General features: G+C 49.9%; 9 protein-coding genes across 11 annotated transcripts; 5 read left to right on the forward strand and 4 right to left on the reverse strand.

The window, feature by feature from the left end:
- Nucleotides 1-3,949: 3,949 nt before the first annotated feature.
- Nucleotides 3,950-10,730, forward strand: ICAM3 (intercellular adhesion molecule 3). Its single transcript, XM_036241273.1, has 7 exons — nt 3,950-4,300; nt 4,871-5,137; nt 7,953-8,258; nt 8,569-8,856; nt 9,172-9,447; nt 10,095-10,343; nt 10,430-10,730. The coding sequence occupies exons 1-7, from the start codon at nt 4,222-4,224 to the stop codon at nt 10,621-10,623; spliced, it is 1,659 nt and encodes a 552-aa protein (XP_036097166.1). The 5' UTR covers nt 3,950-4,221; the 3' UTR covers nt 10,624-10,730.
- Nucleotides 10,731-10,941: 211 nt separating this feature from the next.
- RAVER1 (ribonucleoprotein, PTB binding 1) lies at nt 10,942-25,825 on the forward strand. Its single transcript, XM_036240435.1, has 13 exons — nt 10,942-11,198; nt 12,986-13,052; nt 15,379-15,848; nt 20,297-20,488; nt 20,662-20,791; nt 21,335-21,429; nt 22,318-22,405; nt 22,680-22,891; nt 22,986-23,294; nt 24,344-24,418; nt 24,896-25,036; nt 25,423-25,503; nt 25,597-25,825. Exons 1-13 carry the CDS (start codon nt 10,980-10,982, stop codon nt 25,741-25,743), a joined length of 2,226 nt encoding a protein of 741 aa, XP_036096328.1. The 5' UTR covers nt 10,942-10,979; the 3' UTR covers nt 25,744-25,825.
- Nucleotides 25,826-26,998: 1,173 nt separating this feature from the next.
- FDX2 (ferredoxin 2) lies at nt 26,999-31,658 on the forward strand. The gene is made up of 5 exons (XM_036240436.1): nt 26,999-27,313; nt 27,390-27,444; nt 27,622-27,728; nt 30,725-30,812; nt 31,081-31,658. The coding sequence occupies exons 1-5, from the start codon at nt 27,166-27,168 to the stop codon at nt 31,235-31,237; spliced, it is 555 nt and encodes a 184-aa protein (XP_036096329.1). The 5' UTR covers nt 26,999-27,165; the 3' UTR covers nt 31,238-31,658.
- A 338-nt stretch (nt 31,659-31,996) lies between these two features.
- On the forward strand, nt 31,997-34,683 carry ZGLP1 (zinc finger GATA like protein 1). Its single transcript, XM_036241741.1, has 6 exons — nt 31,997-32,142; nt 32,391-32,765; nt 33,662-33,735; nt 34,087-34,180; nt 34,352-34,477; nt 34,623-34,683. Exons 1-6 carry the CDS (start codon nt 31,997-31,999, stop codon nt 34,681-34,683), a joined length of 876 nt encoding a protein of 291 aa, XP_036097634.1.
- A 3,749-nt stretch (nt 34,684-38,432) lies between these two features.
- ICAM5 (intercellular adhesion molecule 5) lies at nt 38,433-45,414 on the reverse strand. Its single transcript, XM_036240779.1, has 11 exons — nt 45,253-45,414; nt 44,026-44,295; nt 43,514-43,834; nt 42,995-43,282; nt 42,445-42,699; nt 42,068-42,316; nt 41,334-41,576; nt 40,967-41,245; nt 40,645-40,884; nt 39,489-39,755; nt 38,433-38,861 (listed from the first exon to the last, which is right to left on the reverse strand). Exons 1-11 carry the CDS (start codon nt 45,332-45,334, stop codon nt 38,587-38,589), a joined length of 2,769 nt encoding a protein of 922 aa, XP_036096672.1. The 5' UTR covers nt 45,335-45,414; the 3' UTR covers nt 38,433-38,586.
- A 1,601-nt stretch (nt 45,415-47,015) lies between these two features.
- Nucleotides 47,016-48,241, reverse strand: ICAM4 (intercellular adhesion molecule 4 (Landsteiner-Wiener blood group)). The gene is made up of 3 exons (XM_036241027.1): nt 47,834-48,241; nt 47,411-47,716; nt 47,016-47,265 (listed from the first exon to the last, which is right to left on the reverse strand). Exons 1-3 carry the CDS (start codon nt 48,225-48,227, stop codon nt 47,147-47,149), a joined length of 819 nt encoding a protein of 272 aa, XP_036096920.1. The 5' UTR covers nt 48,228-48,241; the 3' UTR covers nt 47,016-47,146.
- Nucleotides 48,242-48,974: 733 nt separating this feature from the next.
- On the reverse strand, nt 48,975-59,034 carry ICAM1 (intercellular adhesion molecule 1). Of its 2 annotated transcripts, none has more exons than XM_036240526.1 (7): nt 58,907-59,034; nt 56,161-56,421; nt 51,365-51,670; nt 50,724-51,011; nt 50,387-50,641; nt 49,961-50,209; nt 48,975-49,874 (listed from the first exon to the last, which is right to left on the reverse strand). In XM_036240526.1, exons 1-7 carry the CDS (start codon nt 58,971-58,973, stop codon nt 49,705-49,707), a joined length of 1,596 nt encoding a protein of 531 aa, XP_036096419.1. In that variant the 5' UTR covers nt 58,974-59,034; the 3' UTR covers nt 48,975-49,704. The 2 variants fall into 2 exon arrangements, with proteins under 2 accessions (XP_036096419.1, XP_036096420.1); XM_036240527.1 differs by having other exon boundaries at nt 49,957-50,209; nt 58,907-59,012.
- A 9,367-nt stretch (nt 59,035-68,401) lies between these two features.
- Nucleotides 68,402-76,085, reverse strand: MRPL4 (mitochondrial ribosomal protein L4). The gene is made up of 9 exons (XM_036240524.1): nt 76,004-76,085; nt 75,852-75,918; nt 75,614-75,764; nt 73,062-73,113; nt 71,985-72,102; nt 70,889-70,995; nt 70,662-70,771; nt 70,506-70,582; nt 68,402-69,262 (listed from the first exon to the last, which is right to left on the reverse strand). Exons 1-9 carry the CDS (start codon nt 76,058-76,060, stop codon nt 69,117-69,119), a joined length of 885 nt encoding a protein of 294 aa, XP_036096417.1. The 5' UTR covers nt 76,061-76,085; the 3' UTR covers nt 68,402-69,116.
- Nucleotides 76,086-92,190: 16,105 nt separating this feature from the next.
- Nucleotides 92,191-100,164, forward strand: S1PR2 (sphingosine-1-phosphate receptor 2). 2 transcript variants are annotated; one of them, XM_036241919.1, is made up of 2 exons: nt 92,191-92,293; nt 97,716-100,164. In XM_036241919.1, the coding sequence occupies exon 2, from the start codon at nt 97,758-97,760 to the stop codon at nt 98,814-98,816; it is 1,059 nt and encodes a 352-aa protein (XP_036097812.1). In that variant the 5' UTR covers nt 92,191-92,293; nt 97,716-97,757; the 3' UTR covers nt 98,817-100,164. The 2 variants fall into 2 exon arrangements, with proteins under 2 accessions (XP_036097812.1, XP_036097813.1); XM_036241920.1 differs by lacking the exon at nt 92,191-92,293 and adding an exon at nt 92,530-92,632.
- Nucleotides 100,165-121,828: the final 21,664 nt, after the last annotated feature.

A 121,828-nucleotide genomic window follows, 5' to 3' on the forward strand; every position in this document is an offset into this window, starting at 1 on the left:
TACAAATTTTACCATTTTAACCATTTTTAAGTGTACAATTTAATGGCATTAAATACATTCATAATGTATAGCCATTCCACCATGGATTTACACAACCTTTTTATCTTTCTAAACAGAAACTGCCCCATTCCACACTAACTCCCCATTTCCCTCCTCCCTCAGCTCCTGGTAACCATCATTCTATCTTCTCTATGATTTTTTTCTTGCTTTATTTCTTTTAATTTTTTCTTTATCGATTTTAGAGAGAGAGAAGAAGGGAGATAGAAACATCGATGAGAGAGAACATTGATTGGCCACCTCCTGCATGCCCCCCACTGGGGATCTGGCCCACAACCTGGGCATGTGCCCTGACCAGGAATCGAACTGGCGACCTCTTGGTGCATGGATCGATGCTCAACCACTGAGCCACACTGGCCAGACGATACTCTTTTTCTATTATAAGGACCTTGTATAAGTGGAATACTTGTTTTGTTGTGTCTGGCTTATTTCACTTAGCATAATGTTTTCAAGGTTCATCCATGCTATAACATGTATCAGAATTTTCTTTTTAAGGCTGAATAATATTCCACTGTATGTATATAACACATTTGTTTATCCAGTCATCTGTTGATGGAATTTGGATTGTTTCCCCCTTTTGACTATAACCAATAATGCTGCTTTGAACATTGGTTTGCAAATATCTGTTTGAATCCCTGCTCTTTTTTTTATTCTTTTACTTTTTTATCCTCACCCGAGGACATTTTTCCATTTTTTGTTCAGACAGAATGGGAGGGAGAAAGAGGAAGAGAGAGAGAGAGAGAAACATCGACGTGAAAGGGACACATCGAGTGGCTGCCACCCGCACTACCAACCAGGGCGAGGGACAAACTGCAACCAAGGTATGCACCCTTAGCGGGACTCGAACCCGGGTCTCTCTGGACCGCAGGCCGACACTAACCGCTGAGCCAAACCGGCCAGGGCTCTGCTCTTTTTTTGATATAAGAATTTTACTTTTTGCCCCAGCTGGTGTGGCTCAGTTGGTTGAGCGACATCCTGTGCACTGAGAGGTCCTGGTTCGATCCCAGTCAGGGCACATGCCCAGGTTGTGGGTTCAATCCCCAGCTGGAGTGCACACAGGAGGCAACCAATTGATGTTTCTCTCTCACATCGATGTCTCTCTCTCTTCCTCTCCCTTCCTTACTCTCTAAAATCAATAAAAACATTTTTAAATTTATTTATTTTAAAATATGTTTTTATTGATTTTTTAGAGAGATGAAGGGAGAGATAGAAACATCGATGTGAGAGAGATACATTAATTGTCTGCCTCCGGCGTGCCCCTGACTGGGGATTGAGCCTGCAACCTGGGCTTGTGCCCTGACTGGGAATCTAACCAGGACCTCTCAGTCTATGGGATGATGTTCAATCCACTGAGCCACACTGGACAGGTTTTAATTTATTTATTTAATTTTTTTTATTTATTGATTTTTTTTTTTTTTTGAGAGAGAGGAATAAACATCGATTTGTTATTCCACTCATATGCAGTCATTGGTTGATTCTTGTATATGCTCTAACTGAAGATTGAACCCACAACATTGGTGTATAAGGATGACACTAACCAACTGAGCTACCAGGCCAGGACCTGAGTCACTGCTTTCAGTATTTTTTTTACTATTTTTAACATTGATTTTTAGAGATAGAGGAAGGGAGAGAGGGAGAGAAAGAAAAACATCGATCAGCTGCCAGGGGTTGAGGCTGAAACCCAGGCACATGCCCTGACCAGGAATTGAACCGGCAACCTTTTGGTGCACAGAATGACGCCCAACGAAGCAACATAGGCCAGGGCTTAGTTATTTTAGAAGAGAAATTGCTGAATCATTGTTTAACTTTTGGAGGAACAATCTAAATTTTATATTTCCAACAGCAAAGTATGAGTGCTCCAGTTTCTCCACATCCTCACCAACACTTGCTATTTTCTGATTTGTTTTGTATTTTTGATGGTAGCCATCCTAACAGCTATGAAGTACTATCTCATTGTGTTTTGTTTTTATCCTCACCCGAGGACATTTTTTCGTTTTTGTTTTTGTTCAGATAGAGTGGGAGGACGAGAGAGGACAAGAGAAAAAGAGAGAAAGAGAGAGAAACATTGATGTGAAAGGGACACATCGAGTGGTTGCCACCCGTACAACCCAGCCAGGGACAGGGACAAACTGCAACCGAGGTACGCACCCTTAGCAGGAATCAAACCCGGTCTCTCTGGACCACAGGCCGACTTTCTAACTGCTGAGCCAAACTGACCAGGGCCTCATTGTGATTTTGATTTGCATTTCCCTAATGACTAATGATGTTGAGCACCTTTTCATGTATTTATTGGTCATCTAAATAGATTTTTTGGAGAAATATCTATTCAACTTCTTTGCCCATTCTTGAATTGGGTTTTTGCTGTTGTTGATGAGTTGTAAGAATTCTTTAAAATCTGGATATAATCTCTTAACAGATCAATTACAAATACTTTTGAGTTTTAGTTGCTCTCTCAGCACCATGTGGGAAATAGATGGGGGAGCAAGGCATCAGAGAAGACCCTTGAATGGAGTGGGGAGGTACCCCAGGTGAGAGAGAAAAAGGCATGGCCTCAGTGTTGGGGAGAATAGATGAATGCTGGGTGCCATTGAGGCCCTCAACAAGGTTCTTCACAGGAGCCAGATCAGAGAAGAGGTGGATTAGAGGCCTGAGAGATGGAGTGGATGGAGGTGGAAGCAGCCACCTGACCACCCTGTCCCTTCTCTTGGGATGAAAAGACCTGCTGCCTTGAGGGGAAGGCAAGGGAGGGATGAAGACAGGGGTAGGAGCAAGTTACAAGTAACATCCTTGACAAATGGTGATTCAGAATTCAGCTTTCCCCTGAACACCTCACCCCAGCACTGTGCATAGGGAATGCAAGGATCTCCCAAGACCTTCAAAGGTAGTAGGATCCCTCAAAATCTTCAAAGGTAAATGGCCCTCCCTACAGGAACCACTCCCAGTGGCCAGAGCCTGGCACAAGAGCCCAATAAATGTGAGCTCTGTTCATTTTTATGGCTTCAGTCATTTTAGGGAATCCCTCTTTATCACCTCCAAATCTCTTATTTGTCCCCCAAGAATGTTGAGAGCTCACACTAACCCCTAGAAGTCCCCCATTGTTCCCTTGAAATCCCACCTTATCACTTCAAGGACAGTGTCTGGAGGTCTCCCATTACCTTTCCTTCTAGGAATAACACCTTCACCTTTGTTACTGAATTTAAAAAGTCTGATCACCTGCATGCATCAAAGCCCAAATCAAAACCAATCAAGTTTGCAGCCAAGAAAGTAAAGGTTTATTAATTAAGGAAATGGTGCTATACCTGGAGTCACAGGTGAGCTTGTGCTCAAAGACCTGGCTCTCTGATGGCTCCTTGGAGATGGGTTATATAAGGGATGAAGGGAGTTAGGGTCGTGGTCTCTATTGATGGATTGGCGCTAGCGTAAGGGGTAATTGATTATTGCATCTGGTCCTGATCTCAGCCATGGCACCATTCTGTCTGTTTTTGCAAGCATTTGGTAGATGGGAGCATTCCACTTTCTTGGGTTCAGAGTGGAAATGCAACTGAGGCCTTGCTGTTATTTCCTCTGTGGTCAATAGACCCAAGGCTTTCTTCCTAATATTATTTGATGCTGGCCAGAACCTGATTGTCCTGAAGGTTTAGTGATTAAGGAAGTGGACCTACAAGGGAGAGAGAGGTGGAAGAGTCAGGGTGCATGATGAGATAAGTTTGATCAAAAAGAGGTCATATCAAAGAAATGAAATTTCTGCACAATTACACACTTGCCTAAGTTCAGCAGGAAGATGTCTCACCACCCTACCCCCCACCCCCACCCCCCACCCCCGCCGCGCCTTCAGTACTGAGAACAGAGGAAGATGATTGTGTTAGCATTTCCTGTTAGTTCATTTGGGAGCCAGAAGTTAACTGAAGCCCACCCTGTGGGAGATTCAACAGTGCCCATCACTTCGTTGGGCCCTAGCTGGACTCCCCATTCTGGATCTCCAGAGCCACATAATATCCCCCCTGCCCTGCCCTGCCCTGCCCCAGGCCTGGGCAAGGTGCAGCCCCTGGACTTCTGTAATCTTAACCACTGTGGCTGTGCTTCCGTCCCCTACGTGGCACCTCCTGCTCCCCACTGCCCTGCCCAGTGCCACATTAAGGCACTGTGCTCCACAGGCTGGCTACCATGGTTCCTTTGAGGCCTCTGCCTGGGGCCTGCTGGACTCCACACATCTCTCTGCTTCTGGTCTGCTGTCTTCTTCCAGGTAAGGCGAGTCAACATGGGGACGGTAGAGAATAGAGGACCGGAGAAAGCAAAACCCCACATCCTGCTGCTGTTTGCTGCAATCACCTTAAACTCATATCTGACAGGGGGTTTACCCGTGTCCTGGAGAGAAAGTTGTGGGACCTTAATTCAGACTTCAGGGCTCCCTGAGGCCCAGTCCCTGCATGTCTTCCCTCCACTCTCTCTCTGCTCCATCTGTACCTTTGACCTCTGCCTACTCTATTCCCTCTACCAGGATCTCTATTCCCTCTACCAGGATCACTCTTCCCTTTCATTTGGCTAACTCCTACTTACCCTTCAAAAGTGGCTGTAGTTGTCTCCTCCAGGGAGCTTCTCTGATTCACTTCCTGTAGGCTCCTATGGGCCTCCCCTGGCCTCCTTCCAAGCTCTTCCCCGTCCCTAATCCATCACCTATCTTCCCCACTGGAAGGGAAGCACCATGAAGGCAGAGACCATATCTCAGGTTGAGGAGGTGTGGGATGGTAGGGCCTCAAGATGAATAGGCTGGGGGGTAACTAGATCAATCAGCAGAGCTTCCCTCTTTCTGCAGGTGACCAGGGGCAGGAGTTCCTGCTTCAGGCAGAGCCCCAGAACCCAGTGGTGCCTGCTGGAGGATCCCTCTTGGTAAACTGCAGTACAGATTGCCCCCAACCTAAACTCATAAACCTGGAGACATTCCTATTCAAGGAGCTAGTGGGCAAAGGCCTGGGCTGGGCGGCCTTCCAGCTCAGCAATGTGACTGGTGACAGTAAGGTCCTCTGCTCTGGTTTCTGCAATGACTCGCAGATGACAAGCTCCTCTGACATCACAGTGTACCGTGAGTAGATGTGCCTGGAGGTGGGACTGGCCTCAGGCAGTGGTGGGGGGTAAACTGCCAATGGTGTGGGGAGCGGGCCCTGAGTTTGCAGGAATGGGCCAGGCCTCTGGCCTAGAGCTTGGACCTGGACACTTATGAATGTGTGTGAGAGACAGAGACAGAGATAGAAACAGAGAGACAGAGATGCATCTCAACCATATGCCAGGGCAGCAGTGTAAAATCAATGTATTTGGGTCCCAGCAAGCATTTAAAAATGACAGTGCATGTCTTTTATTTATTACTTATATTTTTATGGCAGGTAATAAATTAATGGGGTTCCAAAATCAAAAGTATAAAATGTGTAAATGTCAAATCTTCATTTATCTAGTGCTGCTGGCAGTGACCACTGTTTTAAGAATAGATACCCACACCCTGGCTGCTGTTGCTTAGTGGTTAGACCTTCAGCCTGCGGACCAGAGTGGCGGGTTCAATTCCAGTCAATGGCACGTACCTGTTTCAGTTCAGTCCTGCCCTGGTGGGGTCATGTAAGAGGCAAACAGTCGATGTGTTTTTCCTCTCACATCTTTCTCTCTCTGTCTCTCTACCTCCCTCCCTCCCACTTTATCTGAAGATAAATAGAAAATTTCCCATAAACCATTAAAGAAAAAAAAAAAAAAGCATACAATAGTCCTGCTGGTGTGGCTCAGTTGGTTGAGCATCATCCGGTGTACCAGGAAGTTGCTGGTTAGACTCCAGGTCCGGGCACATGCCTTAGTTGCAGGCTCAGTCCCCAGAAGGGGGCGTGCAGGAGGCAGCCAATCAATGTTTCTCTCTCATTGATGTTTCTATCTCTCCTTCTCCCTTCTTCTCTCTGAAATCAATAAAAACATTTTTTTTTTTTTTTTTTTTAAAAAGGTATACAATAGTCCCGGCCGGTTTGGCTAAGCGGTTAGAGCGTCAGCCTGCAGTACAGAGAGACCCAGGTTCAGTTCCCGCTAAGGGCATGTACCTCGGTTGCAGTTTGTCCCCAGCCCTGGTTGATTGTGCGGGTGGCAGCCACTTGATGTGTCTCTTTCACATCGCTGTTTCTCTCTCTCTCTCTCTCTCTCTTCCTCCCTCCCACTCTATCTGAACAAAAAAATGAAAAAATGTCCTCGGGTGAGGATAAAAAAAAAAAGGCATACAATAGACTAGAAAATAACAGAGAATACTCATAATGCCTACCATTTTATGAAGCCTTCATATATTAAAGTATAGTAAACACATACAATCATGTGTATGCTCTTGCGTGGGTGCCAGTGTCTGTACGTGTTTGCATACCTACAAGTGTGTCCATCAGCATATGTCTGTGCAAGTGTACATCTGTGTGCTTGTGTCTGTATGTATGTCATTAAATCTGTGTCTGTGCAAATGTACATCTGTGTGCTTGTGTCTGTATGTATGTATCTCTCTGTGTGCATCTCCATGACTATCTGTATGTCTCCACGTGTGACTCCCTGTTATGTGTGTGTGGGCAAATGTGTTTGCATCAATATCTATGTGGATGTCTGTGTCAGTATGTCTACATATATGCATTTGTATCTATATTTCTGTGTAATGTGTACCTCTGCATGTGTCTGTCTATGTATCTGTGTATCTGTCTCTGCATGTCTGTGAAGTGCCTCTGACTAGTGCTGTGCCTGTCCAGAGCCTGTTGGTCCTGGCTTGAGATCTATATGACTGTGCTCATCTCTCCTAACTGTCTCACATTGGGTAGCTTGATATAAGCCATAGTGGGAGTATTTACATGGCAGAAATTGGCAAATGCTCCTTATCCAGGCTCCCTACTTCCCACTCCGCCAGAGCCCAAGCATAAACAGAATTTGCCAGCACAACACTATTCCTGACCAGTGGTGCCTGAGGTTAAGGAGGAGGCCTCCTTGTCAAATATTCTAAAATTTTAAATAGTAAGATGTTAAATATTTTTCACAGCAGCCAGTCCATAGGCCTCTGTGACAGCTTGAGATGCAGGCTCAAGCTGTCAAAAGTGAGAGTAAGATGCTTCCCAAGGAGGCTGTGTTTGGTATGTGTCCCTGCGAAGGGCACTGCAGCTTTATCTGGGAGAGGACCCAGCCTGGAGGTGTCAGGTCCCCCATGATCATGCCAGAGCACCTCGAGAGGCTGCCCCAGGCAGGTATACTGTGAGAGTCTTAAGCACCTAGGACTGACTGGGAAGGGCTGGACCATGCTCTTGGAGAGGTCAAGGCCAGAGTCCAGGCCAAAAACTGGGAGGAGGGTCAGGGGAGTACTTAGATGTTATATCAAAGAGGCAGGTGGACACATAGGTCTAAAGTTTGGAAGATCCACACTCCAACCCGGGTTCTGGCCCTTCCTGGCTGTCCATCTCTGGGCAGATCACCTCTCTGGTCCTGTTTTTCCATCTGTAAAAGGAATAATAGAGAAAATTTTACTCAGTTGCTATGTGAATGAAGGCGAATACCTGCAAAATCTAAGGAAAGCTCTAAACAGGAACTTTTATAATTACTGTTAACATCATAAGTGGTCATAAATGTGCATATCCTTTCCTTTTTTAAAAAAACTGTAAGGTCCTTGGGAACAGCAAATTTGACTTTTATTTCAGTGCCTGGCAGGTGTCTCACAAAACAGGAAATAATAATCATGATGCTAATGACAAGAGCAATCACTTCCACTGGCACATTTCTAAGCCCTCCAGGTTTATCAATTCAAAGTTCACAGTTCTGCACTGGGCCACCCTAAGCTACTCTCTACTCCTTGGGGTGGGGGTTGCAGGGCTGGCTGGTAAGTTCTATTCTTCCCTCCCTCTACCCATCCCCAGGGTTTCCGGAACGTGTGGAGCTGGCACCCATGTCCCCCTGGAAGCCTGTAGGCAAAAACTTCACCTTACGCTGCTGGGTGGCAGGCGGGGCACCCCGGACCCACCTCTCGGTGTTGCTGCTCCGTGGGAAGGATGTGCTGAGCAGGCAGCTGGCAGTTGGGGAGCCTGCGGAAGTCACCACCACGGTGCTAGCAGACAGAAACGATCATGGTGCCAATTTCTCTTGTCGCTCAGAACTGGACCTTCAGCATCAAGGGCTAGGACTGTTCCAAAACAGCTCAGCCCCTAGGCAGCTCCAAACCTTTGGTGAGGGAAGGGACTTTGGATTGTGGGTGGTGATGAGCTGAACCAAGGCAGAATGCCCTGGCTGTGAGGTTCCTGAGAATGAGGTGGCCTGGACCTCAAGGGCTTCTGGGAAGGCCTGCCCTTGGCAATTGGACAGGTGGCCTCAGAAGGGAGGCTAACGGCCATGGGAATTTTTGAGAAGTATGTGCAGTAATCCAGGTTACAAGGTATCCTGGGAAAAAGGACCTTGGTTGGGGGGCATGAGTGTGTCACAGGGAATGGGGCATCCCACTGTGTACCTCCTCCAGCTTACTCCCACTCTTCTCTCCAGTCCTGCCTGTGATGCCCCCCCGTCTTGTTGTTCCCCGGTTCTTGGAGATGGGAACATCCCAACCTGTGGACTGCACCTTGGACGGGCTGTTTCCGGCTTCAGAGGCCCAGGTCCAACTGGTGCTGGGGGACCAGATGCTCAATTCCACAGTCACAAGCCACGGTGACAAGCTCACTGCTACAGCAATAGTTACAGCGAGCACAGAGCTGGAGGGCACCCAAGAGATTGTCTGCAAAGTAACACTGGGGGGCGAGAGCCAGGAGACTCGGAAGAACTTGACCATCTATAGTAAGATGGGGCAGGGAAAAAACAGCTATAGCGGGGAGGCAAGGGGATGGGGCTTCATTAGCCCAACAGGCAAGGCACAAGGGAAGCCAAGTAAGAAAGGCGGGGCCTGAGCTGCCAAAGTGGGTGGAGTTGCAGCGTGGGTGAGGCCTAGGTCACCATTAGAGTATGGCTTGAGTGCTCCAAGTTAGGTGGGGCTGCAGAGTAGTTCAATGGCAAGGCCCAGATACCCCGAGGGGGATAGATGCGGGTGGAGGGCTGGGCTTGGCCCATGTGATGGATTGGTTAGCAAACTCCCAGGCAACACCACTACTTTAGGCTTCTGGGGGCCCATCATGAACCTGAACGGGACCATCAGGAACCTGAGCCAGCCCACCGTCCTTCAGGGGACCACAGTGATTGTGACTTGCACTGCTGGAGCCCGAGTCCAGGTCACATTGGATGGAGTTCCCGCTGCCGCCCCAGGACAGCTCGCCTTGCTTCAGCTAAATGCCACCAAGAGGGATGACAGACGAAATTTCTTCTGCAATGCCGCCCTCGAGGTGGATGGAATGGTCTTGCATAGGAACAGGAGCATCCAGCTGCGTGTACTGTGTGAGTAGGGCACTCTCACCTTTAATCCCTTGCTTTCCTGATTTGGAAAGACAGTCAGCCCTTGTTTATTGCGATTAATCAGTTCCAGGCTCTACCGCGATAAAAGAATTTCCGCCTGCCCTGGCTGGTTTGGCTCAGTGGTTAGAGCGTCGGGCTGCGGTCCAGAGAGACCCGGGTTCGGTTTCCGCTAAGGGAATGTACCTCAGTTGCAGTTTGCCCCTTACCGGCCAGGTTTGGGTCGTGTGGGTGGCAGCTGGTCGATGTCTCTCTCATGTCGATGTTTCTCTCTCTCTCTCCCTCCCACTCTATCTGAACCAAAAATGGAAAATGTCCTCTGGTGAGGATAAAAAAAAATAAAATAAAATTCCTGCAAAGTAGGATTCTTTATTTATATACAGTAGTCCCTCGCCACCTCGTGCTTCGACTTTCGTGGCTTCATTCTATCGCAGTTTTTTCAAATACTATATTATATTTCACTTATCACGGTAGAGTCTGGAACTGATTAACCGTGATAAACGAGGACCGACTGTATTTGAAAAAACCACCATAGAGTGAAGCTATGGAAGCGTGAAGTGGCGAGGGAGAAATGTAATTCTCTCTTGCCCCACTGTACCTCGGGTGTGTCTGATCACTTGTTGGTCCCACAGATGGTCCCAAGATTGACCCAGCCAAATGTCCTCAGCACTTGACGTGGAAAGAAGGAACGACCCAAGTCCTTCAATGCGAGGCCAGGGGCAACCCGGATCCCCAGCTACAGTGTTTGCACTTAGGCTCCGGGACCCAGGTGTCCGTCGGGATCCCATTCCGCGTCAGGTTAAACTATAGCGGTACCTACGACTGCCTGGCGACCAGCTCACAGGGCACGCACACTCTCACCGTGATGATGAACGTTCAAGGTGAGCTGAGGCGGGTCTGCGGGTCTAGATGGGCAAGCGTAGGGCGGACAGGGGTGCGAGTATTTATTCCCTTCTTCTCTGCACAGCTCGGAACCCCCACATCGTCGCCTCCGTCATAGTGGTGTTGACGACCGTGGGCCTTGTGGTTCTCATCGCGGCCTCAGTGTACGTCTTCGGGGTGCAGAAGCGTAGTGACATCTACCATGTGAATCAAGGGAACACCTTGTTGCCCCTCACGTCTAGAGGGCTTAACGAGGCTCTGGGGGAGGAGCCATCCTGAGCCTCGGGCCACTGGAGTAATGGGCCAAAGACGACGGGAGTTTGGCTGCATCCCCGAGTTTCTTAACAATAAAGTTCTCAAAATTCGGAGTCTGTGGCTTGATTCCTCCTTCGCTGAGGGGCTCTCCCACTGCGCTACGCGTCCACTCAGGGACTTCCCAACGGCGGCAAGGAGCTGAGGCTGTGGCGCCGAGGCGGTGTAAACTCCGGGAGGCGGGCTGGCCCTTAGCCAATGAGCTGAGAGATTCGAAGGGGGAGGCGGGGCTTCTTCCGGCCAATAGGCGGACGTGTCCTCGTTGCCGCTCTATGCCGCTCCGCCCCGGCTCGCTGGTCCCAGAAGGCGCCGGGTTTCCCAAGATGGCGGCCGACGTGTCCGTTACTCACCGGCCCCCGCTGAGCCCGGAGGCTGGGGCCGAGGTTGAAGCTGATGATACCCCGGAGCGCCGGGCGCCCGAAGAAGAACTGCCGCCGCTAGATCCAGAGGAGATCAGGAAACGCCTGGAACACACCGAACGCCAGTTCCGTAACCGCCGCAAGATACTGATCCGGGGCCTCCCGGGGGACGTGACCAACCAGGTATGGGGGGGGGGGCGGTGTGGGAGCGTGGCGGAAAATACCACCGTGCGCGTGCGCGGGGGAAACCAGGCAACACCAACGCTGGCGTGCCCAGGGGTGGGGGGCGTCGGCAGGAGAGTCCAAACGCAGGATCCCTGAGGAGATACCAAGAGCAGGTTGTTGGGGGGGGGGGTTGATGGAGGGAGAAACCAACTTTGTATTGAGGGAGGACGTTGCTAGGGGCTACTACAAGTTTGGTAGAGACCAAGTTATTGAAGTGGGCGGGCAGCTTTGGCCAAGTTGGGGGATTGTGAATGGGCAGCTGACTGGGACTCTGGAAATAGAGACGCCAGTTGCTTCCTGCTCTGATTATGTTTTTCCTCATTCCCCTCTACCATGAGGTGGCGGGACCTCATAGCCCGCAGTTTCAGGATTGGCTAGAGTATCTTCAGCACAGTTTAACTTCTCTTAGGGATAGGCCAAAAGTTGTAGCAGCTCCTGGGATCTTTCTTCCCCAAAAGACCCAGGATTAATTTGGAAAAAGGGGTCTCCTGCCCCTAGCCCACAGACCTGAAAGAAAGGAGGGGCCAGTGTTCTGTGGAGCACCCCCTTGGCTGATCTGGCCAGGGGTGCGCTTCTCTTGAGGCCTACCGCACAGGGCTTTCCAGTGCTCTTTGGACCCAAGGAGATTGCATCTGGTATGCCCTGCCCTATGGTGGTGGAATGGGCTCTTTCTTCCTGTTGCTGAGAATTCCTGCTCTCTGGCCCATCAACATATCTGCCACTGGCTCACCCTCACACATGGCTGGTAGGGCCCCCAGAGTGTTGGGAGGGCATGACTTGAGGACAGACCTGGAGCAAACACCACTAAGCATAGAATCAGCCCTCCTCCTAGGACCTGTCATCTCAGCTAGGAACACGCTGTGTTTCCTGCAAAGGTGCACAGTGTATCTGGCACAAGGAGGCCCCAGAGCCTCGCCCCCGCATCTGGCTTATAAGAAGATGGCTGTGTCAGCAGTAGGGAATTGGGAAACACATGAAGCCACACAGTGTGGGCTTCAGGTACACAGGGTCCCCAGTCAGGTACCTCTGGGTGGCATTCCTGCTGCTGTCTTTACCATCCCTATGACCTTCACCTCTCTGAGCCCCAGTTTCCTCATCTGCAAAATGGATTTGTTAATACCTAACTTGTAATGTTGTTAGAAAGAGTCAGTCTTGTCAGTTGAGGGTCAGAGAGGTTAAACAACTTCCCTAAGGGCATACAGAATTGCTAGAACTTGAACTCAGACCCACCTGGCTCTCTCTTTATTATTATTTTTTTTACTCCTCGCCCGAGAATATTTTTCTACTTATCAGATAGAGTGGGAGTGAGGGGGAGAGGGAGGAGACAGAGAGACGATGTGATAGAGCCACATTGACTGGTTGCCTCCCGCATGACCCCACCAGGGCTGGGGACAAACCACAACCAAGATACATGCCCTTGACCAGAATTGAACCCGTGACTCATTGGTTCAAGGGCCGACGCTCTAACCGCTGAGCCAAACCAGCCAGGGCCCACTTGGCTCTCTGAGAGTGTTTTGTGTTGGTTAAGAGCACGACGTCTGCAATTGGGCTCTGAGTCCCAGTTCTGCCAGGTATGGCCTCAGTGGCTTTGGGCAAGTAATTGCTCTGAGTCTCAGATTCCTTCAGTGTAAAATGGGGCCTGCAATTAACCTGCCTTCATAGATAGCTGTCGCATGTGAAGGTGGCACTGAGTTGCTTACTTCAGCTCCTGGTGACTCCCTGTCCTTTGCCTTCTATCTCCACAGGAAGTGCACGACCTGCTCAGCGACTATGAGCTCAAGTACTGTTTTGTGGACAAATACAAAGGGACAGGTTTGTGGGGCTGTAGGGTGGGCTAGTGGCAAGGGGTGACAGTCCCTGAAGCTGTAGCATTCTGGCTCAACGTTTCCTCTCCTGAATTTTAGGCCCAACATCGTCCCCTCTCCTGAATTTTAGGCCCAACATCGTCCCCTAGGCCACCGCAGGACAGACTGTTGCCCCAGTCTTATCTGGATGCCTGTCATGGAGCAGCCTTGATATTCATGTTTCTCTTTCAGGCTGCTCAGCCAGATACCTGAGCATTGGACTCCCCCACTTCCCACACCATCCCTCTCAGCCATCCAGTCACCCAAGCCTGTCTGGTCTTCTTTAGGCCCTCAAGAACAATTGGTGCCCCTCCATCTCTGCCAGAATGGCAGCCTCCCTCTGGTCTCTGCCTGTATGATTTTATACTCTTACTTGCCCTCCTCCAGGGAGCCAGGGTCGATCAAATCTGATCAGTTTGATTGCAAGTCTAATCATACCTAATGCTTACCTGATTGTTTTTCTTCCTCCTCAAAACCTGTCTGAGGCTCCTCTTCACACTATCTTGCAAGGATGTGCCCCAGCCTTGCCTCAATGGCAGTCTTCCAGGCATTTCCTCTGCCACTGTTCTTAGCTGTCTCTTCTTCTATCCAGTTGGAGGCAGGCAGCTCCTCACAGTGCCCTGAATAACCTCTCCCCATCATAATATTGATCACTTTGGGCTGTTGCTGCTGGCTCACTCACCCTCCCACACTGAGTAGTCATCTCCATGAGAACAGGGATGAGTCCTGTCAGCCTTGCATCCTTCCCCCCATTTTGTGGGAGACCCTCAGTGGGTATCTTTGTCCTCTAGGTATTGTGCTTGCAATCTGTAACTTGGATGAGAAGCAGGTGAGGACAAGTGCCCCTACATGGTGGGTTAGGGTAGTGGTTAAGATCTTGGCCCTAGAGGCAAATGAACCTGGATTCAAGTCCTGGTCTGTCCTTGCTCTGTGGCCATAGGAAGTGATTCATCCTTCCTGAGCCTCGATTTTCTCACCAGCAAGTTGTGCTTGGGCAGGCCACAAGGCCAAATACATTAAAATACCTAAAAAGGCTGTGGGTGTCTAGCATTTAGTAAACAGTAAGAGGGGCAACAAGTCAGAACTGTATACTGAGCACTTCGTATGTATATATGCCAGGCATTGAGGATCCAGAGGTTAAGTGATTCTTTTGTTAATATTGTCTTTCAATAAATGTTTTTTGAGCGCCAGCCAGTATATGCTGGGACATGAGGACACAGCTGTGAACTAAGCGTAGACGGTCTAGTCTGGGGGTGGAGTGGGGGTGTCAGTCACATGACTGCAGGTGTGAAGGTGAAGTGGTCATGGGACCAGAAGCTACAGAGTGCTGTAGGAGCCCAGAGCTGTGATCTGAAACAGGAACACTCAGGTTAGACTTCGTGGGGGAAGTGATGTTTGCAGTCAGATTGAAGGGTAGATCAGGATTAACCAGGTGAAGAAGAGGAGGTCAGTGTTCCACGCTCAGGGAAAAACAAGTGCAAAGATGTGAGGGGGCATGTGCCTGGCATGGTCCAGGAAGTATCAGCAAGAGATGGGAGAGGAGGTCATCAGGGCCATGGGCCAGGTCACACAGGCTCCCTTGGCCCCTGTAGTGAGAAGCCCCTGGATAAGGGCATGGTACATTCTGATTATCATTTTGAAAAGCTGTAGCTATTGGGCGGACAGCAAACCAGGAATGGCAACAGGACTGCGGCTGATAACAGGGGCTTGGACATGAGAGGTGAGAGATGTTGGCAGCCTAGAAAGGTGGTGAGGAAGGGGTGCAGAGTGGGACTGTGGAGCCTGTCTGCCTGGGTTCAAGTCCAGGCTCCTCCCCTTGGGCGGGCATGCTGCTGCTCTGTACCCATCTCCTTGCTGGCACAATGATGATTATGAAGAGTGAGTTATTCTCATCTAACAGATGGGGAAACTGAGACCCCACAGCCACATGAGCTGGAGTTGAAACCTAGGCTCCAGTGACCACCTGCTTGACGACTACCCTATGCGTCACCCAAGTTACTCACCTATTTCCTATGTGTCACCTAGCCAGGTACATAGTAGATAAGAGAGCAGGTGAACTCACAAGTAGGTTGAGAGCAGGGGTAAGGGTGAGGGTAGGGAGCAGGAGGCAGGAGGTACCTGTGCGAATTCCTCAAGGTTGGCAACTATCCAGCACCTGTGCGAATTCCTCAAGGTTGGCAACTATCCAGTCTGCCGGGACCTGAGGTATCCTGGTTGGTCAGTATTCTGAGATCACACGGGGTCAAGGGGCAGCCCCGCAGGACCCCACTGACCCACTCCCTGTCCTGCTGCAGCCTTTGTGACCCTGCTGAATGGGGAGCAGGCCGAGGCCGCCATCAGCACCTTCCACCAGAGCTGCCTGCGGGAGCGCGAACTATCCGTGCAGCTTCAGCCCACTGATGCCTTGCTCTGCGTGGCCAATCTGCCCCCCAGTCTCACACAGCAGCAATTTGAGGAGCTGGTGCGGCCCTTTGGCAGCCTTGAGCGCTGCTTCCTGGTCTATAGTGAGCGCACTGGCCATTCCAAGGGCTATGGCTTTGCTGAGTACATGAAGAAGGACTCAGCTGCCCGCGCCAAGTCGGACCTGCTGGGCAAGTCGCTGGGCACACGCACTCTCTATGTGCACTGGACGGATGCGGGACAGCTGACACCTGCCCTGCTCCATTCCCGCTGCCTCTGTGTCGACCGCCTGCCTGCTGGATTCAGTGATGTGGACACCTTGCGCCAGGCTTTGTCGGCTGTCCACACACCGACCTTCTGCCAGGTGAGCTTGTACCTGGACTGGGAACCTGGGGAGCAGATGCCAGGCCTGGAGCACCTGGGAGGGGTCCTTTGGATTCACCTACCCTCCCCAATCTCCTGGGTCCCCTTTCAGTAAAGTCTTGATGACACCACTTTGAATGTGGTTCTTGTTAGGCCACATGGTGTGGTGGGTGACAGCTCAGATGGCAGCCCTATGACTGGGGTTCAAATTTCTGCGCTTCCTCCAGTGACTGGTTTAACCTCAATGGCCTCTCTTTCCCCCTGTGAAGTGCAGGCAAGGCTGCCTTTGTAAAAGCTGGGCAAGAAGCTTGTTCATTGCTCGTTTACTTTGACTCCTGCACTCGTCAGATGTTTCTTGAACATCTACTGGGTCCCAGGCCTGGCACTGAGGAGACTGCTCCAGAGGAGCCCACACTCTAGCCTTGAGGTCAGGAAGTAGACTTGACCAGATTCATTCTTAAAAAGGGATTCAGTCTTCACACATTAGTTAACAAAACAATCCCTGGTTCATCCAAGTCACATTTGTCAGGCACATCTGTATGTAGGCCCCAGCCCTAAAAGAGCCCCAGATGGTCTAGCCCACAGACTCCCAAGGTGGACATTTAGCACTTACTGGATTCTGAGCACATTATTACAGTCCCTTTATCCTGTAACATCCTGGAGAGGGAGGTATTATCCTCATTTTCAAGTGGGGACACTGAGGCACAGAAGGGTCAAGTGACATGCTCCTGGTCATACAGCCAGAATGTGGTAGAGCCAGGATTGGAACACTGCATCCTAGCTTCAGAGCCCCATGCAGCCTGGAGGAAGCTGGTACCTGGCCTAGACTCCAGCTCTATGGCGTTGGGTGGGGCCCACTCCTCTTGTATGAATAGATGTTAGGACCTGGGGAATTGGGCATCTGTAGGAACTCCTCCCCTTGCTCCCTTAGCATTCATTCATGCTCCTGCACCTAATGTGTGTCAGGCCCTGGGCAGGGCTCAGGACACAGATAAATTAGGTGATGGCCACCTCCTCGTGTAGAGTTTGAGGATGGCAAGGCAATGATCAACTACAAGAGGCTAAGGGTGTCCACATCTCTGAGCCTCAAGTTTCCCCATCTGGAAATGGGGCTAGCAGCACTTTGTGATTGGGTTATTGTGAACAGCTGCCTGTTTATTCTTCTACATTCTTTTTTTTTTTTATCCTCACCCGAGGATATTTTTCCATTTTTTGTACAGATAGAGTGGGAGGGAGGGAGAGGAAGGGAGAGAGAGAGAGAAACATCGACGTGAAGGGACACATCGAGTGGTTGCCACCCGCACGACCAACCAGGGCCGGGGACAAACTGCAACCGAAGTACGTGCCCTTAGCGGGAACCGAACCCAGGTCTCTCCAGACCGCAGGCCGACGCTCTAACCGCTGAGCCAAACTGGCCAGGGCTATTCTTCTACATTCTTTAGGCATCCTAGTTGAACAGAGGCTGGGTTCCAAAATCAGGCAGGTGGCCCTGGCCGGTTTGGTTCAGTGGTTAGAGCGTCGGCCTGCGGTCCTGAGAGACCCAGGTTCGGTTCCCGCTAAGGGTGCGTACCTCGGTTGCAGTTTGTCCCCGGCCCTGGTCAGTTGTGCGGGTGGCAGCCACTCGATGTGTTCCTTTCACATCGATGTTTCTCTCTCTCTCTCTGTTTCTCTCTCTCCCTCCCACTCTGCCTGAACAAAAAGTGGAAAAATGTCCTCGGGTGAGGATAAAAACAAAAACAAAAACAAAATCAGGCAGGTGGAGGTTTGAGCCTCAATTCCTCTATTTAGGAGCCATGTGGCCTTGGTATGGGTCTGGCCAGAGGTGGGCTGATGGCTAGAAGCCTACCTTGCCTGGGCAGTCAAAGCGAGTGCTGGGCCCCAACCGACAGCCTCCCTGAGCTGCTATGCCTGGAGTAGGACCCTTCCCTGCCCCTGTTGAACATTGTATTGAATCCCTGTAACTACCCTTTGAAGTAGGTACAGTTGTTGCCCTATCTTACAGATGAGGAAACCAAGGGCCAAGGATGGGCATTTGCAGGGACCTGCCCAGGCCGGCCAGCCAGTTAGAGGTGGGCTGGGAATCAAGGTCAGGCAGCTGACTCCAGGTCCCATCCTCTTAACTAAGTGCTCTTGCTTCCTAAGATGGCTGATGCCACTCTGGGAGTTTGCTGTCTTGGCTGGGGTGGGGGGTACTTTATTTTAAACATAATCCAGTTGAGATCGCCAAGAAGATCCCATAGCAACCCACTCTAGTTCACTTTACCATTTATTCACAGACCAATTTACATATTGTAATTGCTTTATTTCTTTACAAATTTGCTTAAAAGTACTTGAATGTTGTAGATATGTATGAAGCAGGTTTCACAAGACCTTGTGAAAAACGCCTTTTCCATTTATTAGTTGTTGTTTTTTTTTTTTAATCCTCACCCGAGGACATTTTTCCATTTTTTGTTCATATAGAGCGGGAGGGAAAGAGAGGAAGAGAGAGAGAGAGAAACATCGATGTGAAGGGACACATCGAGTGGCTGCCACCCGCACGACCAACCAGGGCCGGGGACAAACTGCAACCGAGGTACATGCCCTTAGCGGGAACTGAACCCGGGTCTCTCTGTACCGCAGGCCGACGCTCCAACCGCTGAGCCAAACTGGCCAGGGCCATTTATTTGTTTTTTTGAATGGGCAGAACAATCTTATATTTGGAAATTTAGCACATTCTGTGGTAAAGGCTCCCTCCGGGCCCCCAACACTTTTCCCTGCAGAGCCCCTGCTCACACCAGTTTGCTGTGTCCTTCCAGCGAGATTTTATTAAGCATTTGCAACAAATGTGTTTATGTGTTCCTGCATTCCTCTTTTTTAGACCCATTTATTGCTGTGCCTGCATTGGTTTGATTTTTCCACTTGTTTTGTCTTGAGCATCTTTCCCTGTTCAGACATAAGAGCTTTTTCATTCCTTTGGCAGCTGCGCCATAATCAATTTTATGGACTCTGTGCTATTCCCAACTGGTGGACATTGCATTGGTCCCAAACCACACCACATTGAAAACCCAGAGAAATGGCATTGGTTCTTGGAATAGCCATTGCCACACTGAGGTGGCCAGTCTCTTAAGGGTGTCAGCTTTGTCTTGTTTGATCCCAGCTCCAGCTCTGTGGCCAGGGCAAGGGATTTCCACTCTCTGAGCCTCAGTTTTCACATCTGTGAAGTGGGTGTGCTGACAGTACCTGCATCTGGATGCAGTGAAGGGTTCAGCTGAGTGCTGTTATCCAGTACCTGCTTTCCCTAGGACAGCTCCCTCCTATAGTTTCAGCACCTGCAGTGCCCTGAAAACCAAGAAGTCTAGCAGCAAAGAACTAATGTGGGGCTGTCTATGGCCTTTCTCTTTGTGTCTTGCTGCAGAGCCACTTGTGTGTTTGATTTTCAGGGTGCCCTGGATCTCACTAGGGTAATTTATTTATTTATTTTTTTGTCCTCACCCGAGGACGTTTTTTCATTTTTTGTTCAGATAGAGTGGGACAGAGGGAGGGAGGGAGAGAGAGAGAGAACATCGATGTGAAGGAGACACATCGAGTGGTTGCCACCCACATGACCCATCCAGGGCCTGGGACAAACTGCAACTGAGGTACATGCCCTTAGCGGGAACCGAACCCAGGTCTCTCTGGACCGCAGGCCAATGCTCTAACCACTAAGCGAAACCGGCCAGGGCTCATTAGGATAATTTATATGTATGTATGGCGTTCTACCTTTCTCATTTCTTAAAATTTCTCGGTGTAGGAACACATGTGGCCCAGGGGCCTGTGGGCCTAAAGTACCTAACAGCTGCAATCAAGGAGGGTAGAGGCCTCCCTGGACCATACCTCTGTTCCCTATGGCTCACTGCCTGTGTTACTTTTCACCACCAGCCTCCAACCTGAGCTCATAGGCCACCTGCTTTGCCCCAGACTATGTGCCTTCCCAGCCCTGGCTTCAGTGTCCTTGGGCTGAGACCCCTGATTTGGTGGTACTCCAAAGCCATCTGCCTCTCAGCCAGCTCCTTCTCCTCCCAGCCCTGGAACTTCAGCTCCCCACTCCCATCTCTGCACCTTCCTTTGCTCAGGAATCTCAAAGTCCCCAAGTGACATTGGCATGAGGCCCAAGGGAGTTGATTCCTGTGATATGGGTCCCATCTCTGCCCTCCCACCAGCTATGTGACCTGAAGCATACTGACCTCTCTGAGCCTTGGTTGTCCCCTCTGAAAAATGGGTAGGATGCAGCTTCTCAGAGTCATTGAGAAGATTCAATGAGCTAATGTAGGAACAGGGGTCAGGACAGTTCTGGGCCCCAAAATCTACCCTCTCAAGGCTGGGGAGAGTCTCTGTCATAATCGGGTTCCAGTCTGGTCACACTTGTCACTCTGTGAGAGTGGTCACTGCTCCCCTGGCACTCATGTCCACCTCTCCTCCCACCCTCACTAGCTGGCATACGGCCAGGACGGGCAGCTGAAGGGCTTCGCTGTGCTGGAGTATGAGACAGCTGAGATGGCTGAAGAGGCGCAGCAGCAGGCAGATGGCCTGGCCCTGGGGGGCAGCCACCTGCGAATCTCCTTCTGTGCCCCAGGGCCCCCTGGTCGCAGCATGCTGGCTGCACTTATAGCTGCCCAGGCCACGGTGAGTGTGTTACCAGGGGGTGAGGATGGGGGAGCTGGAGGGGCCAGGCCTTCCTCCCTTGAGAAATCAGGGCTCCTGGCAGTCACCACTCGGGCTCTGGGGACAACAGGGATGGATGAAGCCCCATCTCTGTGGCCTGACGGCTTTGAATCACCCTCCTTTTCTCTCCTTAGGCCCTCAATCGGGGCAAAGGGCTCCTGCCTGAACCCAGCATCCTGCAGCTGCTCAACAACCTTGGGCCCTCTGCCTCCCTCCAGCTGCTGCTCAATCCCCTGCTCCATGGCAACTCGGGAGGCAAGCAGGGTAAGGCGAGTTAAGTGGCCAGTGGGTGGGGTCCCTAGCCTCTCAGAACTGGTCACCTTCCCGTGGACTGTGTTCCCATCTGAGCTCCCACTGACAACAGCCCCATGAGCAAGAGCTGGAATGAGAGTGGAAGTCACCTGCAAGGTGTCAGATGGGAGCATTGCAGCCTGCAGTGAGGCAGGGAGAGCAGACTCTCCCCTCCCTGGCCCTTCCTTTGGGTTAGTCACTTGCCCTCTCATGGCTTCAAGCCCAGGGCTGTCTATTTTTTTTTTAATCCTCACCTGAGGATATTTTTCTATCTATCTTCAGATAGAGTGGGAGGGAGGGACACATCTACCGGTTGTCTCCCTCACGACCCTGACCAGGGCTAGGGACGAACCGCATCTGAGGTACGTGCCCTTGACCAGAATCAAACCTGAGACTCTGGTCCGCAGGCTGACGCTCTAACTGCTGAGCAAAACCAGCCAGGGCTCAGGGCTGTCTTTAATTGCAGAGGAGGTTTTCATCCAGAGATCACCACCCATTTCCTGGGTCTCTCCCCAGGTCTCTTGGGTGCCCCCCCAGCCATGCCACTGCTCAACGGGCCTGCCCTCTCCACGGCACTGCTGCAGCTGGCCCTACAGACCCAGGGTCAAAAGGTAACATCACCATGGGCCCTGAGTTCCCCCCTCATTCACACATGCTGCTGCAGCCCTTTGCCTTTTGGTTTCAAACACCATTCACTCCTGCCAGTGGTTCACCCTTGGTGTTATGGGCCATCTGGCCGTGTTCCTTGTGCTTAATATGGGGTCTGGCCTGGCCTGTTGCAGGTGCTCAGGACTCAGGAAGTGGCTCTGGCTGGGGAAGAAAGGCCTGGCCCCACCAGGGAATAGAGTGGCCTCTCATGACCCCACTCTCTCATGCAGAGACATAACAAAAATAGACACACACAAATACATACCATACCATCTCAATGCACACACACAGACACATGCACACATGCAAAAACCAATGCACGTGGAAATACACACACACAAAAATAGCACACACGTACACCCTGTCTGGTTTGATTCACTGGGGCCAAGTCAGTGACATGAGTATGTCTGATGGTAACTGACAGAATGTGAAGTTGTAGGGCTTGGACCTCTACGTGCCTAAGAGACTGACTGAATCCATGTGTAGCTAAGATTGACTGCTTCCGTAATAAACAAGGGGGCTGGGTGTGGGATGGTGGGTGCATAAGGATTTTTATCAGACATATGTATATCTCATATTGACTAACAGGGTGATAGGCTCTGACTGCTGAGTGTATGGTCCCTGGATCTCCCTACGGTCTTAGGTGGGCTCTGGCATGCAGGAGGCCCTTGATTACTGCTGGCTGGCCAGATGGGTGATGGCCAGGGTGTCAAAGACACTGAGGGACGTGAACGTCCGTGGGCTGGAGTCTGGGTGTGTTGGGCATTGTGACTGCCAAGACCCTGGGCAATACCTCTCTGTTGCTCAGTTCATACTGCCCCCATCCTCAGCTGACTGTGCTCTGTCCCCAGAAGCCTGGGATCCTGGGAGATTCTCCCCTGGGCACCCTCCAGCCTGGGGCCCAGCCAGCCAATACCCTACTTGGGGAGATGTCTGCAGGTAACAGACCCTTCCCCCTCATCATCTCTCTGGGCCCCTCCTGCTTCCCCTGTCCTCATTGGGTGGTAAATTTCCAGTTGTATAGCCTTGGACAAATAACCTAATCTTTCTGGGTCTCAGGGTGTGTCAGCTGGGCACTGGGAGCTGATGTACTTGGAGGACTTGCACACAGTTGTTCCTCAGCTACTCACCCTGGTCCAAGTAGATGTGCTACGACCCTGGGAAGGAAGGGTCCTGTATTTCTGGGCCACTGACATTCTTCTTTTCTCTGTAGGAGGGGGCCTGCCCCCAGAGCTGCCACCCCGGCGAGGGAAGCCACCACCCCTGCTGCCACCACTGCTTGGCCCCTCTGGTGGTGACCGGGAAACCATGGGCTTGGGTCCCCCAGCGACCCAGCTCACTCCACCCCCTGCCCCTGTGGGGCTCCTAGGCACTGGCCTCAGAGGCCTACAGAAAGACAGTGGACCTCTGCCAACACCCCCCGGGGTAAGGTCTTGCCCTGTGCCTAGCACTATTCTAGTCTCCTGCCCTCTGATGTTTCCCGTCAGGGACCCTCGCGAATCCAGCCCTCTTGCCACAGGTCTCACTGCTGGGGGAGCCCCCCAAGGACTTCCGGATCCCTTTGAACCCCTACCTGAACCTACACAGCCTGCTCCCGGCCAGCAACCTGGCGGGTAAGGAGGCCCGGAGCTGGGGAGGCGCTGGAAGAAGCTGCCGCCCAGCTGAGGGCCCCTTGCCTAACCCCCCAGTCCCCAGAGGTGCTGGTGGTGGAGGCGGTGGCAGCAGCAAAGCCTTCCAGCTCAAGTCCCGCCTGCTCAGCCCCCTCACCAGCACCCGCCTGCCCCCCGAACCAGGGCTTCCTGACAGCTATGGCTTCGACTACCCCTCGGTGAGTATCTTGCCTGCCCTGTGATCAGCCCCCCAAGGGCTGGCTACTGTGGGCCTTTGTTCCCTGGGAGCAAGTCATTTTCTAAACCAATATTTCTCTAGTACTGACTGTGCCAGGCCAAGCACAAGGTAGACAGTGGGAGACATGCTTGACACAGTCCCTGCCCTTCAGTCTCTTGTCTGTTTGTCTCTGCATATCAGACCTTGCTTCCTGTCTTTCTCTCCCAAGAGGCCTTAGGCTGCACTTCTGCTTCTTAGAGACAGGGCTTAGCCTCCTGTCTATCTCTCTGCCCTTCTCTCTTCTCTCTCTGAGACTCCTGTCTCTGTCCCTGGGGAACTGTTCCTTCTATGACTTCACTGTCTTCTAAGTCAGATGTTGCAGAGTGGCCACTTCCAGGCCACCTGTGTTATGTTTGGTCCATACTATATTATAAGAATATAAAATAACACTGCCCTGGCCGGTTTGGCTCAGGGGTTGGAGCGTCGGCCTGCGGACCAGAGAGTCCCAGGTTCGGTTTCTGCTAGGGACACATACCAAAAAGAAAATAACAGCCCGGTGGTGTGGCTCAGTGGTTGAACGTCGACACAATCACCAAGAGGTCACCGGTTCAGTTCTCAGTCAGGGCATATGCCCAGGTTGTGGGCCCAGTCCTCAGTGGGTGACATGCAGGAGGTGGCCAGTCGATGTTCTAGCTCTCTCTAAAGCAGTAAAGAAAGTGTGTGTGTGGGGGAGAACAACTGAAATAAACGCCGATACCAACATATAAACAGTATAAGCGTTTACACAATCCAGATGCTCAGTTTGCCTTGAACACTAAACACCTGGCCCCATTGGGGCCACATGACTTCATAGCAGTCATCTCTGAGTCTGAGTTGGAGCCACCCACCCTCTGGGACATAGCACATTTTATCTCATTGCCCCATGCACTAGAACTTTGCCCCCTACTGGAAGGGGCACACTTTCCTAATGACATCTGTGCCAGAGAATTTAGCTAGGAGTGAGGTTGGTGCAGACCCCAACCCAACACACTTTCTCCCACTTTCATCCAGGACATGGGACCTAGGCGGCTCTTCTCCCACCCACGGGAGCCAGCCCTCGGGCCTCATGGATCCAGCCGACACAAAGTAAGAGCTGCCATGTGAATCCCACTTTGCAAATGTACCAGTTAGCTTTTGCTGTGTAACAAATGGTCCTATCACTTTGTGGCTCAGAACAGCAAACATTTTATTATTTCATACCATTTTGATGGATGGTGGGTTGGTGGTTCTCTGCACTCATTTTGCAGTTCAGCTGGGGCTCAGCAGTTCATAGAGGCCTTAGTTATCCCTGGCAGTCAGCAGTCAGTAGGCTGGTACATGGGCCTTAGCTGGGGACCTCAGCTAGGATGGTGTATCTGCTCCATGTGGAGCTTATCCTCCAAGCCTGTGTGCATACACGTGGTTCCGGGGGGTAGGAGGGGCACGTCTGCTTGTATTTTTGTGGTACTGTCTTACTGGTCAAAGCTAGTCGTGTGGCAAAGCCCAGAGTCATTTAGGGGTGATTTACAAAAGGGGTTGGATACTGTAATAGTCTGCCTCACTCAGCCAGCCCCCTCTCTGCAGATGTCCCCCCCACCCAGTGGCTTCAGCGAACGGAGTGGTGGGGGCAGTGGGGGATCCCTCTCTCACTTTTATTCTGGCTCGCCCACTTCCTACTTCACCAGCGGCCTGCAGGCTGGCCTCAAGCAGAGCCACCTTAACAAGGTGAGGAGCCTCCCCTAGCCGAGCACAGGTTCCCAGGGATACCCGGGATGCAAGAGACCCCTATTGACCCTCAGTGCCTAGGTCAAGATTAGGGTGGCTGCAGTGTTCAGTTTTGCTCAGGGCTGAGCTAAAACAGACTGTCCTTCCTACATCTGTGTGTCTAGCACCTGGTGCTGCCCAGCCTTCTGGGCTTCCACTCACTTTCCCAGCAGCACAGAGGGAGGGTGGTATTAGCCCCAGCTGACAGATGAAAAAACTGAAGCTCAGAGAGAACTGATTTGCCCCCAATCATGGCTGGTAAGCAGCAGAGGCAGGATTTGAACCTGAAGCCCTGACCTTTGCTTGGGGGATATTTCCTCTCCCATCCCATTTCCCATTTCTGCCAGGCGGTCGGTTCCTCCCCACTGGGCTCCGGAGAAGGGCTCCTGGGCCTCGGCCCTGGGCCCAATGGCCACAGCCTGCTGAAGGTATGGGCAAAGGGTGGGGGACACACAGGGCTGGGGAATGATGACCCCACCGAGGTGGCCCCTGACCTGCTACCCCATCCCCTCTGTCTCCAGACACCACTGGGTGGCCAGAAACGCAGCTTTGCCCACCTGCTGCCCTCGCCAGAGCCCAGCCCAGAAGGCAGCTACGTGGGACAGCACTCCCAAGGCCTTGGTGGCCATTACGCAGATTCGTACCTGAAGCGCAAGAGGATTTTCTAAGGGGCTAGTGCCAGAGATGCTCCAGGACCTGTACCAAATCGCTTTTGGGTTTTCTGGTGTTTTGTGGGTTTTTTTTTTTTTTTTTTTTCCTTTCAGTAATAGAAAACTCTCTGAAAGACTTTGCTGACCAACCAGCTGGAGCCCAAGGAGTGTGGGAGAGTCTGGGGCCACTCTGCATCTTTGGTCTGCTCCTGGCATAGAAACCCTGCAGCCTTAAGAGAGAGAGCAGGCTGGGCCCCTTTCTGCCCTCTCTGTGTACTCCTGCATCTGCCTCTCTGGGAGTCCTCTCCTGCCACGTCGCTCCTGTATCTTGGCCTTTCGAGTGCCTTGGAGGTTTCCCTGACCTTCCATGAGGATCAGAGACTATCCCCCTTTTCTTAACTTTGACAACTGACTTTTGTTTCCTTTTCTAATTTTTATTATTTTTTAAACAATCCAGGATGACCCTCAGCATCTTACACCTGCAAGATTCAACATGTCTGAGCCTCCATTCCACACTTTTCGGTTTGAAATGGCTCAGTCCTTTTCTCATTCTCCCATGTCTGTTGTAGGCATGGCTGTCTCCTGCCCCTGCCTGCCCAGTCTGGCCTGTACTCCAGCTCTGGGTGCCCTGCTCCTTGCCACAGTCCCCTCGCCTTCTGATGCCTTAAAGCTGGGCCCCAGGTCCTGCTGGCCAGAGCCTCTCAGATGCCAAGCTCTGGAAGCTTGACTCAGGACCAAACTGCTCTGGCCTGGGGATTGGGTCCCTCCACCCAGGGTCCCCACCCTGGGGACAGTAGAAGGCCAAAGCCTTGGACTTGGCAAACCAACTCCACCATCCCTCTGCCCAGGCCTAGGTGCAGAGATAGGCTTTCTCTGCCAGCTGAAACCAGTCCCCCTGCTCTCTGTCTATGGGAGTCAGGCACTGTGCATCTCACTGAAGCCCTTCTGACTCCCCTCATGTTGAAGATGAGCTCTGCCCCCATCCCCAGACCAGGTCCCCTGGAACTGGCCTCCCCTTGGCCCTTTGCTGGAATCAACTCCATGCAGATAAACTCTGCCCCTGCCTACCAGTAGGACCTGTTGGCCTGAAGTGACCCTGGTCCCTGCCCCTGGCCAGCTAGGCCACCAGCTTCCCTCTCCTCACTCTGGGGGTCTACATCCACTCCAGGGGGTTCCCCAATCCTCTCACACAGACCTTTGCTGAATTAAAGTTTGTAAGTAAATGGTTTTAAAGAAAGCAGAGCTGGCTGGTTTTTGAGACAGTGGGCTAGGTGGGAGGTCTGGGAAGGCCTCCGCGGTCTTCTCGTGTCAGAACCTGCTGCTGCCCCCCACCCCGATCCCCACAGTTCTTGCCCCATACGGACCTCGGCGCTTATATTGGGCTAATTATGGGTCTCTTGCTTGTGCGCCACAGCGCATGCCCTAGTTCCGGGTCACGTGATGCCTGTCATGGCCGCCTCCGTGGCTTGGGGCGGCGTGAATGCCGGGTACTTGCTACGGATTGCCAAGGGTCCCTGGTGGAGCCGATCTGGGTGTTTTAGGGGATCCGGGGAGGCAGCAGCGATAACCAGAAAATTCCGGGTGACAGGTACCTGGGGCGCCTCGGGGAGGGAAGCATTAACCCGTTGGGCGCTGCGCGTGGCTCACCCAACTGTGTTTTCCAGGCTCGCGCTCGGCCGGGGAGGAAGAACAGAGCGGCCCAGAGCGGCCCGGGGACGTGTGAGTGGGGGCGGGGGAAGCAAGTCCCCACCTTACCCTGTAGCCTCATCCTTGCGTACCCCTCTGCTTTGTCCTATTTCCCTGTACGACTAGCCCAAGCCCAACTTACTAACCCTAGCTTCCACCTGAACCTGGGCCATCATTCAGTACGGCATCCGCATCCCCATCTGTCCCCAGGGTGAACGTGGTGTTCGTAGACCGGTCAGGCCAGCGGATTCCGGTGAGAGGCAGAGTCGGGGACAATGTTCTCCACCTGGCCCAGCGCCATGGGGTGGACCTGGAAGGTGGGAGCCAGGCACATGGAATTTCGGAGGCCCTTATCATTCATTTAAAAAACACACAAATCAGATGTCTTAACACTGATTTTCCCACCAATCCTGGACTAACATCCAGACTCCTCACCCCTGCCTTATCCCCTGCCTAACTCTTTCTTTTTCCCCCTTCCTAACTCTTAATGTTCATTTGCCCAGCAATTGTTTTTTGGGCATTTACTAGAGGTTACTAAAACCCCAGCCCTCTGAGACTTGTATTGTCTTCCTCCTTCCTTTCTCTCTTCTAGCCACAAGGGCTTTCTTGCTATTCCTCAAACTGCCAAAATCATTCCTGCCTCAGGAACTTTGCATTTGCTACTCCCAGGGTCTGAAGTGATTTTCTACCAAATCTTCTGGTTTCTTCTCATCCTTCAAGTCTCAGTGTAAATAATCATCCTCCCCACAATCTCATCCCCCTCAGCAGAGCTAAAGTGCACATGTCTCAGTCTATCATATGACTGTGTTTTATTGTCATAGAACTTCTCACTGTTTTGTTTCCTTTGTCATCTCTACCCGGAATGAGATCAGAAACCCTGTTTGCCTTGTTCACACATATCTGTTGCCCATCACAATATTTAGATACAACAGGTATTAAATCAGTATTTGTAGAAGGAAAAATAATAACAGACATTACTTCAATCGTGTTAACCATATTAACTGATTGACTCTTCGTGGCAACTTTATGCAGTAGGGGATATTATCTCATTTTATAGGTAAGGAAATTGAGTCCCAGGTTACATAGACCTAGTGTAAGGTGAAGTGGCAAAATTAGATTCAAACCCAGCCAATTTTAGCCACTAAACCTGTGCTGCTCTTGTGAATATTGAACACTACTGTGTACCAGTCAACAATGTACAAAATAGATAAGGCTCCTGACATTTCACACTAATTTCAACCTAATAGGGAGTAAATAGGAAATTACATCATTAGCAACTGGAAAGGGTGGTCTGAAAAAAATGTACGAGATTATTTGTTGGATGAATATAATAGGGAGGCTGATTTTACCATTAGAGAGGTGATGTTGGGGGGAGGGGGTCATGGCAGGCCTACCTCAAGTTTTCTGGAATCCAGACACTGGCAGTCCAGGACACAGATTGGAACATAAGTTTTAGAGGCAAGTGGCCTGTGTTCACAGTTTGCCTCTTATCAGCTGTGTGACACTGAGCAAGGTACTTAGCATCTTTGGGCCTTTGTTTTCTCATCTATAAAATAGGATAATTTGGTTCTGCTTTGCAAGGTTGCTATGGAAGATTAAACAGGTGTTGTGTAATGCTTAGTGCCTGGCACATGGTTAGTGTGCAGTGAGTAGTTCAGACATTTATATTAGATAGTCTTGTTCTCAAGGGACGAGGATGCTAACAAGGTGGGAAACGGTTAAGAAAGAGATGCCAGAGCCCAGCCAGTGTGGCTCAGTGGTTGAGCGTCGACCCATGCACCAAGAGGTCACCGGTTTGTTTCCCAGTCAGGGCACATGCCCGGGTTGTGGGCCAGATCCCCAGTGTGGGGCATGCAGGAGGCAGCCAGTCGATGTTCTCTCTCATTGATGTTTCTTTCTGTCTCTCCCTCTCCCTTCCTCTAAAATCAATAAGAAAAAAAAAATATTTTTTTTTTTTAAGAAAGAGATGCCAGGGACTACTTGGACTTTCAAGGCCAAGTTCTCCCCAGGAGACAGGGAGGTTCTGGAACCAGAAGGCTGCCTTGCATCTCCACCCTCATTGTCTGACATGTTTGGAAGAGAAAGTAGAATTTCGTTTATCATTCACTTAGAACAGATGTCTCTCTCTCTCTCTCTCTCTCTCTCTCTCTCTCTTTCTCTTTTTTAAAATATTTTTTCTTGATTGATTTTAGAGAGAGAGGAAGGGAGAGGGAGAGAGAGGTAGAAACATCGATGAGAGAGAACATTGATTGGTCGCCTCCTGCATGCCCCCCATTGGGGATTTGGCCCACAACCCTGGCATATGCCCTGACCAGGAATCAATCTGGCGACCTCTTAGTGCATGGGTCGACACTCAACCACTGAGCCACACCAGCCGGGCAGAACAGATGTCTCTTGAGCATCTACAACATGCTAGGATCAGTGCCAAGTACAGAGGGAGGAGGACAGGCTGACAGGGTGTAATGCTGTACAAAAATTAAGAAGTTAACAAGGGGGAAGGACAAGAAACAGGAGATAAAGGACTTGGAGGACAGTTGAGTTAAGTTCCTGAATACAAGATTTGGTCATGGAAAGAGTGGTGAGAAGAGCATTCCAGGCCAAGGATATAGCAAGTGCAAAGGTCCTGTGATGGAGTTGAGCAAGGGGGCTGGTGTGGTCGATGTGCAGTGAGTGAAGGGATGGGAGGATAACCAGGACTGAGTGGAGGAGTTTGGATTTTATTCTGGCTGTGAAAACCCTTTGGAAGGTTTTAGTCCAGGAGGGACATTATCCCCCAGCACAGTTCTCAGTCATCAATCAGAAGGTTAGGAGTATGTCTAGGGGCAATCAGAAAACCCCAGCCTTTCCATCTTTCAACCTTTATTCCCTTACTCCTTTCCCTAATGCACTAGGTGCTGAGTGAGCCAGCCCCTCCTTCAGAAGCAGAGGGAGGCAGGAACACATTTGCCCAGCACAGTGACAGGATCACAGCAAGGGGATTCAAAGGCCTCAGGGAACCTGCTTGCCCTTTCCACTCTCAGCTACACTGAAGTCAAGTCCATGTTCATTAATGGTTCCTTGTACCCAGCTTGGTCCTCAGCTTGCTGGGGAGTCCTTGGGAAATGGAACACCCTGGACATTCCTTACAAAACCTATCCACAGCTTGGGAACAGCTAGCTGGGTAGATGACAGGATGGAGGGTGCACACAGTGGGCATGCAGGCCTGGGAAGGAAAGATTAGGGGCACGTGGTGAAATAAAGGGCTTTTCCCTTATGTATGGCACCAGCCTGGTCATACCACTTACCTACACTTCCTTCACTTGCTGCCCCCCAGGGGCCTGTGAAGCTTCCCTGGCATGCTCTACCTGCCATGTGTATGTGAGCGAGGACCACCTGGACCTTCTGCCTTCTCCTGATGAGAGGTGAGCAGGGCAGCCGCCTGCTAGCTTGGAGCTGCAGGGTTGGCTGTTGAGCCTTTTTGTTCCGTGTCCAGAGGTCCACTGGGCAGCAGCAGAGGACAGCCCCAGCTTTTCTCCCCCTCCATTTGCTGGCAAGGGCACTGCCCCCTAACCACTTTCCCTAGATGTGGTCAGCCTATCCCTCCCTGGCCTGAGAGGTGCCCTCTCTCTGACCTGAGCCCTTACCAGATGAACCCATGTGCCCACTGCTAACCCCTGCCCCCTTGCCCAGGGAGGATGACATGCTGGACATGGCCCCCCTCCTCCAGGAGAACTCCCGGCTAGGCTGCCAGATCATGCTGACACCTGAGCTGGAAGGAGCTGAATTCACCCTGCCCAAGATCACCAGGAACTTCTACGTTGATGGTCATGTCCCCAAGCCACACTGATATGGGCAGCTGGACCATCCCAGACACCATGGCCCCACGACCAGGACTGGAGGAATAGCTAAGTTGCCAGCCCAGCCCAGAGCATGGACAGGCCCAAGAGAGATTTCAGAAGCACCAAGAAGGCCAAATGCTTCAGAGAGATCCCATGCCCAGGCTCTGGTGGAGACGGCCTCTGTTGGGGTGGCCTCTCCAAGCCCCTGAGAATCTGGGTGTGGATAGGGTTGGAATCGAGAGTGACAATAAAACCATCTTGCAGAACTCCAGCATCTTGAGTGTCCTTAGCCGGGAGGTCGGGGGCAGCCCCGCCCCCGCCCCCGGGTCTACAATGGTATCTTCCAGGCCCTCACCCCTCGCCTCCCACAGCAGTGATGGGGCCAGCGGGGAAACTGAGGCAGGGGCCTAGAGGAGGGGTCCTGGGAGCTTGAGGGCCTACGTGCGTCAGCATGGGAAGGCCCCGCCCCTGTAGCCGCGGAGGGATTTGAAGGAGTCCAGGCCTCCCTTGGCCAGGAAGGGTGTGCAGACCACCCATCGGAGTCGGAGTCACAGAGTAGGAAGGGAAAGGGGCCAGGGCTGACCTGAAGGTGGGGGCTAGGAAGCAGACCTCTGGCATCGCCCCGCCCCACCCAGGTGGGGCTCATTGCCTTGCCCCCTCTGCCTGAAGCGCCTGCACCTCTTAGCACACTCCGCTTCACCCAGGTGGCGCTCATCCGTGGGCTCGCGGGGGCGGGGCAAGACTAGGGGACCCAGCTAGGCTGGGGCATGATGGAGGCTGAGCCAGCGCCGGACCTCTCGATGATGATGTTGCGAGAATTGCTGGCGCCACCCTGTCAAGACCCGGAGCCACTCCCCGGACCCCCGGCCCAGCAGGCGCCAAGGACCCCAAGATGCCTCAGACCCAGTGGCAGGTGCGTTAAGGAGCCGCCCCTTCCCCCAAACTGGCCCAGTGACCAAGGGGTCACGACCTCTGGTTCCTGGGGTTATTCAGGGGTCACAATGTTAGTTACTTGTACTTACAAAGAAGAGGTTCTGGTCCCCAGGGATACGTGGGGTCATATGTGGTCAGAGGCTGTGCAGTTGCCCTTGCCCCATGTCTCCGAGGCCTATGTAGGTGCTGCCCAGGGAAGGGGGTGACCACACTGACCCTTGTCCCCAGGTCCTTCTGGCCTGCACATCAGGACTCAGTCGCCAGCCTTCGCTTCCTCCAAGAGACAGCAGAGGTGCTGGCCCAGCCCCCTGCCCAGGATACCCAGGTCCTGGGGCCCTGCTGGGAGCTGAAGGCCCTGGGGGTGCTGGGACCCCCACCTCTGGCCAGGGATACCAGGGCTATGCTGACCCCAGTTAGCCAGCAAGAAGGCAGCCTGGGGCCTCCCAGGATCCCCCCAGCCCCTTCAGCCCCACCCCAGAGGAGACCCCGGAAGCAGTCAAACCCACACAAGGGTGCCGAGAAAGTGGACCCCCGGTTCGAGGGAGTGACCCTGAAGTTTCAGATAAAGCCGGATTCCAGCCTACAGATCATACCCAGCTACAGGTAGGAACAGCCCCAGTGAGGGCACCCTTTATGCAGTTAACGATAATGGGAGGGACAGAGGCCTGTGGTGAGGCGCTTTCAGGCCTGGGCTCACAGACTCCTACACCAGCCCTGCAATTCACATGGCCAAGTCTCTGAGCAATACTGGTGCCAGTCACTGTCCTGATGCCATAGCCAGGCATGTCCCAGTCTGAGCCTGGGTCTTCTCTTTTTTTTTAATCCTCACCTGAGGACACTTTTGCATTTATCTTCAGATGGAACAGGAGGGAAAGAGGGAGGAAGAGAGAAAGAAACATTGATGTGAGAGAGACACATCAAGTGGTTGCCACCCACACGACCCCAACCGGGGCCAGGGACAAACTGCAACTGAGGTACGTGTCCCTAGCGGGAACCGAACCCGGGACTCTCTGGTCTGTGGGCCGACTCTCTAACCACTGAGCAAAATCAGCCAGTGCCTGGGTCTTCTCTTTATGAGACAGACCTGACCATGAGGAAGGCTGCTGCTTCTGTTATTTTTTCCAACAATGACAATTTGTCAGGAACAACAGTAAAAGGTAACATGTAGTATTTGATGTATACAGGTTCATTGAAGCCTTATAAAGCCCATTTTACAGATTCAGGAACTGAAGCACAGAGGGGAACATCACTTGTCCAGGGTCATACAGCAAGGACAGAGAGAAATGGGATTTCAACCTGGCAGGCTGACCCCAGGCTAACTACTTCTTCAAATTATTATTATTATTATTATTATTATTACTGAGAGACAAAGCCAGGCCTTTCAGAGATCAGATGTCTCCTGAGGGATGCCTGATATCTTGATAATAAACTTTTATTTGGGGAGGCTTTCTGGGACAGGACACAGATCACCCAATACTAATGCCTTGTCTGCTCTCTAGCCTGGCCTCCAGCAGCTGCTCTACAGGCCCAGCTGGGGACCTTGAGGCCAACCCAGGAGGCAGTGAGGCCCTGGGTGAGTCCTGGAAACATGAGAGCTATAAATATTGGAGGGTGGGGGAGAGAAAACTTCTATCCCTGTCTTTCTCACCATTCTGCTTCCCCATTTAGACCCATCCAAGATGAATCTCATTGTCCCCCTTCACTCTGCTGAGTCACCCCCACCCCTAGTTTCCTCCTCTGTGGAGCTTCACCATCTGTCTGCCTTCCTGACTTTCCCTTTGTCTTAGATCCGGCAACATTTTGGGGCTGGCCCAGAGCCAGGTGGGGCCTTCACAGAGATCCTCCCAAATTTCCTCACCCCACACAGGCCTCCTAAGCCTGGATTCTTGGCCTTACTCCTGCCCTTTGGCCTCTGCCTTTTCAGGGCCCCGGCGCTGTGCTTCCTGTAGGACCCAGAGAACCCCACTCTGGAGAGATGCTGAAGATGGGACACCTCTCTGCAATGCCTGTGGTATCAGGTCTGCAGACTGGAGGAGGGAGTTGGGGTGGGGTCCCCAAATCAGCCTGTGCTTAGCTAGCATGGGGTATTGGGAAGGTAAAATACCCACCTTTGGGGAAGTGGCTTCCTTGTGGTGGTTTCTGTGTCCCTGGTATATCCTGAATGTTGGTTCTTTGTACCCCCATCCCAGGTACAAGAAATATGGCACCCGGTGCTCCAGCTGCTGGCTGGTGCCCAGGAAAAATGTGCAGCCCAAGAGGTTATGTGGCAGATGTGGGATGTCCCTGGGCCCTCACCTAGGCCCAACCCAGGAAGGGTAAGCCCTTCCTCACCCAGCCAAGCCTGTCTTGCCTCAGTTTCTCTAGGGGGAGAATGGGGAAAAGCCCTCCTAAGAGGAATTGGGAAATATCTTGGGTCTTGAGGGCTACAGCCTGCCTCCTCTCTGCCCTCTCCCCATTCAGGGATCCCAGGCGGAAGACCCAGGCCTCAGGCCTCAGAGCCCCTGTCTCAGGGGGTCACTGAGCTCCTCCTTAGCCCCTGCTCCAATCAGGCTTGGCTGAGCTCCCCCTCAGGAAATGTTCTCAGTAGTGACACTCATGCTGTATGTTAATGGCAGGGACAATAAAGAGCAGAACTACTCAGGAGTGCTATGACTCGGGAATCCCACTTTGCATGCCCTCACCTGCCACTGCCCCAGCCCCAGAATGTGGGGCAGGTGTTTTCTCATTGGAGTTCTGAGGGACACACATACAGTCATGTATATAAAGGCATCAGCCTCTGTATAGGGGATTAGCCACATGCTTCACAACATCCCACACAGAGAAACAGCCACCACACACAGAGACAGACAACACACACCGAAAGACAGACACACATACAAGACAGATACAGGCATCAACATGTACACAAGACACATGGATATCCCTGGCCAATGTGGCTCATTTGGTTGAGTGTCCACCCATGCACCAAGAGAGGTTGCTGGTTTGATTCCTGGTCAGGGTACATGCCATGTTTCTTTCTCCTCCTCTACCTTCCCTTCTCTCTAAAATCAATAAAAAAACATTTAAAAATATGGTTTAAATGTTTTTTTATTGATTTTTTTTAGAGAGAGTAAGATAGAAACATTGATGTGAGAGAGATACATCAGTTGGCTGCCTCCTGCACGTCCCCCACTGGGGATCGAACCTGTAACCTGGGCATGTGCCCTGACCAGGAATTGAACCAGGACCTCTTAGTCCATGGGATGACACTCAATCCACTGAGCCACACAGGCCAGGCTAAAAAAATTTTTTTAAAAAGACACACATGGCTTGGGTGGTGTGGTTCAGTGGTTGGGTGTCAGCCCATGAACCAAGAGGTAGCTGGTTCAATTCCCAGTCAGGGCACATGCCCCAGTTGTGGGCTTAATTCCCAGTGGGGGGCATGCAGGAAGCAGCCAATCGATGTATCACCCTCACTTTGATGTTTCCATCTCCCTCTTCCTTCCTCTTTCTCTAAAATCAATAAAGAAAAATTATTTAAAAAGCACACATGCCCTTGCTGGTTTGGCTCAGCAGTTAGAATGTTGGCCCAGGGGTACCAAAGGGTCTCGGGTTCAATTCTGGTCAAGGGCATGAATCTGGGTTGCAGGTTTGATCCCCTGCCCCAGTCAGGGTCATGCAGGAGGCAACCAATTGATATGTCTCTCTCTCTCCTTCCCTTCCACTCCCTCTAAAAGTCAATGGAAAAATGTCCTCAGGTGGGGATTAACAACAAAAACACACACACACATGAACAGACACATATGTGCTGACACTCACATGAGACAAACACACATAGAGATAGACCACACACAAGACTGAAAGATAGGTGAGTTGACATACACATGTTCACTGATATATGATGGACACACACAACAGATATGCATATATAAAAAAGATACATGTCAACAGACACATGAAACACACAGGTGACACATTGGCACACAGTAATACAGACACAAGTGGGCCCTTTATCTGGCAGTTCCACTTCTGCCTGCAGAATGTCACCTTATAGCATCCTTACAGGCACCAGGCCCTGCTGTGTCCCCCTCCCCCTCTTTCAAGATCTCACTAATCCCAGCCTGAAGCCAAGAGCCATGTGGGAAAGGCAAACCCTGGGCAGAGTTCAGCCCTGCCACTGTCACCAGAACACACTGACTGCCAATGCTCTCTGGGGTGGGAGGTGGGGGGATTGGGAGTCAAGGATGGGTGGGATGCAGTGAGGGCACAGGTGGTCCCTGCCTTAGAGGTGAGACTTGCTTGGCCACATGCCCCCCAGAAAGACCCCCTTTGTCTCTTCTGGGTGGGCCTGCACAGAAGGCCTGGGTCCAGATTCCTCTGCCCTCATGTCCCTGACTCGTTTGGTCTCATCCTTCCTTAGTGTAGAACACCCTCCTCCCATGACTCCCATAGCTGCTGTCTTCTCACCACTCGGGGAGGGGAGGCTCAGCATTCAAAGAAGCCCCCCTTCACAACCCTGTCTAAAACAGACACCCCACCCCCACCCGTGGCAGGCTCAAGTTCAGCTCCTTGCTGGTCTGCTTAGAATTTTCCAGAATTTTCAGTTCTCTACTTCTCCAGGGTAATTTCTTTCACATTCCTCTCCCCAACTGGACCATGACTTTGAAGGTCCAAGGTTACCGTCACATCTGTGTTCCTGACCATGACAGGCCACCCCAGTCCAGCATAGAGAACCTCTTCAGGAGCACACACTAAATACACAAAGGTCTCAGACTGTGTGTCAGCAGACTCCTGGCTGCTTTTAGCCATTCAACATTGTCTGAACAACTACTGTGTGTCAGGTCCCAGTGGAGACACTGCATGGTGAATAGAACAAAGATCCCTGCTCTAGTGCAGTCAATATTCTAGAGTGTCAATAAAGAAATATTCAATTATATGTCTAATAGAATGTCAAGTAGTGAGCAGTGCTACACAGAAAAAAAAAGTATAGAAGATGATAAGGAGTTGTGGGGCTACCTTAGCCCCAGTTCTCAGGAAGGCCTCTCTTAGAAGGTGACATTTGCATAGAGACCTTAGGATAAGGAACTAGCTATGGGACTGTTCAGGGAGGACACTCTAGGCAGACAGAATGGCAACAGCAAAGGCCTGTGGTGGGCAGGACTTTGTGAGGTTCAAGGAACCTGGAATAGGGGGCTGGGAGTGGAGAAAGGTGACTGAGGGGGGCGGTCAGACTACAGGAGCTGCACCACCCTTGTGCCTTGTTGCCCTCTGTACTTGGCACCCAGCACTGTCTTGGCCTCTAGCGCCCCCATTTCCTGCTCTCACCTTTGTTCATGCAATGTTTGCATGGGCAGCTGATAGAGCTGGAGCTGTCCAGATCTGATTCCTTCTCTGCAGCTCTGTTCCTGCTTTTGAGGCAGAAGAAGACTGGGGATGGAGAGGATAGGAACCCAGCTGTTCTCTCCTTATGCTGTAGGGAGTGAGGGGGATAGTGATGTGCAGTGGCGGTTGCGGCTGATACCCTGTGTTTCTATCCTGAATCATGATGGGCCAAATCCAAAGGCAGGTTGGGGGTAAACTGAGGCACTGAATGAAGGAAGCATTGAGAGTTGGATAGGGACACCCTGGGGACTGATACCCATAGCTGCTGCCACTGCCTTCCTTTACCATCCAGTCCAGGCCTCAGAGCAGGGTCCGTACACCCAAACCCCTGAGCGGGAAGCTCCATCCACCCTGGGAAGGCAGCCTCAGCTCTGCCAGGAACTAGGCCTGGGGAAGCACCTAGCACCCACCTCCAAGAGTTAGCTGGATTAAATAAGCAGCAGGGAGAGGGAGGAAGGAGTGTAGTCCCCACTCTGGCCCAAAGGTCCAGTGAGAACAGGAAATGGGGAATGGAGAGAAGTTCCAGGTCACACTGTGCAAAAGCATCTTGAATTGTGCCCAGCATACAGTAGGCCTGCAAACATTTTTGTTTTTTTAGTCCTCACCCAAGGATACCTTCCCATTGATTTTTTTAGATAGAGTGGGAAAGAAGGAGAGAGAGAGAGAGAAACAAACATCAACGTGAGAGACACACATAGAGTGGTTGCCTCCTGCACAACTCTGACTGGCCTGGGGATTAAATCTGAAACTGAGGTCAGTGTCCTTGACTGGGAATCAAATCCCTGAGACTCTTTGGTCCAAGGGCCAATGCTCTAACCGCTGAGCAAAACTGACCAGGGCCAAAAACAGTTTTTTGAATGAATAACCCAGGGGCTGTTCCATATGGCAGAGACTGACACAGATCTAGAGTCCTTTATAAAAATTTTATTGGGGGGGGTTAGAAAATGGGGGTGACACCCTGGAGTTGAATACATAAATAAATGAATGAATAAATAGAACAATAAATAAGCCCCGGTATGTGTCTGGGGGGCATCCCCCGGCCTGCGGGGAGAGGGTAGGTGGCTCACGCTGATGTCAGTTGGATGGAGAAGACCTCGCCCCCCGCGGGCGTCTCTGCAGTACCATCAGGTTCTGTTCCACCTTGGGCACTGGCGTTTCCGCCTGCACCACTGCCCGCGCCATTGAGACAGACAGCCTCACCTGAGCTCTCGGCCTCCTGCACGTTATACTCGCCCTTCTTGCAGGCGGTGGACTGCACGTAGAAGGCCAGACCAGCCCCTGCAGCCAGCAGCACTGCGCCCCCCACCGCACTACCCACAGCGACCCACAGCCACGGACCTGCGGGGTGGAGCCCCTCAAAGAAGGTGGACGGGCTTGGGGTCACCCCCACCCTGACAAGATGCTGAGCCCAATCCATCCCCAGTGCTGGTGTGACAAATGATCCATTTTACATGCCACCCAGCACATGGGGATAAAAGCCCCTGGCTGACCAGAGATACCCACAAGTCAACTCTCCTCACCCCCAAAACAATGAGGGTGGGGAATGTGTCATTCCTCAGCCTCAGAAAGAACCAAGTTTCAGAGTGACACAAACTGGGAGAAGGGATCTGGTTAGCCCCCTACTCCCCACTCCCATCCTCTGTCCTTGGTCCCTCTCCAAGTCCCCTTCTGCACAGTGACCAAGTGGAGGGTGAATTGGACCAAGTCTCCACCAGGCATAAACCTTCTTCCCAAGTTACTAAGTCCATCCCCACAGCAGTCACAGCCTTGGAGAGTTCCTCCCCTTAAAGTTCATTCAGCTCCCTCTCCCTCTCCCTCACCCCAAGCCAGCCATCAAAACCCCACCCGTCTGGATGTCCCTGACTTCTACCCTGGCCTCCTTTAGTCTCATCTGTGGGGCTGAGAGGGAAGCAGAACTGCGGTCAGATGACCCAAGGTGCAGGCCACACCCCAGGTATCACTTACCAGCCACACGGACGGTGATGCGCCTTGAGTGGCGCCCATGCGCGTTGGTGGCTGCGCACTCATACTCTCCTCCGTGGCTACCCAGGGCACCTGCCACGCTCAGGGTGCTGTTGTTGCTGGACAGGCCGATGTTGAGCGCCCCAGGGGGCGCGCGCCAGCTGATTTGGGCTGGGGGCCAGGCCTCAGCGCGGCAGGTCAACGTGAAGTTTCCACCTGGCCGCACACCTCCTGGCGGCGAGGCAGCCAGCTCGGCTACCACCGGCCGGTCTGCAGAGGACAGGAGGTTGGACAGGGGCTCAGCGCCAGCCCCGCTTCAGCCCACCACAATCTGAGACCACCCCTGCTAGGATGTGCAGGCCAAGATCCTGCCTCCTATCAGAGCCTACTTCCCCTACAATCGGACTGTATTAAGTACTAAAATCTTGCCCAGCCAGTGTGGCTCAGTGGTTGTGCATCGACCCATGCACCAAGAGGTCACCGGTTTGATTCCTGGTCAGGGCACATGCCCAGTTTGTGGGCCAAATCCCCAGTGGGGGGCATACAGAAGGCGACTGATTGATGTTCTCTCTCACCAATGTTTCTATCTCTCACTCCCTCTCCTGTCCTCTCTCTCTAAAATTAATAAAGGGGGCCCTGGCCGGTTTGGCTCAGCGGTTAGAGTGTAGGCCTGCGGCCCAGAGAGACCCAGGTTCGGTTCCCACTAAGGGCGCGTACCTCGGTTGCAGTTTGTCCTCGACCCTGGTTGGGTTGTGCAGGTGGCAACCACTCGATGTGTCCCTTTCATGTCGATGTTTCTCCTTCTCTCTCTCTCTCCCCCTCCCAATCTGAACAAAATATGGAAAAGTGTCCTCGGGTGAGGATAAAATAATAATAAAATTAATAAAGGGGAAAAATTAAGTACTAAAATTCTGCTCCCAGCTTCACTGAATGGGAGGAAATGGGGACCTGCATTCGGGGCCCTTCTGACCCAGGACTCCAGGGGGACAGAGCTCCTGTTCCCTAGAGTTTTCTTTGCCCTCAGGTTTGGGTCCAATCCCTTGCCCCTGAGAATGGGATTGGGGGAGGTACCCTTGAACTCCTCTGCACAGTGCGTGCAACTGCTGCCAAGTCCCTGTTTGGGACTGAGGGCTCTCTATCTGGTGCTGCCCCCACTTACATTCCACGCCCACGGTGATGGTCCGGGCATCAGTGCCATGTGTGTTGGTGGCTAAGCAGAGGTAGGTGCCAGCATCCTGTCGGGATACGTGCAGCCGCTGAGGCCAGGAGCCACCCTCCCGGGAGCAGCTCACTTGTGGGGAGGGGCGACCCAGGGCAGCGCAGGCCAGCTCTGCAGCCTCAGCCCCTTCCAGCCATGTTTGGTTACTTGGACAGGTGGACTCATCCATTTTTGGAGGCGCTGCAAAGCAGCCATGGGGGGGTGTCAGGGAGGGGCCAGACTGGGGCACCCTCCACTCCCACCTTCCCTGGGCCCTGCTCACACTCCACGCTCACGGCAACCATCTTGACCATGGAGCCATGCCGGTTGGTGGCATTGCAGGTGTAGATACCAGAGGCAAGTTCACTAGGGATGCTGGGGGCTCTGGGACTAGGGTCTGAGGGAGCCAGTGGCAGCAGCACTCTGTCACTTGTGCCCCTGGAGCCAACGCACTCCACTCTTGGCTGTGGCTTCCCATCAACCTCACAAGAAAACAGCTGTCCAGATCCTTCCACCCATGTCCAATTGCTGGGGCAGCTCAGCTCCTCAAAACTGGGGCCATCTGGGGATCAGAGGATCAGGCAAGGACTAAAAATCAGACCAGAGTTACTCAAACATACCGTAATTTACCCCTTGCTGGCCCCACTCACATTCCACCGTGATGGCCACATTTTTGGCTGCAGAGCCTCGAGCATTGGTGGCTTCACAGCGGTAGGTGCCTGCATGCTCCCGAGCCACATGTAGCAGGCCCTCGATGACCTCGGCCTCCCCAGAGCGCACACAGCTCACGTTGGGTGGCGGCACCCCATGTGCCACACAACTCAGTGAGGCCTCTGTTCCTTCCAGCCATGTAATACGTTCTGGGCAGCCCACACTGTCCAGCGCTGGTGCATCTAGATGGGGGAGTGTTGTTAGGTTTGGGGATGGTCCTAATGTCCCTAGACCCTCTTTCCTGTTCCAAGGAGACCAGGTAGGGTTGGGCAGGTTATGCTCTGCACAGGCACGATGAACCAAAGGGGTTTCACAGCAGTCAAGCCATGCACTGTTTAGGAGTTTCATGCAAGGGGCACCTTTTTCTGATTCCTGCAAAATGCCCACAGGACCCTTCTCCAGTCTTTGGCCTAAAAATTATTAGGTGGCTTGGAGCACACACCTTTCCATCTTTACCTTTCCGCGACTCCGCCCTAATGCCACGCCCTCACACCCCTGTGGACACAAAACCCTTTTCCATCCAAGGTCTTCCCCTAATCCCAAACACCAGCCTATCCCCTTTCCCAAAATCCTACTCAAAGGCATCCCTCAGACTTTGCTCCTACTTTTCCCTGTAAGCTGGCCACCTCTAGACTTTAAGAACCAGGGATGCACCCTGCGTACACCAACTCACACTCCACTGTCAGTGTAACGTCCTTAACCGCCTCGCCCTGGGCATTGGCCGCAATACAGCGGTAAGTGCCGGCGAGTGCGCGAGTTATGGGACCCAGCAGGCCCAACGCCAGCACGGCTCCGCCGTCAGGCCGGGCGCAGTGCACAGAGGGCGCTGGATTTCCATGGGCTTCGCAACGCAGTGTCTGCTCTGGGCCCTCCGGCCACGTCCAGCTCCTGGGACAGTCTGAATCGTCCAGCCGGGGAGCGTCTGCGGGCAGGGATGTGGGATAGAGAAGGCTACACGTGGACCGTGAGAAAGGTTCCACTTCCAAGACACGGCTAGGGACTGGGCAGGTCCTTGGAGATCACGAGGAGGGAGGCGAGAGCTCAACTCACATAGTACTCGCAGTTCGGTGCTCTCGTTCTTGCTCAGGATCTCCCCGTCCACCTCGAGGGTGGCGCCGCAGAAGAAGCCGCGTCTGTCGTCGTTCACGGTGGCATTTAGCTGGAACTGGGCGGGCTGCCCCGGGGCCACGGCTGGAATTCCGTCTAGAGTGACCAGAGCTCGGGCCCCAGCAGCGCAGGTTACGGTCACCGTCTTCCCCTCGGGAACGCTGGGCTCGCTCAGGGTCAGGAAGGGAGCCGGGAAGCCTAGGGGCGAAGCATTTGCCCAGAGTCGACTGACCACACCCCTTATCCGCCGGAACTCTGATACGGTGCCCCGCCTCTCTAGCTACTCAGGCTTCGCCCCTTCTCATCCCACCTCTTTGAGGTGGTCAAGCCATATCCCCATCTGGCGGCTCAGACTTCGCCTCTCTCGCTATTCCGTTTGCCCTCCATATGCCCCGCCCCTTTGGGACTCTCGGCCCACCCACTCTTTGTTCCGCCTTCGCGTTCCTCTGGCTGCACCCCTAAGCCGTGAAAGTCCGGCTTCACTCCCCCTTACTGTAGACAGTCACGTTCTCCCAGGTCTCTCGGCTCTCGCCCCCCAGGGTCATGTTGCAGACCAGCTGCGTGGCGCCCTCCTGCTCTGCGCTAGCTGTGGCTGTGGCAGTGGCTCTGAGCGCGTCCCCCTCGAGGGTGATATCAGGACTCAGCCTCTGGTCCCCCAGCGCCAGGTAGACCCGGGCTTCCGAGACTGGAAACAGCCCATCCAGGAAGCAGCTCACAGGTCTTTCCGAGCCCACTTCCAAGAGCCGGGGGGCAGCGAGGCGCGGGGGTTCCGGAGACAGTGCTTAGAGTTAAAGAAGAGAGATTGAATTTAAGTAGTGAACATTGAATATGTATGTACTAAGCGCTTTACAAGCACTATCTTATCCTGCTATCCTTGAGACACAGAGAGTAAAATAACTTTCAGCTGGTGGGTCCTGGCGTGAGGATTAGAATTCAGATTTCTCTACCTCCAAACTTCTTAAGCACTGGGCCGACCCCTCAGTGTACCCTTCCCTTTCCCACACCCACTCACCGAAGGTTCGGAGTATTCTGGGGGCCGAGCTGTTTTCAAATAACCCCAGGCCATGAGGACGCAGGTCCAGCTCCGCGCGGCACGAGAAACTGGCCCCATGGTCCTCCCTCCGCGCCAGTACTGTGGCGGTTAGCACCGCGCCCCGAGCTCGGGGTGACTCCCCGGAGAAACTGCGGCGGATCAGCTCCTGGGTGCCCCGCAGCAAGGTCATTGTGAGGCTCCCACGAGGCCCAGCGCCAGGGACCCTACAGCTCAGGGTGAAGTTCTCGCCCACAGGCTGCCAGGCAGGCAGAGGCATCAGCTCTATACGATCAGGACGCTCTGCAAGGGAGGCACCAAGGTTCTTGGAATCTCCGGGGCTCAGCTGTATGTATAGTGATACCCAGGGGCCAAGAGGGAGGGTTTGGGGATCCAGAGGATAGGGCCTGAAGGGGAGGACCTCATGCCCCAGCGGGCGGGGCCGGGAAGGGAGGGAAAGTAGTGGAGTAAGAGCCTGGCTGCTGAGAACTCACGAAAAGTACGAATGAGCCCACGCGCCTGCAGTGTGCGCCGCGCGCAGCGGAAGAAGCAGACGGGCTGGGTCTCCGGCTCGCGGATGTCCACCAGCTGCCGCGCGAGCCAGCGCAAACCTCTCTGGGTCCCATTCCGGCGTAGCGAGGTCTCCAGGCCACCGCGCTCCGGCCGTGGGCAGTTGGTGCTGCAATTCAGCCACAGCGATCCCCCGCGCTCCACGAGCGCCACGCGGGGCTGCAGGTCTGCCCAGAAAGGCTCCTGCGCTACCGCTGCCCGGAGAAATGCGGGCTCAGCCTGGGGAGCCACCTTCTTGACATCTTAGCGCCCCTAGGCTGAGTCAGGGATTCCCCGGGAAGGAGTAGAGGGGAATCAGGAAACAACTCAGGAGTCCCGCATCCTGCTCAGGCCTCAGGTTTGGAGGTGTGCACCCAGGGTACAAACCTCTAGGGTGCCTCTGGGACATGGCAGCGGAGAGCCCTGGTCTCCAAGGTGCCAATGGGGTGGAGGAAAATCACAGGGGATGGGGGAAGGTGAGAGGAAAGATGGGGTCTTCGACACACACACACACACACACACACACACACACACACACACACACACACAGCGACGCTGGGAGGAGAGGACCCCAGGTGAGGGAAGGGGAACGAACACCTAGAGAGGGGAGACTAAGGTTGAAACAAAGGAGAGATGAGGCTGAATCAAGGATAAGGGAGGACTCTAAACCAAGGTGAAGAACACTAAAAGAGGACGTGGGGCTAGGCTCAAGGAAGGAACCGCGGAAACATCGAGGAACTCGGTTGCCAGGCCTCGGGTGGGGAGGGAACAGCGCCTCTGAGTCACGGCAGTTGGAGAGATCGGGTCTTCGTGGGCCGCAAGTGAGTAAGATGTCAATCGGTGAACCATGGTGCATAGCAGAACGTGAGGCGGTACCCCAGGAGGGGACAATGGCGACATGGGGTCTCCGAGGCGCAAGGTTGGGTGCGGAAGAGAACCCAGGATCTCAAAGGGATACAGTATGGAAGAGATCTGGGCGAGCGAGGAGTCGGGAAGCTGGGTCTCCAGTGTATGTCGGAGGAAGAGATAAAGAGAAGAAAGCCCACGGCTGAAGGTGGGGACAGACGCGTGGGAGCGAGGCGAGGGCGGAGCCGGGAGGGGCACGTCGCCACTGCTCAGGTCCAGGAACTCCGCCCCCGCCCTGTGCTCCCGGAGCTGGAACGGGCTCTTACCTGAGAGGCCGACAAGCCCCAGGCCCAGGGCAGCCCAGAGGCCGCGCAGCGCCCGGCGCAGCCCTGGTGAGGGCCCTGGCATCGCCGCCGCCGGGAAAGTACAGGAAGAGAGGGGAACGCGAGCGCTGAGCTGAGCTCGAGGACGGCGCAACGCGGCGGGTGGGATGTGGAGGAGGCAGAGTTGCGCTCTGGGATTGGTTTAACGTTGGTAACTTGGTTTCCAAGGAGGGGGAGGCGGCAGAGGCGACGGTGAGGCGGGAGGGCGTGCGTGCGCCAGGCTCCCTGCCTCGGTGAAGGTGTGCTGGCAGGAGCTAGCGACCCCCGGGGGTCTACGTGGAAGCCGGCCCCGTCGCCCGGAGCCTTCTGGGGGCGGCCTCGAGCTCTCGCGTCATCCCCCGCGGCGACGCGGAGGTCGGGGGTGGGGTAATGTTGGGTTGCCGGTCTCAAACCCCCACTCCATCCCTAGCTTAGATGCTTTGAAAATGATGTGGACTCCGAGCTCCACCCTCATATTTTGCCCTTCCCACCAATTCAGGCCCCTTGCAGCCGGAATTGATTTATGGGCTTGGGGAGATTTGGAAAGCGAAGGATAGGGTAGGCACGGTTCTAGAGGCGGGTATAGAATGCTTTCTTCCTCGATCCTTCCCCTTTTGACCAGGGGGAGCTGATGATTACAGCCACGCTCCTAATCCCTCTCTGGCTCCGCCCCCGCACGCGACAGAGGGGGCGGAGACTAAAGTGTCAGGGAGTCAGGAACACGTGTTCCTGCGCGCAGTGTTCACAGGCGTCTAAATTAGGGTCGGCTCTGCTCCGGGTCTGTATTTACCCAGCGTGCAGCGGGCACGTCTACTCGGCGTGTGCGAGCACGAGCTGCGGAAGAGCACCTTTGAACTCTCTGCGCGGCGGCCAGGGCCCTGGACTGCACGGGCTCTGCCAGGTATCCAGTGCGGACTCCGATTGTGTCCACGGGAGAGCAAGAGACCAACTGTGACACTTTTGACCCCGCATCTGGGCCCCCATGTGCCCACCAGGCCCTGAGACTATCAGGACCGCGCCGGAACGCGTCTGTACTAGCCACGTGGGCCATCTGATTGCTCCTTCCGCGCAATCAACACATGGGGACCTTTTCTGCGTATCCACGTTCATCAATATGTCCATGTGACCCTGCCTATTTGTGCTCTAGTCCTCAGCGCTAACAAGTGAACTATGGGAATCAGTTCTAGATCCACTCTTGTCCTACGGGAAAGTGAAGGATCAAAAGTGAAAAGGGACCTCAGCGTCGGCCCGCAGACCTAAGGGTTGCAGGTTCAATCTCGGCCCCGGTGGGGACTAATACAGGAAGCAACCAATCGATGTGTGGAGGTCTCTCTCTCTCTTTCCCTCCCTCCCACTTCTCTAAAAATCAATGGCAAAAATATCTTTGGGTGAGGATTAACAACAAAAAAAGTGAAAAGGGCGGGGAGGAAAAGGAAACACAACACCCAATCAGAGCTGTCACGTGGTAGCAGCGGAGCCAGTCAGCAGAAGCCAGACAGTGAAGGCGCCCGCCCACAGCCCAAGGCCCTCCAGCGCCTAGGCTTTGCCCACCTGCACCGCACTGATAATGCCCACAGGAGAGGTGTTTACTACACCGGCTGGAAACAGAGATTGGGGATCCGAAGTGGACCTACGTGAGGAAACATCAGGTACCCTCAGGGAGACAAGGATCTTGGAGAAAGTGATTGTGACAAGGCAAAAAAAAAAAAAAAAAAAGACCACTTTTCAGAGGCAGTGCACTAATGGGGGACCTTCAGGCCAAGTGACAGACTGGCTGAGGAAGGCTTTATTGATATAGGCAGGGGTCTCCAAATCGTTACAGATTCCTTTTTGCTCCGGCTCAGCGGGCATGGGCCCTCTACGCCCGGGATTGCATCAGTAGGTACTTTCGAAGATAGGCCGCCCCCACGACGAGAAGAATCCCCACAAGGGCTGCGATGGAGGTGGAAGCCAAGGCTTTGGACATAGGGCTCCAAGCTGGGGGCAGAAAGTGAGAATTAGGAATGGAGCACTTGGAGGCGTGATGACCCACGTGGAGCTCAAGCTTGGCCAGCACACTCTCCTAGGGTCATAACCCTTCTCCACCCCTCCTCAAATTCCCAGGATTGCAAGGATGCCTCACCCAAGAATGTCAGCGTCATGGGTGCTGAGCTGCTGCCGACCACCAGGCCATCGAGATTGAGGCGCGCGTGGCAGGTCACTGGCTGCCAGAGGTCGTGGGGCCTAGTTCGTAATGCATAAGTCAGCGTCACGTTGGCCAGATCCAGGCCTGTGAAGTACTCTAGGCTTTCGGAATAGATGACCCGGCCGCCGCGTCGCAGAGTTATCACCAGGAAGCCCACGGGGAACACGTGCGTCACGTGGCAGCGCAGGGTGTATTCACAGCCTTCTAAGACCGGAGGCTCCAGGATCACGCTGTGCGGCGGTTCTAAAGCAAGAGGGGGCCGCTGAGCAGGTCCGCTGGCGCCCTCTAGCGCGACTGTCAACGGCCCCATCTCTGTCCCCCTCCCTTCTCCCCAGTAAGGCCTAAACCCAAGTCCCTCACTGTAGGCGTTGATCCTGGCGGTGGCCTCCCGCGTTACTCCTGCGCAGGTGATGAAGCAGTGCACATCGGAGCTCCAGGCCCTTACATCCAGCAGCTGGAAGGAGACCCAACTAGGTCCGCTGAGCATTTGACCCCGCCGAAGCCCAGTATGGAGGGTGGAATCCTCCAACAGGGGGCAGCTGCTGCTGCAGTTGAGCCACACTGAACGCCCCGGCGGCACAGCCACGAACTTGGGGCTTATGCGCACCCAGAAAGGCGCTGAGGTCTCTGAGGGCGCGGGAGAGCTGCCTCCGGAGCTTTGCGCCCGCGCAGCCCAGCGCCTCCGCGCGCTCCCGCCTCCGGAGTAGGCTGCCGCCAGCAAAACCAGCAGTGAAAGGGGGAACAGAAACCCCATGGCAAAGAGCCCGAAATAAGGGACCCCGCGCCAGGAAGCCAAGGCTGGCTCTGTAGATAAGGAAACCCAAAGCCCCGCCTCCTCAGCCCCACCCGGAGGGACAGAGGCTCCTAGAGGGCCAGGAGCCCTGCAATATATCCCGCCCTCCCCTGACTGAAAAATGGGATTCCAGATCCCATTATAAACCAAACGTTCTCGTGTTTTTCCCAGAGAGCGGTCTTTAATTTTCCCTAGAGTCTCGAAAGGTCCCAATAAAGTCAGATTTGAATTAGGGCCTCAGGACTGAGTCTTTTTTTTTTTTTGGTGGTACACGCCCCTAGTAGGAACTGAACCCAGGACTCTCTGGCCCATAGGCCGACGCTCAACCACTGAGCCAAACTGGCCAGGGTAGGATTGGGTCTTGAACAGCAGCCTTTTCTTGGGGAAGGATGTAGTACAGGGCTGTGGTAGGGCAGCTAGAAAGGGCTCCAGCTGAACATAACACCTCCCCTCAACTCACACAAGGCTGGGCTTCATGAAAAAGCTTTATTAGCACAAGGGAGAAACTTCCGGAGCTAGCAGTCAGCGCTCCCCCCTTACCCCCGCCCCCGTGGAGTGGGAAATTCCACCCTACTTGGTCTTTTGATTTTTTTTTTTTTTTTTTTTTTTAGAGAGGGTGGAAGGGAGGGAGGGGGAGAGAGACATGGATGTGAGAGAGACACATTGATCAGTTGCCTCCCGCATGCACCCCAGGGATCGAACCTGCAACCCAGATACATGCCTTTGACTGGGAATTGAACCCATGACCCTTCCGTGCACAGGCCAACACTCTAATCACTGAGCCACACTGGTCAGGGCCCCACTTGGTCTTTTTGCAGGGCACTCTTGTGCAGTGCACAGCCAATACAACTGTACCTGACAACCCTGAATAAGATTAGACTGAGCTTCCTGAGGGCAGGAACTTCTGCTCATCTTGTTTATCATTCTACCCCACATAAAAGGCACTAATAAATATCTGGTAAAAGAAAAAATGAATAAATATGTCATCATCAAGAGCTGGGGCCAGTCAGTAGACAGCACTGCCAGAGCTGGCATCTGTCAGAGGAAGTGTGGGAATTTGTGTTTTGATGCTGCCAGTGTCTGGGCAGGGCTACTTCTCTCTTAGTACTGTAGGACCTTGGCACATGCAGTAGGGGTGTTTTTCAGATGGGTATCCCCATGTCAGATATATCTCCATAATATGAAGCTATGGATGCCAGGTCAGACTAACAGTCTTTCCCCCAAGTCTTGGCTCAATCCTTTGGCTACAGGTCCGGTGTGAGTCCTAGGAGTCCTGAGTGTACAGGTGCCATAACCCCATCTCCTGTCTGTATTCTGACTGAGGCCTCTATCCTGTCCTCTGGCATTCTAGGAAGGTGGGTGCTGCTGAATGGTATATGTCTGCCACTGTTCAATGCAGCATCACTGCCTTGGGTGGAGGCCCTGTCCAGGGACAGGCTCAAGGTGGCGTGTTCAGCTTCATGGCAGCCGCCGCCTGGGCCTTCTGTAGCTTGTACTCCCGGATTTTCCGCTGGCGGTTATAGAGGTAAGCTGCTATGCCCACAATGCTGCTGATGACTAGAACCGCCACCAAAATGATGACCGTGGTGACTATGTTATTCTGGAGGTCTGTAAAGAGAACAATAAAGGAAGGTGGGGGTTGAGCCAAGCTCACTGCCCCTGCCCTGCCCAGCCCCAAACACTGACATACTCACGGATCACGTTCACAACTACTTCACGCTTGACCACCCCAAGACGGCTGGTGGCCTTACATATGTAGGTGCCTGACATATTCCGCATGACACGCCTCAGGTCCCCAATGGGCAACAAAGCCCCATCCACTTTCCGGTGACAGTCCAGCTTGGGGACTGGATTCCCCCAGGCCTGGCACTTCAGGGTCTGCTGGGAGTCTTCCTCCCAAGTCCAGTTTCCTGGGCAATCTCTCTCGTCTAGTCGGGGGCCATCTGGAGAAACATAGCAAGATGAAGGATGGGGTCAGGGACCAGAACCCCCCTCACCACCCAGGACTAGAGGAGTTAGGTAGGGAACCCGGGGTGGGGGTGGGGATAGGCTCCATAAGATAGGAGCTCATGGGGTTTTAAGGGCTGGGCCTTGGAGGTTAGGGGTCATGGTCCACTCACACAGGACAAGGAGGGTCTGGGTCTTGTTCTTGTGCAGCACCTTCCCAGCCACCTCCAGGGCAGCGGAACACAAGAATGTACGCTCGTTGTCCTCAGCACTGGCATTCAGCATGAACTGGGCACTCGGGGCTGGAGTCCCAGCTGAGGCCCCACTCAGCGTCACTACAGCTCCAGCATGGGCCTTGCACTCCACACTAACCATAGTCCCCTCAGGGACCTCAGATTCGCTCAGCGTCAGGTTGGGGGCTGGGAAGCCTGGAGGAGGGACACACAGTGAACCCTGTCCCTAGTTCTGGTTCCACACCTCCCTGCGAAGCCCCACCCTATCTCTACTTACTATAGATGGTCACCTTCTCCTGAGTCCACTGAGTCTGGTTTCCAAGAATCACTGCACAGGTCAGATGCTGGATACCTTTCTCCTCTGGGGTCACCTTGACCCAGGCAGTGGCCCAGAGGGAGTCCTTGCTGTACTCGACTGTGGGTTCCAGCCTCTGGTCCTCCAGTGCCAAGAGGACCTGGGCCTCTGAGGCCGGGAAAAGCCCATCCAGGGTGCAGTTCACCAGCCACTGTGTGCCCACTTCCATGATCCGTGGGGCAGTAAGACGTGGGTGGACCTTTGGCAGAACTGGCCAGAGAGGGTGGGTGTGAACAGAGGGGGACTGAAGCCCTTTTCTGTGGCATTTTCATTCCATCACCTGGAACTCCTCTTCCTAGGAGACTGCCACCTGGGTCATCTCTGACTCAGGACACTCGTATTCTTTACCCTGGGTCACAGCCTTCACAGAAGATCCTGTGGCTCCCCATCCCCAATACCCCACCCCAGTGGCCAAGAACATGTTCTTTGCAGAAGCCTTTGTAATCTAGGTCACTATCTTCTCAGTACCCTCATGGCAAGGAACCCCTCCTTCCCAGGAACCCCACACCCCAAGTGGGAATACCGCCTGAGCCGATCCTCTTGCAGATTCCCCAATGCCTCACCGAATGTTCGGAGCTGCCTGGGGACTGAGCTGTTTTGGAACAGTCCCAGCCCTTGGGACTGAAGGTTCAGTTCTGTTCGGCAAAAGAAATCGGTGCCGTGGTCATCTCTGCCTGCCAGCACTGTGGTCATGACCTCAGCAGGCTCCCCCACTGCAGGTTGCTGGGTCAGCAATTCCTCCCCTCGGAGCAGCATCACGGAGAGGTGGGCCCGGGGCCTTCCCCCCTTCACTTGGCAGTGTAGGGTGAGGTTTTCGCCCACAGGTTGCCAGTGGGGCAGGGGTTGCAGCTCCACATGCTCTGGGAACGCTGGGGGAGAGGAGAGAGAGTATCCTGTGAGCTGGACAGGATACCCACCAGCAGGGGCACCGTCCCTGGGCCAGGGAACCTCACCACTCTCTCCCCCAAACATACCACAAACCATCTGTCATTCAGAAATATTAAGAACTTCAGGGGAAACTGGTGAGCAGTTCCCAACTGGTTGTGAAGGGACAAAATAATTCTTTATTCACTGCAGCATCTAAGAGTGAAAAGTGGAAAAACCCCAGAGTCTATCATCAGGTGTCTGGTGAAATACACATAGTAAATTTCAGCTGCCCAGTCTACTAGAAATTGTTTTTTAAAAGACCTCTGCTCCCCCTTCTCCTATCTTGGCCTTATTTTTCTCTATAGCACCCTAACATACAAGATCATCTACTCAGTGAACTTGTTTCTCTTCTATTTCCTCTCATGGAATGTCAGCCGAGGGAGCAGGGATCTTTGTCTGCTTTGTTCCTGTCATGTTATCACACAGTAAGCACTCTATATTTACAGAAAGAATAAGGTTGAACCACACGCACTGATTCAAGGCCTTTCAGGAGCCTGCTTTTAAGAGAAAGTTCCTGAATGTGCTGTGTGACCCCCCAAAATGTTAAAAATGTAAGAACCCACAGACACTCAAAATGCAATACTGAATAGCCCCTGCAAACACAACCTGTGGACTCGGTTTTTGCAGACCAGGGTTTCCATTCTGCACCAGGTAATAGAATTATGAGCCTGGGTTGCCAGTGAAAATTTACAGTAGAGCCCTGGTGAACTATGACTTAGCACTGAGACCTCCCCTCCAGGGAGGGATCTTGAGGGCTCTGAGTCACTGTTCTTTTCTCAAGAGGCCCTGAGCCCGGTGTGGCTCAGTGGTTGATCGTTGACCCATGCACCAAGAGGTTGCTGGTTCGATTCCCAGTCAGGGACCAGTCAGGGTGCATGCCCAGGTTGTAGGCCAAATCAAGCAGGAGGTGGCCAATCGATGTTCTCTCTCATCGATGTTTCTATCTCTCTCTCCCTCTCCCTTCCTCCCTCTCTAAAATCAATAAAGAAAAAAATTCTTTTTTAATTTATCAAAAAAGAGGCCCTGAAATGTCACTTGGCAAAGCTGTTAGAGTGTTAGGGACTTGGGTTTGGTTCCTCGCTTTTCTGCTTCTTTGCTATGGGCTGTAACTTTACCTCTGGAACAGTCCCAGCCCTGAGGCTACAGAAAGGAAGCCTCAGTTTCCTGAGCTGTACAGTGGGGCTGTTGGAGGTAGGACTATTATGAATCCATTTAAAAAGTTGAGAGAAGGAATATACCTTAAGAAGCCTGAAACACCAATCAGAAAGAATATATATACCCCCATGTTCGTAGCAGCACTATTTACAATAGCTAAGATCTGGAAACAGCCCAAATGTCTACCAGTAGATGAATGGATAAAAAAGCTGTGGTTCATATACACAATGGAGTACTCTGCAGCTGTAAGAAAGAAAGATCTCTTATCCTTTGAGACGACATGGAGGGACCTGGAAAGTATTATCCTAAGCAAAACAAGCCAAACAGAGAAAGACAAGTATCATATGATCTCACTTATTTGTGGAATATAATGAACATAACAGTCTGAGGAATGGGGTAGTCCCATAGACGTGGAAGTGGGGTACAGACTGACAATCCCCAGAAGAGGGAGTGATGGGGGAGAGATAAACCACAGAACTTATATGCATGTATGCATGAACAATGGACATGGACAACAAAGCTGGGGACAGGGCAGGGAAAGAGAGGGAGGGGGGAATCAGTGGGGAAAAAGGAGGAACATCTATAACAAAAATAAATTAATTAAAAATAAATAAATAAATAAATAAAAAGAAGTTGAGAGAATGAGTGTAAATGGGCATAAGGTTTCCTTTTAGGGCAAAGAAAATGTTCTAAAATTGGATTGTGGTGATGGTTATACAACTCTATAAACACTAAAATTCATTGGATTGCACACTTCCAATCTGTTAAAAAAAAAAAAAAAAAGGCTGAGAAAACCCTCAGACATCCAGCTTTAATATCTAATCATCTGCTGCAAACCCCAACTTGTAGAGCTAGAGGCCCCCTTGAACCTCAGCCCCCACATCTCCAAGCCCAGCTCTTTGCCCTGAAAGCCAAACTGACAGAAGAAGTCTTTGCCCGTACCTCTCCTTGACTCCCCACTTTCACCAAGTCCTAGTCACTCTGCTCTTCAAATGCCTGCCCTTCCCTTCCTAAAGCAGCCATTGCACACACAACATGTGTGGACTGGACAAGGCCCTCAGCCAAGTGTTCTCTGGCTTCCCACAAGTCTAGACGCCTTCTGCTGTCTAGATCCCTGGCCTGCTCATACACCTCGGAAGTGTGGCTCCCTTTCACCCTGAGGAGAAGGTCCTAACTCTTCAGCCTGTTATTTAAGGACCTGCCAACCTCTGCTCCAGCCTCACAAATCTGTCAATGTCCAGCCCCTCCTGCCCTTCCAACCCCAGATCAGCATGTTTCCCCACTCCAAATCTTTTCAGGCTGTTCTCTCTGCCCAGAATGTCTGTCGACCAACTCCTATGCACCCTTAAAGGCCCAGTTAGGGGTCACCTCCTGCAGTCATCACAACTCTAATCTTTCTTGAGAAAGCTTAGCCACTCAGGGATATGCCTCATCTTTATGCTAAGGGTGGGGGTGGGGGGCAGGACTAAGTCAGAGTGTCTCCTAGATGCCACCCCTGCTACTGTGTGCCAGCTATCTGCTCCATTTCACAGAGGTGGAAACTAAGGCAAAGTCTGGTGCCCAGGATCACAGAGGGAGAAAGTGGCCGAGCCAGGCCTCACATCTGAAGTGCTGGGCTTTCAAATACCAGGCTGAGCTGTGGAAGGGCCTTCCAGGGAGTTTCCCTGGGGTTTTCAGAAGCCACTGGGAATGTTTGGGGACTTCCCTCACCTGGCTAGCATCTGCTCAAATATCCTCCAAATCAGAAGCAAAGTTTATATTTGCCCAAAGACTTCCTCCCCTGGACACCATAAAGATGGAAAGTCCTTCACGCCTCACTCTGTCCTTATACCCATCCCAGGAGGTCTCATGTGACAGTCAATCAAGAAGCCATGTCCCCCACAGTCACCCAGTTAGTAAGGACCATGTTGGGACTGGAACCCAAGGCTGTCTAATCTCAAAGCCAGTTGGTCAGTTTCCTTCCTTCCTTCCTCCCTCCCTCCCTCCCTTCCTTCCTGGTTTGTTTTGTTCTAATTTGAATTATTGCCTATAGTTATAGTAACTCATTATCACAGTTCAAAATGCCCAAAGGTTTAAAAAAAAATGGCACAAGAAGAAAAAAAATCACCCCTGCCCTCTCCTGGAGCCCCTCCCCTCCCCGCTGCCCCAGATAATATGGTCCTTTTTTTCAGTAAACACAACCTCCTTCACCCTACTCCTGCCACTCCCTAACACCTGAGATGGCATGCTACTCATTCTGGGCATACCTTACTTCTTTTGAACTTGACCTTTCTAGACCCTTAAAGCACACTCTTTTGGGGATACAAAGAACTTCCTCATTCTTGTTCACAGTTTCATACTATTCCACTGTATAGTCAAACCAGTTTATCTCCCTATTCCATTGTATAGTCAAAACACATTTGTTTTTCTTGGTACGTGCCCCTAGCGGGAACCGAACCCAGGACCCTCTGGTCTGCAGGTCGACACTCCAACCGCTGAGCCAAACCAGCCAGGGCTCAAAACACATTTTATCTCCCAGCCCCCAACATCTGAGTGGCTTGCAAACTTTTGCCCTCCCAAAAAAGCTGCAGTGAATAATCCTACCCCATGCCCAGTTCTCTGGGCAGGGACACATGTAAACCCATGTAAGCCCAACTCCCAGGAGTAGGGTTTCTGTATCAAAGAACACGTGCATGTGTCATTTGTTATCAATTCTTTCCACTGGCCAGGGCTAGTTTTAATTTGCATCTTTTAAAAAAAAATCAGGCCTTCCCATGTGGCTCAGTGGTTAGAGTGATGGCCCAAGCATCGAAGGGTCTTGGGTTCAATTCCCAGTCAAGGGCAAGTACCTAGGTTGCACATTCAATCCCCGGCCCTAGTCAGGGTTGTGTGGGAGGCAACCGATCGATATGTCTCTTTCAAATGAATTTTCTCTCTCTCTCTCCCCCCCTCTTCCCTCCCTTCCACTCTAAAAATCAATGGGAAAAATATCCTCAGGTGAGGATTAACCAAAAAAAAAAAAAAAGTGTTAGATCTAGGGCCTTGTCAGAGCCCTATAGAGCCAGCATTCTCAAACATGCTGAATCCCTGTTAATACTCTTAACTATACCCAAGGAAGTTCAAGGAGGGGTTTCAAATGACAAGGAGGCTTTCTGAAGATGGTGACCACCTGCCCTTCAGTGAGACCCTCCCTGGCCCCGCTACCAAACTTCAAAGGCAGTCCCAGCCTATTGTGGACTCCCCTGCCCCGCTCCCCCACCCAGCATGCCTAGTCCAGCCCCTGGGCCCAACCACTCACAGTACACAGTGAGAGACATTGAAGCTTCTGTCTGCACAGAGCGACAGTTTGCGAAGCATATTGAAGAGCTGTCTTCTTCTATGCCACTAAGTTCATAGGTCACCCAGTTGAACCCACTGGCCACTTGCTTCTTAGTCAAATGAGTCTCCAGACCCAAGTCTGCATGTTGATCACAGGAGGCACTGCAATTCACCCACACGGAGCCTCCTTGGGGTATGATGGCTTCTTTGGGGTGCACTGATGTTTGGGCACCTCCAGGACCTGGAACAAAAATGTGAAGAGGAGCCCAGCTGGTGTGGCTGTGTTTGAGCATCGACACATGCACCAAGAAGTGGCTAGTTCAATTTCTCTCTCTCCTTCTACCTTTCTCTCTCTCTAAAAGCAATAAAGAAAAAAAAATTTTTTTTTAATGTGAAGAGGAGAAAGGCACTACAAATTGGATTCATCAAGATTCCTGGGGGCACAGCCCTGAACAAGACAGAACTTTGTCGCCAGTTTGGGAGATAGCAAAATTCATGAGCAAACAAGATAATTAATAACTGATGTTTTGGTCTTGTTTGGTGTTTTTTTTTTTTAATTTTTTATTCTTTTTTTTTTCTTTGATATTTTGTTCAGATAGAGTGGGAGAGAGAGAGAGAGAGAGAGAGAGAGAGAGAAACATCGACGTGAAAGGGACACATCGAATGGTTGCCACCCTCACAACCCAACCAGGGCCGGGGACAAACTGCAAACAAGGTATGTGCCCTTAGCAGGAACCGAACCCGGGTCTCTCTGGACTGCAGGCCGACGCTCTAACCGCTGAGCCAAACCGGCCAGGGCTTTTTAAAAAATTTTTTGGTACTTGCCCCTAGCGGAAACCAAACCCGGGACTCTCTGCTCCACAGGTCAATGCTCCAATCGCCGAGCCAAACCGGCCAGGGCAATAACTGATGTTAATAAGAGCTCTGACAAAAGAAAAACTGAGTGATAGAACAGTGCCTTGGTGATAGGGTAATGTATGAGCAGAGATATGAATGATGAGAAGGGCCATCCAGAGAAAAGGGAAATGAGTTTCAAGTGCAATGTCCAGGGGCAGGGTGTCTGGAGCCGAGTCAGCATAAGGGAAGAGTTGGGGGAAATGAGGTCAGGAAAATCATGCAGGCAGTGTAAACCATGCCAAGGATGTGTTTTTCTGTTTCTTAATATGTTTTTTATTTATTTCAGAGAGAGGAAGGGAGAAGGAGAGAGACAGAAACATTGATGAGAGAGAAACATTGATTAGCTGCCTCCTGCATACCCCCAACTGGGGAATGAACCCACAATGCGCTGACAGGTGCCCTGACAGGGATTCGAACCAGTGACCTCTTGGTGCATGGGACATCGCTTAATCCACTGAGCCTCAGCAGCTGGGCAAATGTTTTTCATTCTGAGGGTAATGGGGAGCCATTGGAGGAGTTAAGCATCAGTGTCCTCACTCCCAAGAGGTCAGGTAGCGGGGCAGCCCTCTGGGGATAGAGGGGTTCTAATCAGGCTGGTTCCTCACTCTCTTTGACAACTAGTCTCTCCTCTCTGGCCTCAATTTTCCCATCTGTAAGGTGGGTAAGTATAGTGCCCCCAACCCTGCTAATGAAAGTAACTCCTAGGACAGGGCAGGGAGCAAGTAGCCACAGGTAAGGAGAAGGATTGTGTTAGCTCCCTCAGACCCTGGTGCCTCCAAAGCTGAAAAAATGTCTGTCTGAACCTCTCCCTCCTACCATACGCCCAAATATTCCTGCCCCTCAGCTTTGGGCCCACTCTATTTGGGGTAGGGGAGATACAAAAACAGCTCTCGGAAGATGATCCTGGGATCATTTCCACTTCACAGAGGAAAATGGTGAAGCCTGGCAAGGTGATGTTACTCAGAAAGCAGTAGAACGTGGACTGCAGTCTGCATTGAATGTTTTGTGGAGTTGGGAACCATGGTGTCCATCTTCTACTCTCCTGCTCCCCACTGAGATTCTCTGTCTTCCTTCTCCCTTCTCTCTGGATTTTGTGGAGGAGTACTGGGGAATCTTACTTCTCAGTCTCTGGTCCTTGGGCAAGTCAGACCTGGAATTCCCCTGAGCAGAAGCAGGTCTGGACTTCCCCAAGAGCAGGAAAGGAGGAACAAATATGCGTGGGGGTGTGGGTCCCCAGCCTGCTCAGAGGGTAACCCCGTCCCATATCAGCTGACTGCTGTGCTGGGTCGGGACACCACCAAGGCAAAGTGGCCACAATTACATTATATTTTCCATTTCACAGCTGAGAAACTGAGGCTTCGGGAGGATCAACCTATAGCCCCAGGTCACACATTGAGCGGATGCAGGTTCTAGATTCAAACCCATGGCAGTTGACTTTCTTTCTTTCTTTTTTTTTTTATCCTCACCCAGGACATTTTTCCACTTTTTGTTCAGACAGAGTGGGAGGGAGAGAGAGGAAGAGAGAGTAAAACATCGACGTGAAAGGGACACATCGAGTGGCTACCACCCGCACGACCCATCCAGGGCCGGGGACAAACTAGCGGGAACCGAACCCGGGTCTCTCTGGACCGCAGGCTGACGCTCTAACCGCTGAGCCAAACTACCTGGCTAGGGTTTGGTGGATGACTTTCAATGAGTGGCTCTAGTCCCAACTTCCCCTAAACAACTACCTAAATACCAAAGACCTTGTCGGCAGCCGGTCCCCCAAACCGCGCCTAGGGCGCAGCGGGATCCCGGGCGCTAGAAGACAGTCCCCCTCCTCAACTCACCTGGGAGCAGAGCCCCGAGCAGGGCTAGGAGCGCTGGCAGCGGGGGTCGGGTGGCGATGGGAATCATAGCGACCCAGGTAAGAACCCAGAAACCTAGAGCTGCGGACGTTTCAGGCGCGGACTGCGCGCCAAGAGCGCGCAGGTCCTTTTATAGCGGCCGGCCGCGGGGGGCTGAGGGGCGGTGCTGTCTTCCGGGAAACCTCGCGGCTTCTCCTCCCGAACGAGGGTTCTGGCATTTCCGGATTGACAGTGTCCCACTAACTGGTCTCTGGAGATTTCCCAAATTGAAGCAACGAAGCCACAATGGTGGTAGCGATCCAGAGGCTGCTCCTGGCCATAGGGGTCCTGTCCCGGGGCAGGGTTCATTTTGATTCTGTGTTTACACTGGAGAGCCCTTACGCTATCCTCGAGTATTAGGAGCTGTTGCTGTGCCCATTCCAGAGAGGGATAAACTGAGGCTCTGAGCTGTGAGGGGATTTGACTCCCCCTGCAGGCCCCTTGAACCGAGTGGACGATCCCTCGCTGGGGTGGGGTCCCATCGCTGGGGAACTCTCCATCAAGGGTGTCCCTCCCCCAAGGGGCATGCCTCCGCCTAGCTGGCACCAAGTTTTCCCAAGAAGCAGCCGGAGTGGGCTCAAGAAGCCCGCGACCATGGTCGGTGAGAACACGCGTTGTCGACACGAACCGCATTCCCCCACCGATGGGCGCCCCCACTCCCGAGGCGTCGCTTCTCCTTTCGGCCTTGGCCGCGGGGACGTCTTTACAGCTTCAAGAAAGGGGAAGGAAGTCGCGTGGTCCTAGCGCGCGGAGCTCCCGCTGCGGATCCTATGCTCCACGGGGAAACTGAGGTAGCAGACCTAAAGTGGGGAGGAGAGGTGCTCGAGCCCTTGCCTTTCCAAGGGAAACTGAGGTAGCTCCTAGGCCCCGAAGTGGGGAGGAGAGAGGGCGCGTTCAAACTTTTGTCCACCCCGAAACTCGAACCGAGGGAGGTAGCACTAAATATTTTAAGGAATTTGTCCGGGCTAGTCCCAGTAGCGCGATGGGGGCGTTGTGAAGCCCCGCGTCGCGTCTACAGGCTGCCCCCACGTCCTCGAGTCCCGAGGTCACAGCCTGTGCGTGTGACCCCAAGACTTATCATCCACTACGTCGCGGCTAGAGACTCTGGGGTCTCCGAACGCGCCAAGTCACACCGCCCAAGCCTTCCTGTTGTGGGGCGCGCGCCGCGTCGCCATGGAGACCTCTAAGGGGCCAGGGGTTCGCCCAGCAGAAGGGGAAGGGAGGGGGCCCGGGGGATGCCCCCGCCCTTCCTCCGAGGCAAGAGGTTGCCAGCCCCTTGTCATCCAGAAACGTCATCCCTCCCCCGCCCCGATGGTTCCTAAGGAATTTCCACGGGGATATTTCACTGAGGGGTGGAGGGTGCTAAGTTGCCTGGGTAAAGGTGCAGAGTGGGGACCTGGGACGTCCCTGCCCCTTGGAGGGTCTGGGAAAATCCTGCGCGGGGTGTTATTTTCCGAAGGATTTTTCTCAGTCTCGAATCGCGGGGTTCCTTAGCTTTGAATCCAAGGGCACGGGCCGCTAGCTCCCCTGCGCGGCCCAGCTACCCACTGCAGCCAGTAAAGCGTTCTTCATTCTCTCTCTCCACACTGCTGGGAACTGATGATTGAACGCCTGTTTGTACGAGGCATCATTCCAGGTGCTGGGGACACAACAAACAGGACGAAAATCTCTGCCATCATGCTGAGATGGTATTATTGGGGGCGACAGACAAGAAACAAAAAATAAAGGGTTAGCTTGTTATTAGTGCTAAGGAGAAAAATAAAGCGGGGAAAGGGAAAAAATATGAGGGTTAATACACTTTTAAATAGAGTAAAGACTGAGAAGGTGACATATGAGCAAAGACCAGAGGGAGAAGAGGTGGGAGCAGTGATAATATGAAGAAGGTAATGTGTCAAAGAACACTGAATGGTATGGCCGGTATGGCTCAGTAGTTGAGTGTCTACCCATGCACCAAGAGGTCAACTGTTTGATTCCCCGTCAGGACACATGCCCAGGTTGTGGGCCAATCCCCAGTGTGGGGCATATAGGAGGCAGCCAGTCGATGTTCTCTCTCATCGATGTTTCTATCTCTCTCCCTCTCACTTCCTCTCTCTCTCTCTCAAATCAATAAATAAGAAAAACAAAAAACAAAACAAAACACTGAATGTGCAAAGGCCCTGAGGTAGTAACTTCCTTCAGGAACAGTCAGGAAGCCAGTGTGTCTGGATTGCAGTGAAGAAGGAGGACAGTTGAAGGAGAGGAGGGCAGGGAGGGTGTAGGGAAGAGGATGCCTGCACTTGTCAGCTGTGGGATAGGGGGATTTTGGCTTTTTCTCCCTAAGTGAGGTGGGAGCCATGGAGGATTCTGAGCAGAGGAAGGACAGGCTACCCCGACTCAGGTGTTTATCGGCACCCTCCTGAGACTGCAGGAGCTCCAGTCAGGGAGTGGGAAGATAAGGTAGAAGACAGATAGGAGAGGTGACTGCTTTAGGTCAGGTAAGTAATGACTAGGCAGTGGCATTGGAGAAATGGTCCAATTTGGCATCTGTTTTGGCAGCAGAGTGGATAGGACATGATAGAACATTGGGAGCAGGGCAGAATCAAAGATGACTCCTTGGGGTCCTGCTCCGACACTCTAAGGGCCATTTCCTGAGTGAGGATGGGATGACAATGGGGGACAGGTTGGCAGGAGGAGCATGCACCTTCCCATCTCACACTCCCTTTGTGTTGTTTTTTTTTTTAATCCTCACCGAGGACATTTTTCCATGTTTTGTTTAGATAGAGTGGATAGAGTGGGAGGAAGAGAGAAAGAGAAACGTCGACGTGAAAGGGACACATCAAGTGGTTGCCACCTGCACAACCCTGCAACCAAGGTACGCGCCCTTAGCGGGAACCGAACCCGGGTCTCTCTGGACCGCAGGCCGACGCTCTAACCACTGAGCAAACAGGCCAGGGCTCCCTTTGTGTTTTTTTCAAGGCAAAGGGAAGCACATGGTCCCTAACCCTTTGCTGCAATCTCCAGGAAAGGCAGGGCTTCCTCCAGAGTGCCAAGCAGTCTCAGGCAGGCCAAGGAATTAGCCCAGGGCAGAAGTATCTATGCCTCACTCCATGGCATTACGCTTGCTCCTCCCTCACTCTGAGCACCTTGCAGTTTCCTCCACCTGAATGCTCTTTTCTTATCCCTGACATGGCCTGTCCCTATTTTCTTTTTTTTTAACTCTTTTTTTTTTTTTAATCCTCACCCGAGGACATTTTTCCATTTTTTGCACAGATAGAGTGGGAGGGAGAGAGAGGAAGAGAGAGAGGGAAACATCGATGTGAAAAGGACACATCGAGTGGCTGCCACCCGCACGACCAACCAGGGCTGGGGACAAACTGCAACTGAGGTACATGCCCTTAGCGGGAACCGAACCCGGGTCTCTCCGGACCGCAGGCGGATGCTCTAATCGCTGAACCAAACCGGCCAGGGCTGTCCCTATTTTCTTATGGCCTGAGCCACCCCCCAAAAACTTTCCTGAATGACCCCCATCCTGATACTGGGCCATATCTTGTTCACTCCCTGTTCCTTGCCCTAATGGATTCATTCTGAAACTTTATTCACTTGCTGAAATTCTTTTGATTTATTTGATTGTCTGTGACCTCCATTTCTGTGAACTACAGAAAGGCAGGGACCCTGTGCACCCCAGAACCTAAATAAATGAATGATCAATGAATGGTCATTTTAGCAGGTGATTGATATATACTTGAATAACTTGTCTCTGAACATTCTTCACATGCTGTTCTTCCAGCCCAGAATTCCCTTCCCACCACTTTTACAAAAGGTTCCCAGAGAATTTCACTCACAAGGTTGACATGCAGGTAGTTTATCTGGGAGGTGATCCCAGGGAATACCTGGGGCAGGGAAAATCAGGGAAGGGATACAGCAAAAGTGAGCATTAGTGGATTTCCCCTTTGGGGGCAACTGGAGTTCATTTCACTGGAGAACTTTTGGTGATAGGTAGACTCCACCAGTCTTTGCCTCATTGGGTAAAGTCTGCTTCAGGAATGTCAAATCCCAATACTTCATATATACATATATATATACATATTACATATAACATATATAATTTTTATTAGTTATATATATACATAATTTTAAGTCACTGTACATTATTTCCCCAAGACTTATCTTTTCAAAATTTTTATTAATGAGAGAGAGAGAAACATCAATGTGAGAGAAATACATCGATTGGTTGCCTCCCCAGCCTGGGATCAAATCTACAACCTAAGAATATACCCTGAACAAGAACTGAACCTGCAACCTTCCAGTGCACGGGATGACGCACCAACCAACAGAGGAAACCACATCTTTTTTTTTTTTCTTTATTGGTTTTAGAGAAAGAAGAAGGGAGAGGGAGAGATAGAAACATCGAGAGAGAACATTGACTGGCCACCCCTGCACGCCCCTCACTGGGGATTGGGCCCACAACCTGGGCATGTGCTGTGACCAGGAATCGAACTGGTGACCTCTTGGTGCATGGGTCGATGCTCAACCACTGAGCCACACCAGCCGGGCAAACCACATCTTCTTTATCCATTCATCCATCATGGACACTTAGGCTGTTCATCTTGGCTACTATAAATAATGAACATGGTGTTGCAGATATAATTTTCAGGTAGTGATGAAATTGAGAAATTCACATAACATAAAATTCACGTTTTTGCCTTTTAAGGGCTTTCTAGTATATTCACTATCTTATACAAATGTAACCACTATTTAATTCCAGAATATTTCCATCACCCCCAAATAAAACCTAGTACCTCCCATCCCTCCTATGCCTAGCTTCTAGCAACCACTAATGTACTTTCTTTCTTTATGGATTTGAATATTCTGGTCATTTCATATAAATGGAATTAAATAATATTTGGCCTTTAAGGTGTCTGACTTTTTTCACTCAGCGTGATGTTTGGAATATTTACCATAAAGATTCATTCATGTCACTCAATCACTAAGCCACATTGGACGGGCCATGTAGTGTTTTATATGAACATGTTTTGTTCCTTGAGGTATATACCTAGAAGTGGCATTTGGGGTCACATAGTAATTCCATATTTAACTTCTTAGGGACTGCCACACTATGCCAGTGGCTGCACCATTTTACATTCCCACCAGCATAAGGGTTCAAGGGTTTCCATTTTCCCACATCCTTGCCAATACTTATTTTCTATTTTATTATTACTAATATTGCCATCATTCTTAGTGGGAAGTGGTATCTCATTGTGGTTCCCCAGTCCTGACTTCCCGGTATACAAGCCCAGCATGGTCTTGCAGCATAGGAAGCTGGGAGTGTGCACAGGACAGCAAGGGGCAAGGGGATGTGGTTGGTCACAGTGCTAGAGTACCTGTCATAAGCTGTGACATTAAACAAGCCACTTCCCCTTATTGCACCTTAACGGCCTCAGCTATAGAATTAGACAATAACACATACCTAAATGGGTGGATGTGAGATTTCAATAAGACAATTCGTGTGCAGTGCTTGGCACAGCCAAGTACAGGGTGAGAACATATAGTAGTATTTACTGTTTCTTTAGGACTCAGCTCTGAGAATCCCACCTCACACTTCTAGGAAGAAATACGTGCTTTCTCCTTTAGGTTCTTGTTCACACTAGCATTACAGCTCCCCTAGTGGCCCTACCTTGTAAAGGAAAAATCCATGAAGTTTGGATATCATCAAAACAACTTTGCTTTTCCCTCCACTGCTTTATTCTGTAGTGGAATCTTGCCCTATCCTGGCTGAGAATTCTGCCTGGGATTCAGGCCCAGATCATCATTACATTCAAATCTCTAAACTTGACTTGGTGTCTGATGGGTGTCTCGGGGTCAGGCCTCTTCAGGCTGAAGGCCTCAATGGGGAAGAAGGGCTTGGTCCCTTTGCCATTGACCTTCTTTCTGCCTACCTTGCCCCCTCTCACCAGCCTCTGGGTCCTTCCTGCCCAGATGCACGGAGGAAGGGACAGGGAACAGGGCAGTTCCTCCTTGGCTGATGGCTTTGCCCTCTTTGGATGTCAGAACAGTGTGTTCAAGTGGCACCCCCTGGTGGATTTGTGTTTTGAGGAGTTCTGAGGTTTCCTTTTTCCTGGAGACCTCTTTGCTGGGTTGGAGCATTTGTTATGGCTTTTTCCAGCCCCTGCCCTGGGATCTGGTCCTACCGCCTCGTCCCTCCCAGGGAGTTTCTAGATAAACTGAACATCAATAAACAGACCCTCTGTCTCCACCATCAGAGCTACCTGCCTCTTGCCCTCTGGATTCCCCAGGAGTCAGATCCCAGCTTTCCTAGTCTGAATCAGCCTGTCCAGGGCAGCCTTTACAAAGGACACTTTCCAAAAGCTGTTAAGTCCCCTCCCTCTCTGGGCTCTGGGTTAGCTCTGTCCCTAGAGGGTGGGATGGGGACTTGCAGGTAGCAACAGCTCCCCTTGAAGAAATGTCTTCACCCATCTATTTTTGTAAATTACTATTATTTTTTAATCCTTACCTGAGGATATTTTTCCATTGATTTTCAGATAGAGCAGGAGGGAGGGAGAAACATCAGTATGAGAGAGATACATCAATAATTGATTGCCTTCCGCACGACCCTGACCAAGGCCAGGGATCAAACTGCAACCAATGTACATGGCCTTGACCAGAATTGAACCCTTCACTCTTTGATCTGCAGGCCGACACTCGAACTGCTGAGCCAAACTGGCCAGGGCCCATCTCTTTTTTAATTTTTATTTTATGCATTTATTTAAATGTTTTTATTGATATTTTAGAGAGGGAGGCAAAACATAAACACTGATGTGAGAGAGAAACATTAATCAGCTGCCTCCTGCATGTCCCCTACTGGGGATTGAGCCCACAACCCAGGCATGTGCCCTAACCAGGAATTAAACTGGGACCTCAGTCCATGGGACGATGCTCAATCAAATCCACTGAGCCACACCAGCCAGGCCCATCTCTCTCTCTCTCTTTTTTGAAAATGGCTTTTTACTATAGAGATTTTCAAACAAAGGCAACAGCAAACAGGGCATAAGATGAAGCCATATATGCCAGCGTCCACAGTTCTCACAGCCAATCTTTTTGTTCCATCTCTTCCCTTACATACTGTCATGGATTAACTATTTCTCCTCCTTGCCAAAAGAAAAATAAAAAGGAAAGAGCCTGGCTGGTGTAGCTCCGTGGTGGAGTGTCGATCCATGCACCAAGAGGTCGCCAGTTTGATTCCTAGTCAAGACATATGCCCAGGCTGTGGGCCCAATCCCCAGTGGGGGGCACGAAGGAGGTGGTCAATCAATGTTCTCTCTCACTGATGTTTCTATCTCTATCTCCCTCTCCCGACCTCTCTCTCCCTAAAAATCAATTAAAAAAATTTTTTTTAAAGGAAAGGGAAAGGACCTTCTAACTTCCAGTACCTGTGAATGTGACCTTATTTGGAAATAGGGTCTTTGAAGATGATAGAGTCAAGATGAGGTCATTAGGGTGGGCCCTAACCCAAAATGGCTTGTGTCCTTATAAAAAGGGTAAATTTGGCCCGGCCAGTGTGGCTCAGTGATTGAGCATCAACCCTTACTCCAAGAAGTTGCCGGTTCAGTTCCTGGTCAGGGCACATGCCCAGGTTGTGGGCCCACTCCCTAGTGGGGGGCATTCAGGAGGTGGCCAATCAATGTTCTCTCTCATAGATGTTTCTATCTCTCTCCCCCTCTCCAAAAAAAAAAAAAAAATTTCTTTTAATAAAAAGGATAAATGTGGACACACAGGGACACCATTTGAAGAGGAAGGCAGAAATTAGAGCGATATGACTACAAGCCAAGGGACAGAAAGGATTGCCAGCAAACCACCAGAAGCCAGGAGGATAGGGATGGAAAAGATTCTCCAACACAGCCTCAGAAGGGGCCAAACCTATCTGACACCTTGACCTTGGACTTCCGGCCTCCGGAATTGTAAACTGATACATTTGTTGTTGATGCACCTCCCGCCCCCAATCTGTGGTACTTTGTTATAGCACCTTACACACACACTCTTCCCACCAATTACTTAAAAGCATATTCTAGAGGTCTAACCTTTTTTTTTAGGATGCCTTTTCCCATTCTGATCTGAATGAGGGATACTAGTGCAGGGAACAAGTTCCTGGCCCATTTTTTGAAAATCCATTGGGCAAGGGTTGGTCTTACTGTTTTCTGGTGGCTGTTAAGTAAACAACTGAGCCATATTACTTTCAGACTTCAAGTTATTGACTATCTAGACTAGGCTAGGTGCTATCAGGACAATAGCTGGGTCGTACTTTAAGCCTTGTTTCCTCATGGGGTCAGCCACAGGCACAGGAAGAGGAAGGTAAGTTTGGCTCAAGCCCACACAGCACTGCTGCTCAGATTCTGCACCCCTTCTTACTACTGGCTCCAATGACTTTTTTTTTTACTTAGTCAAACCTGGTGCTTTAAGGATAAAACTTGCCCAGCTGGTGTGGCTCAGTGGTTGAGTGTCGACCCATGCACCAGGAGGTCGCTGTTTTGATTCCCAGTCAGGGCATACGCCCAGGCTGTGGGCCAAATCCCCAGTGGGAGGCATGCAGCAAGCAACCAATCAATGTTCTCTCTCATTGATGTTTCTATCTCTTTCTCCCTCTCATTTCCTCTCTTTCTAAAATCAATAAAGAAAAAAAAAAAAGCATCAAACTTTATGTCCACTGAGAATTTTTTTTAAATTCCTCACCTAAGGATATTTTCTTACTTATTATCAGATAGAGTGGGAGGGAGGAAGGGAGAGAGAGAGAAACATCAGTGTGATAGAGCCACATCAACTAGTTGCCTTCCGCAAAAACCTACCAGGGCCAGGGATGAACCGCAACTGAGGTCTGTACCCTTGACCGGAATTAAACCTGAGACTCATTGGTCCTCAGGCTGACACTTTAACCACTGAGCAACACCAGCTTGGGTCCACTGAGGATTTTCAAAGAATGTGTTTCAAGCTCTAAAGTCACTTCCAAGAGAGGCATTTCAGAGATTTTTGATGAGGGACAGCCTAGTTGATGGGTAATCACTGTGGCTGCCTGGCCTGGCTAGGCCAGCCCACACAGATGACAATTCTGGGTGATTCAAAAAAATCGGCCCCATTATTTTATAGGCTATATTATGACTATTAAAAAAAATTAACTTGGGCCCTGGCCAGTTTGGCTCAGTGGTCAAAGTGTCAACCCATGGATCAGAGTCCCAGGTTTGGTTCCTGCTAAGGGCACATGCCTCAGTTGCAGTTTGTCCCCGGCCCTGGTTGGGGTTGTGTGGGTGGCAACCAGTCGATGTGTCTCTCTCGCATTGATGTTTCTCCCTCTCTCTCGCTCTATCTGAAGGCAAATGCAAAAAAAAATGTCCTCGGACGAGGTTAAAAAAAAAAAATTAACCTGGGTGGCAAACATCATCAACAGACTCAAGAATTAGGGTATTGGTCTGGTATCTTTAAAAATGTGTTTATTCTCCCATTTATTGATCACATCGATTCTGATTCTGGGCTCAGGGGAAATCACTCTGATGGAAGCTCAAGTTTGTATATGGCACCTACTTGTGGAACGAAGCCCATACATCGGACTGAATGACTGTAACAAATGGGACCCCAAACCCTATCAGGAAAGCAAGTGTACAGTGACAATGCCCAGAGCAGATTCATAGGGAAGGACAATGCTCCCGCTCATCTTTGAGTTCCTGGAGGCTGACTCACCCGAGGGAAGCTGATTCTGGGTCATTTCTATTAGCAGCACTGAGGTTGCTCCTTGAGGAGAGAGGTACTGGTGGTGCCCAGCACCAAGGAAAGAGCCCCAACTTGCCAGATGGAATTATTCACAATGTGGCAATGAGCTTTTCTGTTTCTCCTCTGTGACTAAAAAATAAAGTTTATCTTGAAAACAGAAAAGAGAGAATTGGGCAGGAGCTTGATCAGGCCCTCTGCCAAGCTGTCCCTTCCCGATCATGACGCCTGCCTGGCCTGCCCAGCCACTCTTCATGGCCTCAGCTTCCTACTGGGACAAGGGATTCTGGGAAGTGCTGCTCTTGCAGGGTGGGTGTAAGGCCTCCAAACAGGCCAAGGGCTGGGCCTGGCTCAGAGCAGGCACCTGGCATGGAGAGCGGTGTAGAAAGACAGCCGATGGGTCCTGGGGCGCCAAGGCTGGGGCTCAGGGGAAGTCGCAGTAGGGCAGGCGGAAGGGGTAGAGAGGTGTGTAACGTGAGTCCTGCCAGAGCAGCTTCTTCTCCAGAAAGGCGACAGTCTGCAGAGTCAGAACCAGTGTTTGGTGCTTCAGCATGCTGTGCACGTTCAAGCCTGTGGGCCAAGGAGTGCAGTCAGAGCAGGGCTGTACTCCATATCTGGAGCCCCTTTCCCTCCTCCTGGGAGCACGCTCCCTTACAGAGACACCATGGTCTGGCATGGAGTTTGGAGCCCCCCAGCCTGGGTTCAAACTCTGGCTCAGCAGCTCACTATTGGGGAACCCTGGGCAAGACTGTCAACCTAGCTTCATGCCCCCTGCTTGGTCATGATTCCCATGGATGGGTACACACCACAGACAGAGCAGATGAATAAAAACAATGTACCAAGGATACCCAGGGTGGCTGTGGTAGGTGAGGGGGCTAGAGGGAGGCAGGGAGGCAGGGAGGGTAGGGATGGGACAAGGCAGGTCATGCAGGATCTGGTGGGTCTCCAGGAGACTTGGGCTTTTCTCCTGAGTGCAGTGGGAGACATGGAGAGCAGGGTGCTCACAAGTGTCTTCTGGCAGCTGGGGTAGGGGAAGACAGACTGTGGGGATGAGGGCAGAACAGGCTAGCCTAGGGTAGAGAGGTGTTCAAATTCTGGGCATGTTTAAAGGCAGAGCTGACGCGTGAGCTGACTGACAGGAGTGGAGGGTAATGGTGTGGTGTGGGGCCTAAGCCACTAGATGGAAGGAGATGCCTATGAGACCCCCTTGTGCAGCTATCCAGGAGGCAGCAGGACATGCAATCAGGAGACTGGGAGAGAGCTCTGGGAATCAGTCAACACAGTGAAGGGTGTGATGTGCTCAGGACAGACCCGATCTTGCCTCTCTGAGTGAGGATCCAGGTGGGGAAGTGGGCCCTCACATTCACTCCATAACCGGCACTGTGACTAGAGCTTGGACAAATGTGATCAGAGCATTTAAGAAAGACATCATCAACCAGCTGGTGTGAATCGCTGATTGAGCGTCAACCCATGCACCAAGAGGTCACTGAATCGATTCCTGGTCAGGGCACATGCCCAGGTTGTGGGCCCGGTCCCCAGCGGTGGCCATGCAGGAGGTGGCCAATCGATGTTCTCTCTCATCCATGTTTCTATCTCTCTCTCCCTTCCTCTCTCTCTAAAAATTAATAAAGGAAAAAAAATAATAATAAAAATTTAAAAAGACATCATTTTCCAAATGCTGTTTGGGCCAGTTCAGAGTCAGGGAGGGTGATTCCTGTCCAAGGCCAGTCAGTGACTGAGAGACACATACAGGATTTGAACTGACCCATGCACTCTCTGGGGACCTGGGGGTGGACCAGTACCCTTCACTCACCCACAGCTGGGACCAGGTTGAAGGTCTTAAGCCCGGATGTGGCTGTCACGATGTTCGGAGGCATGTCCTCATGTGTTCTGAAACAGAGGCCAGGAGATGAGCCCTGCAGAAGATGGAGCTCAGCACCCCCACCCCCGACTCTGTCCTAATCCTCACAAGTCCACCAGCAGCACTGAGTCCCCCCAGCGGCGGAAGCATGCCAGCTCCACCAGGTACTGAGGGTCTGCAGTTGGCAACTCCAGGGAGTCCACAATGTGCAGGTTGTCCTGGTGGAAAGAAAGGATAGAGGGTCTGAGCCACCATATCCCCTTCCACTGCCATCCATGCTCCCCAGCCCTCACACCCCAGGACCCTAGTGGCTCCCGATGGAATCAGGGCTATACCTGGGCTAGCTTGATGGTCAGCGCCACTTTGAGGCCCTGCACCCGCACTTTCATGGGTAGCATGTAGTAGTAGCTTGTGGGGCCCCGGGGGCCATGGGCAATGCCTCCTGCAGGGACAGAGGTAATATAAACAGGTGAAGGCCCAAGTTGGACTTGGAAGTCAAAAATTAGCCTGTGGATGGAATGGGGTTGGGGATGGGGAGGCTGCCAACAGTCAGGCTCAACTCCAGCAAAGAGGGCAGGGACTCAGGTAGGGATGGAGAGGAGAGGCCTGATTGGGCATCAACTAAGAAAGGTGGCTTCACTTCCCTGGGCCTCTGTTTCTTCAACCATCAAACCCTGAATGAGGACTGTCTACCTGTGTGTGCACCCTCTAATGGGCCCTGGGAGTACAGCAGAGAACAAGATGGAAGGATCCCTGCCTTCATGCCATTCATATTCATGCAGAGGTTTGACCACAGAGGGAATCAGGGCTGGGCAGGGCAGGGCAGCACAGGAGTTGTAGGGGGTGGGGTGTGTGGGGGGCAGGGAATCCAAAGGAGGTCAGAGAGGGCTTTCTGGAGGAGGTGTGGCCCAAACACATCAGAAGGAATAGCAGAGTTGGCCAGGCAAACGAGAGATGACTCTGAGTCAGTGTCATCTGGACAGAAAGGGTGTGAAGGGGACATGGGGAGAGGTCTGCAGCCACCAGTTCCTGGAATGCCAAGGTAAGGAGCTCAAACTACACAAAAAGGTCACAGGAGCTGGGAGGTTTAGGAAGATTCTCTGGATGCTGTGTGAAGTGTGGGACAGGAAAGTTGAGATGGGAGGTGGGGCCAGAAGGGGCTGTGGCCATAGTCTGAGAGAGGCCAAGGCCAGAACTGACAGAGGGTGGGGGGAGTAGGGGAGAATAGGGGGATGGAGAAAAGTGGATTACTCTCAAATCTCTGCCTGCATGTGGGCAGTGAGGTGTGTGGGTCCAAGTCTTGCTGCCCCTGCCCCAGGTGGGCTGATGAGGCGGGGAAATGGGAATGACAAGACGTCACGTCAGATGTGTGTAAAGAAATGCCTAGACCCCGAGTTAGCTCAGAGCCTCCTCCCTGCCCTGCCAGCTTACCTCCTCGCCATATCGGGGAGCGGATGCTGCCATGCCTTGCACGCCCACTGCCTTTCTGTTGCCAGGGCTTCCGGCCACCACCCCGCACCTCGGCTCTAGTCTTGGTCTTGGCATAGCTCTGTGAACACAAAGTGAGGAGGGGTCAGATTCATGAAGTCAAAAGGAGTCAAGCCTAGGATTACAGCAGTGACCTGGGAAGGCTGTGCCTCTTGCTGGGGAGCCAGACAGGAGACAGAGAGATTGGGGTTCCATCAGGATAAGCACAGATCACCTTTGGAAGGAGGAAGGATAAAGAAATCAAAAGTTTCCTCCTCCACTCCAGAATGTCAGCCTCAGAAAAAAGCAGGGGCTCTGCTGCCTGGTACACAGTAACTGCTTAGTATTTTTTAAATGATTTCAATGTGGCTGCAACTGAAAGGAAGACAGAGTTCGGAGAGAGAATTAGGGAGAGGTGCAGGGTGGGGAATCACGAGGGACTTTCAATCCAGACTGATGACTTCATTCCTAGGGTGATGAGGAGCCAGGGAGGGTGTGGGCAGGAGAAGAACTCGCTAGACTTCTGAGGTGGGCAGATGGAAAGCAGAGAGATCCTGATTGATAATAGCTTCAACGATCTTGTGTAAAATCCAAGGTCCTCACCATTGCTCCTGCTGACCTTCTAAGCCACATTGGACTATCTTTGGTCCCTGTCACAGGGCATTTGCATGTGCTGTTTCCACTATCTCCATCTCAGCCCCACCATCTCCTTCATCTAGTTACTCTTACTGCACATCAGAGATTAAATGCCCCTTTCTGTGGAACAATTATACATTTACAGGTATGACTACTTCATTTATGTTCACTTCTCCAACTAGAATGTGAGTTTCATGAGGTCAGGGATCTCACCCGTCTCATCCACTAGCACAATGCCTAGTCATAGTGGGTATTCAGAAAATGCCTGGCAAATGACCCATCAGTGAATGGTCAGGAGGGAGAAGACAGGCTCAAGTCCAGTAGTCCAGAAACAACACACCAAGAGGCTTCCTCTGCCCACCTCACCCCAGTAGGGACACACAATACCCCACTTGGTACACTCACAATTCTCTTGAAGTTCTTCTGCCAGATAGCGACCTGGTGCAGGATATCTAACCTGTGGAGGAAGGAGACATGAGAGGTCTGCCTCCACTTAAAATGCTCCCATAGTCCCTAACCCACTAGATGAAGACCCAGGCTCCTCCCTTCCACCACCAGGGTTCTATATGATCTTCCCAGGCCTTTCTTTGACCTCAGGTCGTGCCACCTTCACTCCTCCCTCCATTCTGTTCTGTAAAATGGAGACTGGCCTCCAGGCCTTTGCATTTGCTGCTCCCTCTGCCTGAAATGCTCTTCACCTGGCTGGTTCCATCTCAGCCTACAGGTCTCAACCCAAACATTATCACCCAGAGGAGCTCCCTTGCAAAAGAGAGAGCTGCACCTTCCTCCTTTCCTACCATTAAAGCTTAATGCCACCTTGTTTAAAAAAATGTTTTCTTTCCTTTACTGATTATTATTTTTTTGGTACATGCCCCTAGCGGGAACCAAACCCAGGACTCTCTGGTCCACAGGCCGATGCTCCAACCGCTGAGACAAACTGGCCAGGGCTCTTTACTGATTTTTAGAGAGGAAGGGAGGAGAGAGAGATAGAAACATCGATGAGAGAGAACATCAATTGACCGCCTCCTGCATGCCCCACACTGGGGATCAGGCCCAGGACCTGTGCATGTGCCCTGACCAGGAATCGAACTGGCGACCTCTTGGTGCATGGGTCCACAATCAACCACTGAGCCACACTGGCCAGGCTAAGGTCACCTTCTTCTTCTTTTTTTTTAATCCTCACCCAAGGACATTTTTCCATTTTTTGTTCAGATAGAGTGGGAGGGAGAGAGAGAGAGAGAGAGAGAAACATCGACGTGAAAGGGACACATCGAGTGGTTACCACCCGCACAACCCAACCAGGGCTGGGGACAAAGGTACATGCCCTTAGTGGGAACCGAACCCGGGTCTCTATGGACCTCAGGCTGACGCTCTAACCACTGAGCCAAACTAGCCAGGTCTAATGTCACCTTCTTTATGAACCTGTTTGACTCTTTAGTCCGGTGCTGTTCTATACAGTAGACACTGGCCACATGTATGGCTACTGAACATCTAAAATGTGGGCAGTGCCACATTTTAAAATGACAATACTTTAGCTATATCAGGTTAAATATGTTATTGAGATCAATCTCACTTGTTTCTTCCTATTATTTTTTATATGTAGATACCAGAAGAATTTAAATTACACATTATGTGGCTCACATTATGTGGCTACATTGGACATGGCTACCAGGATAGCAGTCTGCCAGGGGTTGGAAAACTATGGCTAGTAGGCCAAATCTGGCCTGCTGCCTCTTTTTGTAAATATATTTTAGTGGAACACGGCCATGCTCATTTATTTATGTATCATCTATGGCTTCTGCACTACACTGGCAGAGATCAATAGTTGCCATGGAGATGTTATAGTCAGCAAACCCTAAAACATTTACCATCTGGCCCTTTACAGTAAAAGTTTGCTGACTCCTCCTCTAGACTGTAAGCAATATTAGCGTTCATTCACTATACCTAGAATGGAATCAGGCACATAGTAGGTGCTTCATAAATATTTACAAAATAAACAAAATATGTTGTTTTTAATTTTTTCTGTCACTCTGTACTAGATTAGGACTCTGTACAGGCAGAGGCAAACCATACAAATAATTGTAAGAGTAACGAATTAATAACACTTATTATGGGCCAGACACCATGTACATGAGAGGCATCACACACCCGGGCAAGCAATAACCCAGCCCTGGGAGTTGGCCCACATACGGTTGAGATCCTGGCTCTAAAGCTTACAAGCTGTGTGACCTTGGGCAAATTTCTTAACCTGTTTGTGCTCAGTTTCCTTATCTACAAAATAAGGGTAACAGAACCCCTTCCTAGAATTGCTATGAGATCTAGTTAATTAAAATGCAAATATGTTGTACCAGGTACACACAATAAGGATTTAGACATTGTTAGTGACCAGTTTTTTTTTTTGCAAAAACCAGTAACAGCAACAATAACTAACATTTCTGTAGAACTCATGTGGCAGAATTAACTCATTTAATCATCACAGCAACCTCTTGATGTTTGACAGAATGGGGGAAAGCAGGATTTGAAAGAGCTTGTGCGTCCTTAAGCTCTGCAGGCTCCAGAGTTCTATGTCCTTAACCGGTCTAGAGGATGTTACCTCTCAGCTCTCAACCTCACCCCTCTACAGCAGGGAAAGCCATCATCCTCTCTTATTGATTTTTTTAGAGAGAGAGGAAGGAAAAGAGACAGAAACATCTATATGAAAGAGAAACATCCATGGGCTGCCTCTTGCACGTCTCCCACTGGGGATGGAGCCAGCAACCCCGGGATGTGCCCTGACCGGAATCGAACCGGTACCTCAGTCCATGGAACGACGCCCAATCCAGCGCCACACCGGCGGGGCCCATCATCCCCTTTCCAATAGGTTAAGAAACTGAGGCTCAAGCCCAGGTCAACCTGATTCCTAAACCCGCGTCCACTGCCCCTTTGCCACCCAGTTCACCACTTAAGCTCTCGTTCACCTAGGCACCGTGGAGAAAATGTCGGGGTGCAGCTCGGCCAGACCCACGCGCTCCTGCTCGAAGTCCCGCAGGGACTCGACCCAAGCCTGCACCGGACGCCGGTGTGCAGGTACGGGAAATTCGCACTTGCGTAGCACTGGTGCCTGGAGACCTGAAGCAATTGGGGAGTAAAGGGTCAAGGACAAAGGTTAGAGCTCCCGGTCGCCGCACCTCCTGAGGGCGACCCCAGCAACCTCACCTGCGGTCGCCACAGGCTCTGGCTTCTCCGGAGGCTGCACTGCATCTTCCGCCAGCACGTTCAGGCTCTGTAAACGATGAGCGAGAGTGAGAGACGACCCCGGGACCCTCCAACCTTTGTCCTCCGACCCTGCCCCCAGTCCCCGGTCTCACCTGGCAGCGGGTGGGCGGAAGCCAGGCCCGCGCCCCGGCCCGGACTAGCCGCAGCATTTCGGCGCAGCTCCGCACGCCAGAAGGTCAGGCTCCCTCTAGACGCGTGCGGCGCGGCGCGATTACGTCACGCCCGCGACGCCGCCTGCTCCGCTCGAATTCAGCGCCGGAAAGCAGAGCGTACGAGTGAGGACACCGGGCCGTCATCCCATTACTGACCCCTGGACCCCAGTTTTCATTCCTGACCCAAAGGACCCTGTGCGACACCTGAGAGCACGACCCCACAACAAAGAACCCCGCCGCCTCCATAGCCCTCCTCTCTTGGGTCCTGCCGCCAAAGAGCCGGTGCTTGTTCAGCCAATGAGCGTTAAGTCTGAAAAAAGTGGCCCGCCCATGGCTGGGAGGTTCTGGGGAGGACACCTAAGGGAATATAACCAATAACTGTTACGCTTTGGGTGTAAGTCCCGCCCTTCAGGCCCGCCCCCAGCAATGGTCTTTCTCCATTCAAAAATGTGGTTTTTGTTTTTTTTCCGAAAGTTATCAACAGTGGTGTTTATTTTAGAAACTGAAAAACAAAAAATAAAAACAAAAGAAAGCTGTGGAAATGCACCTAGTATTTTTGAAAAGTAATTTTTCTAATCTGTTTATATCTATTTTTTTTTTTAAATTATTTATTTATTTATTTATTTATTTTTAGTCTCACTCGAGGATATTTTTCCATTTTTTGTACAGATAGAGTGGGAGGGAGAGACAGAGAGAGAAACATCGACGTGAAGGGACACATCGAGTGGCTGCCACCCGCACGACCGACCAGGGCCGGGGACAAACTGCAACCGAAGTACGTGCCCTTAGCGGGAACCGAACCCGGGTCTCTCCGGACCGCAGGCCGACGCTCTAACCGCTGAGCCAAACCGGCCAGGGCTATATCTAATTTTTTATTAATTTATTTTTGTTACGGATGTTTCTCCTTTTTCCCCCATTGACACCATCCTCCAGATCCTGCACTACTACCCTAGCATTGTTGTCTATGTCTTTTGGTTACTCATAAATGCATATAAGTTCTGTGGTTTATCTCTTCTCTTCCCCGCTCAGCTCCCCTCTATTGAGATTTGTCAGTCTGTACCCTACTTCTATGTCTCTGGGTCTATTTTGTTCATCAGCTTGTTTTGTTCATTATATTCCACAAATAAGTGAAATTATGTGGGTCTTTCTCTGATTGGCTTGTTTCCCTTAGCATAATACTCTCCAGGTTCCTCCATGTCATCTCAAAGGATAAGAGAATTTTCTTTCTTACAGCTGCATAGTATTCCAGTGTGTATATGTACCATAGCTTTTTTTTTATCCACTTGTCTTCTGATGGACACTTGGGCTGTTTCCAGATCTTAGTAACTGTCAATTGTGCTGCTATGAACATAGGGGTACAAATATTCTTTCTGATTGGTGTGTCAGGCTTCTTAGGGTATATTCCTAGAAGTAGGATCACTGGGTCAAATGACTGTTCAATTTTTAATTTTTTGAGGAAACACCATATTGTTTTCCATAGTGGCTGCACCAGCAGTGTACTAGAGTCCCCTTTTCTCCACACCTTGCCAGCACTTGTTGCTTGATGATTTGTTGATGGCAGCCATTCTGGCAGGTGTGAAGTGATACCTCATAGTCGTTTTAATTTACATCTCTCTGATAATCAGTGACATTGAACAGTTTTTCATATGTTTCTTGGCCATTTGAATGCCCTGTTTGGAGAGGTGTCTATTTAGGTCCTCTGCCCATTTTTTTTTTTTTTTTAATCCTCACCCGAGGATTTTTTTTTTCTATTTATGTTCAGATAGAGTGGAAAGGAGGGACAGAAAGAGAGAGAGAGAGAAACATCAACGTGAGAGGGACACATCAACTGGCTGCCTCCCACACAACCAACCAGGGCTGGGGACTAACTGCAACCCAGGTGCGTGCCTTTGACAGGAATCAAACCCTCTAAATGGTTCACAGGCCAACGCTCTCACCGCTGAGCCAAACTGGCCAGGGCAGTATCTTAATTTTTTTGCTGCAATGGTAAATGGGACTGTCTCTTTCTGTGAGTTCATTCTTGGTGTATAAAAATGCTGTCAATTTCTTTCTTCTTCTTTTTTTTTTTGGTACGTGCACCTAACGGCAACCGAACCTGGGACCCTCTGGTCTGCAGGCCGATGCTCCAACCGCTGAGCCAAACTGGCCAGGGCCCATCAATTTCTTGATGTTAATTTTGTATCGTGATACTTTCCCAAATTCATTTATTAAATCTAGTACATTTTTTTCTTTTCTTTTTTTTTAATCCTCACCCGAGGACATTTTTGCATTCATCTTCAGATAGAGTGGGAGGGAGAGAGGGGGGAAGAGAAAGAGAGATGAACATTGATGTGAGAGAGACACATCGAGTGGTTGCCACTCACACGACTCCAGCTGGGGCCGGGGACAAACTGCAACTGAGGTACATGCCCTTAGCAGGAACCGAACCCAGGACTCTGGTCCACAGGCTGATGCTCTAACCGCTGAGCCAAACCGGCCAGGGCTAAATCTAGATTTTTGATGGAGTCTTTAGGGTTTTCTATGTATAGTATTATGTCATCTGCAAATAATGACAGTTTCACTTCCTCCTTTCCAGTTTGGATACCTTTTATTTTTTCTTCGTGTCTAATTGCTGTGGCTAAGACTTCCAGTACTATATTAAATAAGAATGGTGAAAGTGGGCATCCCTGTCTTGTTCCTGTTCTTAGGAAAATGCTTTTAGTTTTTGCCCATTGAGTATGATGTTGGCTGTGGGTTCTTCATATATAGCCTTTATTATGTCGAGATATGATCCCTCTATTCCCACATTGCTGAGAGTTTTAATCAGAAATGGGTGCTGGATTTTGTCAAATGTTTTTTCAGTGCCTATTGATCATATGGTTTTTATCTTTCATTGTATTTATGTGATGTATCACATTTATTTTTTTAATATGTTTTTATTGATTTTTTTTTAAAGAGAGGAAGGGAGAGAGAGAAACATCAATGTGAGAGAGATACATCGACCAGCTGCCTCCTGCATGCTCCCTACTGGGGATAAAGCCAGCAACCTGGGTAAGTGCCCTGACCAGGATTCGAACTGGGATCTCTCAGTCCATAGGCCTATACTCAATCCACTTAGCCACACCAGGCTGTATCACATTTATTGATTTTTGAATATTGTACCATCCTTGCATCCCTGGGATGAATTTCACTTAGTCATGATGAATACTTTTTTGATCTATTGCTGGATCAGATTTGCTAATATATTTTTAAGGATTTTGGCATCTATGTTTATCAGGGATATTGGTCTGTAGTTTTCTTTCTTTGTAGTATCTTTATCTGATTTTGGAATTAGAATTATGCTAGCCTCATAAAATGAGTTTGGAAGTCTTCCTTCTTCTTGGATTTTTGGAATAGTTTGAGAAGAATGGGTGTTAGGTCTTCTTTGAATGTTTGGTAATCCTTCCCCATGAAGCCTTCCGGTCTGGGCTTTTCTTTGCTGGGAGTTTCTTGATTATATCTTCAATTTCCTTAGTTGTTATTGGTCTGTTGAAGTTTTCTTTCTCTTCTCAGTTCAGTTTTGGGAGACTATATGTTTCTAGAAATTTGTCCATTTCGCTTAGATCGTCCACTTTGTTGGCATATACTTGTTTGTAGTATTTTTTAATGATCCTTGTTTTTTTGTTTATATGCAGGGTCTTGTCTCCTACAGAAAGCCCTCAGGATTGAATCTACCAGACCATGCCTATCTGCTTAGATCCCCCAGGGCAGGGCTGTGTCCCCCTGGATTCCCTCAGATTAGGTCTGTGTCTCCCCTATGCCCTAGGCCAGGATCCTGCCCCTATGAGACCTGCCAGGGCTCTCCAAGGAGGTAGCAAAGTGGGGAGTCCACAGATCCTGGGTTGCCTCTCTTATTGCCCACCCCCTCAACAGAAATTCAAATGCTCATTTTTAGGTCTTTTGAATGACCTCCAAGGGGCGCCATGAGCCCATAGCAGCCTTCCTTGCCTGGTCAGGACTGAATACCAAGAGGTCACTGTGGTCTGGACTAAGGTCAGTGTCCAAGAATGTGGTCTTAGAGCCATCCTCAGTTTTCCTATCTGGTAAATGGGGTGGTTGTGGGACTTAAATGAAATAAATGGAGGCAAAGAGTGCTATGATTGGTACAAGGTGAAAACTTAATACAGAGCATTATTTATTATTATTATTATTTTTTTTTTTTTTTTAAGGTGAGTTTTGTTATCACAGTGAGGCAAGAGCCAAGGCAGGGATGGGGGTGGACACTGGAAGATTTGAATGATATGCTAAAGATGTGGGCTCTTTTTTGCATCTGATATAAAACATAAATATGTATATAAAATATTAATGAAAACTTAAAATATATTTCTTTTTTTAAAAATACTTTTTTGCCCTGCCCAGTTTGGCTCAACAGTTAGCATGTCAGCCCATGGACCATAGCGTCCCAGGTTCAGTTCCTGCTAGGGGCACGTACCTCTGTTGCGGTTTGTCCCCAGCCCTGGTTGGGGTTGTGTGGGTGACAACCACTCGATGTTTCTCTCTCTCTTCCTCCTTCTCTCCCTCCCGCTCTATCTGAAGATAAATGCAAAAAAGTCCTCTGGTGAGGATAAATATATATATACACACACACACACACACACACATACATATATATGTGTGTGTGTATGTTTTTATTGATATTTGAGAGAGAGACAGACAGAAAGAAACATCAATGTGAAAGAGAAACATTGATCGGCTGCCTCCTGCATGCTCTCCACTGGGGATTGAGCCTGTAACCCGGGCATATGCCCCAACCCACCCGGAGTCATCGAACCAGGACCCCTCAGTCCATGGGACCACACTCAATCCACTGAGCCATACTGGCCAGGCGACAATATATTTCATTGTGTATTCTATACCTGTAAGAATAACTGTTGAGTGTGTGTTTAAAACTCCACTGTCTTTGCAATTTTAAAAAGTCTTTTAGTCCTTTATTTTGTAGAATTTTACTTATTAGTTTTATGTTTGCGTAGGTAATTCACACCTGGTAATGAAAAAATTAAAAACTACGAGAGGATAACTAGAGTGAAAAGTCTGTCTTCTCCAACCTCTGTCCCCTGTTCCCCCACTCAGTTCCCTTCCCAGAAGTCACCACCACAAACAGCTGAGTGTCTCCTCTCAGAACCAGTTTATGATTTTAGAGTCAGATTTACAGGTCTATCCTGTGCCAGGGAATTTAGATTTTTTTAGGTGAACAATGGAATGGCACTTAGTTTCTTTTTTTCTTTTTCTTTTTATCCTCATCTGAGGACATTTTTCCATTTTTTGTTCAGATAGAGTGGAAGGGAGAGAGAGGAAGAGAAAGAGAGAGAAACATTGACATGAAAGGGACACATCGAGTGGCTGCCACCTGCACGACCAACCAGGGCCGGGGACAAACTGCAATTGAAGTACATGCCTTTAGTGGGAACTGAACTCAGGTCTCTCAGGGCCGCAAGCTGATGCTCTAATGGCTGAGCCAAACCAGCCAGGGCAGTTTCTTAAAGATTTATTAGGCACCTACTGTGTACCGCTGGGGTAAAGCCAGTAGACAACGTTGAGATACTTACAGTCCAGTGAAGAAGGCTGAGGGATCAGAATGATGGAGGGGGAAGGTCTTCAGGGTCTGTGGTAACCCAGGGGAAGAACTCCTAATGGGTAGGACACGAGGTCTTAGAGTTGGCTTCTCTGAAGCTGTAACCTGAGAGCTAAGGATTGGGGGTCCATTGGCAGTTTGTCCAGAAAAGAAAATGTGTTCCAGGTTGAGGGAACGTAAGTTACAAAGGCTGGAAGTGGGGAGAATATGGCAGGGTTGAGAGCTAGACCTTTCTGATGGCCACATGCTTTGTTTGTTGACTCATTCGTGTTGAACCCACCTTAGGGTCTTTGCAAGAATATCCCTGAAAGAATAACTGTGGATGTGTGTTTAAAATTCCACACTGTGCCCTGGCTGGTTTGGCTCAGCGGTTAGAGCGCCCGCCTGCGGTCCGGAGAGACCCGGGTTCGGTTCCCGCTAAGGGCATGTACCTTGGTTGCAGTTTGTCCCTGGCCCTGGTTGGTCGTGCGGGTGGCAGCCACTCGATGTGTCCCTTTCACATCGCTGTTTCTCACTCTCTCTCTTCCTCTCTCTCCCTCCCACTCTGTCTGTACAAAAAATGGAAAGATGTCCTCGGGTGAGGATAAAAATAAAATAAAATAAAATAAAATTCCACACTGTTCCTTCTTCCTAGAACATACTTTTCCCGGAGCTCTGCATGGCTCAATCCCTCACTTCCTTTGATTCTTTGCTCAAAGGTCACCTCTAGTTGACCACCCTATTTAAAATTGCAATCCCTACCCCTGGCCCTTTTGACCCCCTCACCTGAGGATATTTTCCCATTGATTTTTCGATACAGTGGGAAGGAGGGAGGGAGGGAGGGAGAGAGAGAGAAACATCAATGTGAAAGAGACACCAGAAGGACCCCAACCAGGGTTGGGGATCGAACCTGAAACCGAGATACCTGCCCTTGACTGGGAATTGAACTTGAGTCCTCAGTTCTCAGGCCAATGCTCTAACCGCTGAGCAAACCCAGCCAGGGCATCTTGCCCTATTTTCCCCCCATCAGTATTTATGTGCTAACGTCCTATATAATTTCCCATTAAAAAAAAAAAATTCTGTTTTCTCCACTAGAGTATAAGCTTTTCCAGGGCAGAAATTTTGCTCCCTCTTGTTCTCTGCTATAGCTCAGCACTCAGCCTAGTGTCTGTAACACAGCAGGGGCTCAATACATGTCTCTTAAGTGAATTCTTTCTCTCATTTCCCTGTTGCAAAGGTATTACCAGAAACAAAGAAAGCCCTCCTTTTATCTTCTGGGTCTTAAGTTCTCTATCCCCCTGAAGTCACAGGCACCCAATTCATGATTATTGACCCAATGGCACTGGAGTCACATAGACACAGGTTCAAATCCAGGAGCTGCTGCTAATAGGCTGTGTGTTCCCAGGCAAGTGGTTAGCTCTTGGGGAGTTTGGTCTCCTAATTAGTAACTGTGACACACACAAACCCTCTTGACCAGGGCTCTTTTCTTCCATTTTCAATCCTCACAGTCTTTTTTCTCCCACAGAAGGAACCTATAAACAGAAATCAAGTAACACCCCTCCTCTGTTCAGAACCCTCCATACTTCCCATTTCACTTAAAGCAAAACCCTGGCTGGTTTGGCTCAGCAGTTAGAGCATTGGCTTCACGGACCAAAGAATCAAGGGTTTGATTCCAGTCAAGGGCACGTACTTCGGTTGTGGTTCATCCCAGGCCCTGGTCTGGGTCATGCAGGAGGCAGCCAGTCGATGTGTCCCTCTCATATTGATATTTCTCTCTCTCTCTCTCTCTCTCTCTCTCTCTCTCTCTCTCTCTCCCTCCCTCCTCCTCCTCCCTCCTCCCTCCCTCCCTCCCACTCTATCTAAAGATAAATGGAAAAAATATCCTCAGGTGAGGATTTAAAAAAAAAAACAAATTCCTCACTACATCCCACAAGGCCCTTCAGATCTGTCCTCACCTCCTCCCACCCTCCTCCTCTATCACTCTTTGGTTTCTGGCCACTGTGGTCTTATCACCAGACCTATCAATCTCATGCCAGCCTCAGAGCCTTTGCATCTGTCATTTCTTCTGCCTGGACCACTCTCCCATGAATATCTTCATGGCTCACTCCCTCATCTCCTTAAGGTCTTTTCTCAAATGTCACCTTCTCAAGTGACATGGGTCTAAAATTACTGCTCCTTTCCTACCCTACAATCTTCTTTTGACTTCCCCGGTGTCATTTGTTTTCAGAACTTCCACCACATACTAACAGATGACATCATGTTCTTATTTTTCTGATGCTTGTGTGTCTCCCCCACTAGGATGTTAGCTCTTAGATGACAGGGTTCTTTGTTTTTTTCACTGCTGGACCCTATTGCTAAGAAGGGTGTCAGGCACCCAATCCGTTCTCCATACATAGTACATTCTCCACACATTGAACAAATAGAATGCAGAGTAAGCACTTTGCTCAGGGCTTCCCCCTACCCCCACCCCACCCTGTCCAGCATATTGATTTTGAGTCTTAGTGAAAGAGAGTTAATGACCTTGAGACCTATATACTATAAGGCTCAAAGTTTGACCATTTTGGCCTAAGCCTGGGTGGAGGTCAAAGGTCAATATGTCCAGCACACTCCTGTGGATCAAAGAATTAACTACAGGTGACCTCTGTCTCCAATGTCAGTCTTGTGATTCAGAAAGGATCTTTGCTGGCCACAGGCATGATAGCAATTTAGGGGGAACACACATCATAAGATGGAGGGCCTTTCCTAAACACCCCCCATTACTGTGCAAGATTTTTCACAAAGGCCAGAGGTCAAGGCTGTACTACTGGGGTCAGTCCTCAAGAGATGTACAATGTATGTGCAGGCTTGAAGGGGGATAAGACCTATTAGGGGGAGCTGTCGAAAGTGCCCCCACCTGCCCAGCCGGTGTGGCTCAGTGGTTGAGTGTAGGCCCATGCATCAAGAGGTCACTGGTTAGGTTGTGGGCTGGATCCCCAGCAGGGGGCATGCAGGAGGCAGCCAATAGATGTTTCTATCTCTCTCTCCCTCTTCCTTCCTCTCTAAAATCAATAAAGAAAAAAAATTTTTTTTAAATAAAGTGCCCCCACCAACTGCCAAAACATCTGCTATGTGTGTGTTGGCAGCTTAGTTTGTGGGTAACTGCCAAACCCTGGAGGAAGAGTCTCCCATTGAGTCACCTCGCCACCCCCAGCCCCTGAGGATGGGCCTGATTTGCATAGTCATTTCCATTCTCTTTTAGTTACTTTCAGTTAAGCCACAATAGGAATTTGGAGCAAAAAAAAGGCACAGAATCAGCACTCCAGTCAGGTCTTGGCAAAAATTCAGACCCTTCTTAGGGCTTGAAATCCTGGGCAGGGCCCATGGGCTCACTGGGTCTTAATTTCCTCCTCTGTGAAATGGGACATAATTGCCTCTACCTCACATGGTTTGTGCCAGGCTTGAGCTTGTGTACCCCCAGATCATCCACCTCCCACCCTGCCCCTTCCCCACAGCTAGGGGCTGACACCTGCACATAACATCTCCTTTGTCCAGTGGCTTCTGCCCAGATTTTACCAATGGCAGGCACCGAGGGTAGATTGGAAGGAAGAAGGATAGGAGAAGTGAAAATATTTCTTCCCATCTGCTCCTGGCAGCATGTCCCACTGGACAAGGTCTACCTATGTGCTAATTTCTAGTCTTGCCCTGTTTACATGTTGGTTTCTTATCTATGTAACCAACCCCTGTATTAAATCCCCTCTGTTTGAGATATTTCTATTTTCCTGACATAAAGCAGCTGTGAAGGATTTTGTTTGTTTGCTTGTTTTTCTTTTAAGATATAATTTAGATACAATAAAATCTTTCCTTATCAGTGTATGGTTCTGCAAGTTTCCACAAACATATATAGTCACGTAACCACCACCACAATCAAAATATAAAATGGTTCCATTACCAAAAAATTTCCCCCTCTGTAGTCAAATCCTCCCTCACCCCCAGGCCCTGCCAATTACTGATTTGTTCACAGTCCCTTAGTTTGGCCTTTTCTAGAACATCATAAAAATGGAATTATACAGCATATAGCCTTTTGTGTATGGCTTCTTTCCCTCCTTGTAATGCATTTGAGATTCATCCATGTTGTTATGTATAACTAGTTCCTTCCTTTTGGAACTAGTGTTTCCAAATATATTCCTGAATGACCTGTGTAAGGATGGACTGCAGTTTATATACTCATTTCCTAGTTGGGGCAGTGGCTGTAAGCTTTTCATGAGTTGATATTTACAAAATGTTTAGGACAGCAACTGAAACAGTATATATATGTATAAGCTGTTACTAGTATGCTGGGTGGCGAGATTTGCTGAGAAGTGTGCATCTGGTGTTCCCCTCTTCCCTAACTGTGCATGCCTCTCTTGTCCGGAAGAGAGAACCCCCCTTCCCAGGCGGGAAGGGCCAAGACTGCATCTGGTGCAGACGTGGCAGGAACTGGCCTCCACTGGGAGCCTCCCCAGCCCATCCCTGAAGCTGAAAGTGGGCCCCAAGCCCATGGATGGAGGAGACAAAGCCAGGCGGCTGCAACTCCACCATCTGCCAAGATCAGCATCTGGAAAGTTTCTCTGCAGCTGGGGCCCCTTCCCTCAGCGCCCAGATGATGATGAGAAAGTTGGGACCTGTCTCAGACACTTCTTTTTATGCAATTTCTCCTGCCAAAAGCCGAGAGCTGAGGCGTGGGGTGACATTGGAGGCCCAGAGAGGCTTGAGAACAGGAGGACAGTCCTGGGCCTCATTGATTTGGGGGAGATCACAAAAATCAGAGATCAGAGGGTTCCCCTCACCTGGAATACAGAGAAGAACATCCTGTATCTCACCAATGACTCACGTGATCCTGAGTAGTAACCACCACCCTTCTGTCCTGACCCTCTGGGGCAGGGAAGTGGGTCACTGCATCAGGACTGGGGTGAGGACTGGGGATGAACAAATTCAAATCCTCCCACTACTGTGTACCTCAGTTTCTTCATCTTTAAATTGGGGTGATGAAAAAAAAAGCAAAACCATGGGGACAGTAAAAAGATCAGGGGTTACCAGGGCTTTGAGGGGAGGGAGGGACTGAATAGGCCGACCACAGAGGATTTTTAGGGGAGTGAAACTATTCTGTATGGCTACATGTCACTGTATGTTTGATCAAACCCACAGAAGGTACAACACCAAGAGTGAACCACAGTGTAAACTCTGGACTTAAGGTGATAATGATGTGTCAATATAGGTTCATCAGTTATAACAAAAACACCTCTGTGGTACCATGTTGATAGTGGGGGAGGCTTTTCATGCCTGTAGCAAGGGGTATGTGAGAAATCGCTGTACTTTCCACTCAGTTTTGCTGTGAACCTAAAACTGTCATAAAAAGAAAGTCTATTTAAAACAATGGAATGAGCCCTGGCCGGTTTTGCTCAGTGGTTAGAGCGTCCGGCTGTGGTCCAGAGAGACCCGGGTTTGGTTCCCGCTAAGGGCATGTACTTTGGTTGCAGTTTGTCCCTGGCCCTGGTTGGGTTGTGCAGGTGGCAACCACTCGATGTGTCCCTTTCACGTCAATGTTTCTCTCTCTCTCTCTCTCTCTCTCTCTCTCTCTTCCTCTCTCTCCCTCCCACTCTATCTGAACAAAAAACGAGAAAATGTCCTCGGGTGAGGATAAAATAAATAAATAAATAAATAAAACAATGGGATGATAGTAATATTCCCCACCTCCTAGGGTTGTGAGGATTCATAGAGTTGAACCCAGGATAGTCTGTGTCATGTGAGTATTAGTCATTATTGTCAGTGGCTCTATAATTAGTGGAGGCTGCTCGGAGTTTCTTTTTTTATATATACATATATATATATGTATATATGTGTATGTGTATATATATATATATGTGTTTATTGATTTTTAGAGAGAGAGGAAGGGAGAGAGAGAGAGGAACATCTATGTGAGAGAGATACATCATTCAGCTGCCTCCTGCACGCCCCCTACTGGGGATCAAGCCCATAACCCAGGCATGTGCCCTGACAGGGAATCCAAGCAGGACTTCTCAGTTCATGGGACAATACTCAATCCACTGAGCCATACTGGCTGGTCGGGCTGCTCCTAGTTTCTTCACCTCTGTTTTCCCTTCCTGGTAGCTCTCCAAGAGAAGAGCCATTTCCTTATTCTTCCACTGTTCTCTCTCAGGAGCCCCCCTAGAGCAGGGCCCAGTTTTTCTCTTGACTCCATCCCCCCAAGACTATCAGGAAATCTAGGCCTCCAGCCCTGACTGGTTTGGCTGGGTGGTTAGAGTGTCCGCCCAAGGATCAAAGAGTCTCAGGTTTGATTCTGGTCAAGGGCACATACCTCAGTTGGGGTTTGGTCCTGGCCCTGGTCAGAGTCGTGCAGGAGGCAACCAATCGATGTGTCTCTCTCACATCGATGTTTTTCTCTCTCTCTCCCTCCCACTCTATCTGAAGATAAATGGAAAAGTATCCTCAGGTGAGGATTAAAAAAAAATCTAGGCCTCCAGTATTTTACAGCTCTCCAGCAGAGACCTTGTCCTGCCCAGAAGTGTGTGTGTGGAGTGGGGGTGGGGGCTAAGTAGGGGGCCGGAAGTGGTTTGTGGGTATATCTCTGTGTCTCTGAAGACATCACCTTTGTCTAGTAGCTATGGTCTCCCTAGCAGATGCCAGATATGTCTGTGGCCTTGACATCACCCCCACCCTCAGGTCCCTTGGGGGATGGCAAACTGCTGAGCCAGCCCAGACAAGTTGGGGGGGTCACTTCCTCCCCAGCCTTCAGATCCCCAGAGAGGGCTGAGATTTCCGCTCTGATAGCTCCCTGTCAAGAAGAGGACCCAGTTTTCTCTGTGCCTTATCCCCTGTGTGTTGAACACCTGGTTTCGAGAGGTTGCCCAGGCAACACACTTCACTTGGCAGAGGATTCAGTAAGATTTTGCTGAGGTTTTAGTGGACTCCAAGATCTGGCCCAGTACTGAGTGGACACTGAAATCTGGCTCAGGAAAAGGAGCAAAGTCACTGACTTTTCTTATCTCTGCATCAAAGTCCTGTTGCTCTGTGTTAGAATGTTAGAACTGTCTGGTTTCTTCGCCATCTCCAACATCAGACTGTCAGGTTTGGGCGCCAGAAACCAAGGAGGCATCACCAGAGCCAGCACAGAGCATTATATGAATATATATGCTGCCTACATATATGTAGTATTAGTATAGTCTTAATATGAATTTTTAAATTAATAATGTAAACATGTTTATTCTTTTTTAAAATACTTTAAAAAAAATCCTCACCTGAGGATATGTTTATTGATTTTAGAGAGAGGGAAAGGGAGAGAGAAAAGAGAGAGAGAAATTGATGTGAGAGAAAAACATCAACTGGGGATTGGTTGCCTCTCATACTTGCCGCTATCGACCAGGGATCAAACCTACAATCTGGGTCTGTACCCTGACTGAGAATCAACCCACTACTTTTTGGTATTGTACAGGACGACGCTCCAACCAACTGAGCTACACCGGCCAGAGCAACATGTTTACTCTTAATATAAATTTATTAATATTGATAAGTTGAATAATAATATTGACATCTTTATTATCAATGTTGTTGTCTATATTTATTATAGGAATGATTTTACAACTAAAAGTATGGTGATTTGTTACCTTTTTCTTGATTTTTCATGTCTTTGTTTTTAAATTCGTAATATAAGCTAAAAATTTCAAACAGTACCCCAGGGCACAGGATGATAAGTCTGACATCCTCTTACCTGTCCCTCTGCCCCCCAACCCCAGTTCCCCTCCCTGAGGTTAACCGCTATGACAGGTGTCTTGTGCCTTCTCCCAGAGATGGCCTGTGAGCCCCCAGGCAAATGTGTGTGTATTTATACAGCCCTTATAAATATACCCAAGAAGTTCAGGTGAACAGTGCAAACTGGTCTACATTGTGCTTTTTTCAACTTGACATATTGAAGAGTTTCACATCAGTACAAACAAGACTACACCATTTTAATTTTTTTTTTTTTTTTTAATCCTCATCCGAGGACATTTTTCCATTTTTTGCACAGACAGAGTGGGAGGGAGAGAGAGGAAGAGAGAGAGAGGGAAACATCGATGTGAAAGGGACACATCGAGTGGCTGCCACCCGCACGACCAACCAGGGCCGGGGACAAACTGCAACCGAGGTACATGCCCTTAGCGGGAACCGAACCCGGGTCTCTCCGGACCGCAGGCCGACGCTCTAACCGCTGAGCCAAACCGGCCAGAGCTACACCATTTTAATTTTGTACTAGGCATTAATAGGTCCATTTTAATTTCCTTTTCCATCATTTTGTTTTTCTTTCTTTTTTTTCTTTTTTTCTTTTTTGGTACGTGCCCCTAGCGGGAACCGAACCCAGGACTCTTTAGTCCACAGGCGTCGGGACGCTCCAACCACTGAGTCAAACTGGCCAGGGCTTATCTATGTTTTTTATGGTATTCTGTGTTGTGTGAACATTTAAGTTCTACTCTTAGCAAATTTCAATATCACACGGTATTATCAATGATAGTCACTATGTTTCACATTAGATTCTCAGATCTTATTTATTTTATTGCTGAATAGTTGTACCCTTTTACCAACCTCTCCCTATTTTCCCCACCACAGCCCTGGCAGCCACTTTCCTATTCTCTGTTTCTATGAGTCTGTCTTTTTTAGATTCCATATATAAGTGATACCATGCACTATTTGTTTTTTTCTGTGGCTTATTTCATTTACAATAATGCCCTCAAAGTCCAACCATGTTGTTGCAAATGACAGGATTTCCTTCTTTTAAGACTGGATACTATTCAGTGATTTATAAGTGGAAAGTTTTATATATAGAAATATATACACAACATTTTCTTTTTTAAAAAAATATTTTTTCTTTATTGATTCTAGAGAGAGAGGAAAGGAAAGATAGAAACATCGATGAAAGAGAACATCCAGCCCTGGCCGGTTTGGCTCAGCGGTTGGAACGTCGGCCTGCAGTACAGAGAGACCCGGGTTCGGTTCCTGCTAAGGGCATGTACCTTGGTTGCAGTTTGTCCCCGGCCCTGGTTGGTCGTGCGGGTGGCAGCCACTCGATGTGTCCCTTCACATCGATATTTCTCTCTCTCTCTTCCTCTCTCTCCCTCCTGCTATATCTGAACAAAAAAATGGAAAAATGTCCTCAGGTGAGGATAATAATAAAAAAAAAAGAAGAAGAAAGAGAACATCCATTGGCCGCCTCCCACATGTCCCCCACTGGGGATTGGGCCCACAACCTGGGCATGTGTCCTGACTGGGAATCAAACTGGTGACCTCTTGGTGCATGGGTCGACGCTCAACCACTGAGCCACACTGCCCGGGCTACATCACATTTTCTTTATCCATTCATCCATTGTTTGTTTCCATGTCTTGGCTATTGTGAATAATGCTGCAATAAACATGGGAGTGTAGATATCCTTTCTCATAATTTTGCTTTTTTGAAGTATAGTACACATAAAGAAGAGTACACCTACCCTCTACCTTCCTTTCATTGCGCTGTCCAGGTATCAAGCAGGCTTAATTTTTAATTTAATTTATTATTGGAATAGTTAAACGTGTTATAATAATATGCACGTTACAATAGTCAAAAGGTACAAGGGATTAATAGAGTGAAAGCAGCCTCCTTTCCCAGGAAATTTACCAATTTCTTCTTGCTATATTCTGGATATTCTGTGCACATCAGGTAGAACATCAGCTTCACAGGAACAGGGAGTTTGGCTCCCTGATTTGTCTCCATCCTCTAGAATATTGTCTGGCATATACCAGAGGTTTAATGTCTTTGGTAAGTAAACATAAAAGCAGATTATTTATGCACTTTTACAACTAGTATCCTCCTAAAAGGCTGGATGAAGAACAGAGGGTAAACTCAAGAACCAGATAGAGGATTGGCCCCAATTTAGAAGGCAGGGTGCAACCTGGGCCTGCAGGTCAATGGCAGCCAAGGCGGGACAGCCATCTACAAAGGCAGGGTAGGCTGTTGGTTGCACCCAGTCTTCTAGGGGAGAGGGGACAGTGCCTGAATTCTGGGATGCTATCAAGGCAAAAAAAAAAAAAGGTTCTGTATTTGGGATAGGGCGTGGCACGTGGTAGGAACTTGATTATTTTTTTAAATGAACACACTAGGTGCTTATAGTAGGTGCTTCATGTCTCCTTGTTGAGTAAATAAAGGGGATCCCGTGCTGTCCTCCAATTCCAGGGTCGCAAGGAAGGGCCAAGAGTATATCCGTACTTAGAGACAGCTGTTTCAGGTTCAGGCCACCTGGCCAGAGGGAACGTGAAGTCACGGGGCCGTCTGACGTCGTGCGCCAGCCGGTTCTCACCGGAGAGGGTTGGGAGGGGCAGGGCCAGGGTGCGGGGGCGCGTACAAAGGGGTCAGCGCACCACCCCCGCCAGCGCCCGCGCGCGGGGGCCGGCAGACCACATCTGGAATTCATTGCTGCGGCCGCCGAAAGGGGAGGAGATGAGGGCGGGGCGAGTGGGGGGCAGAGGCGGCGCCTCTCCCCGCCCCCCTCCTCGTCTGAATCCCCAGCCCCGGGACGCAGTGGAGCCCGGCGGGCAGCCCCAGCCCCAGCCGCGGCGGTCCCGGGAACGCTGACGCCAAAGCCGCCTCCGGCCAGGGCAGGGACCCGGGCTCGCCTAGCCAGGTGAGCATTCGTGGCGAGGGGGAGGCAGAAAAGGCGGGCCCACCTCTCGGGTTGCGGGATTCGAGCCGGGGGGCACGGCCGAGGGGCCGGCCGGGGGTCAAGGGAGCACCGGGACGCGCACGCGCCGCGGTGCCTCTGCTGCACTGAGAAAATGGTCATCGTGTGCTCTCTCCACGACTCCAGGCGGCCCCCACGGCCTCGACCGCGAACCCCCAGACTGCGCTTACCGCCTTACCCAGCGGCAGGAAGTTGGCGCCGAGAAGGCGGAATCCAAGCCCTTTTGGCTGGAGACTGGGAGGCAGGACAGCGTGCCCCGGGAGTTTGGGGAGTGCGTAGGAGGTGGGTAGGGCGCCCCTCTTGGCTGACTCCCGCTGAGCAAAAGGTGCTGCGCGCTGTGAAGCTTCCAAGCCAAGGGGTAGGGCCCCCGAAGTGGGCAGTCGCCCTTTTCACATCTGGCTCTCTGCCTCAGTTTCCTCGAATAGTCTTCAGTTCTCCTGCAGGGATGTGGCTTTGTTCTGCAAGGAAAGGGAACGTGACTGTGTGGCTCCGGCGCCTCTTCCTTTCCCTGGGGTCCGGGGTTGGGGTGTGGGTGCAGGCGCGCGTGGCACGGGCCCCACTCGGTCCCGGGCCCAGCAGAGCTTCAGAACCTCGCCCCCTCCTCCCGCACGAACTGACTCACCCGGGGATTTCCACCCCCCTCCCCCAACTCTGTTCTAGTCAGATGCTCCAGGCGCTACGCACGGAGCCCACGGTCTCCGTCGTGGCGCGACGCGGATTCAGTATAGGCTGTGCAGCTGAGGCTGGGATCTTCCCCATCACCCCCGAGTCCTCTGGGAATATCGAGACAGGGCACTTGGCGGCATGGAGAGGAGTCCCTCTACCCCACTGGTAGATGTGAAGGTCCCGCGCGTGTAGTTGTTGCAAGAGAGAGGAGGTGCGGCCCCAGCGGTCTGGAGTGTGGATACCGTGCATTCCACCGCCAGATAAGGAGGCCGAGACTGTGGCCCGAGGGAGGGGGCGGGTCCTGTCGCTGTTTTCTAGGCGCCTGGGCTTCTCCTAGCAGGGAGGACTGCCAGTAGATCAGGGGCGTCACCAGCCTCCTTTGCTGTTTGGGGCTGGGCTGAGATTAGGGATCCTCTACCCTCCCTGGCCCATTGGGGCTCGCTCCTTCCTTCCTTCCTTCCTTCCTTCCTTCCTTCCTTCCTTCCTTCCTTCCTTCCTTCCTTCCTTCCTTCCTTCCTTCCCTCCCTCCCTCCCTCCCTCCCACATGTTTTCTGAGCACCTTCTGTATGCTAGGTATCATTCCAAAGGGGCTGCAAATGGACTTGGTCGCTCACAATTACATTCTACTGTGGAAGCCAGAAATACTACACAGTCATACTTTTCAAAATTGCCAAGTGCTTCCCTGACCAGTTTGGCTCAATAGTTAGAGCATCGGCCTACAGACCAGAGAATCTCAGGTTCAATTCCCGGTCAAGGGTATGTACCTCTGTTGCAGGTTCCATCCTGACCTCTGTCGGGGTTATGTGGGAGGCAACCGATTGATTTGTCTCTCTTTCTCTCTGTCCCCCTTCCTCCCTCACACTCTCTCTAAAAAAGCAATGGAAAAATATCCTAATATCCCCAGGTGAGGATTTTTAAAAAATTGCCTAGTGCTGTGAAGATAACAAAGCAAGATGCTGTGACGGAAAGGTGGCCATAATAGACTGGTGGTCAGAGCAAGTGACCTTAAAACTGAAACTTGAGCCCTGGCCGGTTTGGCTCAGTGGTTAGAGCGTCGGCCTGCGGTCCTGAGAGACCCGGGTTCGGTTCCCGCTAAGGGCACGTACCTTGGTTGCAGTTTGTCCCCAGCCCTGGTCGGTTGTGCGGGTGGCAGCCACTCGATGTGTTCCTTTTACATCGATGTTTCTCTCTCTCTCTCTGTTCCTCTCTCTCCCTCCCACTCTACCTGAACAAAGAATGGGAAAATGTCCTCGGGTGAGGATAAAAAAAATAAAAATAAAAACTGAAACTTGAAAGATGAGGAGACACCATTCAAGGATTTTGGGGAAGGGCATGTCAGGTGGAGGGACAGCAGGGGCAAAGGCTCTGAGGTGGAGTTGGCCAGTAGGAGGCCAGTCTGGTTGGAGTGGAATGACCCTGGGGGAGGGTGGGAGGAGGCTAACTGCACAGAGGCCAGGGCATTTGGGGCATTGGGGAGCCAGGGAAGAATTTGGAACTGAGTGACATTGGAGCTCTAAATGAAAAGGCTCCCTCTGGCTGCTGTATGGAGAATGGCGTGTAGGGGGAGACCTGACAGCTGAAGAGAAACCAAAAGAAAGGGTGGGGGCTGCTGTTGGGCAAGAGGCATGGAATCAGTAAGTGAGCAGGGGGGGATTAAACCACAGCCCCTGCCTCAGTGGAACTCGGGGGAGGGGCTCTTGGAAGCCACTGAGCTTCCTCCTGCCTCCCTCCCTCCTAATCTCCCTCTGAGCAATCTTAATCTGTTTCTCTTCCCTTCCCACCAAACCCTGTCACTTATCCCTCTTGCTCCACTTCAGGCTTGGCCATTCCCTGGTTTTTAGCCCAGTGACCTCCTACTGAGCCTCTGGGAGGGAGTCAGGGCTGCCTTGGTGAAGGTGAGCAGGAAACAGGCCCTGTGTGTAGCCAGGCCTGGGAACCCGACACAGGGAGGAAAGGCAGGCAAGGCATGTGTTTGCTAGTCCCAACCTCTGGCTGGCTTCCTCTTTCTGGAAAGCACCAACCTGCCTTGAGCTCCTGCTTTACTTAGCAAAACCCTAGTTAGGAAGATGAAATAGTGTAGGCTCTCCTAGTAGGAGAAGTTTCCCCTCCTGAAGATGCCTATGGCCTCCTGGGGCTACAGAGAGTGAGGGTGCAGTGCTCTGGTCTTATCCCCCAGGGAAGAAGACAGACTTTTTGATGAGTTCCTGGGGTTTGAGGGCTGAACCCATTTCTTATTTCTCCAGGAAGTGACTATAAATCTTTCTCTTGGCCGCCTTACTGGAGAGAGTGGTGGCCTCACTTCAGGGAAGGAGGGGGGCGGCCAGGGTACACGCCCTGGCCTTCTGGCTGCAATAGCAAGGGCGCTTCCCAGGCTAGTGATGGGTCCTTGATTGTCAGTTATAAATCCCAGGAGGGGCCCAGTAGGCCAGGGCAGCGTGGGGGCGTCTGGTCAGGGTGACCTGGCGGTCAGACTGCAGTTCAAACTCTCCTCAGGGACATTCACACAGTTTTAATTCTCCTTGGAAAGAAGTAAGCTCAAGCCTTCTGGAAAGGACCAGATCAGTAGTGGTATCTCCCAACTGGGAGTAGAGTGCTCCCAACTGGGCCAATCAGATGCCAGTAATGGACAGCTCAGGCCAATTAGCGAATAGCTCATGCCTTGGAATTGAAAATAAGCCAGTTAGGGTGCAGGCTGTTTCTGGCCCCACAGACCGAGCATCTGGTAGCGCCAACCCAGCTCCTGGTCTGCTGCAGCGCCAGAGGCACTGTCCTGCACAGGAACAAGGGGCCTCTGTGTGGAGATCTGGGCAGGGCAGCAGCCCCTGGGGATGCACACAAACCCTTCTCTGTTCCCAAACTAGGACGGATGTCCTTTTGCCCAAGGGGAGCAGCTGCTTCTCTGTCAGGTCAAGGTCCAGGGCACTCTGAGGGGGCGACGGGAGGAGATGGCTGAGCGACCCGGAAGTTCCCCATCACTCCCAGGCTCACTAGGAACTGGCCTAACCAGCCTTTTCTGAAAGGTGGCTCCTGATGCACATGTGGTCCTTGCCAGGCCTTGTCAGACATGTTTCCAGGGACCTGGGGAGGGCTCTTCCTGTGTCCCATCCCCCACCCCCATTTAGCAAATGGCTCCCCTCATGAAAGGCAGACACTGCACCAGCTCCTCTGAGATACCTCCCCCTCAAGCTGTGAGGGAGGCCATGATGTCTGCCAGGCATCCTCTCTGTGCCTCTTCCCGCCCCCTCCCCCACGGATTGGTTTTCCTTGAGAAGGGGGTGACTCAGGCTTTCATGGAAACAGATACTATCCCCCCTCTCTGCCAGGCTGCACGCCCCCTCACCTCTCACATGTCTTCAGCACAGCTGCCCCATCCTCCCAGCCAGGACCTCCCAGACTGGTCTCCTGTGTCTCTCCTATCCCATTACCACCTCCCAGCCTTCCTCACAGCGGATGTGACTGGGGAGCAAGGACTCCACCCTGTTTGTTACAGGGGCCTCACATCTGGATTTCATCCTGCCTGGGGGAAGGGGGTGCCAGCACCCTGCCTATCCCTCTGGACCCTCTGTCCAAGGGCAGGGCTAGATGGTGCTGATGAGAACAGGCTGTTGGGAATCTTGCCTGGCTGGCTCAATCAACATCTCCCAAAAGACTGGGTGGAGGGGATCTAGTCCCCAGTAGACTCTAGCAGGAAGAAGGGAGCTAATAATATTTATTTAGTGCTTGCTATGTGCTAAGGGTACCTAGTGCATCATTCAAAAGGATTTTCCTTTTTAATTTTTTTTTCTTTATTGATTTTAGGGAGAGCGAGGAAAGAAGAGGGAGAGAGGGAGACAGAAACATCGATGGGAGAAATATCAATTGGCCGTCTCCTGCACATCCCCCACTGGGGACCTGGCCCACAACCTGGCCATGTGCCCTGACTGGGAATCAAACTGGCGACCTCTTAGTGCATGGGTCGATGCTCAACCACTGAGCCACACTGGCCAGGCGACAGGATTTTTCTATCACCCCTATGAAGTGGGCTTTCTTCTCCCCATTGCACAGTTGAGGACATTGAGGATACTTGTCAATTGACTTGCCCAAGATCCCACATGTCAGAAGAGTGGAGTTGAACCCTAGATTGTCTTCAAGGTCTATGTTTAAGATGATGTGACTTCTGGGATGCTGGAACTTCAGCGCCGCCCTGGTTTCTCCTCAAGACCTTGGGAGCACCTATAGCCTCAAGGTTTACACCTAGCCTGAAATCTAGGGCAGTAGGTGGTAATGAGCAGGGTATGGTGCTATCAGTAGCAAGCATCTCTCTGACCCAGGTTGGCAGGTGGCACAAGGCCCAAGGCTTCAATGTATTTGGGAAAAGAGGCAAGCCAGCCCTCCAGTTCCTGCCCACAGCTCACCCTCTGGGTAGGTGAGCAATGCTTCTGAAGTCCACTTTGTGTGCTTCATGCCATTTGGGGAGTTTCTGAGAGACAGTGTAGCCTAAAGGTTATAGAGGCTTTGGAGCGAGTCTCTTTGGCTCTGCCACTTACTAGCTAGTTGACTTCTCTGAGTTTCCCATCTGTACAGCAGGGATCATGATAATTCTGACTTCATGTGGCCACTCAATGAGGAGTGATGGCCCTGGGACTTGACCCATAGATATTCAAAGTTAGAGCCTAGGCAGCAGCCACAGCACTGACCTGTCTGTCTCTTCTCTCTGCAGCTCTGACAGCTTCATGGCCCCAGCCAGCCACTGAGCCCCACCATGGGCAGCCTGTACTCGGAGTACCTAAGCCCCACCAAGGTCCAGGAGCACTATAATTACACCAAGGAGACACTAGACATACAGGACACACTCTCCCGCCAGGTGGCCTCAGCCCTCATCATCATCCTGTGCTGTGCCATCGTGGTAGAGAACCTGCTGGTGCTCGTCGCAGTTGCTCGAAACAGCAAGTTCCACTCAGCCATGTACCTGTTCCTGGGCAACCTGGCCGCCTCGGACCTGCTGGCAGGCGTGGCCTTTATAGCCAATACCTTGCTTTCAGGCTCTGTCACACTGCAGCTGACACCTGTGCAGTGGTTTGCCCGTGAGGGCTCAGCTTTCATCACCCTCTCCGCCTCTGTCTTCAGCCTCCTGGCCATCGCCATTGAGCGGCACGTGGCCATTGCCAAGGTCAAGCTCTATGGCAGTGACAAGAGCTGCCGCATGTTGCTGCTTATTGGGGCCTCATGGCTCATCTCACTGGCTCTTGGTGGCCTGCCCATCCTTGGCTGGAACTGCCTGGGCCATCTCGAGACCTGTTCCACCGTTCTGCCGCTGTACACCAAGCACTACGTGCTCTGTGTGGTAACCATTTTCTCTGTCATCTTATTGGCCATTGTAGCTCTGTATGTTCGCATCTACTGCGTGGTCCGCTCCAGTCATGCTGATGTGGCTGGCCCACAGACGCTGGCCCTGCTCAAGACAGTCACCATCGTGCTAGGGGTCTTCATTGTTTGCTGGCTGCCTGCCTTTAGCATCCTCCTCCTGGACTATGCCTGTCCTGTGCGCTCCTGCCCTATTCTCTACAAGGCCCACTATTTTTTTGCTTTCGCCACCCTCAACTCACTGCTCAACCCTGTAATCTACACGTGGCGCAGCCGGGACCTGCGGCGGGAGGTACTTCGGCCGCTGCAGTGCTGTCGAGAAGTGGCAGGGGTACAAGGACGGCGGGTTGGCACCCCGCACCACCGCCTCCTGCCCCTCCGAAGCTCTAGCTCACTGGAGAGGGGCACCCACATGCCCACGTCACCCACGATTCTGGAGGGCAACACAGTGGTTTGAGAGACAAGTGTGCTGACAACCAGGCTATGACTGAGGGCTAACAACCAGGCCATGGAAAGGTGCCAGGTGATCTCAGAGAAAGATGTGGTGCTGCCAAGTGAGATGGTCCACTACACAGACCTGGGTGATACTGAAAATATTTTGTACCTGGGATGACCAGCTGAGGCACTGACCTGTTGGAAGAAAGAGCTGCAGCAGAGTCCTGGAGGCCACTGCAGTGACTGGTGTGACCCCTTCAGAACTGGATTGTAGGGAGGTCTGAGGGACCTGGAAATGGCCCAGGTAATAGCAGGCAGGCACTCAAGAGAAACTCAGGGCAGGAGCAATTTACAACCTGGTACAAAGGTTTTCATTTCACATCTGTCTTATGTTCACCCTGTGCCATACTCTCCTCTGTGAATTACCCCCCTTGTCACCTGGCAACCTCAGGCTACTACCCTGGAACCACTGTCCCAAGGGACTGGAGGCCTCTTCCCAGACCATTGGGTCAGCCCCAGCTAACAGTTCCCCGGATGCAAATCCACAGCTTCCCCAAATTTCACCAGCTGGCACTTTGACCACTTCTTCCCTTTTCTCTTACTCCATGAGATGCCAGGAAATCATGGGCTGCATGGGGGGGCCTGAACCCCATTCTTAGAACTCATTGGCCACTTGCACTATTTGGGGCACAGAGAAATCACCAAAGGCTAGAAAAACCTGTTTGGGGAGATGAGGAGGGCTCTGGGTCTCTCAGTGGCACAGCATGGAACTTGAGAAAGTTCTGGGGAAGCTGCCAGCCCAGGACCCTTCTACCCCCGCCAAAATACAACCGCCACCAGGCTACTCCCACCTCCGGCCCCAGCTGAGGTACCAGCTCTCCTAAGGCAGGACAGCCTTGAATCCACCGTGCCTCCTTTCAAGTTGTATTGAACGGAGCAGGGAGTGGGGGTGCCTAGGACATTTGTGGGGACTCTCCCTCAACCTGCCCCAGAAGGACTTTGCCAAATCCTGTGGATAGACAGAAGGGTCATTGCGGTACAAATGTATATTTATGTGTGTCTGTCGTGTGTGTGCATATATGATGTATGTGACTGGATGGATGCTATTCTTCTTATGTCTGTGTTGAAACTGCCAAAGAGGGGTCTAGCCCCACACAGACCCCTTCATAATTGCTGGCTCATTTCCCCACTTGAGAGCTGGGCTACAGCTCACCTTGGGGAAGGAAACCACAAGCCTCAAAATAGTTTCTTGTGAATGCAAAGGCTGGGAGGGTCTTTGGGGGCAAGGAGCCAGTTGGGGGCTTATCTCCCCTCATTCAGCTCCCCAGATGCCACCCAACCCCATGTCTGAGACCAGGCCCAGGCCAATAAACGGTTCAATTTCTCTTTCTGATGCCTGTTGTCTTTTCAAGTTTAAGGTGGTAGTTCCCCCATTAGAACTCTGTGGCTGGGGGTGGATGGGATGGGGGAGGATGGCTGCTGCCCAGGCAACTCACCACCCTTTGTCAACCTTCCCATTCTGCGCCCTCTCCCAGTCCTGCCCAGACCAGAATTGCATTGGCTTTTCAGAAAACGGAGTCAATACTGACATTTGCCCAAGACAGCTGTATGGGACCTTCCTCCTTTCCTTCAAAGAAATATCTGTTGGGTGGTGGGGGCCCCTTTTTCCATCCCAACTATGTGTCCCTCCCTGGGAGTTGTATAGATGATCTTGGGGCCCTTGGGCCCACATGGCCCTCCAGAGCTCAGTAGTCCCCAGAAAAATAGCTGACCAAACACTTTTCAGACACAAAGACGAATCTTCAGGAGGTGGTGGGAGTTACTATAAACTCCTTTTATGGAGATGTGGGTTCAGAGAAGTTAAGTGAGCTGCTCAGGGTCACACAGCCAGTTGGGACAGCACCTGTCTGGATTTGAACTCCAGTGGGCTGACTTGATATCCTGCCAGCTCTACTACTGAACCAGAGAAAGGATCCTCAGCCCCCTCTTTGCCATGGAAATGTGGGCTGCCAGCCCCAGGCAGCCCCAGCTGGAACCAGGAGAAGCCAGGAACACAGCTGGGGGGTGGGTACCTAGCTCAGCACCAGGCTGACACCCCATCCCTTTGCCCACAGGCACAGGGCCCAGTAGCTCCTTTGAAGATCTGAGCTTTCATTAGGAACACAGAGCCCAAGCTGAAGCCTCACCCAGCAACACTAGCACAAATACTAGGGCAACTCGTGGGAGAGGAATGAGGCAGGCAGCAGCCAGAGGCTGAAAGGCCTGTACCCCCACTGGAATTCCCCTTCCCCCAATAGTGAAGAAACAACTTCTATTTGGAAACCTGAGCTCTAGTTGAGATTGGGAGGAAGAGTCATAGGCCAGGCAAGAATCAATAAATTTTCCCCAAATATTCACGTGCTTCCTCTGTCTCCTCCTTCAGGCCTTTGCTCAGATGCCACCTCCTTGTAGAAACTTGCCCTGACCACCTTCCCTCTCAGTCTAGTGCCTTGCCTGCTTACCACCTGGCAGTGTATTATATAACAGTTTATCTTCCCCCATTAAAATATGAGAACCTTGAAGATAGGATTGCATCTGTCTTATTCACCAATATGTCTTTAGCACGTTAGATAGCACTTGGCATGTTCCCACCACAGGGCCTTTGCACCTGCTGTTCCCGTGCCTGGAATGACCTTACCCCAGACATCCTTGTGACTCTTCTCTCCTACTTCAGATCTGTATTCAAATATCACACCCTGGGTGACTCACCATGTATGAGTTTCTTTTCCTATCTGCCTCTCTAACATGGAACACATTTTGCTTCATCCTGTTTCTTTTTCTTTCTTTCTTTCTTTTTATTCCTCACCCAAGGATATTTTTCTATCTGTTATCAGATAGAGTGTGAGGGAGAGAGAGAGACATCGGTGTGAGAGGGACACATCAACTAGTTGCCTCCTGCGTGACCTGACCAGGGTCAGGGATGAACCACAACCAAGGTACCTGCCCTTGACTGGAATCGAACCTGTCACTCATTGGTCCGCAGGCCAACACTCTAACCACTGAGCCAAACCGGCCAGGGCTCTGTTTTTTAAAAAATGGTTTTCATTGATTTTTTAGAGAGAGAGGAAGGGAGAAGGAGATAGAAACATCAATGGGCCTGGCTGGTGTGGCTCAGTGGTTGAGTGCCGACCCATGCACCAAGAGGTCGCTGGTTTGATTCCCAGTCAGGACACATGCCCAGGTTGTGGGCCAAATCTCCAGTAGGGGGCGTGCAGAAGGCGGCCAACTGATGTTCTCTCTCATTGATGTTTCTGTCTCTCTCTCCTTCTTCCTTCCTCTCTCTCTAAAATCAATAAAGAAAAAAAAAAAAAAAGCCCTGGCCGGTTTGGCTCAGCGGTTAGAGCATCGGCCTGCGGTCCAGAGAGACCCAGGTTCAGTTCCCGCTAAGGGCACGTACCTCGGTTGCAGTTTATCCCTGGCCCTGGTCGGTCGTGAGGGTGGCAGCCACTCGATGTGTCCCTTTCACGTCGATGTTCCTCTCTCTCTCTCTGTTCCTCTCTCTCCCTCCCGCTCTACCTGAACAAAAAATGGAAAAATGCCCTCGGGTGAGGATAAAAAAAAAAAAAGAAACATCAACAAGAGAGAGAAGCGTCAACATCCATCGGCGGCTCCCTGCATGCCCCCTACTAGGGATCGAGCCCACAACTTGCATGTTCCCTCACTAGGAATCCAACCAGCGACCTCTTGGTGTATAGGTCGATGCTCAACCACTGAGCCACAACCGTCAAGGCTCATCCTGTTTATTTTCTATTCCCCCCTTTAGAATGCTAGTTGTATGACAACAGGGATTAGTGTCTGTCTTCACTGCTTGGTTCCGGAATGATGACTAGCACACAGTAGGTGCTCAATAAATGTTTATGAAATGAATGAAAACAAAAGCAAATGATGGTCATTTCAGTAAGTGTCAAGTGTTCTGAAGAAAATAAAATAGTGGCCCAGGCCAGTTTTGCTCAATGGTTAGAGCATCAGCGTGAGGACCAATGAGTCACAGGTTCTTTTTTTTTTTTTTTTTTTTTTTTTGAGTCACAGGTTCTATTCAGTCGAGGGCACATACCTCAGTTGTTCATCCCAGGCCCTGGTTGGGGTCCTGTGGGAGGCAACCAGTCGATGTATCCCTCTCACATTGATGTTTCTCTCTCTCCCTCCCTCTCACTCTATCTGAAGATAAATAGAAAAATATCCTCAGGTAAGGATTAAGGAACAAATAAAATTGTGGAAGCAACAGTTTTGGGGTACTCTGTAGAGTAGCCACTATCAGCAGCACTCTAACAGGCAAGGAAACTAAGGCACAGAAAATTCAAGTGAACTGCCCAAAGTCATGTAGCATGTGAGTGGAACTGTCGGAATTTGAACCCAGCCAGTTCTTTTTTTTTTTTAAATCCTTACCCGAGGACATTTTTCTATTTATCTTCAGACAGAGTGGGAGCGTGGGAGAGAGAGAAACATCGACATGAGAGGGACACATAGAGTGGTTGCCTCTCTCACGACCCTGACTAGGGCCAGGGATGAACCACAACTGAGGTACGTGCCCTTGACCAGAATCGAACCTGCGAGTCATTGGTCCACAGGTTGACACCCTAACTACAGGGCCAAACCAGCCAGGCCCAGGCAATTCTTGACTGAAGATCACAAACGCATCTGGTCTTCCTCAGTATCTTGTTCTGAAGATCTACTTTACTGATTATCTCTTAAATCTTGAAGCCTAGAATGGAAGAGACCAACCTACAGGGGTGCAAGATGACCTCCACCTCCTTTCCCTCCAATGAGGTGTTGGATATTAGGAAGCATTAGAATAATCTGGAAGAACCTGTTAAAATGCAGATTCTTAGCTTCTGCAGTGAGAGATTCTGATTGAGTAGGTCTTGAGTGACCCCAGCAATGCATGTTTTGTATCAAAGAGCTCCTGGCATTGTCTTGGGACCATAATCAAAGAAAGTTCTAGACTCCATAATCTCAATAGAACTTTCTGCACTGATGAAACAATGCCATATCTGCCCGGCCTACTTGTGAGCTATTTAGCACTTGAAATTTGGCTAGTGTGATGCAGGAACTAAATTTTAAAAAATGTTTTTATTGACTTTTTTGAGAGAGAGGAAGGGAGAAGGAGAGAGAGAAACATCAACATGAGAGTTTAACATTGATCAGCTGCCTCCTGCACACCCCCTACTGGGGATCAAGCCTGAAACCCGAAACCCAGGCATGTGCCCTGACCAGAATCAAGCACTGGAAGATCCTCAACCACCTGAGCCACACCAGTCAGGGTTGCAGGAACTAAATTTCAACTTTAATTAATTTAAATGTAAATAGTCACATGTGGCCATTAACAATTCTACATTTTGCATCTCTGGTTTCTGCAGCCTCTGTGCAGCTGAACTCTCTTGGCATTATGCCACAATTCAATAAAAATACATATGTCTCACTATCATCATTATTATGAATGACACGGTAGCTTCCACATGTCACTCCATAATTTTTGGAATTTTTAAAAATCCTCACCTGAGCCCTGGCCCGTTTGGCTCAGAGGTTTGAGCGTCGGCCTGCGGACCAAAGAGTCCCGGGTTCGATTTCCGGTAGGGTCACGTACCCCCCCCCCAAAAAAAAATCCTTACCTGAGGATATTTTTTCCATTTCTGTTCAGATAGAGTGGGATGGAGTGAGAGAGAGGGAGAGAGAGAGAAACATCAATGTGATAGAGCCTCATCGACTGGTTGCTTCCCATACGACCCCAACCAGGGCCAGGGATAAACCACAACTGAGGTACATGCCCTTAAACGGAATCGAACCCAAGATTCATTGGTCCACAAGCCAATGCTTTAACCATAGAGCCAAACTGGCCAGGGCGTTGATATAATTATTTTCTTTTAATTCCAAAAATTAGCCCTGGCCGGTCTTGCTCAATGGTTAGAGTGTCAGCACTTGGACCAATGAGTCAAGGGTTCGATTCTGGTCAAGGGCACGTATATCGGTTGAGGTTCATCCCCAGCCCTGGTTGGGGTAGTGTGGGAGGCAACCAGTCAACGTGGCTCTATCACATCGATGTTTCTCTCTGCCTCTCTCTCTCTCTCTCTCTCTCTCTCTCTCTCTCTCTCTCTTTCTCTCCCCCTCCCTCCCACTCTATCTGATATGGATGGAAAAATATCCTTGGGTGAGGAATAAAAAATAATAATAATAATGATATCAAGATTAGGCTCAGCTGCAAATGACAGAAAACACAAAGTATTAGTAACTTAAGAAAAGAAATGCACCCTGGCCGGTTTGGCTCAGCGGTTGGAGCGTCACCTGCGGTACAGAGAGACCCGGGTTCGGTTCCTGCTAAGGGCACGTACCTTGGTTGCAGTTTGTCCCCGGCCCTGGTTGGTTGTGCGGGTGGCAGCCACTCGATGTGTCCCTTCACATCGATGTTTCTCTCTCTCTCTCTTCCTCTCTCCCTCACGCTCTATCTGAACAAAAAATGGAAAAATGTCCTCGGGTGAGGATAAAAAAAAAAAAAAAGAAAGAGAAATGCATGCCTGACCCTTGTCTAGAGACTTCTTCCACACATCAAATAAATGGACTCTGAGGTTTAGGGGGAAAAAAATAAAGAATGGATTTCTCATATAAAAGGATTTCAGAGGAACCCTGGCCACTGAGCAGTGGTTAGAGCATTGGCCCAAGGACCAAAGAGTTGAGGGTTTGATTCAGGCCAAGGGCATGTACCTGGGTTGCAGGTTTGAGCCCTGGCCCTGGTCCGGTTGTGTGGGAGGAGGCCAGTCAGTGTGTCTCTCTCACATTGGTGTTTCTCTCTCTCTCCCTCCCTCCCTCCCACTATGAGGATGAATGGAAAAATATCCTCAGGTGAGGATTTAAAAAAAAAGGGCCAGGCCAGTGTGGCCCAGTGGTTGAACATCGACTCATGCACCAAGCGGTCACCGTTCGAGGTTCGATTCCCAGTCAGGGCACATGCCCAGGTTGTGGGCCCAATCCCCAGTGGGGGGCATGCAGGAAGTGTCCAATCGATGTTCTTTCTCATCAATGTTTCTGTCTCTCTCCCTCTCCCTTCCTCTCTCTCTAAAATCAATAAAGAAAGAAAAAAAAAAGATTTCAGAGGAAATTGATCCTGGGTAAGAAGGACAGATGCTTACTTATTAGTATACGGGCTCCTGTCTTTCTGTCTGCCTGTCCATCCATCCATCCACCTACCTAAATCAATCTATCTATCTATCTATCTATCTATCTATCTATCTATCTATCTATCATTCATCCATCCATACAGCCACCTAAATACTTTGTTTCCTAAGAACAAGGCATTATGTAACCTCAGTAAAATTATCAAAATCAGGAAATCTCCAAACCTTAATTAGATTTCACTCTTTACTGACGTCTATAACAGAAGAAAATCCCAGACCACTTGTTGCATTCAGTTATCTTTCAGTCTCCTTCAATCAGAACAGTTTCTGGTCCTAGCCAGTGTGGCTCGATTGCTTTTGTGTCATCCTCTGCACATGCCCAGCTCGATCCCTGGTGTGTGGGGCAGGGCATTTGGGAGGTGGACGATTGATGTTTTGCTCTCTCTCTCTCTCTCCCTTTCTCTTCCTCTCTCTCCCTACCACTCTATCTGAACAAAAAAAAAAAATGGAAAAATGTCCTCAGGTGAAGACAAAAATAAAAAAATAGAAGGTTTTAAAAAATAAAAATAAAATATGCAAATGTGATCTTAAAATCACATTTTTATTAAAAAAATCAAAATCAATCAGTAAATAAAAAAGTACCATTTCTGAACCTTTATCTTTTGTGACCTTCACATTTTAAAAAAATATAGGTCAGTTACTTGGTAGATTATCCTTCAACTTGGGTTTGTCTGATGTTTCCTCATCATTACTTTCAGGCTGTGCATTTTTTGGCAAAAATACCACAGAAGTAATGTGTTTTTCTCAATTAGTCTCATTATCAGTCATGTTAACTTTGATCACTTGTTGGTATCTACCAAGTTTCTCCACTTTATTATTATTATTATTTTAAAGTTTTTCCACTTTATTTTTATTATTATTATTTTTTAAAGTTTCTCCACTTTAAAGTTACAATTACCCCCTTTGTAATTATTAACTATCTTATGGGGTGGTACTTTAAGACTCTGTAAATAACCTGTTACTCATCAAACTTGTACTCCTTTAGCATCCATTCTTGTCTGAATCAACTACTACTTACTGGATATCTTTAGGAAAATTGGAGGACATCACATCATTTCATTTGTAGATATGCCACCTTTTGTCTTCAAAAGAAAGCAACACTTTTTCAACTTAACCACGATATCATGATTATACTTATCAAAAATATCAGTCAGTGTTAAAATTTCCCCATCTGTCTGTTTTCTTTTTTTTTTATCCTCACCCGAGGACATTTTTCCATTTTTGTTCAGATAGAGTGGGAGGGAGAGAGAGGAAGAGAGAGAGAGAAACATCAACGTGAAAGGGACACATTGAGTGGCTGCCTCCCGCACAACCCCAACCGGGGCTGGGGACTAACTGCAACCGAGGTACGTGCCCTTAGCAGAAACTGAACCTGGGCCTCTCTGGACCGCGGGCTGACGCTCTAACCGCTGAGCCAAACCGGCCAGGGCTGTTTTTCTTTTTTTTTTAATAGATGTATCTTTTATTATCTTTCCATACAATCTGTTTTGCTTTCCCAAATTCATAATCCAGTATTTAAAAAAAAATTCTTACCTGAGGGTATTTTCCCATTTATCTTCAGATAGAGTGGGAAGGAGAGAGGGAGAAAGAGGAAGGAAGGGAGAGGGAGGGGGAGAGAGAGAGAGAGAGAGAGAGAAAGAAACATCGACTGGTTGCCTCCCGCACACCCCACCCAGGGCTGGGACCAAACTGCAACTGTGGAATTGAACCTGCAACAATTTGGTCCTCGAGGCCGACTTTCTAACTGCTGAGCCAAACTGACCAGGACTTAATCCAGTATATTTAACACACATTTTCTTACATTTTTCTCTTCAACTTGTTTATCATATAAGGGTAGGATGAGAATGAGAATGTGAAGGAATGTAAATTTCTTTTTTTCTCTTCAATTTTTATTAATTTATTTTTGCTACAGATATTTCTCCCCCCCCCCATTTTTATATTCCTTACTGGGGTGGGGTGAGGTGGGGCGGGATAGGGAGGAGGGTGTCTAGGGGGGGGGAGAGGAGAAACATCTGTAACAAAAATAAATTAATAAAAATTGAAGGAAAAAAAATAAATTTACATTCCTTCACATTCTCATTCTAATCCTACCTTTATATGATAAACCTGTTATGATCATCTAACAAGTTTTCTTTTTTAACATTTTTTTTATTTGAATTAGAATTCAAATAAGATCCTCACATGGCATTTAGTTAGTGAATTTCTTAAGTATTGTTTAACAACCTTTCCTTGTTAAACAATAGGCTTGACCACCTATTTAACCTTGTTTAACTGCGGGTTAATAATTCATTTGTTGAAGAAACCAGGTTGTCCTGGAGAGTTTCATAACTTGGTATTAGCTGATGGCATCTTCTTGTGTCATGTTCCTTTTCCCCAGTCAGATTTAAGATTAATGTGTGTGTGTGTATGTATGTGTGTGTGTGTGTGTGTGTGTGTGTGTATGTATTTTATCCTCACCTGAGGACATTCTTGCATTTATCTTCAGATAGAGCTGGAAGGAGAGAGGGGGAAGAGAGAGAAACATTGATGTGAGAGAGACACATCGACTGGCTGCCACCCCCACGACCTCAACCAGGGCCAGGGACAAACTGCAACCGAAGTACGTGCCCTTAGCGGGAACCGAATCCAGGTCTCTCTGGTCTGCGGGCCAACGCTCCAACTGCTGAGCCAAACTGGCCAGGGCAAGATTAATATTTTTGGCTCAATTCTTTACAGGTGGGGCTGGAAACTTCCAGCAGAAGGATATGATATCTTGCCGTCTCTCTCTTTTACTGATGGCTGAGACTCATCAAGGGATTTAGATGCCATTGGTCCGATCCCATCTTTGTAAATTCCCCATCCAACTCTTCCCTAATGGTATAATCATCCATGAACAACTATTGCCCAGACCCACTGTTGCATGAACAATCTTCAAAGGGTTTCTAATCTATCTCCCCATCCTCACATCCCAGCCAGTTTTCTCATTTGACTACAAAGCAAATGCAGTTCCCCCCAAATTGAACCCAGAAACTTGGTGTGTCAGGATGACACTCTTACAAAATGAGCTACCTGGCCAGGACCAGGACTCTGCTTTTTTTTTTTTTTAATCCTCACCCGAGGACATTTTATTTTCCATTTTTTGTTCAGATAGAGTGGGAGGGACAGAGAGAGAAACATCGACGTGAAAGGGACACATCGAGTGGCTGCCATCCGCACGACCAACCAGGGCCGGGGACAAACTGCAACCGAGTTACACGCTCTTAGCAGGAACCGCAGGCTGATGCTCTAACGGCAGAGCCAAACCGGCCAGGGTAGGACTCTGCATTTTTATTCTGCACTACTTCTGATGTGAACCACGCATGACTTGCAGTTCTCAAAATGCTGTTTTGAGGGCTGATATAGGGCTGTAAGATATTGCTTCGAGGAAACGTAGGACAAGGTCATTGCTTTGTCATTTCCTTGTGGCTAAATCAGTCTGTTCTCATCCAGGATGAGTCCATACCCCCAGGGGACATTTAGCAATTGTAGAGACATTTTTGGTTGTCTCACCTGGGGCTGGGAGTGCTACTGATCTAGTGGATAGAGGTCAGACATGTTGTTAATCCTCCTGAAATGCACAGGACAGTCCTCCATGACAAAGGATTATTCAACTCCAAATGTTAGCAGTGCTCAGCTGGAGGAAGTGTGTGCCCCTCTGGCTCCTTCCATCTGGTTAGCTGGTTCAGGACTGCTAGGCCACAGCTGAAAGAGTGAGGAAACTTCTAGAGACGTTCCAAATGCTCTGATTGGAGACTCTTTCTGGCCACATCTTTTGGCTAGGTAGTTCTAATAACTTGGTGATTGCCTTTGGAGAGGCAGTTGTGGTTAATTAGTGGTTATTTTCAGGTAGGAGGTGCTTCACGTGGTCTCTCTGATTTAATGGCCAGGGCAGGCCCACTTCTCATCCCTGTTCAGTGTGGTGTGGACGATTTTCTTCGCAGTTCAGGAGCAGACGCTGTTGTGCTTATTCTTGTGCCAGGTGACTTATCCAGGTCTGACAACTGTTTTTCTCGAGGGCCTGGTGGGGACCCAGGTAGGCTGATGAGGGTTGGGTGGGTTGAGGGAAGCAAGATGGGATATACATAAATGTCTTGGAAGGAAGAAAGGAAGTCCAAGCTTGAAGTACACAAGAGAAGTGGGGATAAGTACCCTGGTAAAAAAAAAATTGTTTTTTTATTGATAGTAGAGAGAGAGAGAGAAAGGAAGAGAGAGATAGAAACATCAATAAGAGAGAGCATCGATTGGCTACCTTCTGCATGTCCCCCACTGGGGATCTGGCCCTCAGCCTGGGCTTGTGCTCTGACTGGGAATTGAATTGGCGACCTCTTCGTGCATGGGTTGATGCTCAACCACTGAGCCACACAAGCTGGGCTGTCACTCTTTTATGCCTGGTTTCTTTCACACAGCCGAATGTTTTTGAGATGTGTTTGTTTTGCATGGAGTTGTAGAATGCTTATTCTCAATACTAAATATCAGCATTCTGCAAACGAAGGTCTGTGGGCCAAATTCGCCCTGCAGCCAGTTTTGTTTGGACTGTAAGTTAAGAATGGGTTTTACAGCCCTGGCTGGTTTGGCCCAGTGCTTAGTGTTGGCCTGTGGACCAATGAGTTGCAGGTTTGATTCCGGTCAAGGGCACATACCTCGGTTGCAGTTCCTTGTTTGGGAAGTAACCAGTTATCTCGCATCTCTCTCTCCCCCTCCTTCCCACTCTATCTGATGATAAATGGAAAAATGTCCTCAAGCAAGGCTTTACAAAAAAGGGGAGGGAGTTTACATTTTTAATTGGTTGGGGGAAAAAAATCTAAAGAAAACAATATTTTGTGACATGTAAAAATAGCATAAATATTCAAATTTCAGTGTCAATAAATAACGTTTTATTGGAACACAGCCATGCTCACTCATTTACAAAATCATTTGTGGCTGCTTTCACACTACAACAGCAGGGTTGAGTTGCTGTGACAGAGAGCGTGGCCCACAAATTCTAAAATATTTACTATCTGACCCTTTACAGAACATTTGTGACCCCAGTGTATCCTATTCCACTGTATAAATAGGTAACTGTCATCGTTTTATTGGTGTTAGACACTTACATAGCCTTCAGTTATTGGCTATTGTGAATAAAGCTATGAACATTTTTTGTATGTCATTTGGTGAAGAGCAACACATCCCAGGAGTGGAGTTGCTGGGTCATAGAGCAGGTATATATTTAGCTTTAGTAAATAAAGCCAAATTGTTCTCCAAAGTGACTGTACCATTTTGGACTCCCCCAGCAATACAGGAGAGTTCTGGTGTTGCTAACACTTGCCAACTTTTCTTTTTTCATTATAGCCATCCTGGTGTGGGTGAGGGTGGGAGCTGATATTGCACTGAGTCTTCATTTTACATTTCCCTGATGACTAATGAAGTTGAACAACTTTCTGTATGAGTCTTGGCCATATGGATATCCTCTTTTGTGAAATGCCTGCTCAACATTTTTATCTGCTTAGTATAAAAGGGATTGTCTGTCTTTTTATTTGAAGGAGTTCTGTGTGTATTGTAGATACGAGTCCTTGGTGTGGTTTGTCTTTAGGGGGTACCTTTAATGAACAAATTCATTTTAATATAGCCTAATATATCATCCTTGATGATTAATGTGCTTTGCGTCCTGTTAAAGATTTGCCACTCTGGCCGGTTTTGCTTAGTGGTTAGAGCGTTGGCCTGTGGACCGAAAGGTCTTGGGTTTGATTCTGGTCAAGGGCACGTACCTGGGTTGCAGGTTTGATCCCTGGCCCCATTGGGGTTGTGGAGTCAACCAATTGATGTATGTCTTTCTCTCCCTCTCCTTTCTCCCTCCTTCCCTTCCACTCCAGCTAAAAATCAATGAAAAAATACCCTCAGGTGAGGATAAAAAAGGAAATACCTACCTCAAAGTCACAAAGATGAAGAATATAGATGTGTTTTAAAAAATTTCTTTTTAGCCTGTCTGATGTGGCTCAGTGGTTGAGTGTCAGAGGTCGCTAGTTTGATTCCTGGTCAGGGCACATGCCCAGGTTGTGGGCCAGACCCTCAGTGGGGGACATGCAGGAGGTGGCCAATTGATGTTTTCTCTCATCGATGTTTCTCTCTCTCTCTCTTCCACTCCCTCTCTCTCTAAAAATCAATAAAGAAAAGACATTTTTAAAAGATTTCTTTATATATATATATATATTATTATTAGAGAGAGAGAGAGAAAGAAACATGGATTTGTTGTTCCACTTATGTATGCATCACTGATTGCTTCTTGTATGTGCCCTGACAAGGGATCGAACCTGAAGCCTAGGTGTATCAGGACAATGCTCTAACCAACTGAGCTACCTGGCCAGGGCTTAAAAGCTTTCTTGAGCCCTGGCCAATTAGGTTCAGTGGTTAGAGCGTTGGCCTGCGGTCCAGAGAGACCTGGGTTTGGTTCTTGCTAAGGGCATGTACCTCGGTTGCAGTTTGTTCCCGGCCCTGGTTGGGTCATGTGGGTGGCAACCACTCTATGTGTCCCTTTCACGTGGATGGTTCTCTCTCTCTCCCTCCCACTCTATCTGAACAAAAAAAAGGAAAAATGTCCTCAGGGGAGGATAAAAAAAAAAAAAAAGCTTTCTTGTCTTTGCTTTCTCATTTAGATCTGCAAGATTTTTGGAACTGAATTTTTTATATGGTTTGAGGTATGGATCAAAGTTCACTTTCATCCATATGACCATTCAACAGATCCAGCATCACTTATTGAAAAGACCATCCTTTTCCCACTGCTCTGCCAATTGTTTTAGTTTGACACAATACACATAATTGCCCCCCCCCTTTTTACATAAACATAGCACACTATGCATTCTGTTCTACATCTGTATTTTATTTTCACTTACAGATAGGAAATGATCTCTATGATTTTATGTGGGAAAATATCATTTTGGTTTTTGTTGTTTTGGGGTCTGTCACTGTATGAATGGAAAGCAATTTCTTTAGCTAATCATCACTGCTGGAGAACTAGTTTTTCCCTTTTTTGCTACAGACAAGGCTCAGTGAATAGCTGAGTCTGCTTTTCACTTTGCACATGTGGGTCAGTGGATCTTAGGAGAAATTCTTGGAAGTAGAATAAGTGAATTACAGGGGGTGTGCATTTGTTTCTTGATGGATATTTTCAGATTGAGCATTTAATGTAGCATCATCCCCTAACCCTTGAATACTCTCTAAGTCTCCCTCCACCCAAGGTGCTGTCAAAGACAAAGAATTAGCAATTTCTTGATCTTGCCAAACAGGTAGTCTGTAAATTTGAATCCTAACCCTACTCTGCCTAGTCGTGCCTGCTTAAATATAAATGTCTAACTGGATCAATTCAATTAGGAGTTTTTGTGGTTTTTTAAAATCTTTATTGTTGAAAGTATTACAGATGTCCCCCCCTTTTTTCCCCCATTGACCCCCTCCTCCCCACTCCCACCTCTCCTCTCTAAGTCTTGATTGCATGTCAACTATGTCCTAGGCTCTTTGCTGGGCATATGTGGAGGTATGATTGACATAAACCATCACCTGAAAATGTTTGCCAGCTGAGGTAAAGGCTCTGAAAGAAAAAGCTATAGAGTTCTAAGGGCCTAGCAGACACCTGATAGGACTGGAGGAGGAAAGAAAAGGTTCCTTAAAGGAGATGATGGTTAAGACCAAATAGGAAGAATGATTAGAGATTCTCCAAGTAGAAGTGGGCACATGGAGCAGCAGAACTTTCCAGGCTAAGAGAACAGCAGTGCAGAAACCTTGCAAAAATTCTATGGCTGCATGACAAAAAGCCCCAAAGACTAGTGTCTTAGAACAATATCCATATTTTACCCTTCAGAGTTTCTGTGGGTTGGGAATTTGGGAACAGCAAAACTGAGCAGCTCCAGTTTGAGGCCTCTCATGAGGGTATAGCCAGATATTGGCTGGGGCTATTGTCATCTGAAGACTTGACTGAGGCTGGAGGAGCCACTTCCAAAGTGGCTCACTCACCTGGAAGAGAAATTGGTTCCTCATCTCATGGGCCTCCCTTAGGGCTGCTTGAGCATCCTTACAACATGGTGGCTGGCTTCCCCCACGAGAACAAGCTGGTGTTGTGATGACTTCTATGACCTAGTCTCAGAAGTCGTATACTTTTGCTTCTACCATACTCTCTTGGCCATGCAGACCATCCTTGACTCTGTGGGAGAGGACTCCACAAGGGCATGATCTGAGAGGTGAGGGATGTTGGGGGCCCCCTTAGAAGCTGGCTACCACAGGTTTTAGGAAGGGGCTGGAAGTATCGAGGATGTAGCTCAGCTGAGGTGAGCAAAGAAGTGAGTGGCAAAAGCTGATGTGGGCAGGGCTAGGTACATAGATAGGGTTGAGTTTACCCTAAGAGCACTGAGAAGCCATTCAGGTGTGTGGAATGGGCTAGGGAGGAGATTAAGATTCTGAGAAGATCCTTCCCATGGCCAAGTGGAGAATAGGTGGGAGAGGCCTGAATAGCAGCCCAGGAAGGAGGCTGGGTGGGTGTTCAGCAGAGAGGTGAAGGTGACCTGGGCCAGGGCAGATCAGCTAACTGACTCAAGTACTGTTTGGGGAAAAAAACAAAAAACTAAAACCCATCGAGCTTGGCAGCAAGCTTTGAGGGCTGCTATCCCAAAATGCCTCCACTGGGCCTTGCTCCAGGCGAGAAACCTCAGTGGCTGTGACTAATTCCTCAGCATGTGTCCTGACTCAGCACTGACCTTCTGACTGACCATGGCTCTGGACGTGTGACCACCCCTCCACGAGCCCTGGAGCGTTGGGCTGACGCCAACCTCTCCTGGCCTCCGTGGAGTGTGGCTCTCCAGCCTTTGTGAAGTGTCCCTCTCCTGGCCTCTGGAGTGTGGCCTGGGAAGCAGGGAGCTTGGGCCTGACAAGTCTTTTCTTGTGAGGAGTTTGTGAACACTACCAAGAGGTGGAGGTAGAGTGAATGTGCTGCAGGAGCTGAACCTGGTTTCTTCTGGAAGTTTCAGTCCCTTCGCTAAAGGGATGAACCCATTTCTAGGTAGGGGAAGGTGTGTCTGGAGGTCCAACCGATCACTGTGGAGGCTCCTGAAGCCATGAATATCCTTTTCCCATTGATTTAGCTGAGACATTTCTAGAGGTCAGGTGACCACTAAAAACTCTGGAGTGAAGCAGGTGACTCAGAGACTAGAGACAAACCTGACTTTGCAAACCGACCTGTTTTCCTGTTTGTAAAATGGAAATTACATTGTTGTGGGAGAGAAAACGGCGTTATACCTATCAACATTTGTCTTTATTATGCGTCAGATACCTCCCATGACCTGTACATTAATTCAACTGATACTTGGATTCCTAAGGATGAGTCCTTGGAGCAGACCAGGTACTTGTTCTCTGAAGCTCTTAACCTTTGCAGGGATCAGCACTCTAAGTAGGATCCACCATCTGTTTTTGGTAAATGAAGGTGTTTTGTTTGTCTTGTTTTTGTTAATCCTCACCTGAGGATAAATATTTTAAAAAGTTTTTTCTTTTATTGATTTCTAGAGAGGAAGTGAGAGTGAGAGAGAGAGAGAAACATCGATGAGAGAGAACATAGACTGGCCTCCTCCTGCATGCCCCCCACTGAAGATCAGGCTCACAACCTGGGCTTGTGTCCTGACGAACTGAACCGGCGACCTCTTGGTGCATGGGTCGATGCTCAACCACTGAGCCACACCGGCTAGACATGAGGTTATTTTTTTAATTGATTTTTAGACAGAATGAAAGGGAGGGAGAGGAAGACAAATATTGATGTGAGAGACACATTGATTGGTTGCCCCTGCATAACCCCAACCAGGGCCAGGAATTGAACCTGCAACCCAGGTGTGTGCCCTTGACCAGGAATCAAACCTCGAGGGCCAATGCTCTAACCACTGGACAAACTGGCTGGACCAGTAAATAAAGGTTTATGGGAACAGACATACCTATTTATTTATGTATTGTCTATGGCTGTTTTCATGTTATAATTGCAGCATTGAGTAGCTGCAACAGAGATGTAGGGCCCACAAAACCTGACATATTTACTCTCTGATCCTTTATAGAAAAATGTGCTGATCCCTGCTCTGTTCTAGTGAAACAGACAGACAATGATAGGTGTAAAGAAGAGATCTCTGCCCAGCTGGTGTGCCTCAGTGGCTAAGCATCGACTCATGCACTAAGAGGTTTGATTCCCGATTAGGGCACATGCCCAGGTTGTGGACTAAGTCTCCAGTGGCAGGCATGCAGGAGGTGACCAATCGATGTTCTGTTTCATTGATGTCTCTATCTCTTTCCCTCTCCCCTCCTCTCCCTCTAAAATCAATAAAGAAAAAAAATTAAAAAAAGAGATCTGACAGTAAATGCTATGAAGGAACAGGGTAATAGGATAGAGTGACTGGGGGTGGTGGTGAGGGTTTGCTTCCAGGTGGTCGGGGAAAGCCTCTGGGTAGCAGCAAACTTTGAACTGTATGAATCTCCCAGAAGAGTGACCTGGGTACCCTGGCTGGTGTGGCTCAGTTGGTTGAAGCATCGTCCTGTACACCAAAAGGTGGCAGGTTTGATTCCCTGTCAGGGCACATATCCAGGTTGTGGATTTGACCCCTGGTGGTGTGTACAGGAGACAGTGAATCGACCTTTCTCATACTTATGTTTCTCTTTCTCTCATTCCCCCTTTTTTCCTTCCTCCCCCTTCCTCTCTCTCTCAAATAGAAAAAACAAAACATATCCTCAGGTGAGGATTTAAAAAAAAAAAGAGTGGCCTGGACAGAAGTGACAGCAAAGGCCCTGGGGCACAGAACAGTTTGAGAGACTAAAAGTGCCTCAGAGAGAGGGAGATGGAGGCTCCTTCAGGCAGGACCCTGTAAATGGAGTAAAATACTTAGATCTTAGTTCAAGGGCAATGGGAGTTTCAGTGGGGAAGAGGAAAATGGCATGTTCTAATTTATATATATTTTAAAGCTCTCTGGTTACAGTGGTCTGGGGAACCAGAGAGGAGGCTGCTAGAATAGTCTAGGTGAGTAATGATGGCAGTCTGGACTGAGGTGGCAGCCGAGTAAATAAGTAGAAAGACCTGGGTTATATTTCAGAGGAAGAACTAACAGATTCCTCATGTCTTGCATGTGAGGGGAGGAGAGGAATTAGAGATGGTGTCTGGCTTTTTGCCCCCAAGCAACTTGAGAGCATATCCAGTTGGGCTGGAAATCCATCTGACATCAACTTGCTGGGCAAATCTTTATGTCCCTGAACCCTTGCCCTTTCTGTAAAATGGGTCAATTATCTCTTGGCAAAAGGATTATAAAGATAGTCCACTTGAGGGGGAGCCTCCAATAAATACAGTGCATTCCTGTGAGCTGAGGCCCCTGAACAGCAGGTCTGCTCATCTGTCTACCCCTGCCTCCCTTCCCTTACCCATCCTGTGAGCATCTCTTTTCCTAAGGTAAGTTAGGGGCCCAGATGCTGGCTTCTGACAGGTTTATGGGACTTGAGTCTTACTCTGGTCAGATGGTCTCCTATCTGCTACCCCCTTTCTGCCCCTTTCCTCAGTACAATTCCCCCAGAGCTGTCCTTTTGGCACCCCAGGGCCTGATAGCAGGCCAACCCTGGGGTCACTGATTTGCATTAAGGCTCTGGAGCTAAAGACACCTGTATTCATGGTCCCTGATGCTTACAGGTCCCTGAATCTACGATCTTGGGTAAGCAGCCAATAGGCCAGGCTCTTTTGTAACATATCCTAGGCCATGGGAAAAGGGGTCCTGGTATTTCTTAATGCTTCCTAAGAATTACTTTTTAAAATTTTTTTCTTTATTTTTAGAGAGGGAAAGAGATAGAAACATTGATGAGAGAAAACATCGATTGGCCACTTCCTGCATGCCCTCCACTGGGGGTTTGGCCCACAGTCTGGGCATGTGCCCTGACTGGGAATTGAACCGGTGATCTCTTGGCACATGGGTTGATGTTCAACCACCGAGCCGCACTGGCCGTGCAAGAATTAAATAATTCCTCTCAAGAGCCTAATACAGTACATAAATGCTGATTAAATATTAAATTAATGGCTATTAACTTTAGTCCTACTGATATTTCAGTCCTCCAGGATCTTGCCATGTGTGAGTAACCAGGTCCACTTCTGGCCACGTGGACCCCTCCCCACCAGCTGTTGTGGAAATTAAGTTTATGTATGTGTTTATAAACACATTCACTTATAAATTTTGTAATACAAAAATGTAAAACTATACCATACTTTTTAACTCTGTTCTGGTACTTTTTTTGTTATGACAGATAAAGTACTCTTAAAAAAACAAACAAAAAAACAACAACTCAGCCTTACCTTATTGTTTATATTTTATTGTGGTAAAAAACATAGTATTTACCATCTACAATATTTATGTACAGTATTATACATACTGTATATCATACAGTACAGTATTATACATACTGTATATCATACAGTACAGTATTAACCACATGCACTTTGTTGTGCAACAGGTCTCTGGCACTTGTTCATCTTGTAAAACTGAAACTGTTTCTATTGAACAACTTCCCCTTTCCCCACTCCCACTAGACTCTGGTAATCCCATAGTTCTTTCTCTACCTAAGAGTTTGACTATCTGTTATACCTCTAATAAGTGGAATCATACAGAATTTGCCTTTTCGGACTAGCTTATTTCACTTACCATAATGACCTCAAGGTCCATCCAGGTTATTTCGAAGGGCAGAATTTCCTTTTCTTTAAATTTTATTTTAATAACCTTGAATAATCACCGTATTTGAGAAAAATAATTACAAAAATCATTTGTTTAAAACCCTTTAAAACTCTACATTGGTTGAATTGACTGTTACAATAAAGATAGAAATATTGAGTTTTGACAACTTGTTCAAGAATTCTATTTTTTCTTTTGTTGTTGTTGGTGGTGTTTTTTTGTTTTCTGGTACGTGCCCCTAGCGGGAAACTAATCTGGGACTCTCTGGTCCGCAGGCTGATGCTCCAACCACTGAGCCAAACCAGCCAGGGCGTTGGTGGTGTTTTATTGTTGACACTATTACAGATATCCCCCATTTCCCCTCCTTTGCTTACCTCCACCTAGCCCCCACACCTGGCACCCCTTCCCTGGCCTTCACCACTCTTTTGTCTATGTCTGTGGGTTATGTATAAGTTCTTTGGCTAATCCCTTCACTTTCTTTCACTTAGTCCCTCCACACCCCTCCCTCTGACATTTGTCAGTCTGTTCAATGTATCAATCCATGTCTCTGGTTCCATTCAGCTAGTCAGTTTATCCTGTTCATTAGATTCCACACATAAACGAAACCACATGATACCCGTCCTTCTTTGGCCCATGCCACCTAGCACAAAAATCTCCAGGTCCATCCATGTTGTCACAAAGGGTAAGAGTTCCCTCCCTTCTACAGCTGTGCTGAAAATAATATTAATAATATATTACGGTGGATAATATTCCATTGTATGTATATGCCACATTTTCTTTATTCATATATCTATCAGTGGACATTTGTGTTTCCACCTCTTGGCTACTGTGAATAATGCTGCTACAATCAAGCTGGGTATGCAAATATCTCTTTGAGATCCTGTTTTCAGTTCTTCTGAATATATACCCAGAAGTAAGATTGCTGGATCATATGGTAGTTCTATTTTTATTTTATTTTTTGAGGAACTTCCACACTTTTCTATAGCTGCTGCATCATTTTACATTTCTACCAATAGTGCACATGGGCTCCAAACTCCACATCTTTGTCATATTTTATATTGTTTTTTGGATAATGGCCTTCCTAAGGAATGTGAGATGATTTCTCATTGTGGTTTGACTGGCATTTCCTTGATGATTAGTGATGTTGAACATCTTTTCATATGCTTGTTGATCATTTGTGTATCTTCTATTTCAAATGAATTTGAAATGTGTATTAAAATCCTCTGCCCATTTTTATTGTTAATCCTCACCTGAGGCCCTGGCTGGTTTTGCTCAGTAGTTAGAGTGTTGGCCTGAGACCAGAGAGTCCTGGGTTTGGTTCCCGCTGAGGGCACGTACCTCGGTTGCAGTTTGTCCTCAGCCCCGGTAACGGGGGCCGTGTGGATGGCAGCCATTCGATGTGTCTCTCTCTCACATCGATGTTTCTCTCTCTCTCTCTCTCTCTTCCTCTCTCTCTCCCTCCTGCCCAATCTGAAGATAAATGCAAAAATGTCCTTGGGTGAGGATACATTTTTGCATTTATCTTCAGATAAAGTGGGGGTGGGGGAGAGAAACATTGATGTGGGAGAAACACACTGAGTGGTTGCCACCCACACAACCCCAACCAGGGCTGGGGACAAACTGCAACCAAGGTACATGCCCTCCACGGGAACTGAACCAGGGACTCTCAGTCCACAGGCTGATGCTCTAACCGCTGAGCCAAACTGGCCAGGGCACCACTGATATTTTTTTAGAGATAGTGGGGGGGAGAGAGAGAGAGAGAGAGAGACCCAAAAACAAAAAAATAAATAAATGTGAGAGACACATCAATTCATTGCCCTGCCTCACGAGCCCTGGACTAAACTTGCAACCCTTCAGTCCTAGGCGGATGCTCTAATCACTGAGCCAAATCAGTCAGGGCCCTTTGCCCATTTTTTAATTGGGTTATTTTTCTCAGTTGTAGGAGTTCTTTATATATTCTAGATGTTAACTCCTTATGGCATATACAGATTAAAAATATTTTCTCCCATTCCATAGGTTGCTGTTTTACTTTGTTGATTGATTCCTTTGCGGTGCACAAATTAAGTTTGATATAGTCCCATCGGTCTAAGCTTCTATTGTTTGTGCTTTTGGTATCATATTCAAGAAATCATTGCCAGTCCAGTGTTGTGAAGCTATCTCCTACATTTTCTTCTAGGAGTTCTATAGTTTTAGGCCTTAACATTTAGGTTTTTAATCCATTTTGAGTTAATTTTATTTATTTATTTACTTATTTATTAATTTATTTTTATCCTCACCTGAGAACATTTTTCCATTTTTTGTTCAGACAGAGCGGGAGGGAGAGAGAAGAGAGAGGGAGAAACATTAACGTGAAAGGGACACATCCAGCGGTCGCCACCCGAATGACCCAAACAGGGCCGGGGACAAACCGCAACCGAGGTACGCGCCCTTAGCGGGAACCCAACCGGGTCTCTCTGGATTGCAGATGCTCTAACCGCTGAGCCAAACCCGCCAGGGCTCTGGTGCTTTTTTTAAACATACAGGTTGTCGAACTGGCCTGGGCCTCCCTAAACTGTGAGATCTTTGGTCCTAATTACATATTTTATGCATCCTAAAGATTTTCTGGAGTAGGTACTATTAGCACCCCCCCTTTTAAAAAAACTTTTCTTTATTGATTTTAGAGTGGAAGGGAGAGGGAGAGAGATGGAAACCTGGATGCAAGAGAACATCTATTGGCCGCCTCCTGCATGCCCCCCACTGGGGATTTGGCCCACAACCTGGGCATGTGCCCTGACCAGGGATAGAACTGGAGATCTCTTGGTGCATGGGTCCATGCTCAACCACTGAGCCACACCTGCTGGGCTATTAACCCCTTTTTATAGATGAGGAAACTAAGGCTGGATCCAGATGACCTGCCCAAGGTCCTTATAGGGAGCAAATAGGTGGAGGTGGCATTGGGACTGAGATCTTGTACTCAAGGCCTGCATGCTTGAACCCTGTGGGGATTCTCCTTTTTTGATCCCTAGCATGCTGTAAAGAATGAACGAATGACTGTTTCAGGCAAAAAGCTTAGGAGAAAACGGTGGATCTTGGACAAGCCCACTGCTCTGCACAGGGGTGCACACCCACCTTGCGCATGCGCG

This window comes from Molossus molossus, unplaced genomic scaffold, assembly GCF_014108415.1.
Source record: "Molossus molossus isolate mMolMol1 unplaced genomic scaffold, mMolMol1.p scaffold_m16_p_4, whole genome shotgun sequence".
Lineage (NCBI taxonomy): Eukaryota > Metazoa > Chordata > Mammalia > Chiroptera > Molossidae > Molossus > Molossus molossus.

Bases quoted from the DNA above. Each gene is read 5' to 3' on its own strand.
- ICAM3 (XM_036241273.1), top strand. From the start codon at position 4,222: ATGGTTCCTTTGAGGCCTCTGCCTGGGGCCTGCTGGACTCCACACATC. The intron at 5,138-7,952 runs GTGAGTAGATGT...ACCCATCCCCAG, and splicing joins CTCTGACATCACAGTGTACC to GGTTTCCGGAACGTGTGGAG. The intron at 9,448-10,094 runs GTGAGTAGGGCA...TTGGTCCCACAG, and splicing joins CATCCAGCTGCGTGTACTGT to ATGGTCCCAAGATTGACCCA.
- RAVER1 (XM_036240435.1), top strand. From the start codon at position 10,980: ATGGCGGCCGACGTGTCCGTTACTCACCGGCCCCCGCTGAGCCCGGAG. The intron at 21,430-22,317 runs GTAACATCACCA...CTCTGTCCCCAG, and splicing joins TACAGACCCAGGGTCAAAAG to AAGCCTGGGATCCTGGGAGA. The intron at 22,892-22,985 runs GTAAGGTCTTGC...CTCTTGCCACAG, and splicing joins CTCTGCCAACACCCCCCGGG to GTCTCACTGCTGGGGGAGCC.
- FDX2 (XM_036240436.1), top strand. From the start codon at position 27,166: ATGCCTGTCATGGCCGCCTCCGTGGCTTGGGGCGGCGTGAATGCCGGG. The intron at 27,445-27,621 runs GTGAGTGGGGGC...ATCTGTCCCCAG, and splicing joins CCAGAGCGGCCCGGGGACGT to GGTGAACGTGGTGTTCGTAG. The intron at 27,729-30,724 runs GTGGGAGCCAGG...GCTGCCCCCCAG, and splicing joins CCATGGGGTGGACCTGGAAG to GGGCCTGTGAAGCTTCCCTG.
- ZGLP1 (XM_036241741.1), top strand. From the start codon at position 31,997: ATGATGGAGGCTGAGCCAGCGCCGGACCTCTCGATGATGATGTTGCGA. The intron at 32,143-32,390 runs GTGCGTTAAGGA...CCTTGTCCCCAG, and splicing joins TGCCTCAGACCCAGTGGCAG to GTCCTTCTGGCCTGCACATC. The intron at 34,181-34,351 runs GTCTGCAGACTG...CCCCCATCCCAG, and splicing joins TGCAATGCCTGTGGTATCAG to GTACAAGAAATATGGCACCC.
- ICAM5 (XM_036240779.1), bottom strand. From the start codon at position 45,334: ATGCCAGGGCCCTCACCAGGGCTGCGCCGGGCGCTGCGCGGCCTCTGG. The intron at 43,283-43,513 runs GTGAGTGGGTGT...TTTAACTCTAAG, and splicing joins CAGAATACTCCGAACCTTCG to CACTGTCTCCGGAACCCCCG. The intron at 42,700-42,994 runs GTAAGGGGGAGT...CTTCGCCCCTAG, and splicing joins GGAGAACGTGACTGTCTACA to GCTTCCCGGCTCCCTTCCTG.
- ICAM4 (XM_036241027.1), bottom strand. From the start codon at position 48,227: ATGGGGTTTCTGTTCCCCCTTTCACTGCTGGTTTTGCTGGCGGCAGCC. The intron at 47,717-47,833 runs GTGAGGGACTTG...CTCTTGCTTTAG, and splicing joins CGCCAGGATCAACGCCTACA to AACCGCCGCACAGCGTGATC. The intron at 47,266-47,410 runs GTGAGGCATCCT...TTCTGCCCCCAG, and splicing joins CATGACGCTGACATTCTTGG to CTTGGAGCCCTATGTCCAAA.
- ICAM1 (XM_036240526.1), bottom strand. From the start codon at position 58,973: ATGATTCCCATCGCCACCCGACCCCCGCTGCCAGCGCTCCTAGCCCTG. The intron at 56,422-58,906 runs GTGAGTTGAGGA...TTTTTGTTCCAG, and splicing joins GCTCGGGGCTCTGCTCCCAG to GTCCTGGAGGTGCCCAAACA. The intron at 51,012-51,364 runs GTGAGGCATTGG...CTCTCTGGCCAG, and splicing joins CAGGCAGCTCCGAACATTCG to TTCTGCCAAAGGTCCACCCA.
- MRPL4 (XM_036240524.1), bottom strand. From the start codon at position 76,060: ATGCTGCGGCTAGTCCGGGCCGGGGCGCGGGCCTGGCTTCCGCCCACC. The intron at 75,765-75,851 runs GTGAGGTTGCTG...CAATTGCTTCAG, and splicing joins AGAGCCTGTGGCGACCGCAG to GTCTCCAGGCACCAGTGCTA. The intron at 70,996-71,984 runs GTAAGCTGGCAG...CTGTCCCTGCAG, and splicing joins CTCCCCGATATGGCGAGGAG to GAGGCATTGCCCATGGCCCC.
- S1PR2 (XM_036241919.1), top strand. From the start codon at position 97,758: ATGGGCAGCCTGTACTCGGAGTACCTAAGCCCCACCAAGGTCCAGGAG.